This window comes from Rousettus aegyptiacus, unplaced genomic scaffold (genome assembly GCF_014176215.1).
Source record: "Rousettus aegyptiacus isolate mRouAeg1 unplaced genomic scaffold, mRouAeg1.p scaffold_m13_p_6, whole genome shotgun sequence".
NCBI classification, from domain to species: Eukaryota; Metazoa; Chordata; class Mammalia; order Chiroptera; family Pteropodidae; genus Rousettus; species Rousettus aegyptiacus.
In genome coordinates, this window is record NW_023416309.1 from 112,214,458 (window position 1) to 112,336,353 (window position 121,896).

The 121,896-nt window shown below is 55.7% G+C and overlaps 3 protein-coding genes, 3 long non-coding RNA genes and 1 other non-coding gene across 16 annotated transcripts; 5 read left to right on the plus strand and 2 right to left on the minus strand.

Moving 5' to 3' along the window:
- Positions 1 to 5,467: 5,467 nt before the first annotated feature.
- LOC118603905 lies at positions 5,468 to 7,117 on the minus strand. The gene is made up of 3 exons (XR_004951467.1): positions 6,977 to 7,117; positions 6,140 to 6,510; positions 5,468 to 5,874 (listed from the first exon to the last, which is right to left on the minus strand). It is a non-coding gene; the product is annotated as an uncharacterized LOC118603905 (long non-coding RNA).
- Positions 7,118 to 31,431: 24,314 nt separating this feature from the next.
- LOC118603886 lies at positions 31,432 to 33,120 on the minus strand. The gene is made up of 3 exons (XR_004951436.1): positions 32,965 to 33,120; positions 32,551 to 32,666; positions 31,432 to 31,677 (listed from the first exon to the last, which is right to left on the minus strand). It is a non-coding gene; the product is annotated as an uncharacterized LOC118603886 (long non-coding RNA).
- Positions 33,121 to 33,187: 67 nt separating this feature from the next.
- On the plus strand, positions 33,188 to 44,676 carry LOC107510049. Of its 3 annotated transcripts, XM_036223082.1 has the most exons (6): positions 33,188 to 33,484; positions 33,630 to 33,750; positions 35,784 to 35,890; positions 37,345 to 37,433; positions 42,601 to 42,758; positions 43,922 to 44,676. In XM_036223082.1, exons 3-6 carry the CDS (start codon positions 35,829 to 35,831, stop codon positions 44,273 to 44,275), a joined length of 663 nt encoding a protein of 220 aa, XP_036078975.1. In that variant the 5' UTR covers positions 33,188 to 33,484; positions 33,630 to 33,750; positions 35,784 to 35,828; the 3' UTR covers positions 44,276 to 44,676. The 3 variants fall into 3 exon arrangements, 1 of the variants encoding a protein (XP_036078975.1); XR_001596712.2 differs by lacking the exon at positions 37,345 to 37,433 and having other exon boundaries at positions 43,713 to 44,676; XR_004951437.1 differs by lacking the exon at positions 37,345 to 37,433 and having other exon boundaries at positions 42,601 to 44,676.
- On the plus strand, positions 33,787 to 33,973 carry LOC118604451. The gene has a single exon (XR_004951755.1).
- Positions 44,677 to 55,438: 10,762 nt separating the features above from the next.
- Positions 55,439 to 59,020, plus strand: LOC118604012. Its single transcript, XR_004951610.1, has 2 exons — positions 55,439 to 56,187; positions 56,665 to 59,020. It is a non-coding gene; the product is annotated as an uncharacterized LOC118604012 (long non-coding RNA).
- Positions 59,021 to 60,855: 1,835 nt separating this feature from the next.
- Positions 60,856 to 108,722, plus strand: SEC14L1 (SEC14 like lipid binding 1). Of its 4 annotated transcripts, none has more exons than XM_016143194.2 (19): positions 60,856 to 61,010; positions 62,203 to 62,307; positions 62,492 to 62,571; positions 63,102 to 63,194; positions 85,614 to 85,763; positions 85,880 to 86,011; positions 87,147 to 87,275; positions 88,064 to 88,298; positions 89,519 to 89,628; positions 90,938 to 91,127; positions 92,822 to 92,910; positions 93,931 to 94,001; positions 94,878 to 95,049; positions 95,425 to 95,559; positions 97,360 to 97,494; positions 99,462 to 99,713; positions 100,795 to 100,970; positions 101,311 to 101,412; positions 107,713 to 108,722. In XM_016143194.2, exons 4-19 carry the CDS (start codon positions 63,132 to 63,134, stop codon positions 107,741 to 107,743), a joined length of 2,172 nt encoding a protein of 723 aa, XP_015998680.1. In that variant the 5' UTR covers positions 60,856 to 61,010; positions 62,203 to 62,307; positions 62,492 to 62,571; positions 63,102 to 63,131; the 3' UTR covers positions 107,744 to 108,722. The 4 variants fall into 4 exon arrangements, with proteins under 4 accessions (XP_015998680.1, XP_015998679.1, XP_015998682.1 ...); XM_036222361.1 differs by lacking the exon at positions 60,856 to 61,010 and adding an exon at positions 61,572 to 61,595; XM_016143193.2 differs by lacking the exon at positions 62,492 to 62,571.
- A 6,179-nt stretch (positions 108,723 to 114,901) lies between these two features.
- On the plus strand, positions 114,902 to 121,495 carry LOC118603816. 5 transcript variants are annotated; one of them, XM_036222365.1, is made up of 5 exons: positions 114,902 to 115,635; positions 117,389 to 117,706; positions 118,049 to 118,109; positions 118,928 to 118,973; positions 120,921 to 121,495. In XM_036222365.1, the coding sequence occupies exons 1-5, from the start codon at positions 115,569 to 115,571 to the stop codon at positions 121,140 to 121,142; spliced, it is 714 nt and encodes a 237-aa protein (XP_036078258.1). In that variant the 5' UTR covers positions 114,902 to 115,568; the 3' UTR covers positions 121,143 to 121,495. The 5 variants fall into 5 exon arrangements, 4 of the variants coding, with proteins under 4 accessions (XP_036078258.1, XP_036078255.1, XP_036078257.1 ...); XM_036222362.1 differs by lacking the exon at positions 114,902 to 115,635 and adding an exon at positions 116,417 to 117,217; XM_036222364.1 differs by lacking the exon at positions 114,902 to 115,635 and adding an exon at positions 116,417 to 117,217 and having other exon boundaries at positions 117,515 to 117,706.
- Positions 121,496 to 121,896: the final 401 nt, after the last annotated feature.

Here is a 121,896-nt window from a genome sequence, read left to right on the forward strand (position 1 = left end):
CCGGCTTCGAGAGGCGCTTGTCACCTGCGTGGACACATCATCGCCACCCAGAGTGCGTGTGGCCATCACGGCTCGGCCCTAGTGTTGTACAGTCTAAGAGTAGGTCCTACTCTCCGCAATGTCCCCCTGAGCACTCCGCGTTCTCCCGGGTCTGGCTCCTTCCGGCTGCCACTTGCCCAGCTGACGGAACGTGTCGGAGTCCCTCAGAGGCCTCCCGCCAGTACCAGGGTAAGCTGGGCTCCCAGGGCCTGGCGGGCTAGCAAGGGGACCGCACCCAGGATCGGATTCCCCTCTGCCTCCTGCCGGCAGTGAAATCTGGTCCTGTCACTTAACCTTGATGAATCTCTTGACCAGTGTCCTCGACCGGCATGGTCAAGTGCGAGGACATGGGAGCGATGCTTCCTACAAGATGACGTGAATGTGCGTGAAGTGGCCTTGACAAGCCCCCCGGGCGGGAACCGTAGCCCCCTGGCCCATCCTGTGTCCCCCTCTCAAAGTCAGGGCCTGGGCTTCAGCAGGTGTTCAGTGCCCGTGGGACACGTGGAGAACAACACCTGAACAAACAAGAGAAAAGGCAACAGTAATGAAAGAAGGGGGTCGTACTAAATACCCGATGAACAAACAGAGGATCGATCACAATTTAACCAACATTCAAGTAAACTTCCCCTGAGCCGGGCACTGTTCAAAGAACCTGACAATGATTAATTTGTCAAATGCTCATAGCCACCTTGCGGAGATTGTGCCGTTATGATCTTCGTTTTATAGATGTGGACACCGAGGCGTGGAGCCTAAGGGACATGTTCAAGTTCCCATGGCCACGAAAGCAGAGGCTGTGACCCAAAGCAGGCTGCTGGCAGGCGCTCTCCGCTTCCGCGCCCCGCCAGGGAGACCAAGGGTGTCGCAGCTCCCCGCAGCCCTGGAGGCCCAGGAGGCGGGGAGCATGTAGGTTAAGGTGGGGGCAGGGGGAGGGCGAGGGAGGAGGAGGCCGTCACACTGAGCACAGAGCCCGGCCACGGCCCGCCAGCCCAGGAGGCCAGACCCAAACCCTCGCCCTCTTCGTAGCCCTGGGGTCGTGGCTCACAGGCGTTTGTAAAAGGCATGGAGACAAATGATGAAGCCTCAGGAACAGCCGTTTGGAGATACCATTGTTAGCCACGGGACCGGCCAGAGCGACTGGGCTGGTCGCAGCCCGTGTCGGCTGGCGCGGCTGTGGGGTAACAGGCCCCGCCGCACGCTGTTCCCAGGGGTGGGGAGGGCAGCTTCGCCAGCAGAGGACGTCTGCCGCGGGCCCGAGCCTTCGACCCCGCGGTTCCGCGGCCGCAAATACACCAGCCCACCCGAGGGATGGCCCAAGGACACGCATGACTGCTGCCGCATCACACGCAGAGGCGAAATGCCGGGAACAGCCTGGGCACCCGGGGGACCAGAGGCGAAATGCCGGGAACAGCCTGGGCACCCGGGGGACCAGAGGCGAAATGCCGGGAACAGCCTCAGCACCCAGGGGACCAGTTCCATCCAGGGCAGTGACTCACCCGGCGAGACGCCGCACGGAAGAAGGTGGCTCTTCACGCGCTGGCTACGTGCGGGCCGCGGGCCGTGGAACCGTGGGGCTCACACGCTGCCTTCACGTGTGTGAAGAGCACACACGCGTGTGCACGCACGTGACTGCCCCTACGGAGCATCCCTTGAAACCTACACCAGAACTAGTAAGAATTCCCCTTGGGGCGAAGGGAGGGGACCCCGAGGCAGCCCCCCAACACCCCGAGCCCTGCCTCCTGTCCCCTCCATCACTACAGCAGGACTGGTCCGTGTGACCAAGAGACCACAGCAGAGGGAGGTCACTTCCGAGACTGTGCTGTGGCCTGAATTCTGTCCCCTCCCAAATTCACATGTTGACGTCCTAAGCCCCAGTCCCTCAGAATGTGACGATATTTGGGAAAAGGGCCTTTAAAGTAGTAACTAAGGTACTGCAAAGACATATGGGTGGGCCCTGAGCCGATATGACAAGTGTCCCAATCAGAAGAGGAGCCCCGGACAGACACACACACACACACACACACGCACACACACACGCACACAGAAGGCAGACCACGCGAGGACTCGCGGGGAAGGCGGCCGTCCGACACCTTGACCTCAGACTTCCAGGCCCCAGAGCTGTGAGAAAAGAAACTTCAGTCGTTTAAGCCACCCAGCCAGTGGTCCCTTGTCACGGCAGGCCCGCAGACGAACTCAGGCTGGGTCATGAGGGAGACCGCGGCTTCCAGCCTGCCTGCACTCTTGGGGCACTCGGCTTGCTGGAAGCCGGCCCCTTGCCACGTTCAAGGACACCCAAGCATCCTCATGGAGAAGCCCGCGTGGTGAGGACCTGCCCACAGCCACATGAGCGAGCCGCCTCGGGGCGAATTCTCTGAGGACTGGAGGTGACCGCAGCCCTGGCTGGCAGCCTGACCACGAGACCCGGGGCCAGAGCCAGGCAGCAAAGCTGCTCCAGGATATATATGATGAACAGTCGTTGCTTTGAGCTGCTGGATTTGGGGGCACTTGTTACACAGGAAAAGATAGCTATTACAGGGGCTGTACACTCTGGAACCCGTAGAAGGCTGAATAACGGCCCCCCAGAATATCCATCCCCTCGTCCTGGCCCTGGTGAATGTAATCTTATATAGCTAAGGCGATTTGGCCAGTGAGATTAAGTTAAGGATCTTGAGACAAGGAGATTATCCTTGCTTCGAAGATGGGAAGGTGGGGTCATGAGGAACACAGTTCTGGAAGCCAGAAAAGGCAGGGAAACAGATTCCCCCCTGGGGTGCTGGAGGGAGGGCGGCCAGAGCCCCCAGCCCAGGGGAGCCGACGGCCTTCTGGCCCCCAGACCCGTACACCAGGCTTGCGTGACTTGTCACAGCCATAGGACCGGTGCTGCCCCAGCCCCTTTGCGTTTTGTCCCGAGTACGTACACCTGGCTGGGCCCGGCCGGGCCCGCTTGCCCCCAGATCCGTCCTCACCTGCTGTGGCCGAGGGCTGGGGTCTGAGCCCTGCCGGCTGGTTCTGGGCTTCGCACCCCCTCAGCGGGCTTCTGACTGGTTTCTAGCTTGGAGGCACTGGGGGGAAATGGGCGGGCAGGAGTACCCCGAGTTTCCGCCTCTTCCTCTGCCTCGGGCTGCACCTCCACAGTGGCTGTGTCTGCTCTGTGTGGCCCTGAGGTCGTGGTGGCTCCACGTCTGGCCTTTATCCCTCCAGCATTAGAGGCGGTAGTGACCTCCTATTGCTGTTAAGCCCTAGGCCCCCCTGCTGGCCCCCCACCTCATCTCCCCAGGACCCCTGTGTCCTCCAGTGCCCAGGCGCCTCCACCTTCCACGGGGGCTGTGCAGTTCCCGCGTCAGATTTCTGCCTCACAAGGGCCAGGTGGGTTGGGGAGGTGGGTGCCCCTTGGTGGCCCACCACGTGCCCCAAAGGCCAGCCCGGTTTGGCCACAGCGAGAGCCACAGGGACAGGGAAAATGTGAAACGGCGGAGCATGGATAAAAGTGTGCGGGCCCATTTCTGAGCGGCCAGCTGTGGACGGACCGAGGCCCCAGAGGTGGGCGTGCGGCCGCCCCGCCCCCACCCACAATGGGCCCAGCCCTCCGCCCGCCGGGCTGGCCAGAAGGTCTTCGGCAGAGGCAGACGATCCACTTTCAGAGTGTGAGTGATGGTCCCTTGCCGGCCCTGTTTTTTGCTTTTAGAGTCTGACATGGGAACAATGCCGGGTGGCCATATTTCTCAAAACTCAAATTGAGACAGATGGTCTGCCCAGCGATATTTTCCTGACTTGGCCGTTTACGTACATAAAAACTCTCACCCGAAGTGTGCTGCCAAGTCGCCTTTGATTGTCCATTTAATGAATTGCCTTTCCAGCGGGATTAAGCCAGGATTTTGGGGAGACGCTCCCTGGCCTGGTGGGGGGATTTGGGGGCCGGGAAGAGAGGCTACATGGGGGTCCTTGAGAGGGGTAGTTATGGGAAGCCAGCACCCCCGCCCCTGCCCCCGCCCTGGGGCCAGAAAGTTCAAGGACTGCGACGTGCAAGGTGCAGAGCTGGCTGTGAAGAGTCAATCACTCTGGTCTGTGGAGGTGATAAATCATCGCCCGGGACTCAGGGGAAGGCTCGCGGCTCAGCATCCGGGCTCTCACGCCACGCCACTGCCCGCAGCGGACCTGGGCCAAGGCTGACGGGGAGCCGGCAGCAGGGCTGGGAGGGGCGCCCCCTGCAGAGGCCCTGGCTGGGGCCTGGCTCTGGCCTCCTGCTCCCTGTCCAGGGCAGGGGTGCGAGCGGAGGCCGGGAGGCGGGTCACTCGGCACGCCCCTGCGGGCCCCGGCACCACGCATCACGGCGTCGTCTGCGTCCCGGATTCCGGTCGCACCTTGAACATTTAACGGGCACTCAGTACTTCAGGCAATACCTCCTTCGCCCTCGTGGCACCCGCGAGGAAGATGCTATTAGCGGTCCCGAAGTTTGCAAAGAGGCACAGAGAAAGGCAAGAGGCCTGACCAAGGCCACACAGCTATCAAGCCGCGTGGACTGTGCCCCAGACTCACCCACCGCGGGGCAGGAGGCTTCGACCGCAGTCCCGGAGTTGGAGGGTCATCTCCGGGGGCATTGGCGCCTCTGCATTTCAGGGCTGCTCTGCATGAGCCGGGGGATGAGACGGGCTAGGGCAGCCCCTGGCAGCGGGCGAGGACTGGCCCCCCAGCCCGCTCTCCCCCACAAACTTAACTCCCGCTCGCCTCCTCTGTGAGGCCGCCCTGACCTTCCAGGCGGCCGGTCACGCCTTCCTCTGCGCCCTGTGGCCATTACACAGGCCACCGTTAGGACGACAAGGCCCTCGTAGCAGGAGCTCACACCGCACCAGGCACAGCGCTCAGCACCCTGCTCACGCGGCCCATGTAAGGCCAGGACACTCTGAAGTGGGCACAGGGCTAGCGCCACTCCTTAGACCAGGACCGATGTTCGAGGTCTCACAGTGAGAATGCAGAGGAGGCAGGATTCAAACCGACCCCTGGACGGACCCTGGGGCCACACACAGAGCCCTTAACAGGCAGGGCCCGAACTGTGGGTGGGGCGTCTGTCTCCTGTCCGGGACAACAAGCTTCAGGGGTCCACTGCAGCGCCCCGTTCCGCCCGGCACCCGTGCATGTGGCAAACACCCCAGCGGGAAGGTGTCCACACACGCAACAGACGCAGCCCACAGCTCTAACGCATTCTTAACGCACACGCCCACGGGCGGCCGCCGGCGGAAAATGGCCATCTCGTCTGAATGGGATTCCAGGAAGAAGAAATGAGGACCTAGCGTCAGATGAATAGACATTTTCACAGGAGGAAGACGGCAGCCAAGCCCCCCACCCCGCCCCCCGGACGTGGCTCCAGCCTCGCTGTCGAGCGTGATCGACCGATGCGCAGCCCCGGTCGACGTGAGGGGGGCGCGCCCTCCGTTTCTCCGCGCACCGCCATTCATTAGCCCCGGGTCCCGCTCCTCGCCCCGGCCGGCCGGCGGGCGAGCTGCTGCTTCTCCCGCAGTCAGCTCTGTAGCTCTGTTTGAATCGGCTACGTGACGGACGGCGTCTCCGGGGAGAACCGTGGCTTCGCTCTGCCTGGCAGCTGCTCACGGATCAGAATGGGAATGTTCCAAGGTGCTTTAACGCGGCGTGACACTGTGCAAGTTAATTTATAGAAAAATTAAACATCATTTGGGGCTGAGCAGGGAGAAGGGAGAGGGACTGTCTTGGTTACAGACATATTTAAATGGCCTCCGGGTACCGATCCTGGAGAAAATCTTTGTGAGGACTCACAGCGGTCTACGAGCGTTGGTCCAGAATTCCCAGCCTCCGCACAGGCGCGGACTAAGAAGACAGGGAGCGAGATAAACCCCCACATTAAGAACATTTGTTTAGGACCACGAGGGGTGGGGAGCTTGGAGGAGGGGCATTTGGCGAGCTGGGGGCGAGGGCGGGGGTGGGGCAGGGAGGGCGAAGGGACCGGCTAGGCCACCACACTCATATCCTAAACTGATCCCATGGGCCAAGCAAGGTGCTGTGGCCACCAAGATGGGGCCACACTGCCCCTGACCTTGAGGGGAGGAGGGGCAGGAGCACGAATGCTCCTAACCTATCAGAGGCTTGACATGAGCAGCGGGGGGCGGAGTTCCTCCCTGGTCACCCCATTGGCGGCCAGCGGTGGGCGTCTCTCCCCACGGTGCAGCTCCAGAGAAGGATGCTCGTGACGCCTGGGCTCGGCCACGTGACGGTGAACACTCCCGTTCCTTCTTCTTGGACCAGCAGCCCCTCCCGAAATCTCAAGAGGCCTCTGGGGCCCGTGGTCCCCAAGCTGGGAGCCCGGGAGGCCTGTCCTGGCTGCCCGCCTCACCCGATCTCCACACCCCGCCAGCGACTGTTTCCTGCTTCGACTGCCAAAGTCTTTCTCAAAACTGTGTCTTCTGAACTTCCTGTCCTTCCTGATGACCACGGGCTGGTCCAAACCTGTTCGTGTAGAGGGAGAGGTGCACACGCACACACACACGTGCATACATGTACACACGCATGCGCACACACCCAGTCTGACCACCTCAAGTCTCATTAGGGCAACTTTTCGGAACACAAACCTCATCATGTCACACTGCAGCCTAAAATCCTTCGCAGGCTCTGCGACGGACTGAGTTGTATACCCCCCCCCACACACACACACACAAAATACGTATTGTGAAGCCCTCAGCCCCAGTGCGGTGGTGTTTGGAGATGGAGCTTTGAGGAGGTGATTGGGTTCAGGTGAGCCTGTGAGACCGGGGTTCATACGATGAAATTAAGGCCCTCAAAAGAAATGACACCAGAATGCTCATGCTCCTCCTCTCTCTCTCTCTCCCTCCCTCCCTCCCTCCCACCCCCACTCCCACCATCTGAAGACATGGTGAGCAGCTGGCTGTCTGCAAGCCAGGAAGAGGGCTCTTACCAGGAGCCGAATCAGCCAGCACCATTATCTTAGACTTCCCAGCCTCCGGAACTGTGAGATACAGATGTCTGGTGTTGAAGCCCCCCAGTCCAGGGTGCTTCGTGGCAGCAGCCCGAGCTGACGAATCCGGGCCCCCTGCTGCCCATAGGACGAGCCCAGGCTCCTTGCACAGCACCCGGGAGCTCCGGATTTCACACTTCGCCTGTCTGCTCCATGCCCTCTCCTCCCTGCCCCGTCTTGCACGTGACGATGTCAGAAAACTGTTCGTTTGCTTGCAGAGGTCACGTGATAATGTAGAAAATGGTTCGGTGGCTTGCAGGCGACCCTCAGAGACCAGAGGAGATGGAAGTATTTGCCCCAGTTTATCACCCCCCCCATCCACGCCTTTAGTGATGCGCTTTTGAAGCTCCTCCCACCGAGGCTATGCTACACTTCCCCGCTCCTCTTCGACTTCCTTCCGGCCTTGGCCGCGTGACTTGCTTTGGTCCGTGGAATGTAAGCAGGTGTGGCACGAGCAGAGGCGCGAAACGCGGGGTGCATCTGAGCTTGCCTCTTGCACTTCTGCCAGCGCGGGGACCAGGGCTTCCACGTGAGCAAGCATGGGGCACAGTCGCTGCAGCCCGGCCAGCGAGGGGCGCTGTGAGCCGCGAAGGTTTAGGGCGCTGGTCACACAGCATCGCCGTGGCGGTGGCGGACTGATACAGGTACCGTACCGTTGTTTCTGTTTTGCGACTTCTTGCCTCCTCTTGCTTTTTTCCATGGCCTAGAACGCCCCGACACGCAACTCTTGGCCTTGATATATTTCAAGACCTAGTTCGTGGTTACAGGCTGCAAGGGGTTGTTTCTGGAAGCAATGCCATCTCGTCTCTGATCCCGCATTTGGAGAAAAACGTTGTGGTGGGTGAGGGGCAGAGAAGGGGTCCTTGGCTTCTCCAGGTGCCAGGGCTGAGGCCGTTCGTCCTTGCTTTCTGCCAGGAAGGAAGGAGAACGTCTGTCCCCCTCCGAGGCTCAGGCACAGAAACAAGCCGGAGGGCGCTCTGGACCCACCCGCTGTTTGCGCCAGCCTGGGGGTCTGTGAGATGCCAGTGGGTGTGCCTTCCCAGTCACTCCGTGCCACTGCCCAGCCAGCAGAGCCCTGTGTCGTTGGCATATAAGCAAGACAGGATGACAGGCCATTTCATGCTCTGGAATTTAAACAGCTGCCATCGCCTCCCAGAAAACACTGTACTCAGGAACTAACCGGCCTGTGTTTTAATTTCAGTCTCTTTGCTCTTCCCAGCCTTTATTACACGCCAGAGGTTTCTTTGCAAACACGACTACATCTCTGATACATCTTTGGCAGGCTTGACGATCCCTTCGCCTTCCTCGCCTGGCAGTGATGGAGGCCCAGTTTATCCCTGGCCGCCTCAGGAATCTATAAATAGAGAGATGTGCACGCGCGCGCACACACACACGCACAGAACTTTTAATGCTGCAAAACCGCTCAGCTCAAAAAGACTGCAGGAGCATATTCCCAGTCTCCAGGAGTCTCTTGGCCCCGTGGCGGCAGCCGGCAGCTGCTGGGTGCCTGTACCAGTCACCCCCCTCCTGCCCCGCCCCCCCCCCCCCCCCTGTCAGGAACCCACGGAGGCCAGGAGGGCCCGCCCCTGCCTATGCGATTGCGCACCGGAATGCGCGCCTGCGCACCGGAATGGGCGCCGTTGCGTTTCCCCCTCCCATCAACGACTCTCGCCGGAGTATTTCAGCTAGGACAGGGACCGCCTCCAGGTGTGAGGGCCTGATACGTTACCGTGCAGCAAACATTCGCTGTGTACCCTGTAGGGAGAGCATACATCCCGACCCACTGACGCCGAGCTTGACCTTGGGGCTTGCTTCGATCAATGAAATGTTAGCAGAGCGTTATGAGCAGCGGGCGGAAGTGTACCTGAGTGAGTGGGCTTGCCTCTTGCCCACTGCCTTCCCCTAGGACTAGAATGCACCCTGAGTAACCCCTGCACCCCACTCACATCTTGGAGCCGATTCCAGATGAATAGAAACAAGATCAGCCAAATCCTAACTGACCTACAAACGCGTGGGCAATAAATGCTTTTTGTTGTGGGCCATCGAGTTTAGCAGTGGGTGGTTCGGCAAGAATGGTGACTAATTCGAGGGGTAGGCTCCCTCTTCTTCCACGGTCTCTGTAGCTGTTCTTTTGAATGTCCAATTGGCAGCAGTCGGCATTGCTGATCATCCCCCCCAAAAAAGAGCATGAACTTAGAGTAGCCTGGCCAGGAATAAGGGTCTCATCGCATGGAGCAAGACCCATTATCTTGCCCCTGCTGGCCAGCAAACAGCCACAGGACACACCCCCTATTACTTACCAACATGGTCATAAGTAGAGCAAAGCTGATTTGGCCGCTCATGCCACTTGGCCAATGCCAGGCTGCAGGCTGGGGCCGCAGCCTCTTTGACAGCACGTGCTAAGCAGCTGAACCGGCCCCAGGATTAGGCTCCGACCCAACCCAGTACTGGGCAACGACTGTGAGCGTGGAAACCCCGCCTCCCGGGCGCTCTCCAGCGGAGGGGGCGCTGAACCGAGGGAGGGTCGCTCTGGAAGGTCTTGGACACCTCGGGCTTTGGGTCCCCAGCTGCTCTCCCCCCTCCCCCCTGCCTCTTTCCCCTGACCGTATCTTCACCTGATCCCAGCCTTCCTTTTCAATGTCTCCGGCTCACCTTATCATGACCCCGATCAATTACCCGGGGCAGTGGGGGGGGGGGGGCGGAAATTGCTGGTCCAGAGTCAAATCTCCAAATCACCCAGATAATCAATTTCCGACTAGTGTGCTCCAGAGCAGGGGATCGATTTGCTGCCAGCCATTGCTAGGCAACCGGAAGCTTTCGCACCCTTCCCGCGAAGGGAGCTGCGAAGGGAGCTGTGAAGAGTGGGCACACTGTGGGGGGCCGGGGGGCAGGCGCCTCACGCAGGGGAGACGTATGGCAGGTGGGGAGGGGCCTGCCGCAGGTGGGGAGGGGCCTGCCGCAGGTGGGGAGGGGCGTGCCGCTTGCAAGGCAACCTGGCTTGTAGCGAACCACTCGCTTAAAAACCCTTTTGACTGTAGAACATTTAAAATATTTACACAGAGACACGCTAGCGTGGAGATTCCTGGACCCGTCGACAGGCTTCTTTAATTATCAGCCCCCTGAGAATTCGGTCTCATTTTAGCCCCACCCACGGCCATGGCCACACCCCACCACCAGATTATATTCAGTCCGACCCTCAACACCACGCACAGGTATTTCCGTAGGCGGCTCCGAAAGGGGAGGGCCCCTGGGAAGCAAACGCGAACCCCCAAACGCGAACCCCGCCACAGCATGATCACGCTGTAAATCACTCAGCCTTCATTTCTTCAAAGCATCCAATACCCAGTCGGCGTTTATGTGTTCTCCCAATGTGCTGGTGTTTTATTGTTTGCTTTTTGTTTTTGTTTTTGTTTTTTTACAGTTTTACTTTAATCAGCCTCCGAATACGTTTCAAATATCGTCCTTGGTTGGTGTGGTTCTTAAGTTTCTTTTAATCTCCTCCTCTTCCTCGCTGGAGGGAGATCATTTGCGCCGTAGAGGTTCCCACGAGCAAAGTCTTACGCCCAGGTGCAGTGGGCCACGTTCCTCCCCCGTCCCCCGCCCCCACCGCCGTACTTCCTGCGGGTCAGTGGTTAGACCTCGCAGGTTGGGCAGGCTCGAGTGGGACGTGTGGGCGAGACCACATTCTGAGCAGCCCTTCTAGCGGTCTCTGGTGCCTGGTCTCTCTCTCTCTCTCTCTCTCTCTCTCTCTTCTGGTTGCTTGTTAAGGATTGTCGGCCCTCCGAGTGGACAGAGACATGTATAACACGGACAGGTAACAAAGAGTTGTATCTGGACTGTATCAAGAGCCCTTACAAATCACTGAGGGAAAAGCAGCCCCCCCCCCACTAGTGACACGCTGCTCTTTCTGAATAAAAGATCTCTGATTCCTTCCTCCCCGCACCAAAGCTGAACAGGAAACTCAATTGACAGAAAAGGCTCAGAGCGCATCTGGAGAGAGGGGGAGCGTCGCGGGGGTTGGGGGGGGGCGTACCAAGTCCTCTGCCTCCCTTCGCCCGTGGGGATGCACATGTCACGTGATTCCTGGAGCAGGAGAAGGGCAACTTTGGAGAAACCAGTCAATTTTCCAAGCCCGACTCACCAAGATTCTTGAGTTCCTGAGGAATTCATCCGATGACAAAGAAAATCGATGTCAATAATTAATCTCGCAGACTCTCCTCGTTGCAGGCAGTGAAAAGGGCAAGGCGCGCGGTCCCAGAATTTAGCATATCCGCCGAGACCACTCTGGGACAAAATGCATAAACACTAGTAAATTACTTCAAAGCTTCCCTCTTTTTTAATTAACTAGAACAATTTTGTAAAAATCCCCACAGCTATGTCTTAAAATGGAAATCGGTTAAGGATCGAATCTATATGCGGATGGTGTTTCTGGGGCTCACACCAGAGGAGCGCGACCCCGCCGGCGGAGGAGGGACTCGAAGGCCCCAGCAGAGCAAAACACAAAACCTCCAGACTTCACTCCAGCCCAGCAGATGGTAACAAGTGTCGGAAGCATTTAATCAGGCCCTGCATTAGCTCGTGATTGAAAGCGCCCCGTCTCGCCTCGGACCTGTGCTGTGTGGATCTGCAGACGCGCAAGCTTCTGAGGAAATATAAAAAGCTTTTTGAGAATAATGGGTTTGAGAGTTTCAAGTTCCCGGACTGCCATAAAAGGAAAAGGCCAATCCACCGCCCGTCTCTCTCCACTGTGCACGCACAACAAACTGAGCCTCCAAACTGGGGATGAATTGCACAGTCTCCCGCCCCCTGGGGGTTCACGGGGCTGTGCACACAGCTCCCTAGCACCGACGGGCTGGAGGGACCTCGCCCGATAATCCCATGTGTGTTTACGCCTTGGAAATGCTTTTCAAAGCTAATTCACTTGCATTATCATGTTTGGGCCTCACAAAATTCTGTCAGAGGAAACCATTATTACCCATCCCCCCACCCCCACCCCCCCACACTTAACAGGCGAGAAAACCACCAGCCGAAATCTGAGGTCAGCGGTGACTGAGCGCAGAGGCAAACATGGCAGCCACCTGCCCCCCTGCCGAGCCTGGCCCTGGCTGCAGCCTGCACGGCACACCGGGCCGGTCCCAAGGCAAGGACCGCTGTCTTCAGCCAGGACTCGGGGCCCAGCACTTCCATCGATCGGTCGGTGGTGGCAAACCCAGCGGCTCGCGAGGTGGACCACCCCTCCGTGAGGGCACTCCCACCCCTGCGGGCAGGAGGCCAGCCGCGTCCCAGACGGTGGGCAAGTCTTGCTCGGAGGACAAAGCGGGGAGTTTTCCAGCTGAGCTAGAAGGCTGTACTCTGCCACCCCTGCGTTTGCAGGGGCCGCTGCGCTGGCAGGGACGGGGACCGAGGAAATGGTCTGGAAATGGTGAAGAAGAACCAGCGAAGGAGGCTGCGCACCCTAAAGCTTTACGATCGCGAGATGCCGCCTCTAAGCCGCTGCCCTCTCGTTTCCCGGGGCCTCGGAGAAGGGCGGCGACTGCCTTAGAGCGAAGTTCCTCCACCCGCCTGCACATCCCTCTGAATCACCTGGGCTGCTTGGGCCCCAAAGCAAGTCCACCGACATTCTGGGGTGACGTTCTAGCATCAGTGTTTTTTAAGGTCCCCCCTAAAAAGGGGACTGGAACACCCAGCCAGAGTTCAGAATCGCCCCCTCAGGGGAGCACTCGACGTTGTGGGAATTCCCTGGGAGCTTAAAATGAGACCGAAGCCGGGACCCGGCTCCAGAGACCGCGCCTGAGTGGTCCTGGGCGCTGGGACCTTTCAAAGCTCCCCAGGTGCGTCCGATGTTCAGCCCACGCAGAACCGTTGCTCTCAACACTTTCATCCTTTTGCTTTCAAAGGATAAACTCCGGGCGCCTCTGGCTTTAAGAAAGTCGCCCAATTCTGCGGAGCATCTGCACGCGACGAAACTGACCCTGGAAACCTCAGCAACGTGGTAAATTAACTGATAGACCGGACCCCGGGGTGGCTTTATCTCCCTCAAGAGTGACAATAATCCCCAACTCTGTAGCGTGTTTAAATTAAACACCACGTGAACCCATGCATATGGGTTCTCGTTTGAACATGACCGCGAGGAAGTATTTATGGATCTCTGAATTTCTATTTTCTTATCTGTCGACGGAGCCCAGTGGCTCTCTCGTGGCTGCTGGGTTTGGGGCCCAGATCTCTGACTCTGCCTGAGCTGCCTTATGACACACACCAGAGACAGGTCTGGGAAGGGAAGCAGGCTGCATGGGAGCAGGAGGCGGTGTTCCTTTCTGCACAGAAGGAGCATCAGGGTTTCTGGGGACACCTGAGTCACCCAAGGCTGGCCCCTCGGGCTGATACCCAAGGCAGGAGTCCCTTGCAGATGGTCCTGCAGAGGTCATGAATTGTGAGATCAGTCTTTAGCACTTGAGCAGGCTGGTCGGGAAGGCAGGGGTTTACCTGCAAGGCCGGACCAGCTGGGGTGAATGCTGGGCAGAGGTGGATCCCTCTGGAGGCTGATGGCCCACAGCTTATCCACCTCTTGTGACACCTGGAACTCATCACCTGGCTCTGGCCTAGAATTGGGTCCTGGGTGACTTTGTCTTTTTGGATCATAGATGGAGCCAATATGAAGACTGAAAAGAGTAAGACCCTTTGTGTAGAAGGATTTCAGAGTCACCAGCATTCACCTCCCGCTTGCCCCTTCTGTGGAAGCCACTGGAGGATGTGCTCCAGCAAAAGGAGGACGTAAACCGAGTTAAACAAAAACATAGGCTCTTATTACAGGAGCTCCAGCCACAGGCAGATAGTGAATGGAAGACCCAGAACACTAGAGAAGGGAAGGATGATGGAAAGAATGGCTCCCGATCAGAGCAAAGAGAGAAGTCTCCAAGAAAATATATATATTTTTAATCTCCTTTAAAAAAAAATGTACGAGGGAGAGGGCAGGACTTTCAGGGATCAGAGGGGAGAGAGGAAGGATTTGGGGATGGGAAGGGGCAGAAAAGACGGAGAGAGAGGCCATGCAGGGTGTGTTTAGGGCTTGGAGAGCAGACTTTGAGCAGGGGGCCGGGTTGGGAAGGCTTCAGCCAGAGCTAGAGGAGGCTGTTGTTCAAAACCCATCGGCCGAGAAGCCGGTGAGCACAGCAGCTTCCCGGGACAGTGGCAGTGGCCCACAGCACCCAGGGCAGAAACAGAAACTTCCAGCTCTGCTTTCAAGGTCAAAAGGTCGCAAAGCAGCGTCAGGCAGAGATCACAGCTCTGCAAGCCAGCAGGCGGGCAGTGTCGCCTCTCTGACACCCCCCTGGGGGGTGGCCTGGATTTCACCCAGCTGTGCCAGAACCTCCAGCACGTTCAGCCTGGCCAAGCCCGGGTCCCCCCTTTCCTCCCAGGGACCACCCCCTCCCACCTTGGCTCCGTCACCAGAACAGCACAGCCAGCCCCCCGGGGAGCAACTGGCAGCCGGCAAGTCACTGGGTTTCTGCTTCCGTCATGACTCAGCGGAGCTGATTGCGGTGACCGGGAGCCCGGAGATCTGGTCGTGACAGCCTGCGAATGTTTTTATTAATCCTGGAGAGTCTTGTCACATTATCTCCAACTGGTACAGGTGTGTACGCATGCGTGTGTGTGTGTGTGTGTCTGTGTGTGCACTCTGTGTCAGTGTGCACATGTGTGTGCATGTGTGTGCACGCATGTGTGAATGTGTGTGTGCATGTGCATGTGTGTGTCTGTGTGCATGTGTGTTTGCAAGCTCTGGGCTGTAGGCCCGGGAATCCGGTATTAGGGACAAGATCGAGTTTCCCTGCAGAAGGTCCAGGGCAGCCAGGCGCTCGGTGGACAGTCCGAAGTCAGGCCATGCACGCTCGCCATGCAGAGCTGCACACGCACACACACGCTCTCTCCCTCTTACATGCACACTCACAAACACGCTTAGCCATTGTGTGGCAGCAGCTCTGAGAGCCCCAGCCACAGGCCTCAACTCTGAGCAGATGCTCAGGCCCAAGCCCTCCTGTGGGCCCCCAGAAGCTGCCCCCCTCAGGGAGCCTCCGGGCAGCGAGCTGAGAGGCTGGTCAGGGCCAGCCGAAGCCCCTGCCACCTGCCTCCCGCCTCCCAGCCTCTTGGACTCTGCATAGGCTTCAGAGTCCCCAGCAGAAAGCCAGGCCTCCTGCCTTCGGGCCCTGTCCTGAGGCCGGGCTGAGAACCTTCCACGCCTGCTCCCCAGTCCCGCTTGCGCCTCCCAGGTTCAGAGCCATCTGCTCCGTCTGAAACATCGCCCCTCGCCCTGGAAGAAAATGATCTTCCTTCTTTTTCTTTTACAGGCTGCACAGGGAGCTGCTAAAGGTGTCCAGAGCTCCCCCTTGTGGCAAAGCCAAGCAGGCGCAGCGTCTGGACACCTGGGGTTCAGGTGCCTTCCTGCCACCTGCAAGGGGAGGGGGAGGCAGGGAGTCCAAGCACGCGGCCGTCCCCCACCCGCTGCTGGCCCTCCTCCTCCCCCTCGAGTCCTGGACGTTGCGGAGGACACCTGTACTTGGGCGCTTTTCACCGGGCAGAGCCCCTTGGATACCTGGAAACGAGACCTCCCCTGGGACTGCAGCCTTCCTCGGGTGTCACCTCGGACTCCAGCCAGGTGCTATTTTATACCTTTCGTAGCCACAGTCTGCTGAGAGCACCTGGAAGCCCTCTTTGGAGAATATCGGGCGGTGGGGCTGGGGGGATTCTCACGCCGTCCTCGGACAATTGCCCGGGATGAGAAGAGCTGCGTCCAGCCAGGGGCCCTCCCGGCCCCGCCCCCGGGGCCCCCCCCACTCCCACCCACACCCCCCCATCCACCCCCACCCCCCCACTCCCCGCCCACCTGCCCACTGGCACGTGCTCCAATCCTGAGGAAGAGCAGAAAGGAATATTTTTCCTTTAAAACTCACCTGACTATGAGCAGAAATCATTATAATGAGAGCAAACGCCTATGCATGCAGCAATTCCCGTTCTAAGTCTTTTAGATGCATTAACTCATTTAATCCTCCTAACATTTTCAATGTAGAAAATTTGTACAACGTGAAATTACAAGGAAGCAAAACAGAGCTCATAGCCCCATCGTGCATTTTCCCCAGCCCTTCATCTGCGCGTGCGGATCCTTAACCAAACAGCGATCACACCGCCTGTTCTGCCGAGCGTTACCTCGTGACCCCGGGTCATCGGCCTTGGCAAAGCAAGCCTTCCGGGCGGCACGGGATTGCATCTGCCGAGTGTGCCTCCCCCGCTAAGCGTGGGAGCCCGCGGGGCGCCAACTCGAGGTGCTCATTTCACCCCAGCCCTTCTATCTGCTCATATATCAACCTGGGGGTGCAAGAGTAGTAACAGTCTCCCGAAACCTCATGCACGGGTACCTCGGATGCGTGTGTTTACGTGCGTGTGCAGACACGTGTGAACATGTGTGTGTACCCCCTCGTCCAGACTTACCCTATAAGAAGTTATACTTCCTAGGAATTTGTCCAAAAGAACTAAAAACAGGTATTCAAACAAATAGGTGCAAACGGACGTTCAATCGGCAATATTCACGACGGCCTAAAGGCAGAAACGACCCGAGCGTCCATCGACGGATGAGCAGACGGGCAGACTCCGGTCTATCCAGACGGTGGAACATGACTCGGCGATACAAAGGGGTGAGGCACTGACACACGCCACAGCACGGGTGACCCCGAAAACGTCGCTGTGAGCGCAAGAAGCCAGACGCAAAGTCCGCATACGGTACCGTTCCGTCCATGTGAAATAGGAAAATATGCAGAGAAAGAGAGCGGACTGGTGGTCAGAGGGGGCGGGGGGGGGGGGAGGGAGGAAGGAGAAGAGGGGACGGGGGAGGGGGACGGGGGTGGGCGACTGTCGAGCCGGGGCGGGCTGCCTTCTCAGGGCCATGAAAATGTTTTGGAGCTGGATAGAGACGGTGTTTGCTCAACATTGCAGAGACACTAAGTGCCACTGAATTGCTCACTCCAAAATAGTTATTTGATGTTACGTGGATTGTACCTCAACTAAAAAAAAAAATGTCGCACAAATGAGTCCTTCCAAGCCTGACTCACACAAATTACCCCTTTGTGGTCAAATTGCTTCATCCTGCTTTGGGGCCCACTTCTGAGAGCCCTCCAGCCGAGGGTCCTACCTTGCGATGGCAGGCACCCAGGGCCACCGTCCCGTCCTCCCTCCCCTTCCTGGCTTTGTTCCGGGACCTGTGTTTGTCAGAGAAAGGACTTCAGCCATGATGTGGGATCTGAGGGCTTCAGACCTTATTTTTTTATTTTTAGACCACGTCCAAAAGAAACAAAAGGCCCAGCGGCCCGCAGGCAAGGTTTGGACGGTGGCCAAGCACAGCTGAGACTCTGCCCTGCAGCTCAGACAGGACCTGGAGGCTGGAGAAGCCGCTGCCTCCTCCGCGCCAATCCGGAGGCCAAAGGCTTATTTTCCTCCTTAAGCCAGCCAGGGAGCGTGAATCCCTTTTAATTCTCCTCAAAGATTAAAGTAGTCTTTCCATGTGATTAGTTAGGAAGAAATTAATTAGTGAGAAGCAGTCCCTCTCCCTCCACCCTGCCCCCCAACCCCCAGGAGCTTAGAAAACCTCGGAGAGTCCCCCTCGCCAGGCCACCCTCCCCTCGAATCTCCTAATGACTCAGGGGCATCTGTTGCGGGGAGGCCTCAAAGCTCCGTTTGGTTCAATCGATCGCCGCACACCGCAGGCGCACGATGCTCTTAGCAGCGCCTGTCAAATGGTCCCTGGGGCTGTCACTCTGACCTTGAAGCCGGGGCACAAGCGGAAGGGTCCGCGTTCTCCCCTGCGCACACGTGCCAGCATCTGCGTGCGCCTGACGTCATCGCCGGCCTGACGTCATCGCCGGCCCCGTCCACGAGGAGCCCCGTGCAGCCGCCAGGTGAGCGGCGTTGGTGGTGCACGCGTCTCCCTGCTCGTTCTGGCCTCGTGCCCCCCGTTTGAGCCGTTGCTTATCGGTCTATCGGATTGGGTACTTTTAGCTGCAGTGACAACGACCCTGAATCAATAGGGGTTTTGCTGTCTCTGGAGCAGAAGCAGGGGAGGGGCAGGGAGCAAGCCGATGTCAGCTGATCCGCAGTGTCCCAAGGACCCAGCTTTTTCCTCTGCTGAGTCACGTGCTCATCCCCGGACCAACCACTGGCCGCGGAAATAGGATTACCTGGGTCGGATTGACCAGGGGTTCTCAAAGTGTGGCCCCCACACCAGCAGTATCACTATCAGCAGAGAATTTGCTGGAAACGCAGATTTTCGGGCCCCATTCCAAAACCGCTGAATCGCAAACTCTGGGGGTGGGCCCCGGAAAACTGAGTTTTTTATTAGCTAATATAATGACCCTGTTTTAACCACTGTTCAACAGAAGACGAATTTAATGATACCCGATGCAATTTCCTGTGGAAACGACTCCTTAAATCAAAATTCCTAAGATTTTACAAAATGAAAAGCACATGACATTTTATATAAGTTAAACCTGAAATTCTATCAGGTTTTTTTTTTCCTAAATCCACGTTCAGAGGCTCTCTGGGGGATCCTACTACATGGGCGGTTTAAAACTCTGGTTGGTTCGACTTTGTGGCCACACTTGAGACACGATTTATATCCGTTAATTCAATCAAACATTCATTCATCAAACAGCGACCTCCTCTTCCTGTGTGCCAAGTTTCCGATATAACCCAGGCATTGGGTAAACAGGTGAAGAAGCCATCGTCCCAGCCCTTGAGGAGCTTAGGGCAGACGTCCAGTGGGAAAAAACAGGCCACCGGCTAGAACAGTCTTCATATCCCCATGGACTCAGGATGCCTCTGGACACAGTTTCCCGCCTCCCTGCCTCCACCTTGTCTGCCGTCACTGTATCCCTCCACTTCGAATCCCGCCCATCTGCCCCATAGGACTGATGATGGGGCCAGCCCTGTTCCCCTGGTCCCCCTGGGCTCTGGGCTTCCCCTACGTACCACATCCTGCAGCCTTGGCTCAGGTCCTACCACCTAGCATCCACACACCAAACCTTGTCAAGACCCTCCTCGGCCCTGGCCGGAGCCCAGGGCCCTGTCTGGCTGGCAGGGGAGGTCACACAGACCCCTTCCCTTCATGTAGTCAGAACCAGTGCTGAAGACCTGCGGGCAGGGCCACCAGAGCCCACTGCTCACCCCTCCCCCACCCAGGCAAAGTCTGGCACAGCCGACTTGGTCTTGGCGGGGTCACCTCAGTGCCTGACCAAGGGTTTTCTCGACACCGGTGAACCCTCTGAGCACTTTGCGCCCTCACAGCCTCTCTCTCTGGCATGGGCCTGGCAGGTGGGGCCGTGGGGAGTGTCCCCAAACCCACCCGATGGGAGCCTCAGAGGGAACTGAGCTGCAGTCCCTTCTTTGGGCGGACCTAAAGCAAACACCAGAATTCCCCATCCTTTCCTGTACGAAGAACTTCCTGTGTGACCGGGGCGGAGAGCCACAGAAACACACCCATGCCGGTCAGTTGCCTTGGGACCCCAAAGCCAGCCGTGTCTTTTGAAGAGCTTGGTACTGGGATGCTGGAGACAGATTTGTCTTCTCTCTCTGTGAAGCTGTGGCATCTTTCCTCGAAATAACCGAGGCTTGTTCCCGATACCCAGTTGCTTTTCCCTGAGCAAACGTTTTCTAATTTCTAATCGAAAGATAATTTACGTACATTGAAATGTATGCATTTTAAGTACGCAATCAGATGAGTTTGGGCAGATACCTATCCTGGCATCTCCCACACTCCGATGAAATTAGAGAACGTCTCTCAGTCCAGAGAGCTCCATCCCGCCCTGTCCCAGTTGGTCCCCCCCACCCCACCCCCACTCCAGCCCCAGAGGCAATCTCTATTCTCTTATTTCTGTCACCACAGATTAGTTTTTGTCTATTCTAGAACTTCACAGGAGTGGAGTTACACTGAATGAACTCTCTGTGTCTGACTTCTTTAACTCAGCATAAAGCCAGATAATTGTATTTAAGTAACTTTAATTTCCCAAGCAGTCTGCACCGGGAAAGGCTTCTAGATGTGGAATCTTTGCGTCGGGACTCAAAGCGGCTTTTGTGGGGCCCAGCACATCTCCCCTGCCTCCTGCCTTTCCCTCCGGCCCTCGAAGGTTCTCTTTGATACAGAGGACTGCAAAGGGCCCCCTGAGCTTTGGCGCTCAGGCCTCACCCTTGGAGCCGGGGCAGAGAGCCACAGACCCTGCAGACGCCCGGGACGGCGCACGCTGCCAGACGGCCAGAGGTCATGCAATTTGGTCTAGAAAACGGGAGTGGAAAGACTCCGCGACGGGTCAGTGTATTAATTTCCTGTCGCTGCTGTAACAAATCGCCACAAATTTAGCCGCTTACAACAGCAGCAATAAATGAGCACACAGGTCAGAAGTCCGGGTTGGCTTTGCTGCTTTCTCTGCCCCAGGTTTTACAAGGGCAAGGGCAAGGTGTCTGCCAGGCTGGGCTCCGACCAGGAAGTTCTGGGAAGGGTTTGTTCCCAAGGTCATTCAGGTTAACTGCCAAGTTCAGTTCTGCAAAGTCTGAGGAGTGAGGTTCCTTCCTTGCTGGCTGTCACTGGGGCCGGTCTTAGTTCCCAGAGGATGCGGACATTTCTTCTGCTTCCCACGCTCCTCCACCCCCAACAATGGCAGGTCAGGTCCTTGCCACACTGCAAATCTCTCCGCTTTCTCTGACTTCGGCTGGAGAAAGTTCTCCATTTATCGGGGCTCATGCGATTAGCTCTCCCCACCTCTGCCCAATAATCCAAGATAAGATCTCTAACTAACTGTGTCTCTAAATTTAATTATACCCCTATCGCAAAGTCTGGAAGTCCCCGAGCCCACCTGCGGGTTTGATCATTCACTAGAAAGACTCGTGGAACTCAGAGGGAAGAAAATCTGTTATACGCACAGTTATGGTTAATTAGGTTAATTAGGTTAATTACCGTGAAAGGAGACGGATCCTAAGAGGCGCGTGGAGCGGGGCCCCGGAGGGGGCGGGGCCCGGAAGAGACCGGGCCTGAGCTTCCGGTCCGGGTGGGCATCCTCTCCCAGCCCAGTCTCAGTTGGCCCAGGATCCGTGTTCAGCGGCGTACACGGAGTCTTGCGGACCAGGACCGCTCACCTGAGCCTCAGCGTCCAGGGCGTCTGTCCGTGCTCGGTCGAAGGCATAGCCGAGCGTCCACGTGGCCCGTCTCAGCCTGCAGCCCCCCGAGGTCGAGCTGGTACATGTGGCCCAAGCCCCCCACCCCCACCCTCAATCACACTGTCAGCGTTGACTATCTGGTGGGCCCGAGGCCCCTAGGGCAACAGACCCTCCGAGGGCTCAGCGGTGACCTCGCAGAAGCTGAGGGCAGAGGCCAAACCTCTCTCTGGGCAAGGCTGATCCCTTGGTGCACCTGACATAGTCCCGGGTCCTGGGACAGGGTACGGACGGCTTCGGGTCTGGTACTCTGCCAGCCACGGTGGCATTGTCTCCCGGATTCCAGCTCAGCAGCACCTCCCAAGTTTGGCCTTCGGAACCCAAGTCCCCTCAGAGGCTGACGGTGAGGAGGTTCTGCGGTCAGCCCGCTGTCCCGCCCGACCTTCCTTCCCCGGGGACCCACGCGGGCTCAGGGAAGCCGGGGGAGGCCACGAAGAACACGTCACAGTCCACGCAGCCTGGCGTTGCCCAGACCGCCTCCTCCGTGGGGCCTTCTTCCCGCGTAGCCTCTCACGACCTTCGCAGCCCAACGCCCCCTCGAACCCCGTCTTCGTGACGATTTAAACTCATCTCTAGTCTGGCCATCACCGCCACTTCGCAGGTGAGGACAGGCTGGTAGCCGGTTCGGAGTCACCAGCGGGTGAGTAGCGGAGCCCGGCTTCTCCTCCAGGCCCACGAGCCCCCAGCGGCCCCGGCTCTGGCCTGTGCTGTGCCTCCCCACCCCCCGCCCGTCCCCCTGGTCTCCTTGGCTTGATGCGCAGGTGGGCACCGTCTGGCCAAGCAGCCTCTGGCCCTGCAGTGTCCGTGAGGACTGCACAGGGTGCTGGAAAGCCACCTACTTCAAAATGGGGACCCAGACAGACTCCCCAAGGGAACTTCTGAGAGGCTCCGGAGTGCATCAAACAAGCCCGTCCTCACCCCGTGTTGACCCTCTGGTCCCCTTTCCCAGGCTCCTCACGAGCACAGGTGGCTCGAGCACATCTCCCGCCGTGGGTGTTGGGGTCTCCCCCAGCTCCCCTGTCCATCCCCGCCCTTAGCTTCCATCCAGGCTCGGTCTTCACTGCCATCTAGTGGCCCCCCTGACCCACCGCAGGGAGGAGCGTTCCAGACCGGACACCAGAATTCTACCTGCCCTTAAGGTGATGCTGTGGAGCTTAGGTTGGCCCGGCCTCGGACACCCCGCTGGGCAAACCTGGGCGCCAGCAGGAGGTTTGGTGTGCCCCTAGGGTGACCTGTGTGAGGAGGAAGTGGCTGTGGCTGGGCACCCTGCCGAGGACCTGGACTTGGGGGCACTTGCTGTCCTGTCTGCGGAAGGCTTTCCAACCTCAGAGGTGGGCTCAGCTGTCTCTGAGGTGTCCAGCCTCACCCCTCTGCCCACCGGTGTGAGGCCAAGGCGAGAGAAGGGTGCAGAAGGGGCGGGGTCAGCCTCGCCCAGGGAAGGAACAGGTCTCAGAGGAGGGGTTTGCACCGTGGCAGGAGGGGCCTGGCTGTCCGCGGGGCCAGCCACCAGCCGCAGTCACATGGGCGGCTGCGTCCAGCGTGTTTTGGGGTCCACAGAAACGAGCTCCAGCCCCTCAGCCAAGTGGAAACTCCTGTCGTCCGCCATGGGCTCAGAGATGCTGTCACTGCCTGATTGGGCCAGGCAGGCTTCTGAGGGACAAATGACCAGACAGTTGTTCCAAGTGTCAAGAAATATTCTGGAAAAGCCAGGCTTTCCTGGGTCCAGTGGTCAGCCTTTCCATATGTTAAAGAAGTGTTTTGCCCGGCTTGGTCCCCGGGCCTCGGTCCCAGGGAACAATGACAGCCTGGTGGTCAGGGATGTGCCGACCAGAGGAAGGTGTTTGCGACGTCCAGTGCCCCTAGGACGGCAGGAGCAGGGCCCGGCGGTCTGGCAGAGCCGGTGCCTACGAGAGCCAAGCGGGCAGGCAGGCCGCGCGGTAGGCGGAGTCCTCAGTGTCCTCAAGGGGCGGGCCCACACCCCCCACACAGTCACGCAAGGCTCTAATGACATGCTGCTTTAAAAGCGCCCGATCTGTGAAAATGTCCCAGGCGCGTTAAGCACACAGCATCGGAGAAGCCAAGGGGCTTGGGAAAGCACACCGACGGGCCAACGATTCGAGCGGGAGCCACGGGACAAGCAGGACAGGGCCCCGGGGGCAAGCCGCACCTTTCCTCCCGAAGCCGCATCATGGAATCGTTAAAACAAAACCAAAAATAAAGTGTCCATGCTTTGAAATTAAACACTTTTTAAAGATGGGCTGACGCCCTCAGGACCACGTTTTAAAGGCGGCTTTGGTGCGACGTTCTGGGTTTTCTCGGTCAGCGGAAAACAAGTCTCCGGTGGACGGGGCACAGGACACGTGGGACTCGGTGTTTTAAACCCTGACAGAGCACTTCCCCCTTCCTCCCTAGCACAGCCTTCAAGGTGCGTTGTTCCCATCTGGAGTGTGGTTCCAATGTGGGGAAGGAAAAAGCCTTCTCATCTCTCCCCTTCCTTAGGCCCTCCGCCCCGAGGGAAGTTTGGGGGAAGAACATGCCGCCGTTAAAACGTGCCAAGGGCCCGAGGGCTGGGGACAGATAAACCCCTTCGCACCCCCCATGTGGCTCCAGCACCAGCCACCACGGCGTCATGCGGACCCCAGACCCGAGGCCCTGGCGGCCGGACCCGCCTCTCCTCTCTCCTCTCTGGCCCTCGACCTAGAGTAAAGGAGATTTCCAGAACAACGTGACGGGCAGTAGCGGGAGGCGGGTCGGTCTAGGGCGGTCAGCCTCGGGACTCAGGACGGCCTGGACTCAGGGACCTCAGACACCACCGGCCATTGGAGGGGGGCAGGGCCTGAGTCCGGCCGCGAGCCGTGGAGAAGTGACTCTCACACTGCGGCCTCTGTGTTGCAACGTGGAGTCAGCACGTAGGGGGCACGGGACCTGGGCTGCCTCTGGAAGCGCGACTGCCGCCCTCGCCCCTTCCCTGTCCTCGATCCTTCAAAAAATGCCTGTGGCACCACTCCGCCCGGGCCCTGCTCCCATTTCTCTGGATGGAATCGCTTAAAAAAAAAAAAAAAATCTTCCCCATCCTCACAGAACCCAAACTCCAGAGGGGCGAGCAGATGGTAGACAAAAAAAAATGTATACTGATTACAACCTGAGCCGCCGGCAAGGCATGGCTCCTGGGTGAGAAGTGTGTCCTGCCCGCCAGCGTCAAGCCAAGAATGACAGGGTCTCTCCGGGGCTGGCGCCCCATCACGCCTCCCCCCTCCCCCCTCAGTCCGGTGGGTTGTACCTCGCTCCGCCTGGACTGTCCTGCACCCTTACTCTGGGAATCCTCAGGTAGAGCCAGAATGTCAGCGTGACAGTGATTGATGCGCGAGTCTCCGGGAGGCTTGCAGTAGCCCACGTTGAAAGGGACCCCTGATCCCCACCTTGTAACAACCGCCCCCCCGCTCCGCCCTCCCGCTAGGCGCTTATGCAGAGAGCAGACGGTGTCTGTCTAGTGAACATGGCGTGTGGGTTCACCGGTTCTCGGCCGCCCGGTCCCCCCGGTCCTCCGTCTGCCTTTCCAGCAGGTGGGAGAGAGATGCCTCGTACGGGAATGTTGGGGGGTGAGCGCTCTGCTCCCTCCTGACCGCGACCGATGGATGATGTGTGGCAGGAGCCTGGTCAGAACACACGGGTGACGATGGGTCACTGGCCTCAGCCGTCTGGGGCACGGGCGCTGCAGGGGTCCGCAGCTCTGGCCCTGAGCCCGAGCGCCGACACCCACTGGCTTCCCCGCGGCAGCTCGGAGAACAAGAACCTCCAGAGAGACAAAGCTGTTCTTCGAGTTATTCTGTCTTGAGTCCTTCCTCCTCCTCCTCCTCCTCCTCCTCCTCCTCCTCCTCTCTCTCTCTCTCTCTGTCTCCCCCACCCCCCTCTGTCAGTCTCTCACTTTCTCTGTCTCTGTCTCTCTCTGCAGCATTATTGTCATAATAACATGGAAGGAGACACAACTCGTGTCCTTGCAGGGAACCCGGACGATTTCGAGACCTGCTTGGACACCTCTGGGGCACCTGCCGGCAGGGGCCCAGAGTGACGTTTACTGCTGCGTGACGCTCCTGAGCTCAGGACGCGCCCCAGCAAACCTGGCCACTCGTCAACCTTTACAAGTCGGCCGTGCGGGCCTGTTGCTGTTTTATGATCGGGAGGTGGGTCCACGTGGGAATTATTTGGCTCCAAGCAGCTGGTGCCCAGTTGGTCCCTATAGTCCGCGGCCCTGGAGGAAGGGGTCCAGACCGCCGTCATCTTCCGTGCTGTCACGGGCCACCGGAAGCCAGCCGACAAACGCATGCCAGCTACAGATGCATGGCCCTCTGGGAGAGGGGGTGCGGAGTAGTGTCGGGGCTCCGCTCCGCTCCAGGGCGGGTGTTAGAGAGAATTCCTGCGGTGGGACCCAAAGCACCCACACCCAGCAATGTCACCATGTGATCCCCAACCCCCAACGCTGCCCACCCAGGAAGCCTTTTAAACTCTTCCCCAGAAGAAAGGTGTGTACCGTTGGGTCCTCAGCCACGGCTTCTCTCTTGTGGAGTCAAAGGGGGAGGAGAGGGAAGAAGATTAACTGACAGATCGGCCTCCCCCAGGCACCCGGCACTGCTGGGAGCTTCCTGAATGTTCTCTCCTCATTTCAGAACAGCCCCAGGAGACAGGAATTGTGTGCAGTGCGTGAAGGAGGAAATGCAGACTTAGAGGGAGGGTGGTTAAGCGGGTGGAGGTCACCCGACTAGGCTTGGACCCAGGCGGGACCCCAAAGTCCACGCCCTTGTTTCTTACCGAATGCTGGTGAGGGCCTGGTGCAGCGGAAGCAATGCTAGCTGGGAAGGCAGGGGCGGGGATGTCCTGCGTGCCGCATGGCCAAACTGCCTGCTACGCAACCCTTCCAACTCCCCTCGTAGCTCTGCGGCCAGCCTGTCGCCTCGGGGACTCGCCCCCCTGTTTCCCATCCTATCCTAGGCTGTGCCCCTGAATTTAGTACTTGACACCTGCTCTTCTCTTTCTGCTACTTTCCTCAGGAAAATGCCTCCCCCCCCCACCCCCCTGCACCATGGTCTCTGTGGGAACCACCCTCCCTCGGGACTTTGTCTGTCCTCTCTCCCGCATCTCCAGCATCTGCCCAGCCCTGCAAGGCTCCCATGGGTGGCTCACCTGCGCAAGCATTATGTCATGCGTGACATGGGGGGGCGGAGCTGACAACTGTGGTATTACACGATTCAGGGAACACGGGCTCATGTCGAAGCGGTGCCTCCTCCGTCCACGCTTACGTCAAAACTGAATTCCAGCTGGGCCACAGACGGCGCCGTGAAAAATGAAACCGCCGACGTACTGGAAGAAAACCTGGACGGATATCTTGAGGTTATCGAACTTGAGAGCGTTTTCTGGGCGTGGCAGGGAGGGACCCAAGTCGACGGATTTAGGAATACGAGAATGTCTGTATTTTTTGTAACCTCACTCGTTTCACGCAGGCCGGAGGGGCCTCCGCTCCGTGAGTTAGGGGGTGTGCCTCGTGAGTTAAACCGTGCTGGTGGAGGAGATAAAATTCAAACTAAGCCTCAAACGATGCCTGGGGATGTTACAGGTGAGACGCAGGGAAACGGCCCAGGAAGGAAGCCAAGTTTCGGTTCGTTTGCGCTCGGAACTCTTTTCCGCTGTGTTTCCATGGTTTCACAACCACGCGGCGTAAAATCCCCTTATCAGCAGTAAGGAAATCGCAGCTTCCCTAATTCAGGGGCGTCTGGGGAATAAACGGTGTACCCTAAGTGGGTTCTCGTAAACCGCCATTCATCTGTGCTTTTCTGTCTGTCTGTCTTTCTCTCCTGTCTTTCCCCTTCCTTCGGCAAAAAGGTGCAACCAGCTCGTAACGCTTCTCCACGGGCAGGAAAGCAAGGGACACGTGAGGATTGCGATCAGACTTTAACTGGTTTTCTGCGCAGTCTGACTCCGGGGTATACACATAAAATGCTTTTCTCTGTTCTCCAGTCAATGCCTTCAGCCGCGCTCTGTCGAATTCTGCTTTCCGTCTCCTACTGACATTTCAGGCAGGTCCCACTGGGTTCTGATCGCTCTCAGATATTAGAAATGCTTCTCATTTTAAACCACTGCCTCATGTCTGGGTCAAAGCTCTCGGGCCCCAGTCTCCCACACCAGCCCAGACATGGTGGTGCAATTGCCCAGGGAGAAAGGGTAAGATGGCTACTTGTCCGGCCGTCGCCAGCCGCTCCGGCCGGACTCCTGCCCTCGGGATGCCCCGGGCGGGCAGCAGCCATCAACACCTGTTCTGCATACACCCCGTGCTCCAGAGGACCCGGCCGAGCTCCCCTGGGCCCGCCTTCTTCACGCCCGTCTGTGCTGAGAGCAGGGACGGGCAAGACCACAGACTCCACAACGCCGCAAGGACCCGGCTGGGCGTGAGCTGCCTGAGGCCTCTCCTTGCAAGCACCCCGCTCTCTGAGCGCTGCCGCCTTGGACCCCCCGCTCGTTCGATCTGCGTAGGAGGGAACGGTCCCTCTCTTGGCTGAGGCAATGGGGAGAACACCTCTCCCCACCTTTTCTAGAACAGCATCGGGATAGATTAAACACTTATAACCGAGGCAATTCCTATGCATTATTTCATTTACCCTGAAATATTCTACTGTTACCTCCATCTTATGATGAAAAAGTTAAGATTGGGGGGGGGAGGGTCTGATTTCGACCGCTGGGCCAAACTAGCCCACCACCTGTTTTTCTATGGCCCAAAACTAAGAATGGTTTTTACACTTTTAAATGGTCAAAAAAAAAAAAAAAAATCCAGAAGAGGACTGTTTTGTGACATGAGAGACCGATGCGAAATTTTAGTGGCCATAAATAAAGTTCTATTGGCATGGCCAAGCTCATTTGTGGCCATTTTTTTCTATAAAAGCAGAGGCAGCTAGTCTCCTAAATTGTTTACTATCTGGTCCTTTAAAGAAAAGGTTTGCTGAACCCCAGCAACGTTTACGTTTCTCGCTCTCTGGAGCAGCTGGAGGGTGGGCGCAGGTGGGCTCCGCGTGCATCGTCCTGGGACCAGCAGCCGCTGGGACATGCTCCTCTCGTGGCAGATGGAGAAAGAACAGGCAGGAGCAGGCCGCACCTCTGAAAGCCCGGGCCGGGGCCAGGCACAGGGTCACTTCCTCCTGCTTCCCGCCTACTGTGCTCATTCTAGGCGGAGGAGCTGCGAGGTCACACGCCCGCACGAGGGCAACGATTTCTAATTCCGACGCGGGCGGCGAGTCAAGAATTGCAAGCAGAGGTCCCGTCGACCACAGTCGGGCACCCCGAGTTTGCAGTCGGGGCTCTCTGTGTGCTCGTCCCTCTGCCACACTGACTCCTGTCCTGGGCAAATGATCACAGGTGCAATGAAGACAAAAGAATGGGGGAACCGTGGTGGGGGGCGGAATACAGGAAGATTTTCCCATCATGCTCTACCTACAAATGCGATCCCCAAGCACACTGGGCGCCATCCAGCTCATCGCCATCTCTAGGAACCAGCACACTGCAAACAATATCACAACGTCTTCCGAGGACCCTGGGGAAGCTTCAGCAAGTGCTTACAAGAGCGACGTTGATCAGGAAGGCCGTCGTCCGTTGCCGAGTGAATACCGGCGGGATGTTGAAAAATTCCGAAGACCATCATTTCGATTACCCAGCAGGCATTCTTCGAGCAAGCTTCTTTCGGGGTCAGAATATAAATAAGTCGTGGGCGTCCGGAAGCCCTTACGAATGTGAAGAAAGAGACGGGAGAAGAACACTTCGCAATTCCCCCTCCTCCTGTTTTTCCACAAACGCGCGAAGGCACGGACCCACGGCAGGCGAACCGGGAAGCCTCACGGTGTCGAGTGACAAGGCTGGCAGCAGCGCGAGAGACGATGGTGAATAAATGCCTGGGCATGACAGCGGCCCGCCGAGCCTCCCGCCGGCCCGGGTCGATTCTCCATGTCATAATGGAATCGGACGCTCGCCAGGAAGTCCACGGGAGGGAGGAAGAATTGATAAAACATGACCGTGCTCCTCGTTCTGCAGCTGCCGCTTTGAAAGGAAGACGCGAGAAGAAAAGAAACGTAGCCAACAACAGCGATGCCGACATGCTGTGTGTGGAAGGCGGCGAGATGCGGAGATTTTTTTTTTCCCCAAGCTCTGCTGAAAATCAAAAGAGCTACGGAACGGCGGCCACGGAGGGTCTTTGAATAACCGCATGTCAGAAATATTGATGTCTCCTGGGTTCCAACCTCTACCATTCTTGTCTCTGTGAACGATGTTCCAGACAAAGCCAAATTCTTCTGGGCGACTGTCTTTACTCACATAGGCAGAGGAATAAAAACTACTGTTTTTGTTGGAGGGCTCATTCGTACCGGGCACGAAATGTCTGCGTGTAATCTTACCTATGAGATGAGCGTTACCTCCGCCCACACTGCACATGAGGACATTGAGGCTGAAACAGGAAGGGTCCGTGACTTGCCTACAGCAGCCCAGCTCATCGTCAGTAACTAGCTTACCAAGTCACCTCCCTGAGAGCTGACACTTCTGGTACAGACTCCCAGGACCAGGCAACCCCTGTGGAGGGCTGCACCCCTCGGTCCACTGAGGGCACACCCAGGCTCTCTCTGCCCATCTCCAAGCTTGGACAGTTTCTCCTGACAGGGGGGACTGTCTCCCTCCATTCACGCCTGCAGGACCGTCTGGAACCCCTCGATCTACCACACTAGAAGGACCGGGGAGAGCTTCTAAAGATCCTGATCCCAGGCCAAGCCCCAGGCTCTTAAAATCAGGGTTTCTGTGGGTGGTGCCTGGCGTCAGGCTCTTCAAAAGTCCAGATGATTCTGGTGAGAACCGAGGCTCTGAGGACATTCCAGCAGGAGCTATATCAGCTGCTGCCCACCTTCTCAACCCTGTTCCCCGGCCCCACCTTTATGCCTCAGGGGGCTGCCCCTCTTGGCTTCTGAAACTTCCCTGTTCTGCAGAAGGGGCTGGGAGGGGGTGGCCCAGGACACCTCCTCTTCCAAAGTCCCCTCCCTGAGGGGGGCAGTCCCAGGAGACAGCATCTTTAGAAAGTGTTTTGCTCCAGGACAGAAGGAACCCACAACTTGAGAGCAGCAAAGGAGAAGAAATCTATCATCCTCAGGAAATTGGTTACCTCTGCCCCACAGAGTGACAGTGATCACAGAGGCCCCGCAAATGCCAGCTAAATAAATAGGTTTAATAGCAAGCGCCAGCAGCTGCCGGACGCTCGTAAACCGGCTGTGGGGCTGTCGTATTTGCGTTCCCACAGGGACACAAATCTGGGCATGTAGGGGCCCCCAGACTCCCCTGCCTGGCTGCTTTACAGGAAGCAGAATGGAGCAGGCCTGCCTTCAGCATCCAGACAGTTCTTAGCATGGGGAAGGTCTGAAGCCAGCCGGCTGTCCAGGCCCTGTCCCACCCTGGGAAGCAGGCTGGGGGACAGCCTGAGAGGACAGGGCTGGCCACGATGGGAACTGGCCAGCCTTCCTGGGAGCCCGAACCCTAAGCAAGCTGCCCAGAAGGCGGAGGGGTTGCAATGGCTGGTGCGGATGCCCTTGAGGACATCATCGATTTCCTAAGACCGTGAGGGCAGTCAGGGCATCGAAGGCAGGTGACCAGCGTCTTAGGCAAGTCTGAGCCTCTAAAAAGTTAAGCACAATAATACCTAGTTCCCGGGGTTATGCTGCAGGTTAAGTGACACGTGTTCAGGAAAGCCCCCAGCACAGAGCCAGGCCCCGGCCAGCACATTCACCTGCCTCCCACCCTGCACGCCAGGTAGAGTCAGGACATGGGGCTTGGCTAGCCTCTGGGGCCCACGTGTGCACCTTCCATGGTGGCAGCCACGAGCCCCACGTGAGTGACCGCTGAGCACCGGCCTAGGGCTGGTACAAACAGGATTGTCCCCAGATGCAAAACGCACACTGGATCTCAAAGACTCGGTAAAAAAAAAAAAAAAAAGCAAAATCTCCCGTTCATAATTTGTATATGGTTAAATACTAAAATGATAATATTTTTGACATATTGAGTTAAATAAAATGTTTCTGAAATTCATGTCATCTGTTTCTTTTTACTCTTTTAATGGAAACCCGGAATCACATATACGGCTTGCATTATATCTCTATAGGACACTCTAGAAAGGATCGAAGGGATGAAAGGCAGTCCGGCCGGAAGCCACATGCAGGCTCCCACACGGCAAAGGGAGGGCCGGTGGCGTCCCGCGAGCCCGTGGAGTTGAGGCCTTTTCTCAGCTGTAAAATGCAGCCACTAGCTCACCAAGTCACCTCGCTGAGAGCTGGCACTTGTGGGCCGGCACTTGTGGCGTGGCTTCTAGGTGCTTTACACATTAATCTTCACTTGGGAGAGAGAGGGAGAGAGGAAGGGAGGGAGGGAAGGAGGGAGAGAAGACAGAATGTCAATGGAAACTGAGGCCAGCTGAGCAATTAATTACACACCTGAGTATATCCTGAGAAGTGCGTATATGATTCAGCCTCCAGGCAGGAACACTTTCCTGGGGCAGATAAACATGCCGGGTGCTCTATATGCACTGTCTGATTTCATCCCTACAACAGTCGGATGAAGCAGGGAGGGTTACCGTCGCCTCCTATTCGCAGATAAGATTACTAAGGCCCAGAAGTGAGGGCTACAGAGCTGGCAAGTGGCAGAGCCAGAATCAGAACCCGGAGTGGATGCTCTCAACACTACGTGCCAGCCAAGCCCCTCTCCGGAATATTTCCAGCAGGGTTTAACAAAACAAAACAGGCTGGCCAATTGCGTTTGAGTTTCAGATCCACAACGAATAACTTATGTTAGCATCACTATGTCGCAAATACTGCTCGGGACATACTTATACTTAAAATGATCTGTTAGTGATCTGAAATTCAAGTTTAACTGGGTGTTCTGTAATTTACCTGGCAATCCTAACTGCAAGTGGCTGGGGGACAGAGAAGGTTCCGGCATGACGGGACGTGTGGGGTAAGGACAAGGACGTTCTGAGTCTCTGTGGCTTGGGAACCCATTTCAGAGAACAGGTACATCAATCCCCAGGGCCTTCCTTGCACCACAGGTACTGCGAACGTGGAGAACAGCGGGTGTGGGGGATAGGGAGCGGAGGGGGCCTGCGGCTAACCAGAGCGTCTGCAGAATGTGAGCCCTGGGTTTGTGGCTGCTACTGTGAAAGCAGAGGGCTGATGACAGTGCCTACGCGAAGGAAGCCTGTGATCAGATACCTGCCAAGGTTCTGTCATTTCCACAGCTCCAGCAAATCCCTCCTCTGTGGCGGGATTGGACCCAGAGCGGCACTGCCGCTCGCCCGTCATTTCCTCTGTCATCAAGCCACACTGAACTGTAAGGGAATGGATCCGATGCTCAGTTTTGGGCCGAGTAAGATTCCCAGCAGATGGCCCAATAGGCAAAGTTGGCCTTCATCTTCACGCAACCCTGCCCACCCTCAGCGTTCTCCTTCTTGCCGCACTGGGTTTTAACTTGGCACTGCCACTCCCTGGCTTGCGGGGCTTAGAAAGTAACTCAGCTTTTGGGGGACACCAGTTTTCTCACCTGGGAAACAGAAGTGACCATTGTACCTCCCCCCGCCCCCAAGGTGGCATGAGGAATAAATGGGTGACACGCTCGGCTCCACGCACCTAGCGGGCCCCTGAGACACGCTCTCCCCTCTGCTTCCTGCGCTCTAGGGCCCCTGGCCAGCCCGCTTCACCCTAGGCTCTCGTCTCTATTGATCAACATCTCGCCGGCTGCGGCCCCTTTAAGACGGCCTTGGAGGACCCAGTTTCAAACTAGAGGGCGACCCTCTAGCTCTCGCCTCAATGGTAAGCCATCACTTCCGGCGGAAGTGCGCTTGCACTTCCGTTTCGGCCGGGAGTGGGAGGGATGTGGAGAAGCGAGCCCTCTGGGAAACGAGGGGCAATCCCCCCTCGGCTCCAGCTGGTCGCGGGTCCCTGGCCTGGTGGGCGACGCGGGCCCTTCGCTGCCACCTGCTCTAGTCTGCGGCTTCGGGCCCTTCCCCGAGGTCGTAACGAAGCTCCTCCGGGAACCGGAGGCCCCTCCGCGGGGCCCGGGACTTTGGGGACCGCTGCCCGCCTAGCAGCTGGGGCTCGGACGGAGAAGGCAGAGGGAACTTGAACCGACACCAGCACTGCAGTTGAGGTGAGCGGTCGTGGGAGGCGCTGCAGCGGGCAGGAAAGCCTGGGGTCCCCGGCCGGGTAGCCAGCGCGCGTTTCCGGGAGTGTGTGAGTGTCGAATGGGACTTGCCCTCCTAGAGCACGTGGTGTTATTATTCTCTTTCCCCAAGGTTTTTCTCGGAAAAAGGAGATCCGTTCAGCCCCCAGCCGTTGGTTGAAGGCCTGCAACGACAATTTCCTCCTGCTCCTCGTGATAGACCCTTCGGAGTGACCTCGGTTGGGGGGATCCAGGTATGTCAGGCATGGACGCTAAGTGTCCTGAGGCCGGTGGTCTGGGGAAAGGCTCCTGTGTTGTTGAACCCGCCTGGTTGTGGGTGCAGCCTTGTACCAGGCAGCCCTACCCTGACCTAAAGTAAATTCCCAGGAGACGTTTTTCCTGGGGTTTGAATTTGCAGTAACAGGTGTGAACATTCTAGCAGCAGTTTGATGATCATGTATGATACTGCAAACAGGATCTAATACTGAAAGACGAAAGCCACTGCACTCAGTACCAGGGAGCGGTGGTTTCCCCAAAAAATCTGTGAACAGTGTTGATTTAATAAACGTTTAGTGGTCTTGGCCAGGCTCCATGCTAAGTTTTAGGGACACAGAGATGAGCAAAACAGTGGTGGCCCTGACTGTCAGCCAGCTCCAGCCAGCTGGGGAGACGAGATTACGTGAGCTCACCAGGGCCGCACAGAGTGCTCTAAGGGACAGCACAGCTCTCTGAGAACACATCACAGGGAGCTCGATGGGGACGGAACGGTATTCCTGGGGACAGGGTCCTTGAGCTGGGCTCTGAGGGAGAGTGGCAGTTTCGTGGGAAGGCCAAGGGGCAGCACGTGCCAAGGGCCGGGGTCATGGTAAGCGTGGCTAGCGGAGGGACCGAAAGAAGGCCAAAGGAAAGCAGGGTGGAGAACCATTTGGAAGGAAGCAGAAGAGGTGGCGACGGGCCAGGCCGCGCAGGGCCCGCCGCTCCTGTGGGCACCCTGGTCCCTCCTAAGAATGTGGGAGGTTGTTACGGGCTTTGAACTGGAGGAGAACATGCAAAAATCTGCTGTTTTCAATGAACACTGTACAGAGCAGTGCCGTCCTGCAGACCTTTTTGCGGCGATGAAGTAGTCTGTATCTGCACTGTCCGGTAGCGGAGGGTCCCAGTCCATGGCCTGTTAGGAACCGGGCTGCACAGCAGGAGGTGAGCGGCGGACTAGCGGGCAAAGCTTCATCTGTATCTGCAGCCGCTCCCCAGCGCCAGCATCGCTACCTCAGCTCCACCTCAGATCGCCAGGTTCTCAGGACACCAGTCCCTGGTGCCAAAAAGGTCGGGGACCGCCGCAGTAGAACAGCCACAAGCCACGTGAGAGTACTTGCAGTTTGGCCGGTGCAGCTGAGGAACTGGTTTTTTAAATCGATTTTACATGTGGTGGCGCCACGTTGGGTGGTACAGGCCTAGGCCGTGTTGAGGGAGCGGTGGCAGTTTTGCTGGAATCAGGACACACAAGTGTCTTTCGACATCTGCAGCTCCTCCCTTCACGCGTGTAGGCCAAGCTGGGTTTCGCTCTGGGGAGGATCCTCATGTCGATCCCTCCAGGAGGCTCACACACGGACACCGACTGCTTAGGGGATGTTTAATTTTTATCTTTTTCGCTGTAGGTTAGCCTGCTCCTCGAGAAGCAGCATCTAAGTACCTATAGCGGTCAGAACACTGGCTGCTTTTCAGATGGAGTGGCCCCGGCGTCAAGGGCTTAGGGCCTGGAGAGGTAGATGGCAGTGAGTGCTATGGAATGACAGGGAGGAGCATTGTCCACGGGACCCAGCAGGATGTTACCCTGTAAAGGCTGTTGCAGCTGATGAAACATGTGACAAAAGGCAGGAAGCATGAAAGTGCTTGAGAGGACGTGAGGAACTCGAGTTGAGGACACATTGAGGAAATAGATGGAAGGGGAGAAAAGCGGGGGTTGAATGGGTTGGTGTTGGGTGACGGGTTTTTGTCAGAGTTCGGGTTTAATGTGGCTTCGTTACAGGCCCAGGTGCACAGGTTATAGCCTGGAGAGAGGTGACCTAGGACGTCACTGGCCTTGAAGGATGGTGGGCCTGACCCCTAGACTGGGAAGAGGGATTGGCTGATAGAAGCCGGGTCTCTACCAGACACTTCCGCCTCCGTTCTGGGTGGAAGGCGGAGTGTGGTTTCAGAGGCTGTTTACGGCACTAACAGTTTTAAATTCTCCGAGTGTTCAGACTTGCTGAAGCAGAGCGATAACTCATGAGGTGTGCTCTCTCTGCAGGCGAGTTTCCTGGAAGATGTGTGTGTGCTGGATGACAACCTGCCGATGTCCTTCCCGCCCGCTTCTCAGTGCCTGAAATGTCATTGTTCTGTTTTAGGACCCTCCAGGTTTGTTTGGTTTAATCCACAACCACATAATTTTTGAATGCTGACCTGCTTAAGACTCTGTTTTGAGTGGATCTAAATAAAGGAGTCAGACCCCAAGGAAACTCTATGCTTTATGCTTTCTGTGCCCGGCAATGGCGTGTCCAAGTGTTATCTCTGCCTCTGAGATACACAGTGGCAGTGCTGTTTGAAGAGTGTCTTACAGGGCACCTGCCATCCCCTGTTGCAAGTGTGAGCGCTTGAGACACCGCTTATCCTTGAGCAGGCCCTGTTGAGAAATGGGGACACAGAGAGGGAGGTGACCGTTGGCTAGATAACCCGGCTGGAAGGTGGGTGGTGGTTACCTCTTTCAGAAGGAGCACTTCAGTCTGGATGGAATTTGCCAGCAAGCGACTGCTGACTTCAGGAATGGGTGCTAGTAGCTGCCGGGCACTGCCCACCTCTGCCCTCCCCCACAGTCCTCCGTACAGACCGCCAGCCTTCCGCAGGGATGAGCGGCTCCGTGCCTCGGGGACTAGAACGTGGCTGTCAGCGCTCACGCACACTTTGGCCTGCCTGGGCCCGTAACTTAGTCCCCAGGGTGCTGTTTGCAGCAGGAAGGTGCCTGCCTGCTCCCACGGCGAGCGCAGGGCCTCAGCAGCCCTGACCCAGCGGTTCTCAGCGGCACACACATCCGGAGGCGTTGTACAGTGGTTGGGGACACTGGCGGGACCGGGTTGGTGGGTCCCTCTTCGCAGCGGAGACCTCTCCCAAGTCCCACTGCCATTGAAATGTTTTGCCATCTGTTGACATGAAATAAGGAAAAACCTGCCTGTGTTTTTAGCTGTCGCATTGGTGGTGGGTCTACTACACACAGTGCAAACAGCTGACGTTTCGTGCTGTGGTCAGTGTTACAGATACGCACGTTTTTACGTGGTGTGGACAGGTTTCTCTTGGACTTCAGACCTAGGCTTGCCAGGGGCAAGGTACTTGCCTGTCGGCCTTGCTTGTTATCTGTGTTTCGAGGTGTACTTGGTGAACCTCTTGACTTAATGGCCTCCTGCCCAACCCTCATCTTGTCCAGCTCAGCTCCCCAGCGGGCCTGGCCCCCAAGTGCCTGCTGACACCAGGGCTGATTGCAGTGCCGCCGGGTGGCCCAGTGATCAGACCTCCAGGTGCAGCGGGCAGGGGCCTTTGGGAGCCGAGAAAGCGCCACCTCAGCACTGATGGGGTGGGGGTGGGGGGGTCCACAGGCCTTGCTCACGGGCTGTCAGATGCCAGCTCCGCCTCTGGCCTCAGGCCATGGCCCTGTCCCCCTGGGTTTCTTCGGTGAAGTGGGGACAACAGTGAAGACAGTGGCGCCTGCCGGGCGGGCACCGGCAGGGTTCAGGGAGCAGACGCGGGAGGTGTTCAGGAGGCCTTGGGCCCCGGGGGCGCGCCGCCCGGACTGACCTGCGTTCACTCTCTCGTTCGCACAGTGTTTCCAGCAGTGCACTTCTGGGGTGCCGCCGTGTGCGGTGTTCCGGGGTCCCCGTTTGCCGTGGGAAGGTGCCTGCCGGCTCCCAAGGTGAGCGTAGCAGCCTCGAAGCCCAGGCGGGGCTTCCTGCGGCCTCGTGGCCTTGTCACCCTTTTGGTTTTCACGTTCGGGCCCCTCGCAGGGGTGTTCAGCCCAGGAGTTACCGGCCCTCTCCTCCACGTGCTTGTCCTTAGAGGAGGTGCAGCCATGGCCTAAATACCGTGTTCAGACGGGCGAAGAGTCTGGATGCATGGTCACCTTTTTCTGTGGTCTTTTTCTCGCGTGTAGACGTCCATTTCCTCCTGGTGGCTGCGGGCGGGGCCCGTCCCCTGATTGAGCAGCTGTGGGGTCCCATGTCTGCAGACTTGAGCTGGGGTCCTCTGGGGCAGTGGGCTAATCAGAGGCGTTAGATCCTGGGCCCCTCGGAGCCATTACGCCGTTTTTCTAGCACGGGAAATGCTGGCTCGCGTGCGGTTCCTCCTGAGAGCTGCTCGCGCATTCGCCTTCCTCTCCTCTGTCGTGGGCTCCGACACCAGGGAGGGTGCCTGAGCGTCCTCACTGGGCCGCCGTGGGACTCGTTAGGGCGGGAGAGCCTGCAGAGCCTGCGGAGAACAGGGAGGTGAGGATGAGGAGAGCCATGATGCTAAGGCGGCGGCGGCGGGGCTCAGAGATGTGATCTCCAGGAGCCCCCGCCCCCGGCCGTCCCCATGGCACTGTCCAGGAGCCCCGCGCCCCCGGCCGTCCCCCCCGTCACTGCACTCCTGGCCTGGACCCCTCTGCTGAACACTGCCCTCATGGGGTCTTAACTTAGACCCTCCAGCCCTTTTCCCCCGGGGCCACACCCCGAGAGGCGGCCTGATTGTCCTGAGTCCCAATGCAGCGTGCTGGGCGCCTGGGTAGCTGAGGGGAGGGGCGTAGCTGAGGGGAGGGGCGTAGCTGAGGGGAGGGGCGCCGCGAGCCCACGGGAGGCGTCTCGTGAGGGAGTTTCCTGTGGCTCAGGGCCCGAGGTGTGGCTCCTGGAATGAGCCTCAGCTGTCTCCTGCACGGTCATTCAGTCCCAGCTCCTGTGGGGTCGCCCCAGCTGGCCTGGGCGTGGCGCCAGCAGCTCGGTTCCCCCAAAGGCCACTTATTCAGAGAAGGCTGCTGCGTGTCGTGGTGGGCCTTGGCGCTTAGCCTTCTGTCCCCTGGATCGTGGAAGGGGTGAGACCCACAGGAGTCTGGTCTGCCAGGGAGCTGGTACTTTCAGTAATGGGGGGAGGGTAGTGAAACGTGTGGTCTCTAGGAAGTAATTTTTTTAAATAAAAATTGCTCTCAGACACAAAAGGCCTGTAGCGGAAAACAAAACTTGAACTAAGAAGTAGAGCAAGCCAAGATGTTGGGCTGGTTGTCCACTAGAGGGCGTAATCACACACCATACTGCGTTCTCTTCGGTAACTGGGTACAGTTTTTTTTGTTGGTTTTTTTTTTTTTTTTTTTTTTTGTAATTTAGCCAGGACCCATTTCACCGGAAAGTTCCGCAGAAGCTTAATGTGCAGGGCTGGGCTCTTAGGAAGGAATCTGCCGCTGCCCAGCTGCATACAGTCCCTGGGGAGTGTTAACTGCGTCATGGACCAGCTGAACCAAGTGTGGTCATGGGACAGGGCCGGGCACACGGCGCCTGGGGCCGAGCGCACGCTCCGATGTAGCCGTCCATCCAGGGTCATTCCCAGTGACAGCAGGTGGTTTTACTCGGTGCCTAAAGTTCTCTTACAGTAAGGAGTTCGCTGTGACACATTCCTGGATTTGAAGTCCCGGACAGCGTGTTAAGGGTTTAGAAGCATCCGTGGCTCATCCTTAAAATTGAAAGGTGCTTATCAAGACCCAGCAAGGGTGGTTCGAAGCCAGCGCGGCTTAGATTGCCGATTGTCATGCACCAGAAAAGTGCCACTGAATTGGAAAAGAAAAGGTCCGACTCTGCAAGTGTGATTCTGACGGAGGTTCCCCGGGCTGTGACCCTGGTTGGCGGCTTTCCGTGGAGTAGAGAAGTGCTGACTCGCGCACTCGCCGCCGACCGCACCAGGCTCCCAGTCCTGGGAGGGGGAGACAGGAAATCACTGGGGCAGCGGGATCACGTGACGAGTGTGCGAAGGTGGGGTGGGGGTGGGAAACAGGCCAGGATGGAGAGCGGGGTGGCGTTTGCAGTTTTAGGGATTATCGTCAGGAAAGGCCGAATCCCAAGGTCATGTCACAGCCTGGAAGAGCAGCCAAGCCCAAGGGAACAGCCAGTGTGAAGGCAGCGAGTGCAGCCAGCACTGTGGAGCGTGAGCGGGGGGTTTTCGAGGAGGGCGGAGGGGATGGGGGGCCAGGTCTGGCGGGGCCTCGTCAGGAAGTGCGACTTTTACAGCGAGCAATGTCGGCAGCTCTCCTTTCCTTCTCGTCTTTTGGGACCATCCCTTCCCCTGACAGTGGCTCACGTTGGCAGTGGTTCCTGTCTGCGTGTAGGGGGGCCGCGCGTGCCCTTGGCGGCTGCAGGCGGCTCTTGGCTCTGTCAAACTCTGTCTGCGGTGTCTCGAGAGGAGTGACGTGGAAAAACACATTCGAGTGTGACCGGCGAAGCTCCTGGGACAGCCGACCTCGCGCCCCTCCCCTCGCAGCGCAGGTGAAGCCGGAGTGTCTGCCTGCCCGGGCGGCGAGGACCTTGGCCGCCGAGGGCTCGTTCTCGCCTCCATCGTAAACTCACCCACGGTTCGCGTTGCCGCCCGTTTGCACCTGGTAGGAACTGTGTCCTTGTGTCTCCAACGAAGAGTAGGTGTGTTTTATTGATTGTGATTTAAATTACTCTCAGGAGGACTCCAAAACGTACCTTCTCCTGTAATCTTTACAAGGTAGGACCCTGTTTTGGTGTTTAAAACGATTATTCGTTCTGATATTTGTCTGCAGATCAATTATGCAACTACAGCAGGAACCTAGTTCCTTCATTGTGAGTTTAAAGTGCTGCTCAGTAAGTTTGGGAGGTCACGTGTCCCTCAGGCCCATCGCCGAGCAGTTGTGTAACGGTTACGCAACGCCGCTCTGGAACTAGGCCGCCATCAGCGGAACGTTTAGAACACTATGGAATTTAAACACGCCTCGGACTTTCTTTGAACAGCACATTCCTTGTTAACAAAACCGAGACTCGGGTTTTTTAATGCCGACTTCCACTAGAGGCTCTGTGAGCCACATCACATCTGTGCCTGCTGCCCCCGGCGAGGACGTTTAGTGTCACACTCCTGACAGGTGTTGGGGCGAAGCCCCCGAAAGTCCCCTCCATATGCGCGCCATCTTCGTTCCGGAGCGCTTCACCCCTCTGAAAGGTGATGGGCGATAAAAGGATGTTAGGAATCAAAATGTGCTTCCTCTGCTCATTTTAACTGTGTAAGCACTGCTGGGTATATTTTTTTCCCCGAAGTAATAATGCACGAGTTTTAAAAGTTCAGAGGATTGAGAGGCCGGTACCCCACAGTTCTTGGCCCCCCGCTTCCTGCTGTGCTCCCCACAGGCAGGTGGCTCCTGCAGGGTCACTCGTCGCCCCACTTCCGAAGAGCGTGTGTGACCTCTGCCCTTTGACTTCCCTTCTGGTGGATCCCAGCTGGGCGCCCCCCGCCCCCCTTCCCTGTGGTCTCCCCAAGCCGCCGTCCTGGGCCGTTTCTGCTCAGGCTGCACTCAGCGGTTCACCTGGCCGCGGTGGCCGCCTTTCCGTTCCCTCCCCGGTCGTCGTGCTGTTTCTGGCCGAGCTTTGCTGTCCCTGAGGCGCTCGCGCCCCCCCCCCGTCCCCCCCACGCGGGGCGGTCGTCATCCGACTCTGTCTCAGACGGTGGCGTCGTTAGGAGTCCGTGTCAGAGTTTGTTCCAGTCTCGTACGCTGGGGGAGGGGCCCCAGGAGGCCAGGTCAGAAGCTCGCTTTGGGGAAGGGGCGACTGTAGGGGAACACGGAGGTCGGATCGCGGTCGTTAGGCTGAACGAGGAGAAGCACGGGGCAGAGGTCCTGCCAGTCAGCAGCCAGGCAGGTCACAGTTTTCCCGGGAAACTCCTTACGAACATCAGGGCGACGTCTCGTGCCAGGAGGAGGTCACGAAGTGTAGCAGATACAAAAGGCTCTGCTCCAAGCCCGATTCAGGCCACATTTTTATTTTCTAGTCCGTACCCGACATGGTCAGGAAGGCCCCTCCTGTTGCGTTCAACTCTCAGAACATAAAGGCAGGTGTGCTCGTCCAGGGCTCCCCACGACTGCGCACAGGGGGCTCTGCCACGCCGGCGCGGGGAGGCTGGGGACTCTGGGTGGTCCTCCCGCGCCCAGCTGGTGCCGGCGCTGCCCGTCTGGGGACCACACTCGGAGGCCTGAAGGGGACGCCGTCCACCCTCGGCTGCAGCTTAGTTATGCGCCTGCTCCGGACCAGGATGCGGACTTGTCCGGGAGAGGGGTCTCTCCCAGGGGTGGCCCCGCCTGGAGAGGGGAGCTGTGAGGTCGAACCCTTTGGGAGGCTCCGCTTTTAGGCAGATAAGGGGAGTTCAGAAAACACACAACAACAGAAACTCCTGTTCCGGAACCCTCCACCCGCCTGCCTTTTCATCTCGGGATCAAGATCAAACCCCCCACCCCCACCCCTGCCCCCAAGGCAAGGGAGACTGGAGTGACCGAGGCCCCCTCTGGAGCCAGGCAGCCTCCGCCACCCCATGGACACCATGTCCGGCCAGCGGTTCTGCTGTGCCCGCCCCGCGGGCACTCACATGTCCCCCGGGCCGCAGTTCACACCACGGAGTCATCGATCGCGTAGTGGAGGAAAACAGCGGCTCTCCGTGGAGCTTTAATGACTTCAGGTCCCAGGGTGGGATGTCGGCTCTTATTTATTCAGCCACCCGAGCCGAAGACCCACAGGGAACAAAGGTGCCAAAAAACCACCTTCCACCGAAGGACCGCTGAACCCACCGGGCACAGCTCAGCGCTTCACCTCGTTTACTCAGAACGAGTTTCTGAAGCTGCGACCACTTTTTTAACTTCACAGGTTGAGGGCCGGGGTACGGGGACAGTCACTGCCAGAGACCCACAGCTAGTGACTGCGGGGATTTGAACGTGGGCCATACCTGACTCTCAGCCACTAAAAATGAAAAGAATCTCATTCAGCTGGTTTTAAGCTAACAAATCACGAAAACATTACACGTGTTTTAAGTACAGTTTATATTTCCATTTTCTGTCATGCCAGTTAACGAAGACGAGGAGAGAGGGACATTGACAGAGGCCAGAGAGAGAAGAGAAACAGCCGCCAGCCAGACCAGACCCTCCCCGATGCCCACACGGAGGTCGCGAGGGTCACCGGTGACCTCACACCGAGGGACCCGGACGAGTCTCAGTGACGTCAAGGTGCTGTTTTTGACTTTCTTCCTAACCACGTATAGGCTTATTGTACAGTGTTTTTAAAGATTTTACACGTGTGAGCAGTTGAGTTTTCCAGCTTTACGTTGGAGCATTCCAGCCCAGTCAGCGACACCTGAAAGTCCCTTTGACAGAGCGTCTTTGCTGATAGGCTTCCTGCCACAGTCTCTGAATGTGACAATTTGGGGTTCACGTCTTGTTTTCAGTCCCCTTCGCCCCACACACCCCCACCTGCGTGCACACACAGGTAAATGAAATAAAACGGAGGGCCAGCTTTGTAAGGTTATTGTAGAGTATTGTCATTTCACATCCCAAGTGACTTTTCAAACTGTGGTCATCCCAAGAAGAAAATTCTGGTGATGCGGAAGTAACGGATGTTTAGTTAGATTTTTAACTGCCCCCCTCTGACAGTTAGCCGACACTACCTGTTCAAAGGTATTTTCTACTCTCTGTAGGGTTTTTATACCTGGCACTGGAAGCAGATACTGTTCCCCATATTCTAAAAGTGACATAATAACCCATAAGTACCCAGTACCTACTGTTAAAGGACAGAATTCAGCGGTGTAAATGTGAAGGTCCAGTGGGCTTTATTACGCTATTCTTGAATGGAGCGCCACCCCCCACCCCCCAGCATCTGGGGGGCACGCCAGAGATGGTACTTAAGGAAGGTTTCATGGCAGGGGGTGGGGAGGGGAGTGGTTAGCAAAACAAAAGGAGTATTTTTAGGCCAGCTCCTCTTTGGGGGGCAGGGACCGGCAGGGGTCTTATCAGCCAGATCACCTCCTTAGTACTGGGCAGGAAATTCCAGGTCGGTTGGTTTAAAATTCCATCCTGGGAGGGGCCGCAGCTGCTGAGGTTAGTTCCTGAGTTACGGTTCCATGACAGGGCTTAGCGCAAGCGACTGTGTTTGAGCTTGTTCCTTGTCGTCCCACTAATTTCCAGCCGTCAGCGTCCCCAGTTTCATTGCCGTTCTTACCCACTTCACCCACTTCGTTAACTAAATGCGTAAACCGCCGACGTCCTGACCTGACGCGTGTGTTTCCTGTGGCGGCGGCCCCGAGCCCGACACCTGCGGCGGCCTGCTTGGGCCCTCACTCACTCCACGTCGCCCAGACTCCAGGGGTGGCCTCGTTTGCTTGGTTTTCGCCCAGGAACGGCCTTTGTCTTCCGAGGAATGCCCGAGAGGACTTCCTGTCCGAGAACGTGGAGCTCTGAGCCGGCCGGCCGCAGTGATCGGACCCGCGGACCGAGCGCCCACAGGAAGCGCCCTTCAGTTGGCAGACTGCAGGGAGAGGAAGTGGCCTGTGTCCTGGGACCGTGAGGAAACAGTTGTTCTAGTGGGAGACAGTCCTCAGTCGCCCTCCAGAGCCTCGGTCTTGCAGCCATCAGTCATGGACGTGGCTCCAGGAACCGCCACTTGCCCCTGGTGCCGACAGCACGTGGCGGGCCAGCCAGGAGGCCGTGCGTGCCTGGGCCCTCACCGCAGGCAGGCCTTCGCCCCCTAGACTGAGGCCGGATGCACCTTTGATATTTAATGCTCAAAATTGGTCCCAAACGGGAAGCAACCAGTGATAAAAAAGGGGAAATTGATTAAACAAGTTATGGTTCAGGGGAAGGAGCTTATCACATTTTGATGAATGAGGGGGAAAAAACAGGCTTTAGCATGTGTGCTTTCATTTCTACGAAGTCCAAAACCAGGCAAAAGTAGTTCTATTGTGACAGATAAGAAACTGGTTATTTGCGGGGTGGGATGTGGGCGGGGCAGGGTAAGAGGGCTTTGGGGACAGCTCCTCATCTCTATCCGCAAGGTGGTCGTTGGGTGTCTGCATATGTAAAAACACCTGACGTGTGCTTTTCACTATGTATAAATTATACTTCAATAAAAAAGAAAACTTTGTGTACCTACCGTGTGACCTCGTTTACAGAGTTCATGAGCAGGGAAGCTAGGCTGTGATGGGTGTCAGGCGGGGTTTCCCTTTGGGGAGGGGTGACAGGGAATAGGCCAAGGGGACTTCTGGGGGCGATCGTGTCAGCGTTCTTGGTCAGTGCGGTCACACTGGGCACTCTGCGGCAGTCCAGCCGTGTGCTGGGTTCCTGACTTCCTGTTTGGACGCTATGCTTCAGTGCTATTTAAATTGTTACATGCAGCATGGTCCTGGGTTTTTGGTTGAAAATATGCATGCAAGGAAAAAGAGCTGGAAGGGCCTCGCATTAGCGTCCTGTGGCCGCCGTAAGAAAACACTGCAAATGTAGCGGCCTGAAAATGCAGTCCACTAGCCAGAGTTCCCACCCCTTAACCTGACCCCTTGACATCCCAAAAGATGAATTAAAAAGCACGTGAGCCGCCAGCCTGCCGTCGCCACCCTCAGAAGCGCTTCTGCTCCTTTTAGACATGCAGCGTAATCTTAGCCAGGAAAACAGCATTTCTGCTTAAACTTTGAATCAAAATTTAAAGTTTAAATTTTAAAATAGAAGGGTGCTTTACTATGGGATTTAAAAACTAGGTGAAACCAACGAGTTGCGTTTTGGGAAGGGGGTGTGGGCACCTCGCTAGGACACCTGCCCAGCGGGGTTTCCCGGTCGCCTGCCCGGTGCGTCAGGCGGCGCTGCTCTGCCCGCAGCCGCGGAGTGGGGGGCTGGTGCTGGCTTCTTCCACCTCGTCCCTCCACCTCCCCTGCCAGCCCTTCTCCTGGGCACTTTCTGGGTCGCAGACTGAATGTACCCCAAAACACATCTGCTGCAGCAGACTGGTTAAGTAATGAGCTAGAAGGAGAAGACCTTCCAGGCGCAAGGCTCGCCCCCACCCCTGAAACACTGCTGGGGCCGAGGTGGTGACCGTCTTTGCGACAACTAACAATTCAGAAATGATCCTAGGGTCTCCTCTGTGCTTCCTGCGAGGGCGGCAGAGTTAAAACACAAGACAAATCTGTTGCTGTATTTTGACTTTATGCCGCGGTCGCTCCTAACTGCGAAAAACACAACCTCTCATCCTACTGGGAGGCCTGAAATACTCCCAGGAACACGTCTCCTGGTCCCGGGAGAGAGACCCCGGCTGCTGCAGGTGGGTGCAAATAAAATCTGCAAAGGTCGCCCGGTGGGGGCAGGAGACGTGCGTGTCAGCGGGCCATGGCCACCTGAGGCAAGATCTTACGGCACCGCCGACGTGGCCACCTGAATGTCCATGATACATGACATTATCGTAGCGATCCTGGGAGCCGCTCCCTTCCCGCCACCCCACCTCATAATTCAAAAGTCGGTCACCAACTTCAGACAGGGCGTGAAGCCGCAGCGGCCGCGTCTGGAGGCCGGCCGCCGTGAACACGGGAGGGCAGGTGTCCCTCGGCTCCTGACGGCAGCGCCGTTTCCTTGTTTTGCTTCAGTCGTTTATTTTAATCATTTACTTCAGAAAACTGCCTCTTTCCAGCTCCTTCCTGCCTCTGACCAATACCAGTTGTAAATAAACTGGAAAACACAAATGTGGGTGTTCGACACTGGGCAGGGCGTGTGCGCACCTGTGCGGCTCGTCCAAAGCGCCCAGTCCCCTGGGTCGGCCCGTGGCAGCCGAGCCCGGGTTCGGGTGTTTCATCAGTGACCTCGTTTTTTTCAGGCCCTTTTTTCAGACTGTTCTCGAGCTGTGCGGGTGGGGAGGGGATCTTGGGGCCTCCACTCTGGGTGGCGACAGCCCTTTGCCACTGCCGGCCACCTCTGAGAAAAGGGACAGTGTCAGCTCTGGTCACCCTGCCTGTTGCAAGCAAAGCAGCGTGTTCTCTCGCTTCTCAATACCCTGAAAACAAAACCTTGTTTCCTAAATAAAAAGGAACAAGATTGGCGTTGGGGGAGGTCGTGGGCGATGTTTTCCAAGTCTCTGAGTGTCCTCGGCAGAACAGAACAGGACAGGACAGGACAGGACAGGACAGAACCCTTAGGTTGAAAACCCCCTTTAACCAAGGCTGGTTTGGAAGTCGGTTCATTGTGTGGTTAAGAAGAATGAAAAAGTTGTTGACTCGTACATGTTTTTAAACCCTACAACACTTCGCATGAATGTAAGATGCATTTTGGGGGCTCCCTGCTGGAGGGAACTGGTGTGCCCGAGGGTCCCCTGTGTGAGGCAGAGTCTTATGTGAGCTGCAGGAGCCATGTGAGCAAATCTGCACCAAGAACCAGCGGAAGGAGTGACCTTGACCTCTGGCTGGGTGTCGTGAGGGATGGGGCGGGATCCCGGAGGGCAGAGACCAGGAAGGAGAAGGCCTTCCAGGTGGAGGGGGCTCAAAGTCCCTGAGAGGGCCACGCGGAGAGGCGTGTGCTTCCGTGACAGCGAGTCAGCAGTGGCAAGATGGACCCGGTTTTCAGCCCTTGGCCTCCGGGGCCCAGTAAAACTGAAACCTATGTTATCACTGCTTCCGCCTTGTGTTTACATGTCTGAGAACTCGCGTAAAGTTTCTGAAAAGTCAGGGTTTGGTAGACGGGTGAAGGGGGTAAAATATAGGGGGGTCGGGGGAGGGCAAAGTGGGTAAAGGGGATCAGATATATGGTGGCTGAAGGAAACTGGACTCTGGATGGTGAACACAGAATATACACATGTCAAATGATAATGTACATCCGAAAGGTACATAATTGCATTAACCGATGTTACCCCAATAAACTTAATTTTTTAAAAAAGTTTTCAAAAGTCAGCATTTCGATTTGGAATTCGAAGGGACAGTCTTACCCTTAACAGCACCTGCAAACAATCTTGGAATTCCACCGACTTCCGTGTCGCCGCCTCTCATTTCTTGAAGGATCTACCTGGCAGGTGCTCGGTAGCTGACCGTAAAATTCTTCACCCCGCGTCACCCACCGCTGCAGGTAAAAGTGGGGGCCGGGCTGCATGCTGGGGGAATCTGGGGACTGATTCCAGACCAGCACCCCATATTTTCACAACTAGATCTTCGGCATCCTCTTCACTTGCCGTGTTTGCCGACCCCGGGTCCGCCGAGTGCCGTCCACCTGACAGCTCCCAGTCCTTAGTCTCTGCAGTAAAGGCTGCCGACGTAATCCATATGCGAAGGCACTTTTTGGGTACGTGCAGGAACCCAAGCAGCATCTTTGCAAAAGACTGGCATTTTTAAAAGCCCCAATAAGCTCTTCTCACTGGCCGAATGAGTCTTTTGACAGCCAAATGATGATCGATCGACGCATCCTATAGCTTTTAGATAGAGCTGGTGAATTATTGAATACCTTCCCAGATCAAGCCATAGATGAGAATTTTCCCTGTGGAGTTGGCCTGTCACCAACAAATTGTTCAAGAAAAACCCAGTTCCCTCTTGGCCCAGGCCGTCTCCTGCAGGAAGATGTATTCGGCAGGGCTGAGGGATTTAGAAAGTCCTGTATTATAGTGGGCTTCGGGGGAAAGCGTTTGGTGTAGGGGCGTCAGACCTTTGAGACGACCTTCAGACTATCGGCCAGCCCTTCCCGCCTCACTCTCTTCACTCTGGGCGAGTGTCTGTGTAGGGAGGCGGCGGGCCCGGGGAAGATCCAGCATAGCGAGAAGACCTTAAACACAAGACCAGCCCGACAGGCGGCCAGGCCCCCACACGGGACTGAAGTTCTTGTGAACCAGGGTGTGTGTGTGTGTGTGTGTGTGTGTGTCGGGAGGGGGGGCGTGATACACAGCAGACAGAAAGGTTTGGGAAAGTGGCTTCCCCCAGTCCTTCAGCCTGAAGCCCCTGGTACGTGGGCGTGCTCTCTGGGGTCCATGCCTACAAAGAGGCTTTGTCCCCCACCTCGTCCTCGAGAATTACAAGCTAGCAATCTTAAAATTCATCACCCAACGAGACCCCTTCTGAGAGTGAAAGGGAGCGTTTTTAATAATTACCTTGACTCGAAACCATCTCGGGCCAGCCGGCGTGTCTGTCACCCTAATTATAAGGGATGGAGAAGGAAAGGAATGTGACTCATTAATGAGGCCTATTCCTCTCCACCCATAGAAGACTGTCCTTGGAGCCCCACACATTCCCAGTGACAATTTCTGTTCTGTAATACACAGTCTGGGCGCCACCAAGTCCAAAGGTGACAAAGGGCAGAGCGTTTCCAGCTGCCGGTCCAGGAATGCCATCGAACCTACGGAGAGCCCTGGCCCCAGCCGGAGAGCATCGTGCTTTCCAAGGCCAAGGCTGTAGCGCAGCGCGGAAGCCCTCTTCCTGTCATTGTTGTGATGGGCGTGCAGGCGCGCACGCGGGCGGGCCCCATGGAGCTGCTGTCTATACTTAGCTGCCATTAGCGTCACCTCGGTGCAGCCTCCTCAGCTTATTAGGCAGGGAGCACGGCTCTGACTGGCAAGGTGATCCCAGGGGGCTTCGAACGGGAACAAAAGAACCGGCACCTTCCAGTAAAATCATCCCGCCACCTCCAGCCAGAGGAGAGCAGTTCCGGCTTTGCTGTCATCCTAAGTGGGTCCCACGGGGCAGCTGGACATCTGGGAAAATGAACCTCTGCCACCGCCGACCAGAGAGGGAACAAACAGAGTCTAGAAGCTCATGAGGCCGCCGTTCCTCAGGAGTTTGGGGTGGATCAGGCCTTTGTCCCACCGTGGACCAAGGATCTGCTTCATCCAGGAGCTGGGAGGAGGAGTCTCAAGTCACTGCAGTCGCTGGAGGAAAAGCTCATGGGGGGGGGCAAGGGGGGCTGGGGTACTGGGGTACTGTCAGGGCGCCAGGCGGCCAGCGGGGTGAGAAGCAGCATCGATCTGCATGTGTATAAGACTCCGTGGTAGGTATTCCATGAACTCGTGTGCCGGGTGCCTGACTGCAAGGCGTCACCCACGGTCACAGGTAACTAGTACCGTCCTCATCCATTCGAAGTGGACTGCGGCCTGGCGTGTCTGGGGAGGCCCTTGCACCCCCGCAGTTTGCACTTGTACCGTGTGTGTGTGTGTGTGTGTGTGTGTGTGTGTGTGATCCCGGGTCGCACACCCCACGCACCGACTGGCTCCCTCAGTCCCGTGCAAGGGCCGTGACTATTAGGAAGGTCAGGGCCTGCACAGCTACCTTCGGACTCCGTGCTGGAGAAAAGGCAGCGGCTTCGAGAAGCACAGGGACGACTCCGGGAGTCTGACCATTGCAGGCGGCACCGCCCCTCGGTTGCCCCTGCTGACGAGATTTTCCCTTATTGTCCAGAAAGCAACTTCGGCCCCTGTGTGGGGCTAATCGCGTACCCCCCAGAACGGGTCGCTAGTCACCTTCCTCTCCTCTCACGTCTGAGCTCAGCGGGGGGTAACCGGAGCATATCACGGGACCATCTCCGTCTCGTGGACAAGGACAGAGGGACGTGACTTCGGAGATTGCATCCTTGGCCTGCTCCTCACCAGTAACCTGAGGCTGCCCCAAGGTTTCGAACCTTCGCTCCACCTTGCGACCATAGTCAGATTTCCTGATCGTAGGTGTCCCCTTACTGGTGTAGAAACAGAAAACCCGCTGGGCTCAGGTGTGTGATTTAGACTCAGTTAATCACATGCTCCTGCAGGGGACCTTGACTCAGCACCGCCTTCTGCGGAGACAGAGGCAGGGGACAGGGCATCGTTTTGTCAGCATGGAGGATGGCAGAGGGAGCTCGGTTCTGGACACGGGAGCCAAGGCAGCGGCGTCCCGACTTGGCGGCTTCCTCATGCTGGTGACGTGGCAGCTCCCTCTGCCACCAGTCCCTGGAAGGCTGCCGAGGGCCTGCATTTCCGCTCCGGCAATTCTCCGAGCTCGGCCCCTTCAGAAACCCGCTTCGAGCTAGTTTGACTTAGCTGGACCGGACCTTTCGTCCACACCTAAGAACCCCGGGCTCATACGGATGGAGCAAGGACAGCTGGGAGTGGGGCAAAGGGATGGCCGGGAAGTGGTAGGAGAGTCCAGGAAGAGACAGGAGGAGCTGCCCGATAATTTTAATATCGACTACCGTTTAGTGAGGGTATTCCGTGTGCATTATCGATAAGCCTTCCCACAACTCCGTTAGCCATCATTACTCCCATTTTACGGATGAGGAAACAGGCTCAGAGTGATTAAGGGGTCTGCTCCAGGCCACACGGCCTTCAACGGCGAGTCAGGAATTGGACCCCCATGCTTCGCGCTCAGCGCTTGGCCAGCTCTGTCTGCAGTGGGAGTGGGGACTCCCTTCCCCGTGCCTCCCGGTGTCCCCTTCTCAGAGGCCGGACGTCCAGCGGGTCTGAGTCACACTGCACTTTACCTGTTCATGGGCTCAGAAGGTCAGGTGGCCATTCGCTATCAGCCAGGAGTGGCCCGTATGGTAGAAAACACTGGCGGGGGGGGGGGGGGGCGGATTCTCAGCATAGGTGACCGACTGCACGGAGGCCACCTCCGAGGGAGACGGGGTCACAGGAGCCGTTCACCTCTGCACTCAACAGTTGCGCCATTTGAATTTTTTTACAAGGAGCAAGTGTATTACTTACGTAATTATATATCGCAATTAGCACCACCGTATCGGTGGTTTAAGAAAGCAAAATCGACCAAACACGTGTCGTGGGGATTATTGGACGGTGGGATTAGAGGCGATTCTCATGTTGTTCTTCACGCATTTCTGCGTTTAAACATGTTTCCAAAACAAGCGTGTGGCTCAGGTGGCTTTCAGCCCCAAGGAACAGAACGTCCTTCCTCAAAGTGCATTATGCAATGAGGATGTTGGCGAGCTCACGTGACTGCAAGTCTAGCACAGAAGAAGAGCCCGAGGCAAGTTGGGGACAGAGATGTCATTAAGACCCAGTCTGCTTCTTCCGCCTCTCCTCCCTGCAGCCCCAGCACCGCCCCCTCTGCCCGCGCCCCCACCTGTTTCCGAAGCCCGGCTCCCCTGAGGGCACCCCATGGCTCTGGGACTTGTAGCAGGCACAAAATTGTCCAGACACAGACACGGGCACCTTCTTTCTTAGTGTCTTATTTTTCAGAGTGCAGGGATCTTTCTAGAAACCCCTGGCCGCCTGCCTTGTGGGTCTGAATCAGTCGTGAATCAGTCTCCAGGAGGAGGGATGCCTGAGGCACCTGGTCTACCCGCTGGGGCCGGGGCAGCATGCAGTTCTCCTCGGAGCCCTGGCGTGTGGCAGAAACCGGGGCGGGGCCTTGCGACGGACAACGGGGAGGAACGGATGCCGAGCACGCAGTCTGCTACGGCATATATTATTCTATCATTCAAAAAATTGCATGATTTTTAAAAAAATTTGAAAATGCCCCTTCTCGTGGGTAGAACTGCAGTTGGGGGCTTTGATGGGAGCTGTGCTGGGCTCTATTTATAAAACCTCCCTGCTCTTAATGAAAAACGGTCACGGCCTCGGCAGGAACAAAACCCCATCCTGTCTCCGCTTCAAAATATTTTTATCTCTGGGAACATCGGGAACCTAATGGGTCTCACCTGGCAGCCATGGGGCCTGGATTTCTTCACAAGTGTCTGTCATGTGGGTCACAGGCACTGACCAAGGCTCCATGTTTTGGCTAATAAAGTCCTTTCTTAAGCTGTCGCAGCTCGAAGTTAAGTTCTGTCTTTAGCCGTGAGGAGTGCTAAGCTTCTCTCAGACTTCTTAAACATTTAGGGCTTGACCAAGACGAACAGAATGGCCTCGAAGGTGACTCGGATTTTGGCATCGCGAGCCTGGAGAGGGGGACGCCACTCGGAGGCACCTGGGTTTTCTGGAGCCCGGAAATGTTCTCGGCTTTCCTTTCGGGGAGTTCTAGCCCACTTTGGGGGAAACTGTTGGTTCCTTTCAGCTTGTCGTGCAGGTAATTCAAGGCAAGGGATGCAGAAATGACTTCCATGAGAGAATACATTTCACTTTGCATCGAGATGCAAACCGACCCAGCGGTCTTTGCTGCTAGGACGGAAGCATAAGTGGATTTAAAGACAAAGAAGGAGAAGGAGGAGGAGGAGGAGGAGGAGGAGGAGGAGGAGGAGGAGGAGGAGGAGGAGGAGGAGGAGGAGGAGGAAAAAAACCCACCACTTTATTATTTTTACCAAGTCAAGGGGATCTGTAACTTACTGTTCTAAAACTTGAAGTTGATCCTTAGCTTTTGCATTCGCAGGGTTTTTTTTTTTCTTCTCCACTACGTCATGCGCTAGGCACTCGGGAACTTTAATATTCTGACTCAGAACAATAAACGGATGGAAGAATAAATGGACCATTGCAAAGTCATACAGGTTATTGCCACTTGCTATTTAAAGAATTTATGAGTCAAGCCGGTTTAACCTCGTCACAGGGGCCGTGTGGAAATATTTTATGGCGAGATATGTTCTGGGTTTGTCCGCTCAGCAGAATGTCCGCGAATGCATGTTTATCAGGTGCTCGCATGTGAACGGGTGGACACCACCCGGGCATTCCATACGCCTTACGTGCTTATGCGTGAGCTTTTCACCGTGACTCCTGAACATGCAAATCTTGAGACTGATGAATTCGGAGAAAGAACGTAAAAGCAGAAAACTGTGAGTTAAACAGAGAGAAGTTAATGCAATAGAAACATTCCCGTGGACATCGGAGTCCAAAAGTTTTAGGTTCAGGGTCTCTGCCCTGGAAGTCACTTCCCCTGTGTGTACCTTGGTGTCCCCATCTAAAAAATGGGCTCTTATGAGGATCGGTGCCGATGCATGTCAAGGGCCCAATGCCAGGCCTGGTACAGTCGGTGGGCAGCGCAGGGGGCTGTTTTTAACGGTAACCGAATTAAATCGGGCACCATGTTTCGATGTCACGTGAAGAGAGAGGCACTGTCAACTGGCTTCGAAGTCCTGAACTCTCTGTAGGGATTAGATAACCAAGCCTCCTTGTACCTCGGTTTCCCTGAGCGTGGGAAAACAGGGATTTCCGGAAGTCTCCCCTGAGCCGCCACGAGGCTGGTCCCAAAAGGAGCCTTCTGTGTGCCGAACAGGTCCCATGAGTCGAGCTGCTCCAGGTGCACGTGACAAACCTTTGAGCAAGGCCAGCCTGACGCAAAGGCCAGCCGTGGCTACCCCCACCACCAACAGTGTCTTTGTCCTGAGGCTCTGCCGCAGCCCGGGCCTAGCAAGTGGACGGCAGCCTGCCTCGCCCTTCCTTCAGCCTCACTTTCCTCAGGAGGCCCAGTGGTTGGGGGGTCAGGCAGGAGCCTGTGCCTTCGGGGTCCTGGGGGCCCACCCTGTGGATCGTAGCCTCCTTCTTCCCCATGTCATGCTGAAACGGTGGTCGCCAGGGGAATCACAGCAGGAGCGTGCCCCCTTCCCCCCAACAGAGCTTGTTTTCTGACCAACTGTAGAGGTTGAATGGCGCCCCCCCCCCCAAAGAGGAGTCTAAGTGACCCTGGGGGGCCGTGGATGTGTCATTCAGATGGGTCTTTGCAGATGTAGATAAGGTGAGATCTTGGTGGCTTTAGGTTGGGTGTCCTTACAGAGAGAGGTTTGGCACAGAGATGCAGGGGACACCTGGAGCCCCCAGGGAAGAGGCAGGAAGCCTCCTCCCTCCCTTAGAACGTCCAGAGGGAACATGGCTCCGCCAACCCCGCGATTCCACCTCCAGAACTGTGGGAGAATAAATTTCCGTTGTCTTCAGCCCCCCTGTTTACGGAGGTCTGTTATGGCGGCCCCAGGAACCCCAGGGTGTGTGCTCCCGAGCCTACATGTAACACGTCTCCTCCCCCTGCCATGCAAGGTTCGAAGGTGTTCCTCCTGGCCGCGGGGGCGTGCAGGAGGGTCCTGCTGGCTCTTGGTTTTGCATCAGAGTGGTCGAGCACCTCTGGGGAGCAGTGGAACCCCCGCCGACGTCCCAGAGGCAGCCGCAGGTCACGCCTTGACACAGGCCCAGGACCCAACAGAGGCCACCGTGGGAGGCAGGGCTGGCAGGCACGGTCCCTCTTAGGGTCGGTTATGCTCTCAGACTTCAGCATCTTAGAGCCGAGTGAGCTTTCTGAACTCGGAGGGCGACAGTGACCGTGGTGCCCAGCTAAGTGGACGACCGTCTCTGTGTGTTTCCTGACCCCTCCACGGAGGACCCTGTGTCATTTGCTGCTATGGCAGGCGGTTTGCCGAGAAAGACCCCCCCCCCCCCATTTTTTCAGTGGGTCTGTGCTTACGGCCGTTCAGGTGAGGACTGGTCATTTGGTCAACACTCTTCCCATTATTTTGCTGTTTAGGGGAAATTTAAGATGGGGGAGGACTTATCTAAATAAGTAGATGGCGATGCTGGTAACCAACCAGAGGGGTCGGCTGGATAGTAACCCATGCTTGCCGTACATTCCGGAAGCACTCACACGGAGCCTAACCACTTACAAAGTGTTTCTGCAAATGTTTTCCTACCTAAGCTTAACAACCCCGCGAGACAAACGTTTTCTGACACCAAATCTCATCAATATCCGATTTAAAACAAAACGTTTCGTTTTTCCTTTGGAAGAGAGAAATCCTAAAAGTGCTTCCGGCTCCTGAGATGACTCCAGCGGGCACACGGGCCCTGCCGAGGTGGGAAGGGTGAGGGATGGACTTTTCAGCGAGGTGTGAAATGAGCAGATTTGTGATTCTCAAAGGGAGGTCACAGAACGTTCTGGAGGCAGAGCTATAGGATGCCTGGCTGTGTGACAGGATGAACCCCTAATAAGGAGTTGAACTGAAACACTCCCCTCCAGGGTCAAAAACTTTTGGGGGTGGAAGGAAATGTCAGGGTCTTTCAGCCATGTCAAGGAGAAATGGGGGGGGGGCTCTAGGCTCTAATGATCCGTCTGCCTCTCTCCTGTCTGGTCAGTCTCTGCCCACAGAGGCCAAGCGAAGGACGCCTTTCTCTTCCGTGGGTACCCCTGGGAAAACCGCTTTACCAACTGGATTAGAGCTCTCTGCTTCTCACTCCTCGCCTGGTCCCCCCTTGTCACGCGGATTCTAATTGTCCCTCGGTAGCGCTTCGTTCCTTTTACAGGTCACCTCCACCTCCAGCCTGCGCGACTGGCAGCGGAGCAGCCTGGGGACGTGCTGCTGACTTGCTAACCCAAGTCCGGATCCGGCCCGGGGAACCGACTCGCGGCTGCATCGCCGTAGGAGAAGCGAGGACTCTGTTTTGCGAAACAAGCAAACCGGAAAGAAGTGTGATTGGGTCGGCTATTTTTATCCCTCCTCGCCGGGAGCCCAAAGGCCTCCGGTCCTCCTTGGCCGACCCAGATCTCCTCAGATGAGCACGGTGCTTCCCAGGGCGTGTTGCAGCAAGTCCCCCCTGAATCCAGGCTGCTTTCCTAGGCTCGATGTCCTAGCTCGGTGACACGGGATGGGATGGAAGAGGGAGGGCATCCGTCGCCCCTCAGGGTACTTTGGCTCAGTCCGCGGGTCGGAGGGACATGTGAGATGCGCTCAGAATAGAGGCCTCGCCTAAGGCTCGTCACTTCAACCCAACCAACATTCAGCATGGAACGGGGCTCCGGAAAATCTGTGAGAGCTGGAAGAAAATGAGCAGGTAGGGTCCCAGGTCCCAGGCAACTTACGATGGGAGAGACAGACCTGGTTCTTTTACGGTCTCATTTCAGGAAGCGTGTCTTATAATGGCAGTGCCAAAGGCAGAAGCATACAGAAAAAGAAGAGGCGAAAGACAGGCTCGGGCGGGGGGCGGAGGGAGGGCACCACGGAACTCGCCAGGCCGCGCTGGCACTGTTCACCGTCCTACGCAGTGGGCTGAGCGCCTCGAAGTAAACTCTGCTTTTATGTAGTGTATCTTCCTACGCTCCTGTGCTTAACATGGTGTCTGAATAAATTAAGGGACCGGATAATTGTTTGCTGAGCTAACGAAGGAAGGAATAAATGAACCGGTAAAGTGGAGATGAAAATAAAAGCATTCTGGACAAAGGGAGCTGGGGACGAGATTTCGAGAAGGCCTAGGGTGGCAGGCTTTGAAGCTTAAATTCATTTCTGTCATCAATGTCGTTTTCGAGCAAAGGACCGAGGAGACCGAAGAGGATCCTGCCAGCAGCGCGAAGTGTGCCCTGGATGGGGGAGGATTTTTGGGCAGAGAAATCAAGATATGGGGAGCTTCGCCTCTCCAGACGGAGTGAAATATTTTCAAAATATCTAAGGCGGGGCGATAACTTTTGCAGATCTGGCTTCTTGGCTCGAAGTGTCCCCAGGTTAGGAATGGGGCGGTGGTTCCAGCTCAGGGCCACCGGATGACCGCCAGAGCTCCATTAGGAAATTGTGCCTGTAGGGTAACCTGCATTGTCCAGAATTTCCCTGCTGGAGACTTGGCCAGATGGCCTATGACAGGAGAATCTGTCGTGCCCTGCGAGGCTGTCTTTGATTCTTTGTCACCAAATGAGAACGTAGTCTCTTCCTGACATGTCCCTGGCTGACCGAAGTGTGAAGCACAAGTGCCAGGGTGGGTAGGGCCACCGGAAAGGACAGAGAGGACGAAGTGAGGGCCCCCCGGCACAGCCTTAGCTGCGTAACTGACCCCGACGCTTCGCGAAGTTCGAAGGCATGCTTCGGACTGATCTCCTGCTTCTCTCGCTGCCGTGGGGAAAATGTTGGGCCGAAATTTCAGCCAAGACCATCACTTGCCTCCTAAGGTCTTTCCTTCAAGGACCCCCAATCCCCTTAGTGTCACCAAAACCCACGCTTTCCTCGAGATGACTCCTAATATTACCCTAAGAGCTGTGAAGAACAGGCGGCCAGAGGAGACAGTAATAGTGTCCCCAGCTTGGGTTAGCCCCGTGGGGGAAGATGGAACAGGCCACAGTGTCGGTGCCCAGGCAGGTGTGCGCGGGCTGTTGGCACCGCATCCCGACGTCAGCCAGACGCGGACACATGGGACGGCAGCCTCAGAATCAGGCTCCAACAGGGACTCCGCCGAGCAGCCCGAAGGGACCGGAGCGTCTTGCTGCGGATGCCGGGACTTACGAATCCTCCGTCTCCATCCCTAGGCCACCTGATACGTGTAGACTTTGCGTGACGCCCCGTCAAGCCTTCCGTCCACCACAGACAGGTGAAATGAAAATGCTCCTCAAGCGAGGGGCTCCTTCAGGGTGTTCCTGAACACTGTCGTCAGAGGACTGCAGAGAGAGTCTGTCTGAGGGAGACAGCGGGTGTGCCGTTGACGGCAAGGGGAGCAGTGTCCCTCTGCTGTCCCTCCATCCCGCCCTGTCCTCTGATTGTCCTACACACCTCACTTCCAAGGAGGCATCCCTCAAGGAAGGACATTTGATCCTTTTCATCGTTTCTTCCTGCTTGCTGGCTGGAGGCGGAGGACGTTGGGATAATGGCCAAGCAGCATGACAGAAGGGACCTAGGTCTCTGATGACGAGAAGAGAGACCACCTGCATCCACATCGCTTAGCCGTCAGGACTGAGATCTAAGGCCTCCTGTGTTAATACGACTTACTACTTACCTAGGAAGCGCTTGTTCGGGAAGATAAGACTGTAAACCAATAAATAACTTCACTGTTTGCTTCAGGGAATTCATAAAGAATAATTTCTGGCTCATCTTGGCAAACAATATCCTTCTCAGGATGACAGATTGCTCACCCGGGCAAACAGTTCCTTTATCAAACAACTATTTATTTACTCATCCAGGCTCGAATCTTCAAGACTTGTGTCTGCTGGACCTAAGCTACTACATCACAAACCTGGCCCAGTCTTCTTAGATACCAGCCTTGAGAGACCTGCCTTGAACGCTGAGCAGAGACCTTCACACCCTGAAGGCTCCGCCTGGACCTCTCCCTACCAACATGCCAAGTGACTTGGGGCTGGCTCTGGTCAAAGTACTCTCCCCTACTGCAGCGGCTTTAATCATTTCAGCTTTGGTTCATTGCAGCTTTTTTTCTGGTGGTCTTTTGGGAGAGTCGGCAGTTGACAGTGACCATGGGGTGTTGTACCAGCCCTGGACTTCATCCACGTGAGAAGGATATGACAGACTTTTATCATGACACTTTTACTTTGGGATTTTGGTCACTGGTGGCCAAACCTGATCCCAGGATGCTTCTCCTCTTCTCCCTCCAACCCTCACTCACCTTTATGCCCTGCACAGCGTGTGACACATACTAAGAGGTCTGTTGCACGTGTGTTAAAAAGAAGAGAACTTGATCTTTTGCTTTAACTCAGTACTTTCTTGCAGATTTTGGACACCTGCCAGTACAACTGTTTTAAAAACAATCAAGCATGCCATAACGTGTATCTAAACAAGTGCTGTTTCCTTCCTATTATTCGCCTTGGAAATCTGTTCACGTATCTTGGTGATATTGCTATTGCTTGAGACATATTTGAAAACCTCTTTTGTAATTACATCTTGATTTGCCATCCTCAGTGGTGACAATCTTTTTTTTTCGTGTGTGATGTTTTATTATGGATACTTTCAAATATAAACATAAGTGGACAGAATAATAAAATGCACAATTATCAACTTAGGCCCAATTTTATTTCATCTAGGCCCTTACTCCTCCCTTTCTTCATCTGCACTATTTTGAAGGCAATCTAGATATCACATCATTTCACCCAAAAATATTTCAGCTATCCTAAAAGATAAGGCTTCTTAAAAAAATATTAGCCATAATGCTGTTATATCACCTAAAAATTAATAGTAATTTCAATTAAAATCATTATGTGCTCAGTGTTTAAACTTCACCATTTGATGAAAAAAATTACTATTTGATTTGTTGGAATCAAAATAGAAATGAAGTTCATATATTGTAATTGGTTGATGTCTCAGGTCTGTTGTTTTTTTTTTAATATTTAATTGGAGTATAACATGTAGAAAAAAAGCATACAAATCATGAGTGTATGGCTCAGTGAATTTCCCAGTCTTTTAATCTACAGGTTGGTCCTTACCCTCTTTTTTCCTTTCGGATTTATTTGACAAAGAGTATGTTTGTCATGCACAGTTTCCCGCAGTCCATACTTGTTTCTCTATGGTATCATTTGGCATGTTCTCTATTTCCTGGGACTTGGTGGTTACATCTAGAGGCTTAGCAGGTCAGGTCAGCTTTTGGCAAGACCATGTCACAGGTGCTACCGTTTACTCCTCTCAGTGGGTTCATCGTTCCTGGGTTGTCTCTCAAAGCGTGTTTTGAAGGTGGTTGTGACGTTAACAGGCAAAAGCCAGTCTGAGCTGTGTCTAGTGAGTAGTGTGGGTGATCCAGTTGCAAAGAGATGGTTTGAGTTGAAAAGGTGTGATCAAGTAATGAATGGTTTTCTTGTGAGGCTGGTAAACTGGCCCTGAAGGAAATTCCCAAACAGTTCCAAAAATACTGTGCAGAGTGGCAGCATCAAATGTACAGCCACCCAGGGTGACTAACGCGAACGGAACAACAGTGACATTGATGGAGAAATTGTATGTTGGTTATAAAACCAGCTTTGCCGTGTGGGCGGCGGTGCGTGGTGCCCCGCTCTAGTCATTAGCTCCTATCATTAAGGACCCTTAAATGTCTCAGTGTGCATCACCCTTGTGTTTAAAATTGGAGCTGGAACCGCGGCTCTCTAGCTGAAATGCAGCCCTCATCCCCGCACACGGCAGACCCTGGCTCCTGTCTCAGTGACACTCCACAGCCAGGACTTGTTGCCAGGATGCTGCTGGGTCCCACCCAGGCCCTTCCCAGCTCCGGCGTTTGCCTCATCGGCATTACAACGCGAGAATGCAGTCAGGGCACTGCAGGGGCAGCCAGCTGCTTCTGAGCAGTCAACAAAAAATGAGGAAGCGCGGGGGGCCGGCCAGCGCCGACCAGCCTGGGGACAGGGCCTCAGAGCATGCGCCTAGCGGGAAGGCCCCGGCCACTCTGACACCACGCGGACCTCCAGCGCCAATTCAGCCGGACAACTCGCGACCCTCCCGCGCGCGAGCCCCTTTGTGCCTGGCCCCGCCCCTCGCCGTGGCCCCGCCCCGTGACGCAAGGTAGGCGGGGCCACGGCCTTCAGCAACTCCGGCCGCACTTCAGACCCAACCCCCGCCGGAGTTCCTCCCACGCCCGCCAGCCCCGACTTGGCGCCTGCGCAGCTCGGCCCGACCCCCGCCTGCCGCCCCTCCCCCTCCCTAGCAACCGTCGTCGCGCCGGCCTCCGCCCCCTCGGCCGTGTTTGCGCACGCGCGCCGCTTCCGGCCGCGCGGGCCCCGCCCACCCCGTCACCCGTAACAACCACTGGAGCCTCGCCGCGCCCCTCCCGCTCCCGCCTCCCCCGGCCCACTCCCCGGAACCGGTGGCGGAGCTGCGGCCGCCGGCAGTGGGACGGCGACGGCACCGTGGAGCCGCCGGCATGCGCGAGCCCCGCCGCTCCGTGTCCCGGGCCCGGCCCTTCTGACAGAGGTAGGCGCGCGTAGCCGCGGCGGGCCCCGAGCGCGCACCCGGCCCGGCCCACTCCCGGCGGCGCGGGGCTCTCGCGGCCGCCTCCCCGCCGGGCCCGCCCTTCCCGGCCTCCTCGGCCGCCCTCGGCCCCCTCGGTCGGGGCCCGGGGACCCCAAGTCGGCCCTCCTCACGGCCCCGGCCCGCTGCGCCCCTCGCCACTCCTGTACTGGTCGCCCCTCCCCGCCCCCATCCCGCCGGTTTTCCCACTCGCGGACCCCTCCTTGCGGGCAGCAGAGTGTGAGGTCCGAGCCCATTCCTGGCAGTGCACCGTCCGGGGTCTGCCGGGGCCAGGGATCCTCCGGAGCCGCCGCGCTGGACTCCCAGACCGATCCGAGGGCCCGGCCACCCCTCGAGCCTGCTCGGGATGGACTCGCTGGGTCTGGCCCTTGACTAATGTTTAGGGACCAATTGTCATGCAATAGACGCCGCCCTGGGCCAGGATGCCACTGGGCCGCTGTAACTCCGGATTCCCACGTAGGACGCTTCTCTGGACCAGAGCATCCGAAGCCGGGGACTGGCAGGACTCAGAAACTCGTGAATTAGCAGGTTCTTAAGCGTAGTCAGTTTGGGTCCGGCGGGCAGTGGAACCCCGAGTGGAAGTTACAGGGCCTTACACGAGCATTCATTCCTCTTTTTTCATCCTCCCCCACCTCTTTTTCTGTTCGATAATCTCCCTTCCTCCTTAACGGGGAGATGCCCTAAAGTAATTTTCCCAATTAATCAAAAAGATTGTTGAATTCCTGCTGTGAACCAGCATCGTCGGGGTTGCAAAACTAAATAGAACGTGGCCCCAGCAGCGCACCAGGACCTGCCCGCCCCAGAGTCAGGACGGTGACGGCCTCCCGCTGAGGGTGGTGGAGGGCTCCAGCGTTTGGCTGAGTCTCCAGGTTTTAGAGCTGGAAGTCTTTCAAGATTATCTCACCCCGAACTTCACTTTACAGAGGTGAAACTGAGTCCAAGTGAAGTCAAGTGACTTGCCTGAGGTCACCGAGAGTTGTTTAGCAGTTTTTAGATCGTCGGATAGGGCTGTTTTCCTTCCAAGCTGGGGTGCTGAACGAACATACCAGGAAAGTTCCAGACTTGTTTAAATGGAGTACAGTATATAGGAACCTTCCGAAGTAAAATCTTTTTTTTTTTTTTTTCCTTTTTACAGATAGACTTTGGGCTCCTTGAGGATTTTCCATTTTGTACTTCTGCGTGTGCTCTCACCATACTCAACATAAAATAACATTCTTAATGATTATCCTCTGCAGGACAGGTAGGCTCTTTGGATTTATTTTTCTTTCTCATTTTCAAATAAGGACTGAAGTCACACAAAAGACTCCAAATAAAAGCGTGTTTTCAGAAACACCCTCCGGGGAGAGGGGGCTGGGATGGGAGTGTGAATTCCTGACACGTGAAGTAGGCGCCAGCATTTAATTGATGATTTACCGATATTACAGCATCAATGCTGGGAACTTCGCTGGAGCCTCAGGACAGAGTTCTTGGTGTCTCTGCCACTTGAAGACAGGCCTCTGAAATGGTAGTCCGGGCACTTAGAAAATGGGGATTGACAAGTTTCCTTTGAAGCTAGCTTTTAAGTAGTATTTTGAGACATAATAGTGCTTTTTTCCACTTCTTTTTTACTTTTCCCCCCCACTTTATATTTTTTTTTGTGTTCCCAGACGTAATATCTTAAAATGCCACCATTTTTATTTAGCTTCTAGTAGAAGTTGTGAAAGAGAAACTAATTCAAGAACTAATCGTTTTGACTATCAGTATAATCAAATCGTAGCACAGGACTCTAACCCAGGGCAGCCCTTAGAGAGGCCCAGCAAGGCGGGTGGGGAATGGAGTCCTCCAGGCCCCAGACAGGGCTGTTTTTCTCATTCCGCCTGGGCTTTCTTCACTTCCTCTTATCGTCTTACTACGTGTCATCTTTTGAATTTTGTATGCCTAGAATTATGACCTTTTGAGGTTCCTTTCTACCATCAGACCATAGTATGATATGTAAATGCAGACTTAATTTTTTCCACATCATGATCATTTCTCACATTTGTTTATGTTTTGCAGGTGTGAGAGAACTGCTCTTGTATTGCAATCATGGTGCAAAAATACCAGTCGCCAGTGCGGGTGTATAAACAGCCCTTCGAGTTGATTATGGCTGTAAGTGCTCAGCATTCCAGTTTACTCTTTGGCTTCTAGTGTTTTTTAAGTGTTTGGATTTGATGATCTGTAAACTGATGTTTATTTCATTCTTTGTCTCCATTGCTCCATTTGTACTTATACTGTTGTTTTATGCTTATGAACCCTATCTAGATTTTGTGAAATGTTTTTGAACCCCAAGCCTCTGAAAATCTGCATGTTTGTTTTTTTTTTTTTAAAATGGGCCTCAGTGTAATGTATGAATTTGTTAATTCTCCCTTTGAAAACAGAGAAGTGGGATTCTAAGTATTTCTTCCTCTGGGTTTTGCTCTTTTTTGTTTGTAAAAGTAGAAAAAGGATGTGGAGGGCGATTTTTTCCCTCTGCTGCTCGTTAGGAAGAGGCCTCTAGTTATGGGTGAGTTCACTTTACTAGACTGAGTGCTTAGGTCGGAGCTTAATAAACATTTTTCTAATGACTCTGCTGCCTGAGCCCCCCCCCCCCATCGAAATCTTGAGTCCCGTTAGAATTCCACGAATGGAGTAATAAAAGTCTTAATTTTCTTTGTTATTTGCCTGAAGAGTTTGGCTGAAAATAAGTGTTTTCCTAGATGCAAAACAAAACGAACCCATTTCCAATCACTTTTGGATTACTGTAGGGTATTCTTTCTCTTCCCTTCTCTTTTGTGTTACTTTTAAGGTATAACATACATACAAAAAATGGTTTCTGTCATGTACAGACACCGTGATGAAAATGTCAGACTGAACCAAGATCTGGAACCAGAACATACCTAGCCCAGTAAGAAGTCGCACTTTGGGCCTCCCACCCCCCTCAGAGTCAGCCACTACCGTTGACTTCGAGCACCATGGATGAATGGCTTCTGTTTCTGTTCTGTATATAAATCGGAACTCAGGAGTTTTCGCATCGGATTTCTCCTCTGCATTATTTGTGATCAATCTAGTTTTGAAAAACAAAGCAAAAACTCAACTTCTCTCAAGGGAACAGTTTAGATTTAGGGAGTTCGTTTTTTTAAAATCGTGATTAAGTTTACATAGAGTGAAATAGTCACATAGTAGGTATACAGTTGGGTCAGTTTTGACAGAAGAGCGACGCACACCTCTATCGAGGTACACTTATTTTCAGCCAAACTCTTCAGGTAAATAAGGAAAATTAAGACTTTCATCCCTTTATTCGTGGAAGTCTAACAGGACCCATGGTTTCCATATGTCACCCCAGAGTGGGCCCGTGTTTCCCCTTCTCCGTCAGGTGTGCGGTTTTGTGTAGTTCTGCGTTCCCCTCGAATACTAGGGCTGTTCATTCAGTGCTTTATGTTAGTGGCTTATCGAAAGGCGGCTTCCTGTTTGCGCGCTCCGTGCCCTGGCCTGGCTGCTGGCTGTGCAGGGCAGAGGCCCGCGCCAGCGAGTTCGAGAAGGAGCCTTGTTTGGGAACTCGCATGGTGCTAGGAGCAGCGCAGCCGTCCCTGAATGCCAAGGGGACAGCCGGGCTGCACGAGGGTGGCTCCTGGCAGTGCCGGGGGCTTGGGCCGCAGTTACCCTGGGAACTTCAGCCGGTGGGCCTGGCCTTCCTCCGCGTGCCACAGCCCCCCCCCGCCCCCTGCTGACTCCTTTGTTCACTCTTAGTTTTCTGTCCCCTGTGGTGTCAGCTCAAGTGCTTTTCCTGCTGGCCCCAGTTCAACTTTGCGGCCTTTCTTATTGTGTTCTTTCAGTTTCTAAGCGACCAATTCTTGTCACACTTCCTAGTTCAGATTCTGGAGACAGACTTGATCTGGTCATCTTTCCCCTGGACCTAGAATACAGGTGACAGGCCAAGCTGTGCACTATTTGCCTGGCGGTGGGAACAGGAAGGCAGCCAGGATGGGGGCGGAGAAGGCACCGAGACTGGCACGTTACAGTTTCCAAAATGTTAACGCCAATTTTAAAAGCTTGACGCAACTCTGGTAGTTTGAGGAAAGGGGCGTGGGTCTCTCTGCAAATACTAGATTTAACAAAGAAGTGTTTTGATTGTCTACAGTTCAACTTCCTTATGTTTTATACTTTACTATTTTCAAAATGGTAGTTTGCCCTGCCAGTATTATGCATGGATTTACAGAAGAATTTGAAATTCAAATTCAGAACCACCTCCAGTTTTTTAAAATTAGCTCATTTTAAAATTGCTTTTGTTTCGAGGCAGTAGTAATTTTCTTTTGAGTTGTTAAAAAATATTTTTTAATCTGAAAGCAAAGTACATTACCTCTTTATTTCCAGAATTAGAAACTAGAATGTTAGTTAAGTCTCTAGTGATTTTTGTGTGGTGCCATTCGTGACTTTTCTGTTATTGTTGACATAAAATTTTTAGTAATTTGCCTTTTTTTTAATTGAGGAAAAAGTTAATAGAGTTACTTTGAAGAGGTTCTTTTCAGTTCACTCAATGAGGAAAGGGACACACAGTTAAAGTGAGAACACAAGTTGTAGGTAACTTCAGCTGAAGTATTTGTGAGAACCTCGAAAAGTGATTGTGCTTCAGTAATCACAGCATGCGGCAGTGGACAGAGGATGAGTTGGCCGGGGCCGGCCTGCGGAACTGACAGGCGTGTCCAAGTCCTGACTTACAGGGCTCCCGTGAGGGGGACAGTTGGAGAAATGGCCCCTCAGCCAACTTAATGCCCTTGTTTGTTTTAACCGGGAGTTTTTTATAATTTAGTATCCCCAGAAAATTTAGTAGAAAGAGCCCACTGTAAATAGGTCAACATGGTGGGTATCGAATATGTCAATTGCATTGTGATTCCTTTCTCAAAAAATTATCATTTGTCTTGGGGTCAGCAGGCTGATAGCATTAAGAAGTCATGTTCATATTCTCATTAATTCACTTGAATGAAGCAATAGTAAACAAGCCGAACCGAAGTGGAGGTTTCTCAGCAGTCACCTGGGGCATTTTAAGGGCGGTCGATATCAAGGCAGACTCAGGACGGATGCTGGGGCTTCTGGGAGGTGAGCCGGCGCCAGCTCAGCCCCCTTTTGGGGGTGAGGAATCTGAGACTCAGGGAAGTCCAGGCTCCCGCAGGTTAGATGGAGAGATCTGGCTCCTGAGCTCCCTGTTCTTTGTGTCACACTGTGACCTCCCCACACTGTGACCTCCCCGCCCCCACGCCGCCCCTACCCTTGTGTATCTGGGATATTTTATGCAGGTTCTTGTCCTTGAAGATGTCTTCTCAGTGTCAGCCAAAAGCATTTCCTGGGGCTACTCTGCCTGACTTTGTAGGGAGGAGAATGTAATCAGTGAGGGACATTCCAATGATTGTGCCTTGAAGGATTTGTGGTCCCGCACTCTGCACAGGCTGGTCATGTGATCCCACAGAGGGGACGCTTGGGATAGTGTTTCATTTTGAAGTTTGTAAGGTAAAACACAAATTCGAAAACTTAAACATTTTAAAGTACAGCTTTTCCCATCTTGCTGTTAATGGCCCCTGAATAAATGCTGTAAAGGAAACAGAGGAGGTGTGGAAGGAAGCAGAAGCGTAAGGTAGAGGGCGCGTGACTGAGAGTCGGGTGCGGGAGGAGCGCAGGGTCCCTCCGGAGCGGACCTCTGCTCAGGCCACGAGGGGGGGAGGACCGCCGGCCGGAGGGGAGGACCGCCGGCTGGCGCTTTGACCAGTCGGACCGTGGCAGGGGAGGCTCCGCAGCTCTCCGTCACATCCCACAAGGCAAGACCTTGCCCAGTCCCGTTTCTCCGTGGCTTTTCCATTCTCCCAGCAGATCGTCCCATGTTCTCCCTCTCTTCACCCCCAGACGCCCGGCAGCCCCTCCGCTGTCTGTGTGCCGAGCAGACACAGCGTCCGGACTGCGCCTTCGAGTCGCAGTTCTGCCCTTTCCTCTCCCAGCACCGTCATCAGCCCAGCCGAAGCCCTCGCCTCCGGAGAGAGACCCGAGTTCTCTTGTTATGTTCTTAACTCACATCTTTCATCCCTTTAGGTCACCGCGCATTCCACGGCCAGACGGTGTTTCCAGTCGTCAGTTCTCTCTCTGTTTAAGTGACATTATCTGTTACGCAATTCCGGACTGCTGTGAACGGCTTTGTTCTCAGCCCTTCAGGTCCTACCCTCTCTGTGTAACTTTATTTCGTGTATTATGCAAACTTCCCAGCAGGAGCGTTTCAGTCTACCCTGCCGTCCGGGTTTGTTGCTCACAGCGTCTTTCCCCGCCCTCCCCTCCTGCTCCTCACCGACCCAGCCACTTCCCTGGCGCCTCTAAGATGCTGCCCCTGCTCCCCTCTCCTCCGACTCCGTAGGGGGTCAGTGTGGGGCGCTGTCCCTGTCCTTAGTTTCTTTTGTTCTGGAAGATTCCCAGGCGATGCTTGCCGGCTGTCCTGTGGCTTCCTCAAGGGCAGCGACTCTGTCATAGCTCTTGTTCCCTCAGGCACTGGTGCCGAGGACAGAGTAGACACTGGGAGGTGTCGATCTGCTGGCGTCTGTCTGTCTGTCCGTGCTCACGGGCCCGGGTGTGAGGACTTGGGAGGGGGTTTGATGGAACCTCGGATCCGCGTGTGACTGTCGTGTTTTCTGCATGGAAGGAGGAGCGCGCCGTGACCCTTCGTTAACCAGCACCTCCCTCAGGAGCAGAGCCCTCCGTGACACAGTGGGCAGTGGTTTTTCGCATCTTTGTAAATTAGACAAAATCCTGTTGACAAACACACGATGTGCTTTTGTAGGCTGCGTAACCAAAATACCCGTTCGCCAGCGCGCACGTGTCGGTTAAGTGGCCGCCACAGAGAAACGTGCTTGCGCCCTCCTCTTGTTTCGTTTTCATTTGTTTCATCCTCTTCTTTTAGTCCCTTTCCTCTCAGTTGTATCACGTCTTCACCTGGATCAGAGGGTCACAGGAAGAGAGATTTTCTGTGGGACTAGGTGCAGCTCTGGGTCCTGCCTCAGACCAGCTCTGGCCCCAGTAACTGGGCTGGTTGCTAGGATGAGGCCGTTGTGAGGATGTGGGGGAATTAAACGGACCACAGGGCTGGAGGCGGGAAAGCCAGGGCCTGGTCAGTCACGCCCCCCACCCCACCCCGTCTTCCGCTCCCTCTCCAGGGTCCGGCCCTTTCCCCACCGCCACGTCCGAGGTGACGTGAATCAGTGTATGTGTAGGTAAATGATCCAGGGTCCCTGATATTTTAAAGATCCTGATCAGTTTTCAGTGGGGTCGGGGAGAGTCTACTAGTCTCATTTATGAAGGTTTCGAATGCCATCGCGTGAGTCCTATTGCATTTGATAAAAGCTGGGGTGTAGAAAGTCAGACTAAGTTGTGCAAGCGGACAGTCAGGAATAGTCCACTTTCCCTGCAGGCCGCCCCGCGTGGAGCAGGCCCTCCGCTTCTCTCACACCCACTCCCAACACGTCATGCATTCGAATTATTTTCAGGGTGCCAGGGCGAAGACTGTTTCAGTGGGAAGTGTTTCGAGGAGAAATAAAGCAGGATCCGATTCATCTTTGATTTACTTGTTCTTGTAAAACAAAAACAAAAACAAAAAGTAAAACACCAAACGTCACACTGAGGAACGTCCCGAGCAGACCCAGGCGGAGAGAAGAGGCCGCGGACGGCCGCTCGTCCACCCGGCTCCGGCAGTGTCAGCACTCGACGACCGTTCTGGCCGTTCTCCCCCGCGTCCCGCCCCCCGTATGCAAAGCAGATTTCAGCGTCTTGTTACTAACTGGTGAATACTTCAGCATGCATCTCTAACCAGTAAGGGCCCTTTTCTTTTTTAAAGGTAACCACCGTGGCATTTTCGCACCTAACAAAAGCACTGATAATTTTCCGACGTCATCTGATACCAAATCCCCGTTCAGACTTCTGTCTGTAACGCTGTCATTTCACGAGTCACGTGCATTCTAGCGGTGGCGGCGTCTGCGCCCCCCGCCTCCCCTGTGTTTCCTTCCACGCCATCGCTCTGTTACGGGAACTGGGTCATTCGTTCTGCTCAGTTCCCCTCTCCTCGTGCCGCTGCAGGGCGCGGGCGCGGGGAGGCGCGCGGGCCTCGCTCCCTGGGCCTCGCTCCCTCGGCGCGGCCGCCGTCTGGCCGCTGTCTGGGGCCCTGCGTGAGCGTTGCTGGTGGCGGCCACTGGTTAGCGCCGGCTGCTGCCCTTCCATCCCCGGGCTCGGCCTGCGCGATTTTGAGTTGCAAATAAGGTGCAAAATATTTTTTTCCACATTAAACTGGGTCTCTCTATTTATAGTTCTTTTTAACCCACTTTATTGGTCCTGATATTTCATACAGAAGCATTTAAAAGGAGTGAGTTTTTTGGCGGGTCCGGTTAAGTGGGCTTCTGTCTGGCGCAGGCAGCGGCGAGGTCTGGCCCGAGGGCGGCGAGGGGGCTGGGCCGGCCGTGGTCTGAGGTGGCCGGCCGTGCTCAGCCAGCCCTGTGTCTGTGCTGCTTTCCTCAGAGCCCCGGATGGGGACATCGGGCCGGCTGGGGGGCGTCCACAGAGAAGTTCAGTGGGGGGGGGGGGGGCGTTTGTTGGCTCCTGTTTTAACTGATTCTTCTTTCTTGATTTTTTGACCTATACAAACGTGAGACAGACAGTTTTGTGTGCTTCTAGTGGATAACTTTACATGTAACAGAATGTACGTGTCGCATTATAATTCTCTTCAGAGATACAATTCAATGTTAGCAATACTAGCGGTTTTTAGAAAAGTCATTATTATGTACGTGTAGCTGTCCCTCTGCACAAGGTGATCGCTCCGTGTACCTCGCCGCGTGCGGAGCCCTCTTCCATCCAGAAGCCCGCCGTCTGTCTCCGATCTCCCCTGCGTGGCGTCGCGCCGAGTGGTCCCAGTGCTCCGGGAGCCGTCGGCACTGGCGCCGGCGCCGGCATGTTCGGTTAGGTGGCTGCGTGGCGGCCCTTTCCCTCTCAGGTCTCGGGGCCTCCCCTCTGGTCCCTCTCGCTCTTCTCTACCTAGTTCCTTGCCTCGTTGGGGGCAGGTGGACTCTTCCTCCAGTGGCCACTGGGTTTGCAGTTTTGGGACTTCCACCTGAATATCTGTGTTTTCCGGCCATTGTAGGCATTTTACTCAGTAGCGGTTAATGCTGTTTCAGAAACATCCGGCTCTGTCTCCCCTGACGCCTCCCCCTGGCGGTCTCATTGACGGCGCTTCGGCTGTCCCTGTGTCAGCCGGAGACCTCCAGGCCTTACGTTTGGCCTCCTCGTCGGGCCCCCAGCCGGCTCTGCTCGGTCGCCGCCATCCGACGGTTGGGGGGCGGATTTGCGCACCTGGAGCAGGTGCGCCCCGCCTGCCTGCACAGAACATGCCCGGCGGAAAACGAACACCCGCCCAGACCCATCAAATGCTGCTCGGAAGCTCTCCCTTTTCCCTGGGCTGCTGCCTCTGGCCGGCGGCGCCACCGTGCGCCCTGCGCTCCGATCGGAAGCCTCGCGGCTGGCGGCCGTCCCGCCTGCACCCTTGGCCTCAGGGTTGGCCAGACCCTCACTGCCCACGACACCTCCGGGGTTGCCCCTGCATCTGCCCCTGTCCGCGTTGCTGCCCCAGGCGACCGCTCACCACTCCCCGTCCCCGCAGCCGCCTCTGGACCCTGGCTCCCTGCCCCGCCCCGCCCACCCGTCCTCCCTCTCAGCCACTGCCATCTCTGCATTGTAAAGACGAGTGTGCCACTTGCTGGTTTCGATTCTAAAGGGGCTGCACCTCACCGTCAGGACGAAGTTCGGACCCTCTAGCTTGGTCCCTAGAGCCGTCCCCATCTGCACCCTCCCGGTCTCCGCCGCCTTGCTCCGCACGCAGCGCCCCCCATGCCCCCCTCCCGCAGTGTGCGGCCGTCTCCCTGGGCTCCTCTGCCTTGATGCCAGCTGCCCTGGACGCCCGTCCCCCTCCTCACCTGCCTGCCCCGGGCCGGCCAGACTCCATTCCCTCAGTCTGAATTCCCTGTCTGTGCTCTGACAGCTCACTGTCACCTCACTGGTCACTCTGCCTCGTCATAGTTGCTGTGCTTGTTGACCTGTCCTCCGAGCATCCTGAGGGCGGGAAGCAAACCATCTGCTCTTTATCCTGAGCACATAGTAAGCCCTCAGAAACAGATTCGTGTACAGAAGAGGTGAGTCTTGGAATGTGCGCATGTGTTTCCTGTTACTTCTGCCTTTGGTAATGAAAATTTTGACAGAAGAGCACACGGAACATGACCTTTTGGTTGGAGATATTTGCTGCTTGTTAAAACGTGGTTGGAAAGAATCTGATACAAATCATGTTTTGTGAATAGAGTTCAATTCAGTGAACTGAAGCTTATAATTACTGTAGTTGACTGAAAAATGTGTCCTGGTTTATGTATCAGTGGGTGTTTTGAGTGGTTTTTCTCCGATAGTAATGAATACCTGGGATTTAAATTTTTAATTTTTATGGTTCCTCTACAGTACATAAAAATCACTTAAAAATTCTTGACTCTGATAGAATGGTGTTTTTTGTTCTTGTTTTTTTTTTTGTGATCTCTACAGATTTATACCTGAGAGGCTGGTTATTACATGACTTTTTTTTAATGAATAAGTTATTCTTCCTAACATTAGGTAGTCCTGATCATAAAACACATGTATTTCTTTTCTTTTTCCTAGTTTAATGCCTGTATATGTTTTAAAAGCCAGATCCAGAACTAAAACCTACAAGGTACATATTTTAAGAAGTAAATTAAGAGATTTGTTGGTTGTATTGCAGGATTTATGCTATTTATATTTAGAAAGCTCTTCCCCAAACATCTATCAACTTTATTTTACTTTTTTTAACACAAAGATGGTTCAGAACATAAACTCTAACAATTCTAAATTCCAGTTCTCAGAATTTCTGGGGCGGGCCCAGGAGTGTGTGGTCCCACAGGCCTGGCAGGGGATTCCGATGTCGGTTCAGGTTTGAGACCCACTGGTTTAGTTCTCCTTAATTTGAATTTTTAGCAAATGGGATGGGAAGAAAGGAAGGTAGTTTCAGGTATAACATGTTAATTTAAAAGTTTTGGGAGGAATAGATTCTTGAACAGACTGTGGGGTAGAGACCCTGTTAGGTTATCCTTCCTTTCAAAGATCTAATGTCTACCAAAAGGAGGCGGTTTGCTTCACGTGCTTCCCCGGACCGCTGTCCCTGAGTTTATTTAGTCAAAGTTATAAATACAGCACGTGCTTCGTTGAACTCGTCTTAATTTAATTATGTATATGACTTTATTTCCAAATTATCAGGCGGAGTAGATTTATACTCTCTTTTTATTATGGTAAAATATATATAAAATTTGTCATTTTAATCATTTGTAAGTGTCCGTTCAGTGTTAATGAACATCACATTCACGTTGTTGTGTAGCTGTCACCCCGTCTTTCTCCAGAACATTCTCATCTTCACAAACAGAAACTCTGGACCCATCGAACACTAACTCCCCGCTCCCCTTCTCCCAGCCCCCCAGCCTGAGGGGACCCCCCTTTCCTCCTCTATGTCCCTGAGCAGAACTGTGACTATGCCTTGTATACGAGGAATCATACAACATTTGTCCTTTGTGACTCACTTATTGCACTTAGCATAACGTCTTCACTGTTCATCCGTGTCGTACCACGTGTCAGAACGTCTTTCCTTTTTAAGGCTGAATAATCCGTTATTTTATGTATATACCACATTTTGTTTATTTATTCATCCATCAGTGGACACTTGGGTTGCTTCCACTTCCAGGCCATTATGTTTACTGTACGTTTTTAACATCTAGTTTTTAACTATAGTGTCAACCAAAAAGAGTTGCATGCCTCTTTAGGTATGTTTTTCGGTCTTTTATATTCGATAGATTCCAGACCCAAAAGATAAGTTCCCTGAGGAATTGAACCACTGTGTTTTATTCCATCTATTCAAAATACACCTTTAATTTACATCTCATGATTGCCATGGCTGTTAGTCTCTTAACAAAGAATAGCATCTAAAATCAGGTGAGGAGCGCCGAGCTCGGTGGGGGTCTGCCGAGGTCAGACGGTGGCCTCCTGCCACACGGGAAAGGCACTGGCAGAGGACAGAGCGGATCGGATGCTCCTGGGTCTGTGAGGTGCACCTCGTGTCACAGGCGTTTAGTGAGTGGTACTTGGTAGATATTTTGCTGATGGATTAAACCAGCCCCCGTTAGCCTCCCGATGATGGAATTTTTATTCTGGTTCACGAAGCCGGATAATGTTTCTATAGCTCATTACATTCTTTTATGTGGGCAAACACACGGCGTCTGTAAAAGCCGACAGCTGCAGTTCTCCGGAACACCCAGTGCCTTTCCGAAGCCCGTGGATTTATTTTTCACTCTCTGGAAAGTGAACAGTGCTCCGCCAAGTTCAGCCTGAAGGGGAATATGCAGAACTCCTGTTTTTGTCGTCACATAAAGTTTGCTCTTTATTAGACAAAAGATCTTCTGGCTTATGAATGGTTTTGGACAATTGTGGCATGTTTTGGATTCCATTGGATCTTGGGTCAATCAAGTGATCACTTTAAATACAAAATTAAGCACACAAAAAACGAAAAGAGAAACCTTTCCTAGTACTCCAGACATTCTCGTTTGCCTAGGGCTTTAAGAAATTGTGGCCGGTGAAACATTTGAACTTGAAGTCTTATTGACAGAAGTAAGATTTCTTAAGCATGAAGACCTACTTAGAGATGTGCACACCTCTTTTTTTTTTTTTTTTTTTTTTACTAGTATCCCTTAATTCTCCCACGAGGATTGGTTAATGCCTTTACTTTGACAATTGGAAACATAACCATGTGGAGCTCACTGGATGCCTGTCATATTTATAGCTAAATGCTGTCAGGCAGCATGTGGTTCACTTTTATGCTTATTTTGGAGGCAACAAATAATGCCGTTTTAATGGTTGAAAAAAGCAAATACAAAAAGAATAGAGATGGCATTAATATGTAAATGGGGTGTTTGAGCCAAGTGTAGGCTAAGTTACTTCTCAGGCAGGGAGCTGTACAAATAAAGATTTAAATAGAGAAAGTGGTGGGAACGGTGAGTCACCCAGCAGCAGCACGTGGGGGTGGGGGGGGGTGGGGAGGGGGGGGTGGGGGCGGGGTGGAGGAGTGGGGGGGGGAGGGGGCGGGGGGGGGGCTGCCAGCGGAAGCAGCTGAGCCCTCCCATCGGGTCCCTGCTCCTGTTGAAGGAGGGATTCGTCTTTAACAAATTGTCATCCTTCCCATGCAATGTATGTTGCTTCAGTTTTATAATTGTATGAGTTTTTACCCAATTTGTTTGTATTTAACTAACATTGTAATAAACAACTAAACACTAAAGGTCCAAGGAAACTTTTCTCTTTTTTAAAAGAGTTTGTACGTTACTCAAGCTTTCTAAGCAGTTTCTTGGAGTTAGAGATTTTGTTGTACTTTATTTAATCCAGGTCAGCCCGTCCTTAAATTGGGTTTTGTTTGAAACCCAGCCGGAGAGGTGGTGGGGCGAGGGGTAAGCATTCTTGCGGTAGGTTCCCTTTCTTTACCTGCGCTTCACTCGAGGGGCTGGGCGGCTCAGCTCTGTCAGCGGGCCTTTCTCTGCAGTGAATCAGTGCTGACCATCCTTTCTGGTTATTTCTGGGTTTTGATGGGTTAGAATAGAAAACAGGGATGTCAGTGTTTTCAGCTTCTGGGTCCGCTTTAGATCTGTGGAAATCAACACAGTGTACACATTTTGACTGTGCTTTGTCACCCTGCAGTGGCAAAGTGGAGGGAAAAGTCTTTTTCTGTTTGTGATTCTCATGGTCACGTTTCTTTTTCACGAAGGAAAAAGAAACGTGACCATGAGAATCACAAACAGAAAAAGACTTCTTGGTAAAAGGTCTTCTAATGCAACTGTATCATGTTTCTAGATTTAAAAATTTTAAGCTTTTGAAACAATTTATTCTGAGGATGCCTGTCCCGTCCACGGGGAGCGGGGTGGGTCTGGATGCCACGGGGTCAGGAAGCGATTCGGAGACCGGGTCGGCCTCCGGCGGTGTCGTCTCCTGGGCATGTTGCTGGCGCCCGGCTGTGCTGGGCCCGGAGCCGAGGGCTCTGCCCCGAGCGGGCGAGCCGGCCACCACCGAGACCCGGTCGCCTGCGCCCCTGTGGGCAGACAGAGATCGTTGGTGAACCCCGATTTGCGAAACGCTAAGGAGCACATGGAGGTCTGAGAATAATGGGCCGCGTTTATGGGGCGCTTCCGTGCCAGTGTCACACTTACTTTGGGGGGCAGCTCTTCTTCCCCCCAGCTTCAGCGAGCTGTAATTGACGTGTGACGTTGTGTTACTTTAAGGTGTGCAGTGCAAAGCCCTGACAGACGTACATCTCGTGAAACGGTCGCAGCAACAAGTGTAACATCCATCGCCTCACAGTCGCACGTTTTGTCTTACAGCTTTTAACATCTCCTCTCTCAGCAGCGTTCAGATGTACAGCACAGACCGTTGACTGTACTCACCTGCCGTCCTTTATTTGTCTTGTACTTGGAAGTTTGTGCCTTTGCTCTACAGTCCCCCCTGTTCCCTCCCCCAGCCCCTCTCCCTCTGACCCGTCTGCCCGGGTCCCTGCTGGAGCGGGAAACCTTCTGCCCTGCTCCGTCCTCGGTGGCTCCCAGGTTGCTCATCGTGGCCTTGACCCTCGGGGCTGCGAGGGCTCCGCCTGCACCGCCCGGGTTGCGCCTTACTCCCGAAGCGATGGAGGGCAGGACAGTCGGGTGGCTGAGTCCGACACCTGGTGGTCGGCCGCTGGGGACCCTGAGCTCACAGCAGCCAGCCTGAGGCGCAGCGCCGGGGCCTGTCACATATCTGGTAAACAGCTGTGCAGGTAACGGGGGTCCTTTTGTCCTCAGAGTGGTAGCGACTCCCCCAGGGCTGTGAGAATGGCAGACTGTCTAACCGGTACGTTTATCGGGGGTGGGGGGGGCAGCGATTAGCTTTCTGACCCCACGCCTTTCCCTTCCAAGTCCGTTGTGTGTCTTCATTCTGTGGGAAATGGTAAAGCCACTCGTGTGGAGCCGCCGGTAACTGGAACCCTGGGGACCCCTGGTCCCGGGCGGCTTAGCGAGCGCCCCTCTGGCCCCGGCCACGTTTACCGTCAGGACCATATTGTCCTCTCCAGGCAACCAGGCGTAGTGTCGTTAGCTAATTAATGAGTTCTGTGCCCGATAAATTCCATCTTTTTCTTATATTTACTTCCTATTACGAAAAGAGTATTTTACTCTTACTGCCTAACTTGAAATAAAATTATTTCTCCCTTTATCTTCTTTTTCTTTTCCTTCTAGAAGGAAGGAGAGCTCTGTGATAGTATTTACATCTAGTTCTTTTTTTAGTTGGCTAATTATAAACATAGAATAATTGGTTTCCAACTAAGCTTCGTGAGATGTACATCTTGCGCTTTTAGGGCCGTGGGGATATAATTATCATTTTAGTCTGGTGAACACATGGATTTTCAGGGTGCGTTTTAAAGTACAGTAGGAAAGAGAAATGTCAAACGAAAAATCCAGTTTTTACAGCTTCTCATGGGGAAGGGCCCCTTTCTGTTTTTGCGGATCGTCGCGTTGGGGCGTGGGCTGTTGGGTGGCAGGGCCCTTACCTAGCATCGGTCCCTTTGTACTCTCTGAGAAGTTTGTGTGCAGCATGGGTCAGTGGCCAGCTTTCGAATATTGTACTTGTTCTCTGTCAGGGCCTGCTAAACAGATTCCTTTTTTTGTTGTTGTTTTAACATCTTCCACAGTTCTGTGCGTTGAAGCTGTAGGAACCGGGGCCCAACGAGACGGGGTGACCTTCCCGAGGACCTCGTCTGCTGGCAGAGCTGGGGTTCGAAGCCAGGCCGCCTCCCGGGGCCTGTGCCCCGAGCCGCGGTGCCACCTGTGCCCGGAGTGGGACAGACCTGGGTTCGGGTTCCGGCACACTGCTCAGCCCCTGTGCCCTCGTTTTAAAGTGGGAACAGACTCGCTCAGTAGAAAGGTCGCGCCAGATGGAGGCTCTGACCCGAAGGACCCCGGTGTCGGTGCCGGTGTCGTAGAAGCGCAGGGAAGCCGCAGGGTCGCTGGCCCGCCGCCGCCCCCTCTCCCCCGGCGGACGCCCTTGTCTCACGCGCGCCCTGCAGGGCCTGTCCTGGGAGGGAGGAGTGGTTCTTGGACAAAGGATGTTATGGATTTGTCTAGGTTCTTTTTAAAAGAAGTTTGTCTTTTCGTTTTTCTATAGCATGAACAGTTACTAGGTTTTTACCTTCGCCAAGGTATTGTTGATGCCTTTTTTTTTTATACTTAATAGAGTTGATTTTTTAGAACAGCCAAGGTACGGAAAATTGAGCGGGTAGTACGCGAGCTTTTATGCACCCCTTTACAGTGTCCCCTGTTGATAACACCTTGTGTGCTGTGGTGTGTCGCAGGCGGCGAAAGTCTGTAGTTTACATTGGGATTCGCTGCATGGTACAGGTCCGTGGGGCTTGACAAACGCGTAATGTCCTGTGTCCACCGTGACACTCTCGCACAGAGTCCTCTGTGCTCCGCCTGCTCGTCCTTCCCTCTGCCCTCCCGGCACGGGGCAGCCCCTTTTTATTCTCCATAGTTGGCCTCTTCCAGAATGTCGTGTGGCCGGAATCATGTTACAGGCAGCCATTTCACGCAGGCTTCTGCCCTTAAACGGCGATCGTTTCCGTTTCCGCCGCGTCTTCGTGGCTCGATGGCTCAGTTCTCTTTCCTGGTGAAGAGCATTCCATTGTCTGGACGGGCCACGGTCTGTTCACCCATCACCTCAGTCTTGGCGGCTCTCGGTTTTTGGCAATTAGGAGCAAAGCCTTTGGTGTCGCATTCCTTTTCAGGCGCGATTTCCCGCTCTGTGCTGAATGGTGACGAATCAGGCTTCTTTATCAGGAGACACCGGCCACTATTAGAAATGCTTCTGGGAGTCAGCCTGCTAATTAAACCTACATGAGTTTATGTTTTTATTGTTTTCTCTAGCTGTATAGAGGTGGAAATGACATAATAAACTGCACGTTTTTTAAGATATGTAGTTGGATAAATTTTGACATACATGTATACCCGTGAAACTGTCACTGTTATTAAGATAATGGACATACCCATCACCCCAAAAGTTTTTTTATGCCCCGTTATACTTTCCCTTCCCACGTCCAGCACAGCCTCCACCCCCAGGCAACCACTGATTTGCTGTTACTATAAATCAGTTTATACGTCCTAGAATTTTTCAGGAATAGAATCAGACATACGTAATTTTTGTTTTACCGAGCCTTTTTGATTTGGTGTAGTTATGCCGGATTCATGCACGTGCGTGTGAATAGTTACGATGTCATATTGCTGGAGAGCGGCCCACTGGGTGGGCATGCCACAGCTTGTTAACATTATTGCAACATAAAACATTGGCATTCAAGAAAAGATTCTACTTTTTGATTCCGTAATACCTTCCTAAGGTTTTGAATCTGTTGCAATCAGAGCAAAACCTATAATTTATTTTAAAATCTAGATTAACATTTGTAAACTAGGAAACAAAAGGGTACTTGTCAGGCTCTCAGCAAAAAAAAAAAAAAAAAAAAAAAAAAAAAAAAAAAATTATATATATATATATATATATAAAAAGAAAGAAAAGCAGCTCTTACAGTTATATTCTAGGACAAAAACAAATGTAGGTCCATGGCTCTCGGACCAGGAGGGGGAGGGGTGAAGAGGGCGAAGTTGGGGCGCACTGAGCAGGAAGGGAGCTCGCACCGCGGGGGGAGAGGAAGCTTCCAGAGGCAGAGGGGGACCTGTGGCCCGATGATGGTCCTTCCGCCTCCAGAATCTCTTCAGAAGAGGCCTTCGAGCCCCCTCAGTAAGGTGTCCTTGAAAGAATTTGCTGGCGTTGACCCTTGAGTTAGCTTGATGCTGGTTATGGGTTCAGAGTCTGACTGCTTTTTAAAAAATTCATTTTAATGCCAGAAAGTTTCCAACAGGAGGTACAGACTTCTATTCTGCACCTAGACAGAAGGCTTTCAGTGACAAGGCCTAGCTGATAAAAACGGATTTGACATTCATAGTAGTATAATTAGTTTATCAATAAGTATGAATGACTCTGGGTTTCATGGAGAGAAGAAATTTGTAAGACTTATTTAGGGCATCTGCCACCAGAGTCCCACAGGCATTCTGAGGACAGTAATTAGGACAAAGCTGTGTAGTTGTCAGGTGAAAATGGCGCAGAATTAAATTATTCATTGTAAGCCAGCCAAGAAAATCAAAGCAACTTCTTGAACTTGACGTGTGGCTGGTGAAACTGAGGAACTGAATTTTAATGATGTTTACTTTACATTGAAACAGCCGCACGTGGCCAGTGGCCGCCGGGTTCGAGACCTCGTTCGGAGCCCATCTGTTCATGGAGTGGAGCGGCGGGCTTGTCCTGCTGTCCAAATCCACTCGTTTCTCCCCCCTGCCCACTTCTCATTTTGGTTAAATGTACGTAGTCAGGTTTGTGTGCGTAAGTTAGGTGTGCTGTGTCGCAGAGGACAGTTTAGTTAAATATAAATAAACATTAAGTGGCAATCCATTGGCTTTATAATTCTATTTCATGTAAGGATTTCTGTTCTTCACAGTTTTGACCGGTTGTCATTTAAAATAACTTGAATCGTGAGGAAAGGATTTCATGGGGCCTGTCACAGCAAATCTGTTAAATCAGGAGCGGGCAAGCCATGACCTGCTGCCCCCTTTTAGTACGCTAGCTAAAAATGACTTTTACATTTTTTAATGGGAAAAATTTGAAAGAATAATATTTCATGACATGTGAAATGAAATTCAAATTTCAGTGTCTGTAAATACCATATTATTGGAGCACAGCTATAGTGATTTGTTCACTTATTTTCTGTGGCTGCTTTTGTCTTAAGAAGGTAGAGTTGGATGTTTGTGACAGAGACTGGCCCATAAAGCTGAATATTTTCTGGCTGGCTCTTTACTTACAGAAAAAGTTTGCTCACGTCTTTCTTAGGTTTCGAAAGGCATTTATGCAGAAATCAGAAACTTGCTAGAACATTGGACCCTTTGTATTTAAACAAGAATTTGATGGTAGATGATAATGAATTGGATTGAAGCTCGTTTGTTTAGATTTTGAGTAATGCATCTGTAGGCAAAGGGAGTTGCGAATAAACGATTAACATGTGCGGCTCAGTTCCCAGACCGTGCTCTGAGGCCCCCCAGGGCGCAGAGTGCTGTAGGAGATTTTTAACGTTTGAGGGGAAACCGCGCGCCGCGCACACTCCTGGTCCGGGGTGGCTCCCCGTTTCATGACTGGACCACACCGCGTTTCTTTCGATGATGTCATATCTGTGCGGAGCTGGGTTCGCAGTGGTCGCTCTGTTAGAAAGCCAGCGTCACTTAAGAATCAGCAGCAGGTAGCGAGGCTGGGCGGTGCCCAAGAGGCCCCCACATCCTCACGGATCATTCTGGTTATTGAAGAATGGAACTAAGACTTCGATTTTAAGTGTACTCTTTTTTTTAAATGGTCACTGAGTTATTAGGACAAATGCTTTTTAAGTTGTTTGGACCTCGATTTAATTAGTAGTATTTCTTTTGGCTTCGTGACATCCTGAAAAGGTGATGGGGTGTTGACATTTGGAAGCCTCTGCCGTGGAGCACCATATGACGGCTCAAGGACAAATGCTCCCGGATTAGCCAGTCCCAGGTCCTCTGCGATTATCTTCAAGACAACAAAGCAAGGAGCCCTCAGGCTGTCGTCGAGATGCCAATCTTGAGATCTTTCAGAACTGTGGCTCAGGTGAACAGATGCGGGCCTCGATTTTCTGGTCTAAATTAAAATGCAGAAGGCGCAGTTCGTCAAACATACTAGATGATTCTTTCTTTATTTGAAAAGAAGTTCAGTAACATTGTCTCTTTTGAATCGTGTTAACACGTTTCCAGTGGTCTTCCAGCGTTCTAGAAGGCCTTGCTAAATCAGGGTGTTGGCTGTACAGTGGGTTCAGCAGGGGCAGGAGGGATAGTGTATGTTTGTCATCTACCAGGAACTGTAACCTGAAACTGACCTCCCGTTATGCATTACATCTAAGATCTGAGTGGCAGTCTGGCTCTAGCCAAATGTAAACATCGTTTTTAAAGTAGATTTAGATGATTATTTCTGTGCTTTGCGTAATTTTCTCTCTTCCTGCTTGTTCGGTCCTTATAGCAGTGGTTCAGATACTTAGAGGCCATGGTACTCTTTGCTGAATATTATGAAATACTGATACATAGTCATTTCTCTCCTCTGAGGCAAGACGGTTTGTCAGCGGGACGCGCGACTGTCGTATGAGCAGTGCAAAATCACAGCCACAAGGTCACTGTGCTCTGGGGGTACGGTGCAGGGTCGGGGCACTGGCACATTTTATGGGCGATGTCCCAGTTCTTTGCTATTTGCCTGCTGCTCCTGTGTACCCCCTCCTTTGTCCCTTTGCCCACTGATTTTTGAGGGGTCAGGGGTCATGTATCCACACATTTCTGTGACCCAGGTGGTCAGGAAAGTTGGTGGTGGACAAACCCATTTGGTACCGTCTTGTGTTGCCGCGGAAGGAGGAGACCGTTGTCGGCCGCCTGGGGCCCAAGCGCGTCCCCTGGCAGGACGCCGTCTCTCGGGTAGAGTCCAGTGTCCGTCGGGCACCACTCACCTGGATTAGGGTAAGAGGTCAGGAAAAAACCCTACTGCTGTGTGTGTTCAGACACTGTGCAACAATGTCGTAATGTGGGGAAATTGGATCACTGGCCTTTCTGTAGGATTAACACTTCGTGCACGTGCAGTCTTTTAACTTAGCGGTCGTTTTTACCAGCATCTTTAGCACTGTGTCTTTGTCGTTTGCTGTAGTCACCCAAAGGTCAGTTAAGGGCAGGCGGTAGAGGTGGGGTCCAGTGTGGGCCGAAGGGCATGCACACACACGGTCGCTGGGTGTGGCGACCTTGCCTCGATGCAGGCCCGACTCCACATCGGCACAAATGCCCGAGTCCGGGCGCTGTGTTCTAGGAGGAGGTACGTGGATTTTAGAAGAAACCCTGAAGTCGTTTCTGTGTTTTAGCAGCAACAGTTCGTGTTCAGGATTCTCCGAGCAAAGGCGTGGGTACGCGCGAAGGTCGGCGCCGCTGCCGCCCCGGCCCCAGGCCGCTCGCCCTCGCCGGCGTTCGCCCGGCCCTCCCTGCGGCGTGTGTGGAAGTGGCTCCTTCATCAAGCATAAACGTGGCTGGGTTATGGAACGGAGCGGTAGCTGTGAGCGCGGGCGTCGGGGGAGACGCCGGTAAAAAGAACGTGCCCCTGCTTGAAAAAGGAAGCTGTTGGGAGCCGCAGACGTTTTGGTGCGCGGGGCGTGAGCGGCGCACTTGCCATCTGTCCCCGCAGCTCGGACCGCGCCTCCCGCAGGGTCCGCCGTGGCCAGACCTCGGCGAGCCGGCCCGAGGAAAGGCACCGTCCCCTTGAGCGGGTCCCTTCGGCCTCCGTCGCGCTTCTCCCAGACGCCCCGTCCGCAGACCGGTCACACGCCCGTCTTCTCTGGACTAAGCAGTGCGTTCCCGGGCGCGTGGAACCTGAGGCTTCGACGTTTCCGCTGCGCGTGATCGCACAGGGAAGTGGCGTGGGTGTGTGACGCTTTCAGTTTCACTGTGATCCTCATGTGTCCTTGTTCGATGTCGTCGGTGGGTGTTCCAGCCTGCGCTGACCCCGTGTCTTGGTTTGGCTGGTGACCGCAGGTGCGGGACCCGACTCTGCGGGGCCTGGTGTAACCGCGTGCTGTTCGCGCATAGCCTCGGTTTGAAAGCAGCTAATCTGGGCTCAGGAAGGACGTGGATGAGCGAAGTGTGTCACAACTGACCGTGTTAGAACTTTTAAAGAGCTCCGATTTTCACAACTTTAAATTTTTCTAAGTAGCTTATTAAGTGTAAATACATTTGTTCAAAAACAGCATGTGCTTTAGAAGCTCGTTTTCCAGTGAACTGAGCAGAGGAGCCTCTGAGGCGTAGCAGAGGCGCGGTCGAGCGCCCACAAGGGCCCGGCCGCGATGAATGCAGCATCGGGGCCCCGAGGCCCCCTGGTAGCTGTCACTTCAGTATCTGGAATTGGCTTAGATGTTTGTTTGCTTTTGAGTTTCAGCGGCAGACCGTGGAGCGACTGCCGTGTGCCAGCCAGGTCCAAGCAGCCGGCAGCCTGTGAACGGGGCTGAAGGAAGGGTTCTCTGGACTCTGTCCTCGCTCCGCTGCCCCGCGGGCCTGCTCATTTCCTCCCGGCGGCGGCGTTCCCTTCTCCCTGGGCGACGTCTCTGCAGCTCCCGCTCTCAAAGACCCTAAGCGGACGGACGCACGTCCTCTGACCGCCCAGCCCCAGTGGCCGCCCGCAAGGCCGTAAGCAGTTTCTCATCAACACGGCGGAAGGTTTTCATTCTCCCCTTTCTAATGAGCCCCATCCCCGTGTGCTCTCCAGAACCCCCGCGCTGTGCCTATACCCGATAAGCCCCCTCTACATTCCTGTAATTTCGATAGTCAGCAAATTATAAAATTTTGACTCCGAGGGGCTTTGGTCAGTTTGCCACATTTTCTTGACATGTTGTATATTTGTTTCTTTGAGTCTCTGGCAACTTCTAAGAGATACTTAAAGCATAGTTTGGTTTCTCATTGATTATTTCCAGGGTAAAAGCAGATCTGTTTATAAGTGAGTTTGATGGTCGTAATCAGTGCCATAGAACATCGAGGTTGTATGGAAAGCAGCCGACTTAGTTTGTTGGCTAAATTGGATCGAACATAGTTCGGTTTAAAAGCAGGCTCTTTAAATGGGAAATTGTTTTTAAATGAGTTTTCCTGGCAGAATGCAGTGTTAAGCTCATTAATTCGCGAGTTGAAATGTCTTCACTAAAATATGGTTTTCTTCTGCACAGTACAAGCTTTTAATGTCAAAACTACGTTCAGAGGTTGGCTGAACACTGAAGGTGCGGTTGCCAGGCTCCCGCACTGCAGGCCCAGAAATCCCTTTTGAAAGGAAGAGGAGGGGTGGGGAGGTGGGAGGAAGCTGCCTACCCAGAAGGCAGCTGCTCTCGGGGCAAACGGGCGAGGCCCCAGTCTGGTTTTCATTATCGAAACAATTGCTAGGTTGAACAAAAAGCAAATGATTACAGTAGTTATTTCTCTTACGAAAGTCATTTTTCCTTTTAAAATGAGACATCAAAGAACATTGCTTCCTGTCTGAGAAAATCACTTCTGAAAGAGTATGTTTGTTTGGCCTGATTTTTGAGTTCGATAAATGTCGAGTGTGATTAGGAAACGACTTGATAATATTGCAGATAGTTCGCGAAAAAGTGAGACACCTGGGAGTCACTGCTGCTGTCCTGCTGCGGGGCTGTGGCGCTGGCCGGGCCTGGGGCCTGGGTTTCTGCCTTGGCCCCTGCAGGGGCGGCTCCGCGCGGAGGTGAACACGGAGGGCCTGGCTCCCCCGGAGTGACAGTGCTCGGAGCCGAGCAGGGCCCCGCTGGGCCACACACCTGGCCTACCACCTTGGTCCTAGAGCGTCGGGCAAACCTAAAATTTGAATACACTTTCATATATTAGATGTGACGGCGTCATAGTTAATCAGCTCTGTGCAGAAGCACCGTTAGTTTACATGTGTACCTTTTCCCCCAAACTTACCTCTTCATAGTAATTTTTTTCCCAACTTTTTATTTTGAAAAATTTTCATTTTTAAAAATGCGAGAGTGAACACCTGTATACATTTCACCTAGATAAATCGACACGTTGCTTTATCTCTTTCTGTTATCATCATAACACTTTTGCCCTACATACCGGAACACGCTCTGCCTGAGAGCACTCTCCTGGAGGGCTGGCGTCGCTCCCGCCCCCGAGAACTTGAGCGCCGATAGAATGGTATCGTTTACTAGGTAACGCACGGTCACGTTTGCATGAGTAGTCGTCATTTCCATTTTTATTTCAGTCCAAGAGTTATCCCAGAATTGGCGAGTAGAGCCCCATTCGGGCTGGGTCCTGTGTCCCTTTGACAAGTCCCCGTCAGTCATTTGACACTTCCTCACTTTCTGTTAACAAACACTGCGAGTTCACTCTGACCTTTCTTTGCTCCAGACTTGTAATCAGCCATTTCTCCAAGAAGGTTCCTTTTTCGTAGGGATTGGTGTTTAGAAACCAACGTCTGGATGCCGAGTTTGCTCATCGCCACTGAGGTGGCATTGCTGTAGGCCCTTGTTGTGGATAGAGCCAGACCATGTCTTAATGATTTTAGTAAAATCAGAGTGCTGCTGTTTCTCAGGGGCTGATTTTGATAGGAATTACATTAAACCTCTGTAGCCACGCGGGGGAACTGGCGTCTCTGTTACGTCCAGGCCTTGAACATCACACGTCTTTTTAGTGAAAGCTTCAGACGTGAAGGCGAAGATAGCCGTGTGTGTCTCATTCAGAGGCGGTTTCGTGCCAGGGAGAACCTCAGTCACACACTGTCAGCTCCTCTTTCTGCACGTATCCACAGGCCTATGAGAGGAGGTTTCCTACATGTCCTCTGATCCCGATGTTCGTGGACAGCGACACCGTGAATGAATTCAAGAGTGAAGACGGGGCGATCCACGTTATAGAAAGGCGCTGCAAACTGGACATAGACGCACCTCGACTGCTGAAGAAGGTGATCGAGGGACCCCGAGAGGGCAGCCCCCCGAAACCGAAACGGACGTGCTTACGGCTTCTCTCTCACTTGGGCGTTATTAATACATCCTTTTTCTCTTTATTTCTTTTTTAAAGATTGCAGGAGTCGATTATGTTTATTTTGTCCAGAAAAACTCACTGAATTCTCGGGAGCGTACTCTGCACATCGAGGCCCACAACGAAACGTTCTCTAACCGGGTCATCATCAACGAGCATTGCTGCTACACCGTGAGTACCCCGCGACCCGCAGGGGGCCGAGAGCGTGCTGGCAGGTGGCTTCCAGGAGTCGGTTGGCTGTCGCCTGAAACAGCGCAGTTCTTTGACTTGGGGGGCGGTTCTTCATCAGATACTGTCGCTCGTTTCCAGCAGAGCAGCAGGTAGCCGGTGCAGTTTACGCAGAGTAGATGACACTGTGGTCGCCGTTAAGGTAGCCAGGTGATGCCCAGCTTCGGGTTTTAATATTGCTTTCCCAGGCCGCTGCTTTTCTGGCCCTACCCTGGCACCTTGGAGACACACACTGGGGGACCCGAGAGGCTATGTACTGTCTCCAGGCGCCTGCCCCACTGTTTCGGGAACTTCTCTTACCAGATTGTCAGAATAACCTCCTGGGTCTCCGCCTGAACCCTCACCCTCCTGCAGTCTGTAACGCCGCCTCCAGAGTGAGCCATTGACGGTCCCTCAGATCGGGCCTCGCTGTGTCCAGGCTCAGAACTCTGCAGGGTCTGGGCGTTTCGCTCAGAGGAAGTCACACCTCTGCCATCCTGCTCGCCTTGCTGTCTGTCACCGATCAGTGGGCGAGCCTCCCCGCTGGGCCTCCACAGAGGCGCCCCCTCTGCCGGGACACTGTGCCCCCAGGCCTGCCCCCCGCCCCCGCCCCTCCTTCAGTCTTGGCTCAGGCTCTGTCCTCAGTGCCCCGGCCCTGAACACCCCGCGTGGTCCTGCAGCCCATCCTCCCACAGCGCTTTTAGCCACGCTCCATCTTTCCTATTTTCCGCGGCGCTTACCCGCCAGCAGCGGTGTAGTTTCTTACCTGTGATACTTCCGGCTCATTGTCTGGCCCCCGCCGCTGGCCTGGAAGCTTCGTTAGTGACGAGAGCACCGTCGGTAAACAGGGAGCATGCTGAACCAGCCAGGAATGATATCGAGGCCCTCCTTGCAACAGTCATTTTTAGAATATTTTAGAAATACTATTTTGGTCTTTTCATGATTTTGAACCTAATTTTTCTGTCTGCTCTTTTCATGACAGTAACATCATTAGTAAAATAAGTGTTTTCCTCTGGTTACCGGGTCACTGGGGAGTGAACGCGTTGTAGGTCCTCAGTTGTCAGTGTGGTTAATGGGAATGCTTTGTCCTTTAACCCAGGTTCACCCTGAAAATGAAGATTGGACCTGTTTTGAACAGTCTGCAAGTTTAGACATCAAATCTTTCTTTGGTTTTGAAAGTACAGTGGAAAAAATTGCAATGAAACAATATACCAGCAACATTAAAAAAGTGAGTCAGTCCGTCTTGGGACTTTTGGTGGGGGGCGGACCCTGGAGACAGCTGGAGCGCCGTCTTTCTTGGGGGCCGGCAGTGGTCCATTGGGGGTGTCGGCTGTTTCTGGAAGAGGAAACGCTCACACGTCCCCCCGGTCCGCATGTCCCAGGGCGCGGGAGGAATAGATGGGGGTCACGTGGTGCCAGTCCAGTGCGGCATGGGCCGCGGCGTCCTCTGTGCAGAGCTGCTGGGGAAGGCGGAAGTGGGGGTGGGGCAGGAGCAGCGAGCTCACGGCACCCAGGTGCCACTGCGGGCTGTGCTGGAGGGAGGTCCTGCTCCAGACCCCTCCATGCAGAAGGGGCAGGGGTCCCCGGGCCACGGGTCATTCGCTCCATCTCCACGGAGAACTTCCCTTCTCGTTTTCAGGCTGCTGCTCGTTACTGTGGAATTTTGGTTTTGAAATGTGTCAGTCTGGAATCGAGTGCTGTTTGAAGGCTCGTTTTATTTTTAGGGCTTTAGAAAGAATTTGGATTGAGACACAAAGCACATATTGAGTGCAAGTATGGTACATCATGCTTTTAATTAGTCATTAAAAATTCCATCTTCTTAGATCTTACTTCCTAGACTTTTGGAGAACAGGACGTAAAATTATGAAAAACAAACACAAAGGCGTTTGTTGTTTCTTTTTCTTATTTATTCTATGTCAGTTGGGTTTTTATTAGTGTTTTAAAAACCTGTGAGGGACGAATAATTCAAAATTTGAATATATACTAACCTTAATTAAAATTGGTTTTGTTTTAAAGGGAAAAGAAATCATCGAATACTACCTTCGCCAGTTAGAAGAGGAAGGCATAACGTTCGTGCCTCGCTGGACTCCGCCTTCCATCACGCCCTCCTCAGAGACCTCCCTGTCGTCGGGGAAGCAGGCGGCGGCCTTGGCCATCGTGACCCCAGAGGCCGCACTGAAGGAGGGGCCGAGCAGCGAGGCCCTCAGCAACCCGAGCGGGGCCCCCGAGCCCGTGGCGACCACCCCCGACGGTGGGTTCACTCTGAGAGCAGGACGGGATCGTGTGGAAAGAGGACGTGGACCTCGGTGCCGTCCGCTTCCCCTGGCTGACATGACTCGGTGCCGTCCGCTTCCCCTGGCTGACATGACACGTTCACTTTATTTTTTCTTAGACTGAAGAAACTTAGAATTGTTTTTTTTTTTTTAATGGGCAGAAAGGGTTCTATCAAGTCATGAGACCAGGAAATGTTTTTTGTTTATTTTAGTTGCCGGTATCTTTAGTGAATGTCAGGTAGCGACTAACCCTTTCAACAAACAGTGATATCAGTTTTCATGCTCGCCATGTGCCAGGCACTGTTGTAAGCTCTTTGTGACTGCTTACTCATCTCCTGATGGTTGCTTATTATCCTCATTTTTATGTGCGTTAACTGAAGCACAGAGAAACTCGGTCCCTTGCACAGAGTCACACAGCCGTCGGTGGCAGGGCTGGGATTAGCCCAGCGGCTGGCTCCAGAATCTGCATTTAGCCCCGGGGCTTGCCGCCTTCGATGTGTGTTCCACACACGTGCACACACACAAACCACACAACTTTTGTGTTTCTCAGAGCGATGCCCATTGTAAAATAAGAAAACAAGAAAATTCCACCAGTCAGGAGTCTTAAACTGCGGGCATTTCGCTTCCCCTACATTCTTCACGATGGCTAAGCTGTCATCTGTTATCGGCAGGTGGCCGATATCTTTATTGGTTTGGGGACACGTTCTGTTTTTTCACCTTATGAATTTTTTTTGCTCTTCTTAATTTGAGATCTTACTCTTCCAGTTTGTTACCTTATCATGAAAAAGATTTCCGGTATTCTTGAACACAGCTCTGTTCAAAGTAGATTGAATCCGTTTGTTTTTTCATAGTTTTAGTATCATTTCTACCTCTTTATGTAACTTTGCATCAAAAGTTGTTAAGTGTCTGTTACAGTCCTCATTCCGTCGTGAATAGTACTGAGATTTCGCGTGCAGGGGTGACCTGGTCGCCGGGGTATAATTGACCCAGCAAGCTCGCCTGTGGCTCGGTCCACAGCTTGACGTTAAGGACCGCCCTTGAGGTTCTCCAGGGCGGCCTGCCTCAGTCTGCTGTCCCTGCGCTGTCGCTCAGGTCCACGGCTCTGGGGCCGTCCTTCGTCTTCACGGAGCAGGACCTTGGAATACGTCGGGTTCCAGTGTTCTCTGTCGTAAGTGGTTTCCTGTCACTTCTGTTGCAGACAAACTGGACGCAGACTACATTAAGCGGTACCTGGGCGACTTGACTCCGCTGCAGGAGAGCTGCCTGATCCGGCTTCGCCAGTGGCTCCAGGAGACCCACAAGGGCAAGGTGAGACTCGGCACCCTGTCTGTGACACCCGTCGTACTTCCGCGTGTGCCCGATCGCTGTAGCTGGGCCGTCCGTGCGTGCGGCACCCGGGCCCCTCGTGGGGGTTGTGATGCCCTCCTGTGATCAGCTGTGTCGTCCTGGGTTTCACAGGCTGGCCTCGCTCCAGAGTGTGCTTGGAAGGTTCAGAAGGTTCACAGGTCATTCAGAAGTTAGAAATGTGTGAGCTTGGTTTTGAGGTTTTCGGTGAGGTTTTAGCCTCATGAGGAATCAGATGTTTGTAATGAGGTTCATACTGACGGGGGGGCCGGCAGCGGGCAGAGGCAGGTCAGTGCGTCTGGCCAGTTGCTAGCGTTGCTCAGTAAAGGGGGGCCGGGCATTCCATGCACCCAGCCTTCTCCCCAGTCCTGTCAGCCTCGGCGCCTGGAGCCCACAGAGCTGAGCCTTGGTGTCACTTCCTGAGAATGGAGACACTATGCCAGCAGCTGCCGTTTGTTCTTCTCCGGCCATGTGCTGGACACTCTTTTAAGGTCCACAGTAAACCTTCCCAGTAACCCTGTGAGATGGGTGTGACTTTTGTCACCCGTTACACATATGAGGAAACTGAGGCACCAGACATGAAGTAACGTGCCCAAGGTCTTCGGCGAGTGAGCGGTGGGGCCAGGCCATTCGCTTCCTGAGCGCACATTCTTAAGCACTTCCGGATCGTGGTGGTCCCCTCTCCGTGAAGACGATGCCATCGCAGTCCTAAGGGCTGTTCGCCCAGGGGTGGGCGGTTAGGAGGCTCCGGGTCCACTCAGGGCTCGTGCCCCATGGCCCAGCGGTGGGCATTAGCGTGGTGTGGGGGGAGACGGGCATGCAGTGACACTCAGGCACGCTCTTGGCCTTGACTCTCAAAGGAGCAGACGCACTGATGCCAATAGCGGAACCTAGAGACGGTTTCTGTGATGTTGGGGATGCCACAGCCACTACCAAAACCACCATTTTTTCTAGCTTTTTATGTGTTGTACATACACAGAGAAAAAGCTGCGCAGATCATAATTTGTAGATCAGCTCAGTGAACTTTGAAGCATTTTATGTTCAAGAAATCGTGCTATCACTGTACTTGGCTGAAACTGAAATGGAATACTGTAAAGATTATTCAAACTAATGCTGATTTTCTAAAGCATGAAGGAAGGCTAATTTTAAATAGTGCAGGAACGCAGCCCACTCTTGATGAGAACCGAGCGTTTTAGAGTCTTATTCCCTTGGTAACTTGTTTTTTTCCCTTAGCAACTTTTAACATCGCTTAGAAACGTCTTTCTCTCAATAGATCCCCAAAGATGAGCATATTCTTCGGTTCTTGCGTGCCCGGGACTTCAACATTGACAAAGCCAGAGAGACCATGTGCCAGTCTCTGACGTGGCGAAAGCAGCACCAGGTGGACTACATTCTTGACACGTGGACCCCTCCCCAGGTCCTCCAGGACTACTACGCGGGGGGCTGGCACCATCACGACAAAGGTGAGCATGGGCTTGGCGTTCGGGGCGTGCTTAGCGACCCCCTTCCGCAGAACTCAGCGGGGCCTTGAGTGCAGTGACCCTGCCCTTTCCCAACCTGAACAAACTGGTGCCCGTTCTGGCACGCAGGGGCCACATCCCGACACCGCCCCCCACCCCGAAGGCCGCCCCCCCATGCAGTGCGGAGGCGAGGCCGAGACTGTCGGCCGCTTCCTCACGGTTCACGCTGCCCATGCGAGTTACTAAAGCTCCTTTCTGAGTTAAGCGGAGTGTTCGCGACTTACTCAAAAAACCAAAACTTGGAAGGCTGTTGTTTTCCAGAGCACGGTGCTAATAAAGGAACTTCTCAACGACTGAGCTCCTCCGTTACCACTCAAAACGCACGGCCAGTGTTCCTCCCCAGAGCGGCGTGGTGCTTCCGCTCTGTTTTGAGAGTAGGGAAAGCGCCAGCCAGGGACGGGACGCACCTGAAACAAAGACTGCTTTGCAAGCGAGTCACTTGGACCCTTTTACATCCCATGCCTCGCAGGGGAGCCTGCGTCGTCGCAGGATGCTCACTGCCTCCTGGCGCAGCGTGGGGGCGGACACAATGGACGGGCCACAGGGATCGCTCTGGAACCTTCTCTTTCACCTGCAAACAGGTCCTTTCAGAACTTAGCAGCTCTGAATAGTCCATTTTTCTGACTTAATCTTTTGTACTTCTCCAGATTAATTTTGACTCTGTTAATTTTTACTAGAATTAGGTATTTATTCCTCTTTCCGATCCTCAAAAGATTAAAAAGTTTGGTAGTAAGACATTTAAAAACGTACCTTAGTAATATTGGGAAAGGTTTTACAGATATTCTTTTCAACAAGATTTGGAAACAACACGCACACACACACACACACTCCCACCCCCGTTTGCTTGAAGTAGAACAAATCTAGACCCAGATTCTCCCAGGAGGTGAGGTTTACCAGACAATAAACTCACGACATTTGGGCCCCGTGTCGGGATGACAGCGCTGCCCGCGGCGGACAGCAGGGACGGGCCTGGGGGTCCCTCCGGGCGCGTGATCCGTCCTCGTCCCTCCTGCTGCGCTCCTGTGGCACTGAGCGCAGGAATCTAGGAACTGCCGAGCTAGCGACAGTCTGGCCACCAGCATCTTTTCCCCTCTGTGTAGCTGGCTCGTGGTGACAGGGATTTACAGTGTGAGTTAGGTTCCTCTTGGCCTCCGGCCATTAGACCTCTAGGCTGTAAGGAAGTAGAGCCCGCGTGCTGGCTGGTATGGATTTAAGATTTCTAGAAAGTCCTCGGTGATCTTGGTCCTTAGGGTGGGAGTGGAGGAAATAGTGCAGTAGATAGTCGGAGGTCCTCCCGCTGTGGAAGGCAGCTCCGCTCAGCCCCCTGGTCATTTAAGTGAGGAGGCCGAGCCCAGCGACGGCCGCAGCCAGTGCCCGCGGGTGGAGCTGGACAGAGGACCCTGCCGAGCTGTGCTGGCAGTGGCCTTTGCCTTTTACAGGATTTTGGGGAAACTTAACACACACACACAGACACACGCACACACCCAGCGCTGCTCCTGAGAGAGAGCGAGCTCGCTCGCAGCGGCCTGCGATGTGGGGGGCACGTCCCTCGCTGCGGGGCATGGGGTGCTGACCTGGGCTTCACGGCCAGGCGAGGGCCGGTAACACCTCTCCTCTCTCCTCTGTCCCTCCCGCAGATGGGCGGCCGCTCTACGTGCTCCGGCTGGGGCAGATGGACACCAAAGGCCTGGTGCGGGCCCTCGGGGAGGAGGCCCTGCTCAGATACGTGAGTGACGCGGCCGGACGCCGGCGCCTCGGGCCTCCCGCTCTCTCCCCGCCGGCAGGATCGGGGTGTTGACGATGTCCTGTCGTGATAGGCGTGTGTTGCTTTTGTAATTAGAGAGGAAAATCTAGGGATATGTTTTTAAAATTTCAAAAGTGGGTACATAAGTTATAAAAATATTTTTCACGGTGAAGCATCAGCAGAAAGTCAGTGTAGCCACTCGGGGTGACTGCTTGGGAGCTGATTCTGGTCTTTTGTCCTTCGTTCCTGCACCGAATCGGTCCCTGCCCCCCACCCTAACTCCCCCTTGAGCTGTCTGTCAACCAGACCTCTCCGCCTCCTCGTCCAGGCTCCTAGCACTGACTGTCGGGATGGCTGTAAACGCCCCCCTCCCTGTCCCCCGACTCCAGCCTCAGCCCCACTGCGCGGCAGTTACGAGAGGAAGAATGTGGCCCTTGTACCAAACGGCTGGAAAAGGCACCCCTGTAACCCAGCCCCCCTCGGCGTGCACCGCTGGCATTTCGTCGTGTCTTCTGTTAGTCCCGCCGCAGGGTGTGTGTTCATGCGTGCGTGCATACATACCCGCGTGACACACGCGTGCACGCGGATACGCGGATGGGCCACTCCCGTAGGGGAGGGCTCTGTTGTCCAGCCAGGGGCGGGGGTTCCCCTCAGCCGCACCTCCAGCCAGTTCTCGCACCGCCCTTTCTTCCGGCTGGCACAGGGTGTCACGGGTGCCCCCCCACTCCATGGACTGTTCCAGGGATCCTTGTTCTGAAGCTGACGGCAGCAGGCCCCGCTCTCCGCACCCCCACCTGGTGCCCCCCGCCTAACTGACTTTCCCTGGGGGCGCCGTCTCCTGGCCACGGAAGGCTCCTTCTCTTGTGAGAGTAGAAGGTTTGTCGGCGACATGTGCGTGTGAGGGAGTCTGACACACGCAGAGCCGGTGTTCCTCCCACAGCGTGACGCAGTGGTGGTGGCTCCGCAGGCTCATCAGAGTTTTTCCGGCCCTTTTGCGCACAGGTCCTCTCCATCAACGAAGAAGGGCTCAGGCGGTGCGAGGAGAACACGAAGGTCTTCGGCAGGCCCATCAGGTGGGCGCGTGGCCGCTGCTCCTGGCACATTGCGAGCACGGGTTCGGTGCTCTGTAGAACCAGAGCTGGTTTGAGTTTTAGGTTTCAGAACCAAAGCTGAACAGTCGACTGTTTCCAGTAGTGTTCTAACAGGCAGGAGGTGGATCCGCGCAGCACGGCCAGCCTCAGGACGGCTGCCACTTTCGGGGTCTCTAACCCCTGAGGCGTTGCTGGCGCCTCGGTCCGAGTGGGCTGGCCTGTCTGGTTAGTCTGCGTGGCCTTTGTGAGCCCAGAGGTGCAGGTTTTGATTTGTCTGGGTTTTGCTTTGTTTAGTGTGAGGAATATAAAAAAAGTACTCTGTGTTCCTAAGTCATGCGCATAGTCAGGGCAAACTGTCTGACAATGCGTAGTAATTCAGAGACTGACACCGAGAAGGGGCAGGTGGTTCACTGGGAGGTAAGTCCCGTGGGTAGGCATGTGGAGGGGTTTGTTGTCTGCTGTGTTCGCGGCTCCTGGTGCAGTGCGAGACGCTGATGCTTGTGGAGGCTGGCTTCCTGCGGTCCGGTCACACCGCCCGTTAAAGGGCCAGACACGTGCCCGTGCGGTCAGCCGTCGTGGCGCAGCCTGTCACACGCCTCACTGGCTGGATCGCCGAGCATGTCAGAGCGGGGACTTTATTCACTCTCGGTTTGAGAGTCCAGGGTTGGTCCTACCACACCGACCCCATGTGCTCTGTACAAGTAGATGTAAGTGTAGATCACGACACCATCGTTTTAGAAAGTGGTATATTTTTAGAAATGGATCTTAATGACTATTTTATAATATTGAAAAGAAAAAGACAGACCCAGGCTGCTAGGTGTGCCATCTGTTGAGTGAACTTGTCTGTGTCACCTGCAGCTCGTGGACCTGCCTGGTGGACCTGGAGGGCCTGAACATGCGCCACCTGTGGAGGCCTGGCGTCAAGGCGCTGCTGCGGATCATCGAGGTGGTGGAGGCCAACTACCCCGAGACGCTGGGCCGCCTGCTGATCCTGCGCGCGCCCCGGGTCTTCCCCGTGCTCTGGACCCTGGTGCGTGTGCGTGCTGCTCCGCAGCGCCGGGCAGCCCTATGGAAGGCAGACGCGCGTGCCTCTGTGTGCGTGGGCCAGACACGCGTGCCTCCATGTGCGTGTGTCAGACAGACGCACGTGCCTCCGTGTGCGTGTGCCTCTGGCCCTTAAGTGTTAACTAGGTAGGGGAAAAAAATTAACCTGAAAAGAAAATTTCAAATTGCATGAGAGGAGAAAGAGTTCCTGGGTGTCCTAATGTCATGCACATGGACTTTACAAAAAAAGTTTGAAACTCAAATTCCCTTCTCCACTCGTACTAGCACATTGTAATTTTAATTTTCGAAGATCAGACAGCCAAGCATATATGACCGAATGGCCCTTTTGAATTGCTTGCAGGTCAGCCCATTCATTGACGACAACACCAGGAGGAAGTTCCTGATTTATGCGGGGAACAACTACCAGGGGCCTGGGGGCCTGCTGGACTACATCGACACAGAGGTCATCCCAGACTTCCTGGGCGGAGAGTGCATGGTACGGACTTCCTCCCGTGGCTGCCGCGGGGGCGGGGAGGGAGGCGCCAGTCTGCACGGTGGTTTTCAGAATGTCGTGGCTGGCGTCTCCGATCCACCACGCAGGACAGTGTCCACAACGTGCACGTTTCTTCGTTACATGCTCGCGAGAATTTGGTTCAGAATCTAATCTAATTGCAGCTTGCTTTTGTTCACTCAGCTTTGTGTGACTCAGATTTTCAAACTGTGTTGGAGGAGCTGTGCATTTTTTAAAAACACTATTAAAAAATCACAATGATCCTCAAAAAGATTTTCCCCTTGACAGCAAATCAGGGTAATGTTTTAAAGAGGTCGTATTAGGAGAACTAGTTCTCTCTTATGTAACGTGGAATTTTTAATGCACTGGGTTGTTAGATTATCAGGCGAAGCCTCCACTTCTACAGTCTGTGCTGCGACGAGTAAATCAGAGAGTTTTAGTTCCCTCTGGGCCTTACAGCTCCTGGGGCTCAACTGCCTGACAAAGCCTGGCGAGATCGGGTGACTCCCCAGAGAGGCAGCTGAAGCCAACAGGGAGCCATGCTATCCTGTGTCGGGTTCCTACGAGAGAAAGGGTCCCTCCCACCCTCACAGTAAATGAAATCATCCTTTTCAGATGCACACACTGGATTTGACTCATGCATTTGGCTAATGAATTGGGCTCGTAGGCAAGTCTTTCTGGGTGCTTAGAGGCATTTAAACAGCATTCGATTTGGCTCCGGGGTCATCGGGGCTGCTGCAAGGGATCACAGGTGAAGGAATCACAGTGCAACGCAGAGGAGCAAGTCGTTGGCAGGACCCCAGCATTCCAAGTTCACTCCGAGGTCAGATTTGTGGAGACCCACGAACGACTTCTGTTACGTAAGGGACCAGCCACGCGGTTGCTCCTGCCAGTGAGGACTCGGAGACTGATGCTGAGCAGGAGGCCTGACTCGCGGAGGACGGCGCCGGCATTCGCCGCTGACCACAGCGGTGCACTCCCGATGGCCGCGTCCTGGTGACTGGCCCAGGGCGCCACCCTCTGGCCTCTCAGGTGTCCTCTCAGCTCCCGGCCGCGGTCCCGTGTGCTGGTCTTGAAGAGGCGTCGGGCTCTCAGCTGTCCTGCGGCCAGAGGGCTTTAACCACGCCGGGCCGATGTCTCTAGCAGGACGTCGTTCCCGTGATGTGTTTCCAGCCACGCTGCGCTGCCAGCTGAGGATGGCGTCACTCCAGTGTGTCCGACCCCGCAGCTGGTGGTCCAGGTCGCCTCCGGCTGTTACAACCTGCAGCATTAAGCCACGTGTCAAGGTCAAATAGGAGATTATGAACTATACAGATTCTGATTCAGCTTAGCCCGTTTCAAGCAAATTCAAAAGAAACTCTCCTTTATTATTTTTTGGCTGGTGTTTCGGCCTGATCGTTTGACTTGAGGTGGACCCAAAGCTTTCAGCGTTGATTATATATCTTAACCTTAATCATACATAGTAAAAATAGTGCCTGTAGTTGCTGAGGGTAAAATTCCTAACACGTTCTCCCTTTACAGCGCAATGTAAATATTGGTAATTCTTACGTTACCTCGTACATGTTAGTGTGAATTCTGTGGGAAATCGGCTTCGTTTATTTAAAGCAAGACGCATGCACTTAAGCGGTTTTTAAAAGCCGTTTTGCCGAGTCCAGCAGAGGATTCGGCGATGTCGCCGGTGTTTCCCGCTTCGTGAGCAGCTTCGGGGCGCGGTGCTGCGTGGCGCTCGGTGTTCGGAGGGGGCGCGTCCGTGCCCGCCTCTCACTGGCGCGTTTGCCTTTCCAGTGTGAGGTGCCGGAGGGAGGGCTGGTCCCCAAATCGCTGTACAGGACCGCAGAGGAGCTGGAAAACGAGGACCTCAAGCTGTGGACGGAGACCATCTACCAGTCCGCCAGCGTCTTCAAAGGCGCCCCGCACGAGGTGAGGGCGAGGCGAGGGCCGGGCCCGGGCCGCCGCGCCTGTCCCCCCACAGCGGTGCCCGGGGCATCCTCCCAGATGGGTTCGCTTTAGGAGAGTCAGAGCTCCGCCTGGTCTTTGTCCTCAGGGTTTTGTTGGTGCCCGATCGTAGGTAAGAGTCGCGCTGACGAGCAGGCGTCTCGGGCTGGAAGCAGCGGAAAGGGGTCAGGTTTTCCGCGGTCCCCGGGGACCCTGGCGCCGGGGTGCACGGCACATCTCCTCTTGTGGGGATGCTTTTAACTCTCCATTTTAGATTATTTAATGATTGCATAAGATTGATTTCATTTTTTGTTTTTACTTGACTGGCTTTTGGTTTTTATTTTTTAAAGGAATTTTCTCATTTTTGTCAGTCTCATGGAGTGAGGAAAAAATAGCGCATCTCTATTTTCCCTTTTTGCCGTCGCATTTTGGTGCAGAAACAAGTATTCCTGTTTTTTTTTTTACGTATGCCATGTTCTGTGGCATCGTGCATGAGCTGCGGTGTGAGAACTCAGGCGTCACCCTTCCCGGAGCTCCGGGGTGGGGTTTGTGGCTGGAGCTGGCGGACGGGCGTTCGGAGAGGCGGCCTGCGGCTCGGGCCCTTCCTGCCTCCTGCCGCAGCAGCTGCCCAGCGTGGCCGCCTGCTGTCTGTCCTTGCCACCAGGCCTCCCAGTACCATCTGCCCGTCACTTGTGGGGCAGGGGGACACTGTTGCTCTGGCCCAAACAGGTCAGGGGTTCTGCGGGCAATCTTCAGTTTTCACGACTGTGTCGTGGGGATCGTTTGTGTTTTTCTAACATGGAGGTGGCTCGAGGAGGCAGAGTTCTCGTCTGCCGTTTCTTAGGTTGCTGTCGCTCTTGCCCACGGTGAGAACTTACAGGCACAGTCTGTTTCTTGTGGGTCACAGAGCCCGGTATCTGAAAACGGGCGGCCAGGTTTTCCGTGTCAGAACAGTAAAAACTTCATTTCTGCATTGGGGGCTGAGTAAAGCACAAGTCAAGGACAGTGATACCTCTCAAAGGAAGCCTGAGTTAAATGTCCCCATTGTGAATGCAGGAAATAAGGTGCCCATCACCCGAGGGGGGACTAAGGTCTAGGAGAGGTCTGACCCTGGGTCGCTGCTTTGCTGAAGAAAGGGAGGGAGGGGTCCCGTCACCAGGGCCAGCGCGGTCCTCATCGGGCCCCGGCTTGCGACAGTCCAGTCTGTAAGGAGATGCCGAAGTGCAGGTGCTGGTCGAGCGCCAGGCACGGCGTCGGTGGGGTTGATGGCGGGCCGCGTGACAGAGCCGCGTGCCACGGGCCCGTGCGGGGAGCAGGGCTTCCGCTGAGACGGTGGTGAATGTGTAGCTCCCCCGGCTGGTTCTGGCTCTCATCCTCCCACCGTGGCCTTCGAAAGTGTAGCTGTGATCAGTCCCTGCCGGGCAGCTTCACGTGGGCACTGTATAAAGTGCAGATTTTAGATGGGCACTCAGCCCCAGGGCCCTTCCCCTAACCCCATGCCGTGCGGCTCCCCCCGCCCCACCCAGCCCACTGCCAGGGTCCCATCTGAGAGGGGCGCCTCGGTCCCTGTGCTCAGGCCCCTCCCCTCCTCCCTGTGGTCTTTCTCTGGCTCCCACCTTGCTGTGCTCGCCAGCCTAGAGCAATCCTCAGACCTACTTCTGCACCATCTGGACTCATTTCTGTTTTGCCTTGTTAAGACGTTTTTACGGCCAGGACCCTGCGTGCTGGCTGAAGGTCTTGTCACGGGGACCGCAGGTGTGGCCAGCGAAGTGTGCAGAGCTGGGCCCCGGGCACGGAGCAGGGCCCACTGACTACAGAATGGGGAGAGTGAGGCAGTCCTGGGCGGGCAGGCTGTGAATCGGGGAGGAGGTCTGCGGGTCGGGCTCCCCCCGCCGCACGCTGCTGCTGCAGAGGCGGCGCAGAGCCCGCTCAGGGACCCTCTCCGTTCCCAGATCCTTATTCAGATCGTGGATGCCTCTTCCGTCATCACTTGGGACTTTGATGTGTGCAAAGGCGACATCGTCTTTAACATCTATCATTCTAAGAGGTCGCCACAGCCACCCAAAAAGGACTCCCTGGGGGCGCACAGCATCACTTCCCCAGGAGGGAACAACGTGCAGCTCATCGACAGAGTGTGGCAGCTGGGCCGGGACTACAGCATGGTGGAGTCGCCCCTGATCTGCAGAGAAGGCGAGAGCGTGCAGGTAACGCCGCACACCGGGCGCCCCAGCCCGCCCGCGCTGTCTGGAGCGGGACGTCTGGCCGTGGAGAGCAGTTAGGGGTCCGGTTTTAGGGGTGGTCAGAATGACTCAAGGGGCCAAGTGAGTCTTCGGAGGAAAAGCTCTAACCTGAGCAGTGGGGTCGGGCAGAACCCATGACTGTCTGACGCCTGCGATGTGTGCGTTTTCTGGAGAACTGGTTCCTAAAAGCGACCCGGCGAGGAGGGAAGAGGCATCATGTGCGCACGCAGCTGGGGTTCCTGAGGCTCCCCGCACCGTCCTTGACCACGTTCCGTTTGTTTCCTTCAAAGGAGAATCGCCCTAAATAGAAGCGAGAGGAACAAGCACTTGGGGGACTATTCACTGTCGTTGCTGAGCATTCTCATTTCTTTGAAAATGCTTCATCAGTTCACTTATAAAATTCGAGCCCGTTATTTTGAGTGCTTGTGCTCAGAACGTAGTTCTTGTGTACTTCTGACCTTCACACATAATTTTACTGCCTTTACAGTTTTCAGAGATAAGCTAGTCAGTGTCTTGGTGGTCTTAGAAGCAGAGTAGAAAAGAACATTCTATTCAGTTTTAAAAATAGTATTTTATGTCATATCACAGTCTTTAGTTCCAGAATTAATGGAGAAGGCAGTTTTCCTTCCCCCCTGAATGTGCCGGTAAGATCACGTGAAGCGTGCCAGAGAGCATTGTCTGGTCCAGGTGACCTCTCGTGACCCACTGTAGGCTGAGCGGAGGTCCCCCCACCTCGAGCTCTTCAGTCCTGGCCTTCCTTCCCATGAGGCTGCGAGTCCCTGGGGCGGACAGACTCATTGTCACCCTCCATGGCCTTCCGAGCACCCAGCAGAGGCCTAGCCGCAGGGCTGGCCCTTGGGTGGAGGTGGCGTGGGACCAGCCCTGATAATGAGCCAAAGCAGCGTGTCCGTCCCTTGTCCAGAGGCCAGTGCTCACCACCGCATCCTAGTGGACGCGGGACAGCTCCCTGGGCGCAGTCACGCCCGTCGTAGGGTGGAGACTGGGAGGGAGGTCTGCTCAGCTGGCTCTTCCTGACTTGTTCCAGGGCTCCCACGTGACGAGGTGGCCGGGCTTCTACATCCTGCAGTGGAAGTTCCACAGCATGCCGGCGTGCGCGGCCACCCTGCCTCGAGTGGACGACATGCTGGCCTCCCTGCAGGTCCCCTCCCACAAGTGCAAAGTGATGTACTACACCGAGGTGATTGGGTCCGAGGATTTTAGGTACGGCTTCCCTGGCACAGCCGAGCCACCACCTGAGCACTGACTGCGTTGGGGGAGCGCAAAACTGGGGGGCTTGGGCACAGGTTGGGGTTGCCTTTGGGCTGTTTATTAGTGCCGGTTCATGATGTCATCTGTGTGTACGGGCGGCAGGGAACCACGTCCCCAGGGGCCCCTGCCTGTGTTCTGCTGGGCGGTGGGGACGCTGCAGGGGTGCAGGGGACAGGACTGACCTTAGGCGAGGGGAGGCGGGGCGGCGTGTGGGGGGCGGGGCAGCATGTCGGGGGCGGGGCGGCGCGAGGCCCCGCCCTCACGGCCCGCACTCCTCCTGTGCCGTTTGCAGAGGTTCTATGACCAGCCTGGAGTCCAGCCACAGCGGGTTCTCCCAGCTGAGCGCCGCCACCACCTCCTCCAGCCAGTCCCACTCCAGCTCCATGATTTCCAGGTAGTGCTGTGACGCCCGTGCCAGTGCGCGTGGGGACAGCCGTGCCTCGGACAGCCCACCGCGCTCCGCCCACCCGGCAGCCACACTGCGCAGACTCCTCTCACTCTTTAGGTAGCAGGTAGCTCTCGAGATGATAGGCGTGGTCACTGATCTCGGAAACCGTCTCCGCAGGTAGTTTTAGCTCTCACTCCACAGCCATAGGTTTTGTACACGGCGTGCACAGAATCAAGTCAGAGCACAAGGGCTCTCTCGAAAGAAAGTAGTTTCTATACCAATTACGAGTTTGACTTTGTCTCAAATGTTGATGCAAAAAAAGTCTTTGAACAACCTCCACTAGTGGATGAATTCCTCCACCGTCCTTCAGAGGTGACCTGCGTGGAGCAGAAGCTGCCAGCTGTCCCTGAGGTGCAGTCCTCGCCTTCTCCTTGCTGGTAGTCGGCCTGGTCCGCGGGTTAAGTGACAGCCGCTAGACACCTTTTCCTCCAAGCAGACACCGCTTAAGTTGGAAGGACTCAGGCAGCCGTGGGAGCACCCAGCCCGGCTCCTGGGGGCCAGGTGGATCCACGGTCCTCGAGTGGGTGCTGGCGGGCCTGGGGGTCCTTGGGGACTCCCCTCAGCACCACGAAGACATCGCCATCATTAAACACGGTTTTCTCTCTCCTCCTTTTCCAGTCTTTTCAGTGCTCCCTATGCATGAGCTTGGGCAGAGGGCTCCCTCCTCCCTTCCTTCTGGTGTGTTGCTCGGGGTACTTCTGAACTCGTCTAGGTTTATGTCCTCTGCCCCCCTGGAGCTTAGTGGTGTCAGAGCCTGGATGGCCCTTCTGGCCACTAGAAGGATGTTCTGCAGACAGCGAGTCACGTTTGCTATTCTGAAACTGTCCAGTCGGTGTTCGCTTTAGCTAACGGCAGTCTCCCCGTGACCTGTAGGAGCCCTGCTTCTTTGCAAAAGGAAATGGACTCGTGGGTGTGTGTGCCTTTGGTGCTGGAGAGGCCCGGGTCAGTGGAACCTGAGTTCAGATGACAGGATTCCTCATAGAAGCAAATCAGAACGTGCGATCGGTTTGCCTTTTATATTCTGTATCTGATTCCCGGCTGCAAAGCCTGGCCTGTCTTACACTGGCCCTCATTTATCGGCTTTTTATGGGAAAAGTGGGTTATTTGTGAACCCGTCTGGATATTGCATCAGATTAGTCTCCGAGATACAGGTATGTGTTGTGGTGTGTGTGGCAGGGACTGTGCTTTTAAGGGTCAGAGCCGAAGGCCCCGCGGCTGCCATCGGTGCATGTGACAAGCGTGTGAACCCTGGTCACGTTGTTGCCAGTTTGCGGCGCAGCATTAGGCAGGTGTCTGTGTGGCTGGAGAGCCGTGGAGCACGTGTGTGTGCCCCAAAGGGGAGGTGTTGGCAGGGCCTGGAAGAAAGGGAGCCGCCCTCCTGCCCGTCAGTGACGCAGAGCTCCCCCGCGCTGACAGCCTTCCTGGCACGTCGTGGCTCTGCGTTTCCTTTGGAAAGATAGGCTCGTCGCTGGCACCTGAGGCCTGTCTGGGTCCGGAGAGCGCGGTCGGGTTAGGCGGCGCGTCCGCTGCCGCCGGTCGGTGCTTCCCGTCCACGCCATGAGGGCCTGAAGACGGTCCCTTCCTTCTCTCTCTCCCTCTCTGTCTCTGTGTCTCAGATGGCGATTTTGCTGACAGCTGCCGAGAAAGCGCTCCACTGCACAGGCCACAGCAGCCCAGGGATGTTTGTAGGACTATTTGAATTGCAGCCATTCCCCCCTCCCCAGTCCGAAGACCTGTTTCTTTTAAGTTGATTCAGAAGGGGCGCTGTTTTATCCCCAGAGTTGGACGCGTCTTTAGAGCGCAGAGCCGCTGCAGGTCCGCTCGCGGGGCCGTGCGCGCCGCCGCCCCGTGCCCCGCGGCCGCCCCGCGCCCCGCGCTCCCTCAGCCCCTGCTGGCGCCTCGCCCGTCTTCAGCACTAACGAGCCTTTCGGTTTCCTTCTGTTTGTGTCTTAACTCACTTTCCTCCCTAAACGCATTATTTACATATCGAATTCTGTAAATGTTTTGTAAACATATTACCTCACTCTTGGTAATACAATACTGATAGTCTTTAAAAGATTTTTTTATTGTTATCAATAATAAATGTGAACCGTTTTAAAAAAAAAAAATGTCCCTTTCTTGCTGCAGAGTCTCCTGGAGAGCTGGCGTGCTGGGGGACGGGGCTGCAGGGCGGGGGGTTCCCAGCGCGCGCTGGCGCCAGAGGGTTGGGAGCCGTGTCGCTTGCGGTGGTGCTGCTGGCCAGAGGTGGACGGTCCTGCAGGAGGGTCGCGGCGGGGGCGGCCGGAGCAGGGGTGACGCCCGGTGCTCGCAGTTGCCTCCAGGAGACGTGCCGTAGTTTGTCTTAAACTCCACGAGACGGAAGCACGGCGCGCTGACCCGAGTCAGTGTTTCTGTAGTAATGAACCCGGTTCCTTTGAGGTCAGGTGGCCTCAAAGAAAACGCAGCGGCCAGGTGTAGAGGCCACCCGTCCCCCAGCTCCCGGCCAGTCAGGTCTGCGGGGGTGGCGTGGGCCCAGAGGCCAGAGCAGCACACTGCCCGCCTGCCGGGTGCGGTCCCGGAGCCTCCCGCATCGGGGGCTGCGAGGTCACACGCCTTCCCAGCCAGCGTCTGCCTGGCCGGGACGCGGTGTGGGGAGCCGGCGATGCCCGAACGTGCGTCCTCGTTCCCACCCCAGCAGCTCCGGAATGACCGACGGGCGCCACGGCCGCCCCGCCACCGAAGGAAAGGGCGGCTTCGCACGAGCTGCCCTCAGGCCCGCGCCTCTGCGCCTGTCAGCGAGCGGGCCTTTGGTTCAGCACCAGATTGTCGCGGAGGCTGCGGGGTTGCCTCGCCCGTGTGCCGCGCACCCGTCGGCTGCCCCGGGGGGTGCGGTGCAGTGCAGTGCGCCACACAGTGGCTGCAGGACAGCCCGTTCGCGGCGGGCCACCCAGCCTCCGAGGCGCGCTGATGCTACGTACACGCGGCTTCCCCCAAGGCCGCGCCGGAGTGTCGACAGAGCCCAACCCTTGGGTGCCTTTCGGTTCTCGAGTCAGGCCAGGAGCAAAGTGGTGGATCAGTTCTGTTGAAAACCTGGGGCTTGGGAAAGCGGGGGATTCTGGGAAGATGCTACGTAGTGGCCTCCTCACACAGAAACAGAACAAGCAGATTGCAAAACCTCAAACCTATGGACAGCTGAACCGTGCGTGTAAAAATGGTTAAAATGGCAAACCCTGTTACGTACATTCTACTGCAATCATGGACTTCACATACGACAAAACTAGGTGATAGCAGGGCTCCATAAACCCCGAATAGGGGCACAAACCGCAGTAGTCACGGGACCCACAGGTAGGTGGTGGGTCCGAGGGCAGGGCCCTTGCCGAGCCGGGCAGCACCCAGTGGGGAGCGCAGCAGGTGGGCCAGGCCGGGCCGTGCCCCTTCCAGCAGCTGGCGAAGGCCAAGGGCTGCTGTCGAGGTCACTCCCATAGTGACCTGCCAGGGCGCCCTTCTCCTGAAGGACCCCACCCTGAGGGAAAAGCGGAGAGGGGTACAAAGCGGAGCAGGCACAGGAAAGAAGGAAGACCCGGGCCGAGGCAGGCGAGCGCAGCGGCCAGGGAGGGTCCGGAAGCAAATGGACCTGTGCTTTAAACACTTGACGAGCATCAGAAGAGAAAGTCAAGTCCATACGCAGCTGCGAAGAGGCAGAACACCCTGCAGACGACGAAAGCCAGCCAGAAAGACGCGCCCGCGAAGCCCCGAAAGCCAGCCAGAAAGGTGCGCCCGCAGAGCCCCGAAAGCCAGCCTTCTGTTGACGAACTAAAGCATTAAGAAAATAGAGAAAAGCACGAGTTAGGAAAAAAAAAAAAAAACAGAAATGAGGTGACAATTAGAAGTGAATGAAAAAATCACTTCAGAAATTCAGATTGAATCAGAAGGAACACAGAGTAAAAAGGTATAAGTGTTTTAAGAGGCGTGAAAGATACGAAAGAAGATTGTACAAATCAGAAAACAAATAGCGAAAATGAGGACAAGCAAAGATCAAACACAATGGTAATATCGAAAGGGCAAGTACCCGAGGATGACTGAAACCAGGAAATCCTTTAGTAAAAATGCTGGATTTTAAAGAGAAAGATCCTTGAGGCATCTAGGGGGCAAATCAGGCTTTTCAAAGGCTGAGCGTTATGCAGGGAGAAAACGGAATTATTCAGGTTTTCCAGGAAAGAGAGCGTGAGCCCGGGATTTGTATCCAGCAAACTGACTCCAACGCAGTGGGCGCACGTGGGGGTACGTGGGGGTGTCAGTGAGCAACGGGCCAGGGGACAAGGCTGCAGCAGCCCTTCCGGGGGAATCTCAGAGGACCTGCTGCAGGTGCCGGCCTGGCCGGAGCGCCGGGCCGGCCGAGCTGCGCCTGCCACGCCTCCCGAGACCGAGCCCCGCCCGCTGGGAGGTGGCGCCCCTTTCCCGCCCACTCGGGGGTCCCCGGGCCGCGCAGGCGCCACCTCGTGGCCGCCGTGGGGAGGCGCATCGCCCCCTTCCGCTGGGCCGGGCCTGGAGTCGCCCCGGGAGGCTCTGCAGCCCTCGTGTCTGCGGAAGCCTTGCCTGAAGACGTAAATACTTTCCACACCCTTTTCTTGTAGAATCTCAGATGATGGCACCTCCCTCCCGCCCTGCCTGGCCCGGCCTCCCCCACCCAGCACCCCATCCTGCTTCCAGAGGCAGCTACCGCGACGTTTCCGCTGATCCTTCCAGACCTTTCCTCGGCGTCATGCAGAAGCATGTGCCCGTGTGTGGTTACGTGTCTTTCCCTGAGCGCGCTGACCCGCGCCCCGCCCCGCCCCCTGGCGCCGACCCGCGCCCCGCCCCGCCCCCTGCCACGTGTGCCTTGGCCTTGAGGGGTGGGGGGGTGGGGGGGGCAGACATTCCCCCTGGCTTCCCGTTCATCCATCCTCTGGTGTCAGCGTTTATCGGTGCTCGGTGTGGGCTCGCGGCTCTGGGGGAGAGGCCGGCCTTGCCCCCGGGGACTGTGCGTCCCGCTCGGGAGGCCCGGCGGTGACAGGTAACTGGCCACATGCAGCCTGGCTGTTTGTCTCTGACTTTTTTTAATTTTCCTTTTAGAAAATTCTAATCTTTATGAGGTCAAATGTATTCTCTTTTCTTTACTAGCCTCTGGGTTTTGCATCTTGTTAGAAATGCCTCCCCCACACCAAATTCTCCCGCGTTTTCTGTCTGGTGCTTTCATGGTTTTATTTTTTCACATTGAAATCTGATGCGTCCGATGTCGATTTTGTGTGGAGAGTGAGGCAGTGACTTTTGATAAATCCTAAATGGTTCTCCGTGCTCAGCAGCCGCAGGACAGAGCGCATTCCCGGCTCCTTGAAAACCCCCGTGAGAAATCCTCCAGGGACGGGTGAGAAATCCTCCAGGGACGGGTGCCGGGTCGGGGGTAGGAAGAGCGTCAAGGGACAGGAGGACAGTGGCACGTGCCCCGGGGGGGCCGGGGCCAGCTGCCCGTGCACAGGCAGGCAGGCGTAAGCGCCGACATACATACGGCAGGAAGAAATCGCAGCCGATGCTGAGGAAGTCGGGTGTTCGCCTCGCACACCGGCCACCGCCCGCCGCAGGGAGACTGCGCGCGTCCGCGGGCCCAGCGGTCAGCACGCCCGTGTCCATGTTTCGTCGGCCGAAACGCGCGGCCGGATAACCACCGGGATCTGAAGAGATCGGGGATGTGTTCGCTCGCCTCACTTGTGAACGCTTCGATGCGCCTCCCAAGCTGTTTGGTTTGGGGAATCACGAGAGAAAACCGAGGAGACCGAGGAGAAACTGCAAACGAGAAACGAAGGCGCGGCGCTTGGCCGCACCCAGAGCACCGGCTCCGCGCTGCAGGGCAGAGTTTCGGGCCCGAGCCGGCGGCGGGCTCCCGCGTGCAGTCTCGTTCCCGGGCCTGGTACGAAAGAGGCCCGTCTGCTCCTGTTCAAAGAAAATAAAGAGCATTGGCTTGTCTGTCTCTGGGGACGCGTTGTGAACATCTGTCAGCTTGAAGAGGCCCGTAGCATCTGCCCGCTGGGGGCTGCTGCCCGACTCGGACACACCTGTCCGGCAAGGCTGCGAAGGAAAGGGAGGAGGGAAGGGGGGTGGGGGAGGGGGAGGCGGGCCGGGTGGTCACGGACAGCGAGGAGCCCCGCGTGCGATGTTTGGACCCCCGGGGTGCCCGCCTCGTGGGCTCCAGGCTCAGCCGTCAGCTCCTCCCTTGTTCTCTCCTGTTCCCAGAGTGGACAAGCGTCTGAGGGAACCCCAGTGACATGTCACCGGATTCCCTGGGAGGCCTCAAGGACCGCGGCGGGCCGGGCAGCCAGCCGCCTCCACCTGCGCAGCCCAAGTCCGGCCCAGCGAGGAATCGCGACAGCCTCGGAGCTCTCGCCCCGTCACCCCGACGACCCGGCGGTGCCACCTCGGCGTGGACTCGTCTCCTCCAGGGCCCCTCGACCTCGTCGCCATCGACACCCCCTGCCGGGGGCCTCCTGCGCGCTGCAGGATGTTCAGCACCTTCAGATGGCGCCCACTGTCCCCTGGTGGGCAAAACCGACCCTGGTCAAGAGACACTGTTCTCTGATCCAACACTTAGAACTGGGAGGAAGAAACAGCCCTGGAGAAGTTAGGACGTGTGCCTGCAGTGACTCGGCGGGCCTGGGTGGGGAGCTGGGGCACGGCCTCCGGCTCAGGGCGCCCCGATCCGTGCCCTGTCCGCGCAGACGCAGCAGCGGATGTGATGGGCGCGGTCTTCACGACTTCGTCTAAGGTCCAGAGAAGTCCCTGAGGTGGCACACGCTTGGTCAGGGCAGAAGTTGAGCCCCTCGCCTACGCAAAGAGCCAAAGCGTTAAGACTTCCAGGCCCCCGGATGGGCTCTCCCCACCCGGTCCTCACAGACAGCACAGCCTTCTGCACAGGGAGCCCGGACAGGGACCGGGAGCCTGGACGTCCGGACCAGACCGCGAAGGGCTCACCTGCAGATAATGCCGGCGAGGGTACCAGCCCCTCCGCTCCGCCTCCCAGGGCGCGCTCATCATCAGCACTGACCCGGACCTCCAGGCGCGTGGCCTGCCGTTCTCGAGGACCCAGCGTGCAGCGCTCCGCCCACCGAACCCTGCCCAGTGCACCGGGGTGCGGTCAGAACGTGCTGGGAGGGGCTGTTGCAGGAAGAATGCTCTCGTAAGGCCAGGTTCCCTGGGATGACTTCTCGACTTTCTGGCTAATAAAGGAAATTAGACGTGGTGTGGAATTGTCCTAAAGCACAAACATTTATTTGGAGGTGGGTAGAAGCGTGTGTGTGTGTGTGTGTGTGTGTGTGAGAGAGAGAGAGAGAGAGAAGGATTTTGAGGGGCTCAGACATACCCTAAGGACAGTTCGCCTGCACTAGAACAGGGTACATGAATTCATTCATTCGATTTTATAATCTCAGAGTTAGCAACTCTGCCACCTGACATGCAAATCAGAGGGAAATTGCCTGCAAACGAGAAGGACTTAGGTTCTATTTTCAGCCTGTTCCGCCTCCCCGGCGGCATCTGACAGAGCCAGCTGGGGTTTCTCATCTCAGTCCCAGAGCGTCCCCGAGCCCCGGGGTCAGCGCCGTGTCCCGCCCCGCGCTGCAGCTGCACCGGAAGCCGGGCTGGGTGTCTGCAGACCAGGATGCGGACACCCCCGGTGTGGCCAGCGGCCTGCCGGGAGCCGGGGCAGGGCGTGGGGCCCGTCCTCAGCTCTGCCCTTGACTAGCTGCACGACCTCGGGAAGCTAGCTGGTCAGACCTCTTCAAATCTCGAGAGGCTTATTCTCCGGGTGACACGGGCCTGCGTGTAGGGTAGGGTGTCTTAGCATCGAGCCTGGCACCACGTAGCAGGTGTTCTATAAATACCACCCGCTGTGACGAGACGGATAATGACGATGAGTCACGGCTGACTCCAGGCTCTTCCTCTCTCCAAGGTGATCGCGACTGGGGGCTCGGCCCAGAGCCACGCCGCCCCCCAGCCCGCAGCCCAGCTGGGCGTCGTCACAGGCTGCCTGCGGCCCCGTCCCCCTCAGGCCAGCCTTCACAGCCCGTGGAGGGCTGTTCGTCCCAGGGGAAGGACAGGGAGGCGGGGGGACGAGGCGCGCAGCCTGGCTGTGTACCCCAGAGAGTCGGCCGGTCCTGGACAGGCCACAGGGAGGGAACATGGCCTCAGCCCGTGCACGCGGCCGCACGGCCCCTCGCGGCCCAGCGGGTGGAGGGTGGCTCTCCCAGGCCGGGGGTTCAGGCCACCTTGAGACTCCCCTGAAATGTGAGAGACGGGCGAATGAACCCAGCAGCAGTGTGAGGTCTGCACCCCCAGAGTCTGTCTCTGTAGCCGAATTACGCTGGGTCATTGAGAATCAGCGGGGCTGGCCCCGCGGCCCACTCCCCTTCCCGGAGACGCCACCCGTGGTTTGGGGTTTCACGGTGCACGCTGTGGGCGTTTTTGAGGGGCCGACGCTGGCCACAATTGCTCGCCTGCACGCCTGTGGCTTCGCGGGAGCCCCGTGGCCACGGTGAGCCGGGGCCGCCAGCAGGCCTGCGCGCGGCACACTGGCCCTCGATTCACGGCCAGCGCGGCACAAGCTGACTGTGGATGAGGACTGCTGTGCGCCCACCCAGTGACCTTTCCGAGAGGTGACAGTTTATCAGGACTTCTCACGAGGCTCCCACACCTCTGGCCCTTTGGGGACTAAGTGGGCGGGTAAACACCTCTTCAGGGCAGACGGCTCAGGGAGCCCCCACAGTGCACACCACCGTGTCCCCAGAAAGTCCTGCCAGCCTCGAACGACAGCTTCCTTCCAGAAAGGGAGCAGATCCTGCCATGGGACTGGAGGTGAGTCAAGGGGCGATTGGAGTCCCCCCAGCAGGGCACAGGACTGGTCTGCAGGGTCATGTGGCTCAAGGGACAGCCTGGCCCCGCAGCAGGCGCAGCGAGTGGGTGGAGGCAGCAGAGGTCTCGTGGGGGGGGGGGCGTTGGCCCGGTCAGGGGCCTCCCCACCGTTTTGGGATCCTCTGAGCGGCTCCCAGGACCAGGTCCCGCTCTGTGCTACCCACTCCCCTGAGCAGTGGGTGACTCCCGGAGGAGGAAGTGGCCGCTGAGGACCTCGAGGGCTTTGTCCTCAAGAGCACACGGTCCCCCGGGCACCCACGTGGGACTTCGAGCCCGCCCCTCTCTCACGTAAGAGCTGTAGATTGCTCCCCGGACATTCTGGGCCCTCTCAAGCCCCTTCCTCCATGTGACCTTGGTTTTTATTAAAAGTTAGGAGAAACTTTATCCTGAAAAATTTCGAACGTACGGAGAAGCACAGAGAGCGGCATCGCGAGCCCGTGTATCCGTCGTCCGTGCTGAACAGTCGCCGACGTTTGCCGTACTGGCTTCATCCGGTGCTTTCTGAATTCTTTTCAACTAAATTACCATCCTCGCGACATTTCCGCCCTCGGGGTTTGAGTCCGCATGTCCACGAAAAGGCAGATTTTCCTACTCGGTACAAAACCACTGTCACAGCTAACAAAGCGAGCAGCAGTTCCCTGAGGTCGCTCACGGCCGATCTCCGTTCAGATGCTCCTGGTCACCCACAGGAGTCCTGCAGCCGGCTCGTTCACGCCGGGACCCGAGGACAGTGTCTCGCGCCCCGGCGTAAGTCCCTCTGGAACAAGAGCCAGCTCCCCTTTTGCTTTATGACAGTGATGGGGAGGGACTCGGCCCGATGGCTTCGGGATGTACCCGCCTGTCTCCCTTGCTGTCTGTAGCCCCGTCAGTAGACATGGCCTATGGCCTAGGAGTTCGATCTGAACTAGCTGGAGGGCCTCGGAGCAAGGAATTCCTCAGAAGCTCAGGTCCCTCGCCCACAGCCCTGCTCGAGGCGGAAGATGCCATTTGGCGATGTCTGGTCCCGTGGACAAACTTGGTTTGTGAGCAGCTCGCACGCCCAGCCCCACGCACCGGCTCAGCCCCCTCGCACCCCGCCCCCCCCTTTCCGGAGCAGGTCAGGCCGGTCCCTGCCCCGGGGCCTCTGCACCTGCCATCTCCACACCTGTGGGGCTCCCCCCCAGGTCTGGGCGTGGGGCTCTGAGGCCCGGCCTTCCCACCTGACCTGCGGAGACCTCCGTGCAGTGGGCGGGTTCTCTGAACACGCGGCCAATGCCGGCGGAATGCACATCGGCCCTGGGGGGCTGGTGCGGAGGACCGGGACTGCCCACCACTGTCCTCCCCGTGAGGCCACCAAGGCTCTTCTCGCCTCCAGAGGCCACGGTCCCAGGACAGCTAGAAACAGCACCTGGGAACGGAGCTGAATTTGCGGCTCCTGCAGTGGGGGGGGGGGGGCGGGGTGCAGGTCGGCCTCTGTCCCCGGGAAGAGGAGAGGCGCCCACAAAGGGGAGGCAGCACCCCCCGGCGGGCCATGCAGGCGACAGCGAGGAGGCGAGTGGCGAGAACCCGTAGCCGCTGGCTGCTCCCGCCAGGACGGGGTGACGTCCCCTCACGGCCACCTGGGCCCGGCATCCCCAGCCACCAGCTGTCAGGCAAGTCTCCCCCCGCTGCAGGACGGATCTGGGCGTGGGGAGCGGCGGTCTGGGGGGCCCAGGGAGGTGACTCGGGCTGGGACATCAACATGGCCGGTCTCCTGGCTGCGGGACGCAGAAGCAGCGTGTTCGGGTCGTGCCCACGGACAGACGCGTTTGCGGGGGGCCAGCGTCTGTGACTCCGCAGGTCCCCAGCTGAGTCCTGGCGCTCTTTGTCCCCTTGCGGGCTGCCACTCGGCTGGCACGAGACGGTGGCTCTAAAAGGGACAGACGCGGAGCCCCCAGGAGTCACGGCTTCTCTGTGCCATTCGAGCTGTGAGCTGTTCACGGCCGGCGAGGGCGGACCCTGGTCCGAGGGGCTGGCCTGGCCCCCAGTCCTGGGCTAGCACTGGGCTTTGGCGTGCATGCGTGCGTGTGTGTGTGTGTGTGTGTGAACATACGTGTGTGTGTGGCAGCGGGTGCCTCCAGGACACTGGCCACGGTGACCCAGGACGACCGCGCTCCACCTGGTCCCCATGACGCCCCCCCCCCCCCCGGCATCCGCCGAGCACTGTTTGCCAGTGTTCTCTCTCCTGGGGAGCGGGGGGGGGGGGGGGGGGGGGCGGGGGGGGGGAGCAGATGCTCACGTTCCTGCTTTTCAGATGGGGCAGGGCCTGCAGGGCCCAGCCCAGCCGGGCCCGGCCTTCCAACAGGCAACAGCGCCACCTGCTGGGAGAGCGGCGCTCGCACCCAGGGGTTCCGTGGCGGTGGCCAGAACGAGGGACAGACCACAGAGGCCAGGAGGCCGGGTGACAAGGGAAGGGTCCGACACCCAGTGCTGGGCTTCAGAGCAGTCAGTGGACACTCCCCAGGCCCCGGTGGTGGGCTGGCCTCCCTCCGCCCTCAAGGGACAGGTGTCCACTGAGGACCCCTTCCATGCTGCCCCGTGGAATGGGGACTGAGGGGGTGAGTGGGGACCCGTGCCACAGCCCTCGCACAGCCATGCTGCCCCTTAACAATGGGGAAACCGAGGCCCCGAGAAGCCACAGCCAGTGGGCAGAGGGCCTGGGAGTCACACGCAGGCCGGCTGGCTCCAGAGTCACCTGTGGCTCTCTCTGCCCGATCATCTGACAGACTGCTCGGATGTCAGCTCCTCCAGGAAGCCCTCCCTGACCCCTCCGCATGAGGGCGGGTGCTGCGCTATGTGCTCGCCCAGCGGCCCGTGTTCCCCACCCCGGTTCTCGCCAGGTCGTACTAACCCTGTCTGTCCCCCTATCCGCAGTCTGTGGGCTCCCGAAGGCACCTCTTGGGGCTGTTGTGGTCACCTGCCCTCTGTAAGGATCCAAACCTTCAATTGCATGATTTTAAACTAATTACGAGGGGGCAGAGAGCTATGGAGGAGGATCAAGGCCAGGCGACACACCGGGGGTTCGCAGGGGACATCTTCCACTGGGTTTGGCTGGGAGCACCCTCGGGTGTCCCCCCAAGGAAGTCGCTCCAAGCGGCATGGAGGCAGGACCCCCGTCCTCCCTGTGCTCACAGGTGGGTGCCGGGACCCCTTCCCGCCAGGCCAGGGCGGCCCCTGGAGGTGGCCATGTCGCAGGTGCAGCTGGGGCAGCTTATGGGTGTCCCTCAGCAGGGGGCGGACCCGTCGCCCGGGACTTCCTCTGCCCACCTCCTTCTCACCGGGTGGGACTGACCTGTGCCACTGACCGCTGCCCTCCCCGGGGGCTGGGCACCCAGGGGTCGGCTGGGCCCCCAGCTCCCATGCTGCTTTCGGGCGTGACCACCCCCCCGCACCCCGCACCCCGCACCCCGCACTGCCCCATTCTCCGCCACCACCCTCAAGGGCTTCGGGCGCTGGCTCACCGTGTTCCTGCCACCCGGACCCGCGCCCAGCCGCACCCTCGGCTGAGTGCCGGCCACTTTGCAGTCGTCATTAATGCCTCAGGTCACCGTCAAACAGGGAGCTTACAAGGTGGCCCTGTTAGCTCAGGGTCTCCCCAGCAGAGGAAACAGTGAACAGTGAGAGGTCACCCTGTGGGAGGGAGAATGTGTTTGCGAACCCCGGTTCCCTTAGGCTCAGGCCCGAACCCCTAACCGGTATCAGTGACCCCTCAGGGCCTGGCCCAGGCCCCAGCATCTCCCTGCCCTTGCCAAGGGGCCTGCGCCCCAGCGGGCCGGCTCACCTCCCCCTCAGCACCTTGAGCGTCCAGCTCCCGGCACCCAGAGCGCCCCGTCCCCCTCATCCACCAGGACTCAGGGGCACCTCCTCCGAGAAGCCTTCCCTGGCTCCCCCAGCCTGGGCGTGAGGCCATCCTGACACCTTCGGTGGAAGCCCCTGACCACACTGCGTGTGAGGTCCTTCCTTCCTGGCTTCTCTCCCCATTCGCCTGGGGCGGAGAGGCGGTCACCATTGTCCCCAAGCACAGGCCTCGCCTTCCTCGAGGCTTGATGGGAACTTCCTTTTTCCCTGAGGCGCCCAGTGCCCTGAACCTCGCTCTCAGATCTCTGTGATTTTAATGTCCTTCGAGACTTCCTCTTCGCTCAGGCGCGGATTTATCCAGGAGACTGCTGTCCGATGTCCTGGATCACGCGTCTGGTACTGTTAGGTCGGGGAGCGCGTTCCGGATGATTTCAGTGGTTAACAGCACATCAGATGTGGCTGACCCCTGCGCCGTTCCCTGGACGCTTGGAAACCCGCGGCGGCCTCTGCTCGTGTCCGGCAGGCCCGAGGCTGGGCGCGGCGCCGTGTCCCGTCCTCACCCGCGCTGGGTTTGCGTGGCGCTGGCCGTCGCGAGGGTGGGTGGGGTGCTGACGCCCCGGCTACCTACGGCTGCGCGTTCGCCCTTTTCACTTCCTGCCTCCTGGGCCGCGAGGCTCTCCGTTCCTTGGTGCGGGGGCCACGTGGCTTCGGGCCCGCTGTGTCCCTGGTAAATGAACACTTTTTAAGGACGCGATGTCCCTCTTCGTCTGGAGTAATCGTTTGGCGGTGGGGCCGGCCGGGCGGCCGACCTCTGACCTCCGAGCCGGTCCGCTCCCGGCCGCCGCCCGCCGGCTCTCATTCGGGTCGAGGTTCTGCACTCGCTCGTCCGTCTTCCGGGCCTTTCCTGCGGCCGCGTCTCCGGACTCCGTCCCGATGCGCCTGTGGTGCCGCCGAGAGTTTTGCACGGTTTTCTGCACGGAACCGCGTGCGACCCGCGCGTTAGAGTAAACCGGGCCCAGGGGTCACCCGCCTCCCGCGCGCGGGGACGACTCGCCCCCCTTCGGGCCCCGTTTCCCTCCCCGAGCAGCCCCATCAGGGGATGACGTGAGGATTCGCCTTTGGGTCACGCGTGGTTTAGAACACTGGCGAGGAAGACAGGCGCGTGTGACCGCGACTTCGGGCCTCTCCCGCTGGGTTCCAGTCCTCGGCGTTCCCAGGTTCCTCCCTCTAACTTCCTTTCCATCGTAAGAACTTCCTCTAGCCGCTCTTGCAGGGCGCGTCAGTCAGCAAAACTCAGCTTTCCTTCCTCCGGGGGTGCCTTTCTTCCCCTTCGTTCCCGGAGTGGACTTCCCCGGATTTAAAATTCACAGCTGATGGTTCTTTCCCTGCTTTGTGGCAACCTGATTTCCGGAGGCTTCCCCAGGCCCTTGGGTCTGCTCGGTGAGCCTGGTGCTGCTGGGGCTGTCTCGGGGGCCGGAGGCGGGGTGCCCCGTTGCCTCTGGTGGGGGAAGGGACCCCGGCTCAAGGGGACACAGCGCTCTCTCCCTGGCCGGTGGGTCTCATGCGGCGATTTCCCTTTGCTGGCGGTGACCCCATCTCCCTGTGCCAGGCAGTGTCCTGGGTGAGGGAGGAGAAGGCTCAGCTGGCCACTTACTGCCGGGGCTCCTGGTCCATCCCCTTGCTGGCGGGAGGGGTGTTGCTGGGTTTTGGGGAGACCCTCCGGCTCAGTGCGGGAGCAACGAGGCCGCCGGGGCTGCCCTCTGTCGCTGGGGGTGGGTGGGGAGGTGCCCGGCTGCGTTACCTTCTTCCTTCTGGGGGTCAGGGCAGGGACTCATTCGATGTCTCTGATTCTGCCCGTTCTCTGCTCAGTCTTGGGGGCCCAGCTGTTCGGCTTCCCCCATCCTCTCCTCAGAACCCTCTCTCAGCTGCCTCAGGCGTGAGCTAACAGCCTCGCCTGACAGGGAGGTGACGGGGAGGTGACAGAGCCTCGTCCTCCAGACTGGGAGTCTAGTTCCTTGACTGAGCGAGTCAGTGTGTGAAGGGACGTGATGGACCTTCCCCTGTGAAGGGCCGAGTCCCCGCCGCAGGCCGGAGCCACGAGATCCCGGTGGGACTCCAGGTGGCCGGCTTCTCCCGGCCTGCAGACGGGGTGGTCGGTAGCTCCACACAGCGACGGGCCCCCGCTGGAGCTGATGGCGGGAGCCCAGGCCGCATGGCCCTATGGGCAGCCGACTGCTCCCCTGCTGAGGGGAGGAGGGAGGCCGGGGCCGGGGAGCAACCCCATCAGAGGCACTGGGAAACAGACCCCACAGAGGGCCACCCGGCCTGAGACGCTGGTCGCCGTGCCCTCGGCGGGGGTCGTGGGATGGCTACGCCAGCCTCTCGGAGCGGGAAACTGAGAAGTGGGGGGACGAGCCCCAGGCGCTCACGCCGCTGACCCCGCTGAGCCCGGTGACCTCTCGAGACCGAGTCTCCTTCCTGCTGCCCAGGCCGAGCCTGGCGACTTCACGGCAAGCGGGGTGGGGGCTGCACAAACCCGGAGGCGCTCTGCGGCCTGACACCTGACAAGGCTCAGCCTGTCGCAGGCCTTCGACCCCGAGGACGTGGCCGCCGCCTTTCAGAACCGGTCAGCCCCCAGCTTCCCGGAGGCTCGGCCACTGAGTCAGTGTGTAAATACTTCTTCGGGGCGCAGAAGGGGAGGCTGGGGAGACAGGTGACTTTTGGGCGCTGAGAGCAGGAAGAAAGGGAGACCCCCAGAGGCCAGTTTCTGTTCTATTCCATTTCCTTCCATAAACATAGAAAATGCTTTTCTGCGCCCAGCTCTGCGCTGGGGGGAAGACGGGGGGTGGGGAGTGGGGGACACACAGGCCCCTCGGACCAGGCCCCCCGCTTCGTGCCGAGACGTCCATCCTCGATCCACACCTCAGCCCTGAAGTGAGCTCAGTGGGCCTAGGACTGGCTGCAAGGTCTCAGACGCCACCGTCCGCGGACAGGGCCGGTCTCTCCGTTGGCATGCGGCAGGGTGAGGGAGCTGCTCCCCGGTCACGCAGGTGCCGCTGAGGCTCAGAGGGACCTCATGGGCAGGTGTCCAGCCCCCAGCCCCTACCCCAGGCCTGTCCCGTGCCCCTCCCCCATCCTTCCTGATGGGGCTTGTCCGTGGCCCCCCTACCTGTCCCCCACCCCCCTTTTCCAGGGGGCCCTGTCTGTGGCTTTTGGAAGATGCGGCTTGGGTCACCATGGCAGAGGCCCGGCCCCGCCCCCAGACCTCCGGCGCTGCTGCCAGCTCCATACTGTGCTCCTTCCCCCAACACGTACTCAGGCCCCGAGCGGGCCGCCTCCACCGACAGGCGCCCACCGTCCGCGGAAGCCTGTAATCTCCGAGGGCTGAGTCACTGCCGGCGGCTGGAGCGGGTCAACGTGCCATCTGACACAGGTGCTGAAGGGAGCTACCGGCCCTGCACCCTGCGGTTAGGGGCCCAGAGACCTATCTCCAGGAGGACTCGGCCTGCGAGTGAGTCTTTAAGTTCAGCGTCAAGGCAGAGAATAACGACTCCTTCATTCCCTCACCCCCTGCCTCCCCCGCCCCCCAAAGTAGCCTCCCTACAGCCAGGTTCCCGCGGGTCTTCCCCAAAGCTAACGACTCTCCTAATGTCTGTGCATTTATAATTTTACACTTTTTTTAAAAAACAGGTTTAAACATCCATAAGCAGTACCTGGAATTGCGGGTTAACCTTGCTGTTCATACCGTTTTGCATTACTGATGTGTTTGGACTCATCTCTGCCGTTTAATTTTATGTTTCCTGTTTACCTTGCCTCTTCGTCTCCCCTTCCCGCCTTCCGTCGGGCTGATAAGGGTTTCCGCACCCTCTTTTTCTTCCTCTGTTGGTTTGGAAGCCGCAGGATGCATCCTTTCGGTAAATATTTCAATGTAGACACTAATTATAAATTTACAGACAAAGCTGAAAGTTATTCAGCATTTCTGTCCTCCTTCGCAAGCCTTAACTTTCCATTGATCATGATCGTTCACATTCCTTGTCATTGTTTTTAGAATTTCGGTTCCATTCTTCGTAATACGTGGAATCGGTCATTATTTCTATAATCAATATTAACTAAATTAACCACCATATTTTTGTGTTCACCCTTCATCCTTGCAGTCTTCTCTTTCCTCCTGGGTTGACTTTTCTTCTCTCTAAAGTTTACACTTTGGTCAATCTTTCTGGGATCTTACTGGAGGGGGACTTTTTCCTTAGACTTTGCATGTCTGAAAATGCCTACACTTTATGCTCATTCTTGAATGATAGTTGAGCTGGCTATAGAATTCCAGGATGACAGTTGTGTTTCTCTAGCCCTTGAAAATATTGCTCAAGACTATAAGAAATCTGCTGAATTCTATTCATTCCCGTGTGGATAATCTGTCTTGTTAGCTCTGATAGCTTTTCAGATTTTCTCTTTATCCTTGGATATACTACAGTTTCATTATGAAGTATGTAAGTTGAAATGATGTTTATATAGCCGCGAAGCATTTTGCGTTTGAAGATTCATACCTCTTTTTTAGTTTTTGAAAGATTATAGCTATCGTAGAACATTATCTTTGCATCGTTCCTGTCATGCTCATCTTCTGAGGCACCCGCCGTACAAATTCTGGAGCTTCTTGATCCACCCGCCACATTTCTTACCTATAACTTCTTATTTTTATCTGTTTCATGTGTTGACTTCTGGGCCACGTTCTCAGTCATACCTGCCATCTAACGAATTCTGTCTTCAGTGTGGCCAACCAGGTGAGTTTTCAATTTCAATCACACCTTTCACTTCCACGATTTCTCATTGATTCTTTTTCGTGGCCACCGGTTTTCATTTCATTTAAGCCAGTGTTGCTTTCATAATTTCTAAACATGTTTATTTGAAATTCATTTTCAGATTCCTCCATTATTTCCATTTCATCTGGAGCGATTTCATAGCTCCATGACTGATTCTCTTGATTGTCTTCATGAGCATTAGCTTTGCCGGTGTTTGGGGGTGGGGTCAGGTTTGTAGGCCCATCTTAAGCGGATTTCTCTTACTCTCCAATCTCTCCTCTTCCCCTTTCTCTCCCACCTTATTTTCAAGCTGCCTCCAGTCGGCCTCCCAGTGGCCTCACTCCAGAGAAATGAAGTCGTTTGTTGTCGGCTTAGAGCACCCATCCCCTGGGGGGATATTGGGGAGCCTTTCGCTAAGTCCCTGTGGGAAGAAGCTGTGGCTGCTTCCTCCCAGCGTGCCAGGTGTGCAGCTGGGAGCCCTGGCCCAGCCCCTGTGCAGAGCACGGCTCTGGGCCCTGCCCTGTTTTAGGGTCTGTTACATGGAGATGGCTATCTTATTGTTGTGTTTTTTATTACGATTATGTCTTTTAAGTTTCTCTTTTTTATAGTTTATCTGTCTTTGCTATATGGGATGACTTGAAAAATGAACTTGAAGTGCTATTTTGTAAGCTTTAAAAATTTCCTTTTATTGTGAGTCCATTAAAAACAGAAAACCAGTGTAAATTTTCAGTTTCCTGGAATGTAGTGGGTTTGAAGGTTAATTTTTAAAAATAAAACCTCATCAAACTGACCCAAATGTGAGCTCTGCCAAACATTTGTTCCCATAGTGGTTGGTGGCCTCTGCCAGCCGCACGCAGGCGGCATGTAATAAATTACCGTCCCATTTAAAAGCTGGAGGCAGTAACGTTTCCTTGCGAGATAAATGGTGTTCATTTTTCTCTACTGGAATTGAACTTAGTAGTCAGTTAATTTTTGATAAACTCTTTTATTGAACTATGGCATTGGCACAGAGCAGAGTGCTAGTTACAAGTGTGCAAAGGGAGGGCCGCACGGGGACACACCCGTGAGGCGGCCTCCCTCAGGGCCACCCTGGGGCCTGGGGGCGTCATTATCTCCCTTCCAAGGGTAAGAAAACAAAAGATCAGACAGGTTAAGTACTTTCTCCCAGGTTCCCAGGGAGGGAGAGACGCAAAGGAAGCAACACCAAGCTTCTTGGTCCTGTGTTCCAGGAAGAAGCCCTGGAAAGGTGGGAGGTGCCAGCCGGGAGCAGAGGAATGAGTGGCCCAGTCAGAAACCCTGAGCTGAGATGGGATCCGGGAGGGAGGGGGAGCAGAGAGGGGTTGTGGGGAGAGTCCTTTTCCTCCCCCAGGCTGTGGGATGGCGTAGTCCAGTTTGGTTGGTTTGTTTAATTGAGATTTTAAGGTGGAGTGCCTATGTTCCGATTTGCCAAAAATATGTATTTTAAAAGACACACACTACTTGCTATTGCTCTTGCTTTATTTTTTAAGGACATTTTCTCATGTAGGCCCTTTCCACACGTATGAAGGAGCAATTTGAGAATAAAGACCAGTCTTTTGATTTAAAAAAAATTTTTTCTTTCCATTGTCCTTACTTGTCTCATTTTGCCTCTGACCGGAGAGGACTTGTCACAGCCTGGCCTCAGTTCTCAGCCCGGTGTCTGACACTCTGAGTGGGCAGTGGCCAGAGCTCCCTTCCAGGGTAACCAGTCTGGGGCTGAGGCCACAGGGCTTCCAGATACAGCAGGTAAAAATATGGGACACCCAGTTAAATTCTAATTTCAGACAAACAAGAAATTTGTTTTGGCATAAGTATATCCCAAATACTACATGGGACAAACTTATACTACACCAATTATTGTTGTATATCTGAAGTTCAAATCTAACCGAGCGCCCTGTGTTTTTCTGGCAGCTTGGCAGAGGGACACTTCTAGAACAAAGGAGGACTGAAGGGAGAGTGCTGAGCAGAGCCAGAGGGTGCCAGGGGCGGAGCCAGCCTTGCCCTCCAGTCTCCCCTGTCCTGCTCCGTGACCTTCAGCCACCTGCAGTCCCAGCCCCAGCGTTTCCCAGCACCCCCTCCAGCCCTGTCTGGGGGCCCCCGTGTTTATTTATGTTTTTAATGAAAGCACGTTAAGATTCATTTATTCTTGAGAACTATAATGCAATTGCTCCTGTGATAAGTGGAGACACCTGGCTTCTCTCTCTGCCCGGTGCGTCCTGCGTGGGGCTTGGATTCCCGCAGGATGCTTTTCACCCATCGTCTAATCTGTAGGGAACACCTCTGCTCACCGCACCGTGGGAGGCCCCAGCCCTCACTCCCCAGCCAGGAGGCAACGCAGAAGCCCGAGTGGAAAAAAGACGTGTATTATCCCCAGGACAGGCATTGCTGTCCCCATGGAGCAGACGGGGAAACTGAGGCACGAATGCAGGAGAACATTGGGCTGACCAGCAGCCCTGGAATTCCAGCCCACGAGCGTTTTTTAAAAGCTCCGCTCCCGAGAGGGTCTGACTCAGCGGCCTGGGCGGGGCCTGGTTGGGTCTGGGTGGGGCCTGGTTAGGGGTTGGGCGGGGCCTGGTTGGGTCTGGGCGGGGCCTAGTTGGATCTGGGCGGGGCCTGGGCAAGCACCCTGGGGGATTCCAGCGACCAGAGCCAACTTCAGAAGAGCGCGCGCTCTGGCGAGGAGGAGGGACTGCGCAGGTGCCAGGTTCCAAAGGCGGTTCCGGGGAAGGGACGGCGGGAACAAAGGCCTGGGTGGGAATGAACTCTCACCGGCTGAGATGAAAATGAGATTAAAGATGGCAGATCGCCCCGGCTTTCCTGCTGATGATTCTCGGAAGTCCCGGCTTCGCCTTGAGCCAGAGGCACCGGCGAAATGGCAGCGCGAGGC

Bases quoted from the DNA above. Each gene is read 5' to 3' on its own strand.
- LOC107510049 (XM_036223082.1), top strand. From the start codon at position 35,829: ATGTCCTTCCCGCCCGCTTCTCAGTGCCTGAAATGTCATTGTTCTGTT. The intron at 35,891-37,344 runs GTTTGTTTGGTT...TCGTTCGCACAG, and splicing joins TCTGTTTTAGGACCCTCCAG to TGTTTCCAGCAGTGCACTTC. The intron at 42,759-43,921 runs GTGCTGTTTTTG...GTTTTCGCCCAG, and splicing joins CGAGTCTCAGTGACGTCAAG to GAACGGCCTTTGTCTTCCGA.
- SEC14L1 (XM_016143194.2), top strand. From the start codon at position 63,132: ATGGTGCAAAAATACCAGTCGCCAGTGCGGGTGTATAAACAGCCCTTC. The intron at 63,195-85,613 runs GTAAGTGCTCAG...ACGTATCCACAG, and splicing joins CCTTCGAGTTGATTATGGCT to GCCTATGAGAGGAGGTTTCC. The intron at 89,629-90,937 runs GTGAGACTCGGC...TTCTCTCAATAG, and splicing joins AGGAGACCCACAAGGGCAAG to ATCCCCAAAGATGAGCATAT.
- LOC118603816 (XM_036222362.1), top strand. From the start codon at position 116,998: ATGCTTTTCTGCGCCCAGCTCTGCGCTGGGGGGAAGACGGGGGGTGGG. The intron at 117,707-118,048 runs GTGAGTCTTTAA...CGGGCTGATAAG, and splicing joins CAGGAGGACTCGGCCTGCGA to GGTTTCCGCACCCTCTTTTT. The intron at 118,974-120,920 runs GTGAGTTTTCAA...TTTTTCTGGCAG, and splicing joins TCTTCAGTGTGGCCAACCAG to CTTGGCAGAGGGACACTTCT.